Source organism: Tetrao urogallus (genome assembly GCF_951394365.1).
Source record: "Tetrao urogallus genome assembly, chromosome: 20".
Lineage (NCBI taxonomy): Eukaryota > Metazoa > Chordata > Aves > Galliformes > Phasianidae > Tetrao > Tetrao urogallus.
In genome coordinates this window covers 5553353-5692580 of record NC_136833.1, presented here as the reverse complement: position 1 = coordinate 5692580, position 139228 = coordinate 5553353, and the positions used below count along the sequence as shown (strand labels likewise).

At 49.7% G+C, this 139228-nt stretch overlaps 11 protein-coding genes across 13 annotated transcripts; 6 read left to right on the top strand and 5 right to left on the bottom strand.

Annotated features, from left to right (window-relative positions):
- Positions 1 to 4323: 4323 nt before the first annotated feature.
- On the bottom strand, positions 4324 to 24822 carry RPA1 (replication protein A1; the record flags this gene model as incomplete). Its single annotated transcript, XM_079545197.1, has 17 exons — positions 4324 to 4431; positions 4749 to 4835; positions 7866 to 7973; positions 9202 to 9378; positions 10423 to 10555; positions 11769 to 11917; positions 13546 to 13685; positions 14860 to 15052; positions 15197 to 15265; positions 16361 to 16463; positions 17292 to 17424; positions 18430 to 18516; positions 22433 to 22521; positions 23282 to 23390; positions 24356 to 24434; positions 24522 to 24569; positions 24790 to 24822. 17 exons carry the CDS (start codon positions 24820 to 24822, stop codon positions 4324 to 4326), a joined length of 1845 nt encoding a protein of 614 aa, XP_079401323.1.
- A 235-nt stretch (positions 24823 to 25057) lies between these two features.
- On the top strand, positions 25058 to 31447 carry SMYD4 (SET and MYND domain containing 4; the record flags this gene model as incomplete). Its single annotated transcript, XM_079545022.1, has 10 exons — positions 25058 to 25188; positions 25256 to 25397; positions 25548 to 25637; positions 26686 to 27844; positions 28108 to 28290; positions 28589 to 28752; positions 29449 to 29581; positions 30015 to 30131; positions 30493 to 30616; positions 31297 to 31447. The coding sequence occupies 10 exons, from the start codon at positions 25058 to 25060 to the stop codon at positions 31445 to 31447; spliced, it is 2394 nt and encodes a 797-aa protein (XP_079401148.1).
- An 806-nt stretch (positions 31448 to 32253) lies between these two features.
- On the bottom strand, positions 32254 to 36314 carry SERPINF1 (serpin family F member 1; the record flags this gene model as incomplete). The annotated part of the gene is made up of 7 exons (XM_079545044.1): positions 32254 to 32513; positions 32870 to 33080; positions 33453 to 33595; positions 34421 to 34624; positions 35388 to 35543; positions 35623 to 35821; positions 36237 to 36314. The coding sequence occupies 7 exons, from the start codon at positions 36312 to 36314 to the stop codon at positions 32254 to 32256; spliced, it is 1251 nt and encodes a 416-aa protein (XP_079401170.1).
- Positions 36315 to 42870: 6556 nt separating this feature from the next.
- On the bottom strand, positions 42871 to 49644 carry SERPINF2 (serpin family F member 2; the record flags this gene model as incomplete). Its single annotated transcript, XM_079545002.1, has 9 exons — positions 49616 to 49644; positions 48474 to 48537; positions 47719 to 47781; positions 46339 to 46735; positions 45899 to 46042; positions 45510 to 45713; positions 44534 to 44676; positions 43774 to 43978; positions 42871 to 43196 (listed from the first exon to the last, which is right to left on the bottom strand). Exons 2-9 carry the CDS (start codon positions 48531 to 48533, stop codon positions 42871 to 42873), a joined length of 1542 nt encoding a protein of 513 aa, XP_079401128.1. The 5' UTR covers positions 48534 to 48537; positions 49616 to 49644.
- A 2552-nt stretch (positions 49645 to 52196) lies between these two features.
- WDR81 (WD repeat domain 81) lies at positions 52197 to 62957 on the bottom strand (the record flags this gene model as incomplete). The annotated part of the gene is given in 13 exon segments (XM_079544945.1): positions 52197 to 52523; positions 53420 to 53599; positions 53802 to 53947; positions 54108 to 54806; positions 55100 to 55265; positions 55445 to 55610; positions 55842 to 56032; positions 57534 to 57724; positions 57802 to 57909; positions 58261 to 61836; positions 62865 to 62906; positions 62909 to 62933; positions 62937 to 62957. Coding segments are annotated over 13 exon segments (5838 nt in total).
- A 4663-nt stretch (positions 62958 to 67620) lies between these two features.
- Positions 67621 to 73265, bottom strand: LOC306954096 (apoptosis-inducing factor 3-like; the record flags this gene model as incomplete). Its single annotated transcript, XM_079545155.1, has 18 exons — positions 67621 to 67651; positions 67757 to 67861; positions 68057 to 68132; positions 68381 to 68479; positions 68576 to 68693; positions 68774 to 68850; positions 69243 to 69306; positions 69636 to 69707; positions 70059 to 70174; positions 70694 to 70824; positions 71050 to 71141; positions 71271 to 71357; positions 71732 to 71844; positions 71979 to 72060; positions 72142 to 72186; positions 72740 to 72849; positions 72936 to 73045; positions 73204 to 73265. The coding sequence occupies 18 exons, from the start codon at positions 73263 to 73265 to the stop codon at positions 67621 to 67623; spliced, it is 1590 nt and encodes a 529-aa protein (XP_079401281.1).
- Positions 73266 to 78698: 5433 nt separating this feature from the next.
- Positions 78699 to 81457, top strand: TLCD2 (TLC domain containing 2; the record flags this gene model as incomplete). The annotated part of the gene is made up of 4 exons (XM_079544984.1): positions 78699 to 78886; positions 79463 to 79545; positions 80094 to 80176; positions 81080 to 81457. 4 exons carry the CDS (start codon positions 78699 to 78701, stop codon positions 81455 to 81457), a joined length of 732 nt encoding a protein of 243 aa, XP_079401110.1.
- Positions 81458 to 83495: 2038 nt separating this feature from the next.
- On the top strand, positions 83496 to 101200 carry PRPF8 (pre-mRNA processing factor 8; the record flags this gene model as incomplete). Its single annotated transcript, XM_079545189.1, has 42 exons — positions 83496 to 83595; positions 83675 to 83843; positions 84456 to 84620; positions 84716 to 84934; positions 85506 to 85718; positions 85991 to 86116; positions 86194 to 86299; positions 86736 to 86926; positions 87114 to 87233; positions 87311 to 87500; positions 87668 to 87787; positions 88112 to 88246; positions 88384 to 88513; positions 88893 to 89089; positions 89197 to 89403; positions 89493 to 89656; positions 89980 to 90106; positions 90235 to 90427; positions 90772 to 90959; positions 91184 to 91422; positions 91506 to 91652; positions 91900 to 92110; positions 92402 to 92518; positions 92609 to 92856; positions 93046 to 93225; positions 93711 to 93846; positions 94074 to 94243; positions 94531 to 94660; positions 94827 to 94973; positions 95192 to 95352; positions 95638 to 95829; positions 96326 to 96563; positions 96800 to 96928; positions 97504 to 97617; positions 97761 to 97934; positions 98193 to 98386; positions 98597 to 98836; positions 98920 to 99061; positions 99427 to 99567; positions 99832 to 99971; positions 100127 to 100329; positions 101045 to 101200. 42 exons carry the CDS (start codon positions 83496 to 83498, stop codon positions 101197 to 101199), a joined length of 7008 nt encoding a protein of 2335 aa, XP_079401315.1. The 3' UTR covers position 101200.
- A 281-nt stretch (positions 101201 to 101481) lies between these two features.
- Positions 101482 to 105072, top strand: RILP (Rab interacting lysosomal protein; the record flags this gene model as incomplete). The annotated part of the gene is made up of 8 exons (XM_079544962.1): positions 101482 to 101730; positions 101979 to 102199; positions 102336 to 102453; positions 102616 to 102807; positions 102883 to 103049; positions 103178 to 103300; positions 104602 to 104685; positions 104931 to 105072. The coding sequence occupies 8 exons, from the start codon at positions 101482 to 101484 to the stop codon at positions 105070 to 105072; spliced, it is 1296 nt and encodes a 431-aa protein (XP_079401088.1).
- Positions 105073 to 106288: 1216 nt separating this feature from the next.
- Positions 106289 to 111046, top strand: SCARF1 (scavenger receptor class F member 1; the record flags this gene model as incomplete). Its single annotated transcript, XM_079545206.1, has 11 exons — positions 106289 to 106392; positions 107043 to 107104; positions 107390 to 107491; positions 107584 to 108109; positions 108481 to 108699; positions 108781 to 108909; positions 108980 to 109083; positions 109205 to 109316; positions 109392 to 109516; positions 109619 to 109756; positions 110067 to 111046. 11 exons carry the CDS (start codon positions 106289 to 106291, stop codon positions 111044 to 111046), a joined length of 2601 nt encoding a protein of 866 aa, XP_079401332.1.
- Positions 111047 to 115155: 4109 nt separating this feature from the next.
- Positions 115156 to 137947, top strand: SLC43A2 (solute carrier family 43 member 2; the record flags this gene model as incomplete). Of its 3 annotated transcripts, none has more annotated exons than XM_079545225.1 (13): positions 115156 to 115315; positions 121467 to 121656; positions 122556 to 122611; positions 123291 to 123367; positions 128292 to 128384; positions 128591 to 128724; positions 129134 to 129336; positions 129935 to 130078; positions 133465 to 133603; positions 134012 to 134144; positions 135068 to 135141; positions 136830 to 136953; positions 137786 to 137947. In XM_079545225.1, the coding sequence occupies 13 exons, from the start codon at positions 115156 to 115158 to the stop codon at positions 137945 to 137947; spliced, it is 1689 nt and encodes a 562-aa protein (XP_079401351.1). The 3 variants fall into 3 exon arrangements, with proteins under 3 accessions (XP_079401351.1, XP_079401350.1, XP_079401349.1); XM_079545224.1 differs by having other exon boundaries at positions 115156 to 115321; XM_079545223.1 differs by having other exon boundaries at positions 115156 to 115340; positions 121441 to 121656.
- Positions 137948 to 139228: the final 1281 nt, after the last annotated feature.

Genomic DNA, 139228 nt, shown 5'->3' with positions numbered 1-139228 from the left:
ACAAATTGAAAAAAAAAAGAAAAAAAGCCTTTGGAAGGATGCAGTCTATTTTAAATAACTTGCAAGAGCAGTAATATACAAGGATGGAAAAAAGAAAGCACTACAGCAGGCTAGGAACGCTCCCAAAGGCATGCTTTTGGCATGGTAGAGAGGCTGAATTTAACAACAAATCAATGCACTATAAACAGGAAAAGAAAAAAAAAAAAAGCCCTAAAAACAAACAACACCCCACCCCCCAAACACAGACACCTAACTATCCAAATACAGGAGAGAAATGCACAACAGTCCTCACAAAAGATCCATCTGGTGATTCAAACCACTTTTCTTTTTTTTTTTTTTTTTAATGTATATGAATGAAATGTAAAAATGTAAACATGAAAAACAGAGCAAGAAAGTGAGACAAGGTCTCTGGGCCTCTTTGCATCCTAGCAGATAATATATTAAAGAGAATTTCCGCTCCCCTGTAATGAGATTAGCAATATTTACTGCGCTTCTCTAATATTTATAAGGTGTAATATGGCACAGAAAGCCCTTTCCCAAACAGGGTTTTGGAGCTGTAGGAGATGGGGAAGCTCTTGAACTGCTTCGCTGCACTTTTTGGGTCTGCTTCACACAAGATGCACAATTCCTATTTCCCTCTGCCATCACAATCAGCAGCAGGGATCAGGGCAGAAGGGAAGCACCCCTAAAAAAACGACCCCAAAAGTAAAGGGAAGATGACAAAACAGGGCATGGAAGGGCACCAAGCCTTCCTCCCCCCCTCAAGATGTTACGCTGTATCTCGGGCAGCAAATGCAAATATCACGGAGTATTAGGAATCAAAACATCAGACTCATCAACTTCCACTCTCACACCCGTTACACTAAAAGGACAATCCTGCCGTGCTGGAACATGAATCCCACACACACACACACACACACACTCATGCAAGCTGCCAGGCGTAGCATACACAGTGCAAAGCAGCGACCTACCAAAAACATGCAGAGCGTTCGCTTCAGATCAGTGCAAGAAGACCGTTTATTTTTTACAACAGCTCTTAGAATATATGACTGCTCAAGGCTTTATTTTGGGGGAAAGAAAAAAAAAAAAAAGACAAAGAACTGATGGATCTTAAAAATAAGACCTGACTCGAGTGCAACCTCTCCTCCAGAGCCTCGTAAGGGTCACTATGAATTAATTTCAACTTGATGTATGGTGAAAACTGTTAAACTGTAATGGTGGGAATCAACACAAACAGCCAGATAGCTGAGTGCAGCACGATGTCAAAGCACACTCCACATCTTCCCTCAACCACACAGAACTCCATGTTCCCATCTAATTGCCTTCACACCTGCCTGCCCGAAACCAGCAGCCGCCCAGTTCCAACTTTGCTTTGTATGACTATGTTAAAGTGAAGCATTAGCAGCCGTGGGACTCCTCACCCCATCGTGCAGAGGCACCCCAGCATCCTTTCACTCCAGCAAACACACGCTCACATCCTGCTTGGATAACAGCTGAAGCCACCCGGCACTAACACAGCCACTAGCAGGGGAGCTTGATGATGAAGGGAAAGAGGAGCAGGGTTTGTTTGCCAATAATCCCAATTAGCACCGGGAGCCCACAGACTTCTCCTTAATTGGCACAGGCACAAGAGCCCAGAGCGAAGAGCTCCGTTTTCCATGGTCCCATAGGTATGGCTGTGGGGATGGAGGAGGCTCTGGGATCAGCACCAGGGCACGGCCATAGCTCTCCTGCTATCCTCCTCCACCCAAAGGCTGCTGTGGGACCCCTAATTGACAAACCCCTCGTTAACCAAACACCTTCAGCAGCTCTGACCTGTGATCAGGGGAAGGCAATAGCCAAGACCTTCAGCTTACACGCTCCTTCATCTGCGTTTGCCTTCATCTATGTTTTATGTAAGGAGGAAGCCATACCCCCTCCTCAGGGTTCATTTTGCTAAATTAGCTCTTCCAGTCCCCTCCTAAAAAAGATCCTTGTTCTCCTACTCAGCGCATAGTCCTCCTCTGTACTCGCCCCAGCTGAGATTCTTTTTTGCCTCTATACGCAGCAGACCAGAACCGTACATTGCATTCGAGATGAGATCTCACACCAGAGGCTTATATAATCCCATCGTACTTGTATAGCTACACTAGAAATACCTTGCTTTACATAGCTTGATGTTTTTTATCATATACTAGCTGATTAAAGCGTGATTAAAACCCTCCAACTCTTCACTCGCTAATGAGCACCCACTTTACAGCACGTTTCTTTTTTTTATTAGCCCTCAAATAAACGACTTTTCACACCAACTGTTAAAGTTGATTTTCTGTCGCAGCTCTCAAGGTCACCCAGCTCCTCCTATAAGACACCTCAACACTCATAAGCACTGATACCTGCCACCTCAAACCCAACGAGAGGGATGTGCAGCCGTTCCCCAGGAGAATGAGCCGCCCCAGGTGTGCAACCTCGGCTCATAAAGCTGCAGAGCCAGCAGCTGCACGCCAACCCCGCAAACCTTCCCCCTGTCTACGGGCCTGAGACTTGGAAACAGCCTCAGGGAATGTTTGTGCATTACCCACAAACAGCTCTCAAAGTGGAAAGGAGGAGCAGAAGTAAAAGACTGGTTAGCAGAGTGGAAAGATAGATGATCACGGCTAACCCACCATTTGTCAATCCGGGGCTGTGCTGAAGACGGTGATTTTCTCGTCAACGCTTTATAAGCAAGGTCAGAGGGAACAGATACTTGGAGACAAAAATTCAAGGCATCAGCAGAAGGACCCAGCCACGATCCTCGGATTCTGAAAAAGAAGAAGGGGTTGTTTGTGCAATTAATGGGCCCAGGATAATGTCCTCCGTGCCCATCAGTGGAAGTGGCATTTTACAGCTCTTAAGCATAAAGACTTGAGAAGACAAATAGGAAATCAGGGCACTGCATGAACACACGAGGAAACAGTGCAAAATAAATAAATGCCAGTTTTGCTACCAGAGACCCACTGCAGTACTGCCTGGATGCTTGGAGCTGTGCAGCAAATGCCAAGCTGTGAGCTGCAGCCAGGGAACACATAATTAATGTGATTAGGAGCACACAGAGCTAGCATGCTCTGCTGACTGAAAAGCCCAGTAGCATAATTACTGTTTTCTGTACTAGCTCTATGTCTGAACAAATCTCAAAGCCTGGTTAGTTTTAGACTGCTGTGTAAACGTCAATAAAAATCCCAGAAGTGCCAGCTCATCAGCATTCTCAGGCACAGAAATGGTGAAAATATCACTGCATTTCCATGCCGTTAACATCAGGCAAAGAAGACTCCTTTCTTCAGTCTAACCTTAGAGTTAGTAATAAGGTAACGTCTCCCCCAAGTGAATGCTTATTATGAAAGCTAATTAATTGCTTTCCAGTAATGAGAAGCCTTTGGTGTTCAAAGAAAGCAAAATTCACTACGCAGGAATTAAACAGTGTTTATTCAAACAAAGCTCCCCCCCCATTGAAAGACCAGGTTTGGATTAACATGGTTACAAATAAAACCTAACAAACTGAACACAGATACAGAACACACATAGGAAGGAAACGCGTGCTAAAATCAGCCAAAAACCTATAGTATTAATTGAAGTGAAAACTAAAGCAATGCTTTGTAGTTGCCTAGATTTCCCTGGGGGATGGAGAGTCAATGCTTATCTGCCTTCCTCAGAAGAGACAATTTTGATTAATATCAGACCCATCTGACTCAGTCTATTAAACCCTGAAGGAAGGATATTCTTCAGATATAAAAGATATGTCTTTGATTAATAATTCTACCATATTGCCATTCCAAGCATTAACTGCATGGCACCTGTGGAAAGAAAAAGCCTTTGAATTCTACAGAAAATAACTAACTCGTGCTAATAGACCTGCTCTCCTTCGTCCAGATCTGAAGGCTGCATGACACCCCCTCTCCCATCCTCTGCAGAACAAGTCCAAGTGCCAAGGTTGTCACTATTTTCTTGCAAAGACGACACAATGGTTATGTAATTCAGGTTTATGTATAGCAAGAAAGCAAAGTTACTTCAGATTTTCTGAATGCTTTGTCTAAAGATACTGACAATCTGTCTAGAGGATCCTCTATAGTGCTGTCACGGTTTAATAGACCACAGGAGTCTACAGCGTCATGGCCATCGGGTGCACTCTTAAGCTACCAGGGGCACATCTTCAGAGAAACGCATTAAAATCACTCAGCCCACTGCACTGGGCCACCACTCGTGGTGTAACTAATGCCAAATTGTCATACACAGAGCAAGGAAAAAGTCAATGTAACATCCTCTGAGTTTTTCCTGGAAGTTTGTCGCTTTGATCAAGCAGCACGAGCCTTTTCATCCTAGCTGAGCATTTCTCCTGATGCTCGCGATCAACCTCTTGCTGTATTCTCTGTAGTTTACAGGTTTGACGTCCAGTGCTGTAGCCTTAATACGAGATTCATCCTGTGAAAGAGAAAAAATGGCATGCAGAAAGAATACTCAGTGCCCGAGGCGTTTGGTTCTAACCTCTCTGCCCTGGTAACTCACTGTTCGTGGTACCAGGATTAGCTGGGAGAGCAGACAACTCCCAGAGCAGCTACACTGCTTTCATTTGGAACGAGTCACGCTGGAGGAACCAGAGAGGAAACGGCTTTAAAGGCAGCAGATCCTCCTCTGGTGCCCAGGATTGACAGTGGTTGCTGTAAGCCACTTGAAACTTCAGCCCACAAAGATGAGAGGTGGAAGCCATCTCCTATGGCAGCACTGTGGAGGATACTTACGTTGTACGTCTCCAGTTTTACTCTGATCTTGAACTCATACGTGTTGAAATTTGCATTTTGAAAGACTTCTTCAAACGCCTGCTCGTTCTGTGAGGAGGACAAAGAACAGGTACCAGCTGCACACACTCAAGCTTCTGCAGTGCCATGACCCTTCACAACAGCTTACTTTTTGCTAGCATTCACAAAATACACAAACCAACTCATTCATGCACACAGACCCCCAAATTTTACACGCCAACACCACAGCTAAAAGCTTTTGAAATTATAGTTCAAGGTGAAAACAAACTTTTTAGAGATCTAAACAAAATAAGGCAGAATTGCAGCAAGCCTGCAGCCAAACAGACAGAGCTAACTAATTCACTGTTAGTTGTTATCAGTCGTTCAATTTCTTATCCATTGAAGCTGTGCACATCCTTCATATCCTGACTGACCCATTTAAACAATGATCTATAAAAGAGTGCATGTTTTGAACATCTTTTATAGCCATCAGAAGGCCATGTCACATTTACAACATAAGCTACTTCTAATTGCCATATGAGCACTAAACATAATCATCATTTATTACAGACAATTTGTCAAAACAATAGAAAATCAGACAAGTTGAAGACTGGAAAGTTTGTAGTTGTAAAAACATGCTTAAATCTTTGCTGATGTTCCACAAAAATGCTCCATCCACAGCATGATACATTAATACATTCATCTACCAAACACACCCAATCAGTGCACCCAGGAAAGGTGGAGCATCCCCTTCACTCTCATTCGGAGTGTTAAAGCTGCTGGTTTGAATGTGAGCAGTGCTATTTTACACCACATTGTGATTCTTCTAAGGTTTAGAAAGTGCAACAAATGAAAGCAAACAGAAGTAGCAAGCTGCAGACTGCCAAATTTTGGCATATCCTTCCTGAATATTGAAAACCCTTTCCTGAGACCATCACACGGATTAGAGGATAAGGAAGGTCACTTGATCAAGGATTTGGCTTCCATTTCCACTCCTGCCACAAGCTACACCAACCATTAGTGAGTGGAAAATGCTGCTAGCATACCAGTCACTGCCCCACAGTACTTTTCTGAGTAACAAGTGTGGTAGAAAAGGAGATGAAAGACTTGGCATGCCTATGCTTCACACAGTCCCTGGCTGTACGTGGACTCAATAGACACCGTAAGCAGCAGAAAGATTTCCACTGACTTCACAGGGCACTGGATGAGGTCTGCAGAGAAAAACCACTACGATGAGCTTACTGAAAACACATCGAGCACCAAATTTAAAGCTCGTAAAAGTGTCAAATCAAAAACAATTTCTCCCGGAACACAAAGCATTCCTGCTCAAGGGCTCGTTCCATATTATGCTCCATTTTCTATCCCCGGCCGTTTCCATTAGGCAGCTCTTCAAACGACATTACATGTTTGTATCGTTGCATAGGATCTGCTGTCTCTCCTCCACTCTCTTTGGCATTAAAAGTGACTAAGAAGTTTTGTTTGAACTCTAGCAGAGATTAAGCATGACTGAACTAAGACAATATTGACAAGATAATAATGTCTGAAAATGGAAATTCAGAAGTGCAGGCACACCTAATTAGAATGTCCTAGGAATACATCTTCCTACAGAACAGAGGTGTCCAGCCTGCAGGATGCTACAAAAACCTGTAGCATACAGACCACCAGCTTTACATCACTTACAATCCAGAGTAAAAGTGTGGGGTTATGGGGAAACTAGCCCTGCTTTACAGAAATGGCTCAGGACCCCCAGGTTTACAGCCTCCTGGGATCCCAGAGCCAAGCAAAGGGCTGAGCAATGACTGGAACAACTGTGGAGCCCTTATATCAGCCATACCATAGCCTCCATGTGGGAGCACAGCAGCATTCATAGACAGTACAGTAACTTAATGCATTTTCCACAGTATTAAAAAATATAAAACAAAGCCCCACAGATACTGTGTAGTAGTCAACTAAAAGCAAAAGGAGATTATTTTGGTGGGAAGAAAGGAAAACACAGCAGAGAAGCACAGAGACAGAGCAAAGAAAATACTGTCTGTTAGCATTTAATGGCTTACAGCCATGTTAAAAACCATTCTAATCTGCCAAAGAAAGATTACTTAAGCATCTCTGCAAATGACCTATTTTAAAAGTCATGGTTTTTGCACTGCCCTCAAAGTTTCTGGTAATATGTGATGAAAAAAGAGCCTTCAGAAACGGCCTGACACACAGGTCCAAAAAGCTTCCTGCCTACTTACAAAGATACATACAAAGCGTTCCGAAGCTTTTTGGTTTTGTAAACAATTTTTTGGAACACATGAGGGATAGCACTGCTCGCATTCATGCCTAGAACAGTTTTGTGCAGATCTTTCCAATTTAGGTACAATAAAACAGTCTGTCCTTTCTGCTGCAGTCAGTGGGTTACAGCTGTCAGCCCTCTAAAGGCTACGGACAGGAAGACAGCTGTCCTTCAAGGTCCAGGTGACAGGGACAAGCTGATCTTCAATCTAACAGCCAAAAGAGCTCAGAGGTAGACAGACTGACTGTGGGAGCAAACCACGGGGGAAACCAGGCAAATCTCTGTTCTCCAGGCAGATGGCCTGTGGAAAATAATCCTGAGAAGAGTAAACAAGTCCCTGCTAAGAACTTCAGAATAGGGAGAAGCGATGATTTGTGAACCTGTAAAAGATTCTGAAGTCCAACATCTGGAGAAAGTCTTTGGCCTCCAGACCTCTGAGCTGGCCTATCAGCTCAGAGCATGAGCAACATCAGCTTCTTCTCAGATAAATCCCTTTTCTCGTCAGAAAATCCCTTCCTTCCACATGAGCATTTTGTATTTGTTTTAATAATGCTATTGATTTCTACTACAGCAACATGAACACAACCCAGTGCCCTTGCACAGGGTTATGAGTACAGCAGGTACGCACACAGGGATGAGAGCACGCTCTCTGCTGCATCAGCACTGGTTCTCCACAAGCAAACTGCATCTTGCCCAAGTTGTGCTTTAAGTCAACATCACAGGAATATTTCCTTACTGGGAGGATCACAGAATGCAGGAAATCTGAGATCTGCTCAACAGCAAGGTGTAAAACACAGACTCACTTCTCGGCATTTACTACAAATGTAATAAGGTAACTGGCTGACCTTGTCCTTCAGCTCTCCCAGGAAAGCAGCATTTTGCCCAAGAATGAATTCTGCTGACTCTTGGAAGCAAGTCACCCACTGGTAATCTAGAGAGTCTGCAATGGTCACCTAAAAAAAACAAACCAACAACAACAACAAACCAAAGTAATTCCATCCAGTCGTACCGTCTTCTTTGAGCACCAGCTACAAGTGGTATTTATTTCACAGCTCAAGAACCCTGTGCACTTTCCATCACTGAGGGTGGAAGACAATTAACTTGTTATTTTACTTTTTAAAAGAGCTCAACAGAATGTCAGAGTCGTTTAAAGCATATTAGTGTTGTCAGCACGTTGTATCGCAAGAAGAGGCCAACAAGATTGCTGTGAATAAACACTGATAGATATTCAGTTCCTTTTCCTCTATCACTGATGAGCTGCAAGCATGAATAGGTAGCCCAGCACAGTAACAGCCAAGGGTGACACCAGCAAGATTGAGACCTGCATTTATTTAGAACGTGGGCTTAAATACCTGTGATGCTACGCTATGAGACAACTATCACAGTGTTCAAAAACAAGACAGAGCAATAAACAGATCAAGCACCAGCCTCACCCGTGAGGCTGCTTTGACAATTAGGAATGCAAAAATAGGAGACAAACTGTTTTTAAGGCCTTGATTTTAACCTCAGAATCCCCTTTACATTCTAGGAGAGTGACTCCGCTACATTAAGTAGTTCATGCATTCCTAGAAGTTATCTGCTAGAAATTATTCAAGCAGTTTGTGTTTTAGTGAGACTGCAGGGATAGTTCTCTCTGCATGCCCACCTGGCACAGCATTTCTAAGAAGCAGATACAACTCAAATGTACAGTGTAAAAAGAGAAGAAGGTTCAATGCTTATGGGGTATATCACAGTAATAATCCTCACTGCCTCCCGAAGCAGGCTCCATTAAAGCCTGAGACAGAACAATACCTACAAAAGAAAATGTACTAAATATAGGTAGCAGCTGTAAAAGTGCAATTACTGCTCTCCAGAAATGCCATTTTACTTCAGTTTATCTTCACTACTGAAGAGGCGTAGGCCATCTGTACTCTGCACTGCATAGTACACTTGGAAACCAGAATCAACCGAGCTAGCATCAACTTTTTGGCAAAGAGAAAAGCTTTTAATTGGAGCGCTAGGAAAACAAACTGCTTAGCAGCTCAATGAAACACCCCTCACCCAGGTACAGACACGAGTCGCTTCTAACCCACGGGCACCTCTGACAAACGCAGCAGCCTAACGTTCTCTCCAAAGCCTTCAGCCTGCAGTGCCCAGTGGAGAGCAGGGAGAAGCCCTGCCTGCCCCCACCGGCTCACTTACCAGCAGCATCATGCGGTACTTGAAGTCGGGGAACTCGCGGTCGCACTTCTCGCAGCGGTACAGTCCATTCTGCTGGTCTATCACTTTCTTGTTGCAATCCTGAGAGGGACAGGCCTGGTACATGCAGTTCTCTTTGCGCAGATGTACTATTGTGCCCACACAGCTAAAATAATCCGCCTAGGAGAGTGAGTGTGCAACATTAGCCTCAAAATACTCAGTGTTTTCCAATTCTGAATTAACTACAAAGCAAGGCGTCCACGCTTGGATATTTAGGATTAGGGAGCTTAACAGCTATGGATTATTGGGAAACTGTAAATCAACCCCTGTCACAATCATTTCCAGGCTTCCATGATGTTAAATAAAGCCCCCAGAGCAAGATTATTCTGTGTTTCCATTGCGGGGAACTCCGATTGCTAGGCTTCCTTCAGATAAAGCACATTTGCTTCTCCATTGTGTCTGTTCAAATCTCTACTTTTTCACAGGATTAAGATTCTGCACTTTCCTATGCTTCTTTTAGGAGTCAGTACAAAAAAAAAACTAGAAAGCCTACTGTGTAGCATTACAGATAAGCGTTTGATTAAACTATAGCCCACAGAACAAAATACCCACTCACCACACTAAAATCATCACCCTAATGGTTTAAGACCACAGCCAAGTCTTTCAACAGATGAACAGGGGTTAAGAACCACATGCAAGAAAGGCACCAGTAATTCAGCTATTTCCTGTGGAAGTTCTTTATCTAGATCAAAGTTTTTCTCTACCCTGAATGGCTTAGTACTAAAATCTTGAAAAGAGGAAAAAAAAAAAAACAGTTATACATTTTTAAAAATAGGTTGGAACAAGTCAAGAAGCACTTTAAGCCTCAGAATGCTAAAAAACTAGACCTGGCTCTAGCTTTCCTATTGAGCAGGTCTGCCTTGAAAACCCTTCCTCCAAATGCACCTGTTTGCCCTACAACACTTTGTGCTACTCACATTAGCATCTTGGGCTGGTCTATTTGTCACTCTTTATCCAAGACTTAGAAATCTCTTGCACACATAGGATCACGTTGCAACATCAGCAAGGGACTTGGCTCCAGAGCTTCAGTTTGTTTGGTTTTTGTTGTACACAGAGCAAGCACGCACGGCCCAACAACTGGACTCTCCCAACAAGCAGAACACCAAGGTTTTCTTCCCCCCCACCTCGAACACACAAGGCTTGCAGTCAGCTGCCATGCCTTACCTTATCTCCTTGTCCCAACCTCTCTGATTTGGCTTCATACAAAGTTTTCCAGTTGGTATTCACCCCTGATGCCGACCCACCCCTCACATCAGAGATGGAGGCACATTCCAGAAGCTGTCCCTCAGAGTCAAACCTGGAACCACAAAGATGCATTGCTATTTTTGGATGGCAGTCCAGCTTATCATAAACTTACGTTTAGTTTCATGTACTTAATACACAAAGGATTTTTTTTCCTTAAAAATCAATGATTGCAAAGGAAACAATTACAGTAATTTGTGCACACTGCAAACAAAAATAGCATTTCAGAATAAGTTAATACTCTGACTTAATTAGCATAGTATTTTATAAACCCACAAAAGGAGGGCAGCTTTGTTCTATATAACTGCAATTTGTTTGCCAGCTAGTGGTCAGACCACGCACTGCATGCTTCTTAAAGGCAGTCAGATAACAAGATTTAAGGGCATCAAGATATTTCCATAATTAAAATTAAATTACACGGTACCATTATCTTTGCAGCAGCTTCAAAAGGAAAAGCAAATAGCATTGAACAAATTATTCCTCCTGTGTTAAAATAAGAAAGCACTCCTTTTTTGAAAAAGGTTGTACTATCATCCCATTCAGCGTCTTTTGTGATTTGAGAAACGCCAATAGAACTCAAAACCAGAATGTAATTAAAATGTGACAGCAATAGCTAAGACCCACAATCAATTCCATCTTCAACAACCCTCTGAAGTATAGAAGCAGCTCGGCTCAATCTGAATAATGGAGAACGCCAACAAATATTTTATGCATGTTTAAAGGATTGAGGCAGAACGTGAGCCCAGGATTCACAAGAAGCGATGCTGCAGGGACTTCACCCCATTAGCACACACACCAAATCTCACTGTGTTAGGAGCTGTAGCAGATAATTTAGCAACTACCTACGCTAGAATGAAGCACTGAGAAGTCACTTGGTTTTCCTGATAAAAATAAAAGTGTTATTTTACTAATTGAAAATATCTGTTAAGGAATAGACACTAAGAAGTCAACATAGTTGCTGCAGTTCATATTAACGGAGGACACAACACAACTCTGTCTTCTCTGTTAATCAGAAAATAGAGTTGGTCAAAAGCCTCATTTCATGCAGTCTTCCAAGACTTTCGGTCAGCATGAGCTACACTCCTATTTTATTTTCTGACACGGAATTACAACAGTGCTTTAAAGGAAGAGAAGTTTCTACAAGCCTGGAACCCACACCCTATGCTCCCTTTCTTCAGTACTCTACAGTCTGCTCAAATGTAGATAAATAGAATAAAACAAATACTCCACAGCAGGAGAAATGAGTCGACACAAGCACACGGTCATACCATCCTCGGAGCTTGAAAGCCTCTGGGCTATCAGGGTTGACAACCACTGTACTTGATGACATGACAGACAGGCTTCTACCACCAAAATCAGAGACCCGGGCTCCTTTGATGGCTATCACAGGTTGTCTGGAACCATCAAACTTCTCAGCCTGCACGTGTGGAAAAAACAAACAACAGAAAGCATTCATCAGCATGCTACAGTACAGCTGCAGTCATAATTCACAGTCCATGACAAAAGACCAAACCCAAGTCAGACCATCTTAGTGTAGTTGGAAGGTATGATTTCAGACAGCAGCGCTGGGAGTTTAGGAAAGGCAGCTAACAGTTTTATAATCCTAACACCCCATTTCTTGGGGAACCAAAGAATCCTACCAGTGCAGCAGCTGTGCACCATCAGTTTAAAGAAGAGGGACTGATCATTTCCTTTAAGAGTTTTAAACAAGGATTTTAGAAAGGGAGATGGGCTATGGGAACAAAGGTTTCTCCAACCAGGAGTTATTTGGTCACATTAGTCTCTATGGGACATCAAACAACTCACTTGGCTTGACTGAGCCAATCGTGTCTCTTCACCTACAGCTTAAGAAGCATAGGTATGCTGACCAAACACTTTCCTCAGCTTTCTATTTTCTGTTTTTAATCTCATAAAGCTGCTTTAATGCTGTTCAGTTGCTATCAGTTTGTTATCCAACTAAAGTCTGACACTAACAAAGAATCTCTCGGCACTAGAGAGGTTTTGAAAGGTATAGATTTCCTGGACACCACACCACTTAACAAGCAAGGAAAGGATCATGTGCTTACGGACCACAAATGAGCTGGAGTTAGCCAGAGCACTTGCTGTATCCATGAGATACAAAAAGAACACACATCTTGACAGATAAGGCAATGAGTTATTGGGGAGATATGGATTCTGACGCTAGGTGTGCCAGCTGCAAGCAATAAGTCACTTCCCCTTAATGCTTATGTTACCTTTACTCTACAACAAAGCAAACATTTAACTTTCTAAAACACAGATCCCTGATCTGAGACTTACACAAGATGTTCATAACTAGTAACCCCTCCAGTAACAAGCTGGTTCAACCCCATAAAATTCTGATACTGAACCTCAGTTTACTTTGTTTATATCAGCAGATGGTTGACAATGTTCAGCCACCTCCAGTCTCAGAGCACTTGATCATTTAGCCACGAGGCACCACTGCCAGGCTGGCAGGATGACTCCCATTTTATAGACCAGAACATAAAACCCTAAGTATCTACACCTTGTTAAACAAAGCAGTTTGTTATCAAGATAAAGGAGCAGTTCACAGTAACTACACAAACTTTCCATTCCCAAAACTCTGACATTTTAAACTCTTAGTCTGAAATACAGCCTTTCAAACCCCTAGTTAAGCAGCAATGTATTCAGGGTAACAAGTACCCTACCCTAAGAATAAAACTCACAAACAAGATATCTGTAGCCATCGGGCTTCTCCATGATCAAACCCCAACTCGTATCCTTTTCTAAACCAGAAACCTGTTATCTACAGTCTTTGTGCCTGAGACATCATGTCTGCAGTTGTTCAGAACACATTAGTCAGATCATGTCAGCAGTCTGTCAGAAAAAGGTTACGAACATCACACCTGAATGAAACCAGACAGTCTTTCACCTTCTTTCTATCCCAGATCCTCCAACACCCAGGACTCTGTCTCAGCACTGTGCCCATCTTAGATGACAACGGCGTGGATTTCTTTACCCTACACAAAGAAACCTTTGCTCAAGAACAGGTAAGAGAGCACATACCTCATTTCCCCATAGCGTAGCTGTCACCAGTTTCCCTGATGTATCCATCAGATGCACATTCCTCTTCGATACCTCCCTATTGCTAGCTTTCACTACAATTTTAGTGACATCTTCATAGCTCTTACAAATTCCAATTACATCTGAAAAAGAGTTACAATTTAGTTAGAGTTGCTCAAGGGTCACAGTTGGGGAATACAACACCACAAGAGAAGAATTCATTCCTAGTGTCAGATTTTTACCTTGTAATATCCTAGCTCCCTATTCAAATCAAATCTGATATGGAAATTAAGTGTATTATGGCAGGAGTGCTCCACTACAGAATTCTTCGGTGCTTTAATTTTGTTGACGAATTCATTAAGATATTCATGAATGCAAGCCTCACCACATTAAAGAGATCAAGGCATCACAATCTATTTCTCCATCACATTCTGCCAAAGGACTTCAGCCCGGGTTCCTGCTGTGCTTAAACACACCCTTGCTGGTTAAGCAGAAGGCTCTTGGGCACGTGGCCTCAAAATGACTAACACAAAGAAGGAACTGGCTGCTGCCCTTGCTGCAGCCCCCAAGACCAGAAGCTGCAACTTGAACAAGTTTTGGAGGCTGAACTAAATGACCTGCAGAGGTCCCTTCCAATCCAAACCACGCTGCGATTCCTGTGAAGTCGGCACGTTTTGGCAGCAAGAGCTAAAGCAGAGCCCTTTGCACTCCCCAATAAAAACCTATTTTGAACATCATAGGTCTACCTTTAAAATTCCTAGCTGAATGCCTCTGAATCACATGCATCTTGTGCCTGTGAAACCTGAGCTCCCTCGCCCCCACCCAAGCCTCTGATTTTTCCGGAGTACTCTGCCCAACGAATTACAGAAAAACAAACCTCCAATACTTCACAAAGCAAGCCAAAACAGTCATGCAACTTGGACTCGGATGCAATGCAGTATGCCAAAATCACTACGAGATAATTAGATAGTGAAAGCAAGCAAGACCATGGAAGGTATGAAACGCACACGTGCTGAGCAAGGACACTTTTCTTTCAACCCTTTTCTGTGGAAAACAATGATTGTAAGACAATAAACAAGTAGCATTTACTGTCTTTCGCTTGAAATGCAATTTTGCAGAGAAATCAGTATATATTGTTAGTAGAAGAGGATAAAGACACCTTAACCATCAAATTGCCTAAGGCATTTTTAACAGCAACCACCACAAGCTAAATCCACCCAAAAGTTCATCTCCTATTGCCCACTGCCTCCCCCGTATTCACAATACTAAAATAAAGTTTCAAAGTCTTAAGCATGTCATTTCACTGCTCAGACTGACCGACAATCGAGTCTTTGGGTGTGTTCTCCAAGTCAGAGATGGATACAAAATCAAACTGAACAGATGGAAGATGCTGGGCATCATCACAGGGCACAACTGAAGTCTCATTAGTGAATGTAATCTCATAATCATTCTTAACAGCTGTATATTGCTTGTTAGCAGTCTTCAAATTGCCTTTGGTAAAATAATATACCTAGAGGAGAAAGCAATGAAACAGAGGATATTATCAGAAGTCAGACAGAGAGAATAGATTGTGTTCACCTTTAAAAATCCTTGCTATGCTGAAGTGCCTCTTTTCTAGCTCATGTCAGACCATGAAATCACAACACTACCGTACCTTGTTCAGTTCAATGAGAGGAAAGAACTTGTCTGCTTGATCATTGAAAGCTGTAGCTCTAATCTCACCCTGCAGGAAGACAGGAGAGGCGGTCAGAACTGAAATTCAGCATAAGTAAATAAATTACATTAAGAAATCCCTAACAGTGTTTAGTGGCATCAGTTCTACAGACAGCACGGGCTGCCAGGCTAGCCTGAACACCTGAGAAACAGACAACACTCTCCTTACATTTACAGTTATAACTAGAATGACATATTCCACACCTGACCATCAATTCTCAGATTCAAGTCTCATTAGCATCCCTAGAGCTCTGGAATTACCATCACACAGACAGCACTGAACTCTTGAAGCTAGCATTAGTTGACATTACAGGAAAGGAAAGTTTGAACAGATCACCTAGCTCCACAAGTTAGCACGCAGTATCTTGAGCTAAGTCCTGCTCATAAACAATGCCAAGTCCTTAAGTATTTATTAATAACAACTATAAATTCCCTAATTTTTTTTTGTTTTTACATTTGTCTACTAAGAGCACGCAGAGAAAACAAATGGCTGATGACAACATGTTACATTATTAACCTCACATTTTATACTAAATATAATCTTGCAGAATCTTGTTTGTTTTCACGACAGAAGGCGGTAATTTGATAAGAGGTTTGACAAACTACCAGTTTAGTTGGATTAACCAGATACCATTCCCCAAACAAACCACAGATGAAATTTCCGAGTGTTACAATAATTTATAGCCTGATTTCCTCACGAAAATGAAAGCTTATAACTTGGAGGCGACGCTCCTTTCACTCCTTGTTTTGTACCGTGTATCTAAGTAAGGGTGAGAGCTCATTCTCAATCCGAAGGAAATGATGACAAGCAAAGCATTAGGTTGTCTGTTTCCCTAAACAACCATATTTTGAAGCTGCAAAAATTGAGTCACATACTACAGACTTTGATGAAAAAATAATCAGCAACGCCATACATTTAAGACTTCACGCTGGATAAGGACTGGATCACTGATGTTCAAGTTAATGAATATAGAATATGAACTTCAGTCATAATCATAAAAAAACCACATTTTCTGTAACACACTTTATTTCTTCTATTCTGTCTTTATGAAGGGTTCATCAGCTTCTGGCATCCATCATCTTTTTCTCAATATAGAACACTTACGCTCTCATCAACCAGCTCTATAGAGAAGAGCTTCCCTTCACCACGGGAGTTGCTCCATGTGCGGATCTGCCCTTTTTGGGTAACACGAGCACAAATGGTCCACCTGAAATTGTGCAAGAAATAAGAGCTGTTCTATATCTTCTTTTATTTATATATGTTTTGGTTGTGGTGGTTCTTTTTTTTTATTATTATTTTTAGGAGAGATTGAATTTACCAACCTTTGGAACTGGAATGACACTATTTAAAAAGCCACAATTTTTCCACTGCGCCTCAGCAATTCTACCTGCCTTTCTGCTGCTATTTTCATGTCCTCGACCATTAAAGGCAGAAAGTTATATAGAAAGCAACAACAAAGCCAATCATAAAACATCCAGTAGGACACAGCAGCAAACTGTCTTTCTGCAGAGCAGCACACCTCAAACCTTTCACTCTTCTAGGGTAGATTTCTCATACAACAGCTTGTCTGTTCTGAAAATCCATGCTAGAACTCAAGAGCCCAATTATACGATTTGCATTTAAACTTAGGTAATCAAATCACTCTGCATAATTTAAAAACTGTCATTCACAAAATAATTACCTCCTCGAGCTTTTTCAACAAAACAGTAGCCACACTGAATAGCTTACTGAGACGTTCTGTCATTACCTTACCAAAAAGATGATCAGGAAAAAAGGTGAGTCAAACTGCTTCTCAACTGAAATATTAAAAAGCTATCAAGCTCAGCAGGGTAACTTCACCAAGTTTTGAGATTTTTCAAAGTGCTGATGAAACAAAACCTGCACGGCCATTTCTGTAGGTTTTATGCTTTTGTTGCCCTGTACCTCTCCCCCATGTCAACAGATAAAGACCGAACTTAATGAAGAATGATTCAAGAGATTTCATACATCTCTGTAAATATGATAAAGCCAAGCCTGGCAAACCATCATAACTCACTTTGATTGGTATGGATTCAAGCTGGCAATGGGCACCACTTTGGACTGTGTTCCCCCTGGTGTCTTCACTGAGCTGGGAGCACTGGCTTTACTAAACTGGTTTGAGGGAGCATGGTACTTTGGAGCAGCAGAACCTTCCAAAAAGAGAAAATAAAACAAACACAACAAAGCACACAGCATTTCAGCCACGCAGACAAAAAATGTAGGTGAAGATCAACACATTCAACTTGCTATAATATAAAAGTTTGTTGAATCACTCCTACTCTTGGTCACACCAGTTTTTTAGCCTGCAAGTGAGACTCACTCAGACCCTAAGAGCACATACAGTGAAGATGGAGATGTGGTCAGTCAGTCTGGTGGCAAACAACCATTTGGCAGTACATATGGCACATTTTAGATCTACACTTGGACAAACAAGTAAGGAATGGCACCCAACAATCAAAGCACCTCCTGATGTCAGGCAATACTACTACTTCTAAACAGAACCTCGTTAGCCTGTAAACGTAGGACTTTTTTCCTTCCTGTCCTTAAAGCTGACAATAACTTGTTTTCTGCTGGAATAGCAAGTGTCCAAATTTTGCAATTTCAAAATACCAAAATCATTCCTAAACACCAGGGTGAAAGCAGCACCAAGGGTTGGACTTGGATAACCTCAGCACTTTAAAAATAAGCCTACAGGTCGCTCGCCTTTTTCAGCACCTTGCTATTTAAAATCTTGATCAGAACATGTCCTGCACCACATAAGCTGTTTGGCCTCAATAGCTCAGCACTGACAACACAACTTTCAGCCAGTTACAAATTGTAGCTGATTTGGGTGCCCGCAGAGCACCTTTTCAAGAATGCAGAATTGCATCAGAGTAGATGTTCAGTTCATGCTGCTTTGGCAGAGCTGTTTCCTATTTGTTTTACCTGGGGAAGAGGGGAAAATGACTCTTAAAAATAAAGAAATCTGCCTCAAATGACAGTAGCCTCTTGGGACAACTCATCTCTTCAAGCTACAGGTTCATCTGATGTGGTTTCTTCTGCAACATTATTATGGAAAGGGCCTTTTTCTTTTTTTTTTTTTTTTTTTTATTTTAAATTTTAGGTTTTGCTGTGCACAACTAGAAAGCAGAAATCCCACCCAGGATTATTCTTACCTGCTACTGACAAATTGCCATTCTGTTGCTGTGGTTTGTTGGGTGCTGTGTTGGCTGTTGGAGCTGAAGAACGTTGCTGTCCCTGCCCTGGTAATCAAATTGAAAGAGACCATTTAGGACAGCAGGGAGCAGAGTAATTAAAAACCACCCTTCAGCATTTTCAGGAAATTAGGTTTGCATGAAAACAAGATTTTAAACACAGAACACACGCTAAAACTCAGGTGTCACAGGGCACAGCAGCAGTAAGCTATCTGCTCACCAATATTAACATGGAGGAATTTCAGTCAGATCTCTTTCCTCAAGCAACTGCTTTCTACTTAAGAAGAATTCAGCGTTGACAGTTATTTAAAAGGACAGCACTGAAGTAACCCTGACAACTTCTCACTTCTTACAGGCTTCCATTGCTCTGACAGGTAGTTTCTGCTACTATCTAACAGACAGCATTAAAAAAAAAAAAAAAAAAAACATAGGGAGAACTCCTTAAAATTCAGAGAGGCCAAAAAACCACTGGGTAAAGTCAAACCTGTAGTTATAGAAAACACTTGCTACATTTTATTTCCAAAACATGAAGAAGTGATGGGAGGTGATGGGGGTTCTTGGGATACAATGGCCCACTGCATAAGGAGCATGCCACACTGAGTACATCTTATGTATTTTTTTTTAGGCTACAGGGCTTTTACTCGAATTGTATCTCTAATAAACTACAAGAGAAAGTACAGAGTGACATATGTAGAAAAACATGACGCTACAGAAACAACCCATAGGTCAAAAACAGGAGAAAATTTACACAAACAATCATCTTCCCAACATATTTTGCCTCTAAGTCAGTCAACACCCAACACCGTTGTCTCTTTGGGCACAGCTAACACTTCAGCCACCAGTCTGCAGGGCATCCTTGGCCAAGGTAGGCAAAGTCTCTTTGTTATGTTTAACAAGAGTGTGGAAAGTGGATGGAAAGTGGAAAAGTGAGATTGAACCCATAAGCACTGCAAGGAACAAAGCAGAGAATCCCAGAACAGAATGGCAAGAAAGGATAGCGCAGAAGGACACTACTACCCTGGTAAAGCACAGCCTGATGCTGCTTACCCTGCACAGGTAGCCCTCTGGTTACTTTTAATCCAGACCAAGGTAACAGCACAAAACCACCCTGCTCCTCTCATCCCAGCAGAGACAGAAGTCTCCCTAGCAACAGCGTGACGTCAAACAGCAACGTGCATTTACTGCAGAATCCACTAGATGGAGGAACCAGAGTTCCCCCTCCTTCAGCTGCCTCACTCAGAGGACTGAGTCAGTGCTCAACCCCAAATTCATTGCAAGTAAGAGAAGAGGAAAAGGACAACACTTCAGAGAAAATATGCCTGGCCGGGGAAAGAAGAGACAAGAAGAGAAGTGTGCAAACGAAGGAAACCCAACGCTTGAAATACCTCACAGAATTATCATCAGGGTTGGAAGGGACCTCAAAGATCACTGAGCCCAACTCCCTATCTCTACCTACCTCATCACGTTCCTGCTATATATATTGGCTTCACAGAACCCAAGACTTTGGCTACACAGCCCAGTCTGATGTGGTAGCTGTAGTCCAAACAATCTGCCACTGAGAGGCCCTGCTATGTCCCTGTCCCAGGGCTGAGCTGCAGCACAAATGGAGGAAGGAGGAGGAGATGCTCTTTGAAAGAACACACACCAAAAAGCAACAGTGGAAAGAGCAGGAAGAAAAGCAAATGTATAAGTATACAAGCATTTCAGCACTGAAAGATTAATGACAGAAATTAAATATAAGTAGCAAGTAATTGTTACAGTAAGAATGAAGTCCAACATCAGAGCAATTTCAATGAGATTAATGACAGTAATAACATTACCATGTAGCTTTGTACAAAGAACTAAACTGCTCCATCTTAATTTTCAATACTATAATGAAAAGCTGCCTGAGAAGTTTTTATGGTATGTATCAAGAAGATTGCATCTCCAGCTTCCTTGTTAGGCAGATTAACCACCTACTGCTCAACTGCAAAGTAGCCAAAAGCAATCTCCTCACTGCCTGGGTCCTTCTGGGATAGGAAGGAATATCATTTCATCCCAGGTTGGCAACTTGAGATCAGTATTTAAAGTAAGACTTGTTTTCTGTAACTGAAATATTGTTTAATGTTAAAAACAAACAAACAAACAAGCCCTAACACCATCGCTGTGTGTATTTTGTGTTGATGTTAAAACAAAGCATACCCTGCAGCAAATCTGGCATCTCTTAACCATCTATATTTGAGGCCTTCATTGCTGAGTACTCCTGTGTGTCAAAGCGAAGAACAGAACTTTCACCAAAATAACTTGAATTTTACCAGAATTTATACTCTTAAAGATGTATTTTTGGCTCAGTTCTGCAAGACAGAAGATTTCTCTGTTGTTTCTAAGCAACAGTATGACAAGAACACCACAGTTCACAAGAAACGTGCTCCTGTATCATACAGGCAAGTGATAGGAGGAAGACAATACAGTCTGCTCAAGAGGTGTTCCAAACATCTTGGTCTCTACAGCAACTGTGAGATTAAGCCATAAAATCCGAGATGTCAACACATTTTTTAAACAGCAATTAGCTAAGTAACTATCAGAGGAACAAAGGATTCTTTAGGCTCATTTAACAAATGCATCTCTAATTCCCCAGGAAAAAGAAAAGTTGATGAAGAAAGATGCCTTGGCAACAAAGTCTTATTTCTACTTCAGTTAGCAAAGCAGATCTTAAACCAGAATTGCAGTACGTACCACCATTTGTGCAAAATATCTTACAGAAATTGCTGTCACTACTCTGTGGTTCCTTAACAGTAAAAACAAATTGATTCATTTCCACCAGGAGAAAGACAAACGGAAAGATTCCCTGAAAAAAAAAAAAGCTATTTGCTGTAGAGTTTCAGCCATTATCCCTACGTGCGCCAACAACGGAGAAACTCAGATGTTTTCTTTAAGCATTTATTATCCTCTCTCTTGTCAGGAAAGAAAACTCCAAGAAGGGGGCACACATCTGAATGTCTCAGGGGAAAAAAAAATACATTATTTTGGAGAAAAAAAAAAAAGAAAAAAAGACATTTGCCCAAGAATTCATTCTGCACGTGAAAATGAAGAACGCAGTTATTGACACAACGTGAAACTAATAATTCACAGACCAAGGGCCATCCAGCACAGCATCATTTTTCAGATGGCAGGGAAGGAAGAGGTACTCAGGACAGCCTGCACGCTGGCCATGTTTTCTTCACCGTAAGTCACCTCCCTACTTTGGGCAATTTCAGTTTCAGTGCTTCCATTCATGCAGAGGATGCATTGTTATGTTTAACAGCCTTTAGTGGATTATTATTTCTTTTTTTCTTTTTTTGCATGCAATTGCTTTTTGAAGCTGTGCCAGTTTCTGGCACCTACCTCATGTAGCAACGTGCTCTGTGATTTAGCTACGTGCTGCCTGGGAGGTGCAGTACAGCCTTTGTTTTAGAACTGTTAGTTGATAATACGAGAACTAAAGAGTATCAAATGGATCTAGAAAAGAAAGAGATTCATCATTCTTTACTCATCCCCTCTGTGCCATCTTACAGTTTTATAGATCATAATTACGTCTTCTTCCAGACGTTTTCTTCCCAGATAGAAGAAATCCTACCTTCCTTGGTTACTCACTATAAAGAGATACAGAACAGCTTTCACATGCTCACTGCATCCCTACATAAAGCCCACTAACACATAATACAAACCTGCCAGTGCTAACACAAAGCACAGACACTTCTCAATACTCCTTAGAGATGGAAGCTTCAGCCAAGATGCAGAGCTTACAAAAATATGAACAAACCATACTTTGTGTCACACAGACAGCAAGGATTTTCAAGATGGGAACATTTCTGTTCCAAGCATACAGGAGTCGCACATGCTTGACTGCTTCTTTTTAAATGAGAAGAAAGGAACCAGATAGCTGAAAGAGTGTGATAAGAGGCAGCCTGCTCACAAGAGGTTTTTGTTTATAGAGGAAACTCACCTTCGTTGTAAGGCACTGGGTTGCCAACAGTCCCACCAACCATATCAGCAGTTTTCAGGACATCTAAATCCATCAGTATAACCACTCTCCTACAAACACAAAATAGACAGTAATAAAGACTCACCCCCTCTGTAAGTCTATCAGGCTCTGAGTATCCTCCTCGAGCAGATATGAGAACCATCCACTAGGGGCTGATTCTTTGTACAAGGGAATATGGAAAACAAAAGCTCTCCACTATCAATTTAACCTGCTCATGTAGTACAAGACTTGAAAAAGTATCACATTTCACCAAGGACACTGACAGCAGGCTGAATGGGCACACACAAATGCCTTGAAACAACAGCGTTTTAAAAGCATTAAAACCATGCCAAATTTCTTAAGAGAATCCACTCTGCCTCAAAAGTTGTTGCATTTCCTACACAAAAACATGGAATAAAAAAAAAAAAAACAGATGCAGAAGTTCAGATCGTGCTCTCCCACACATACATCATTTTCAGACAATCACTTCTCTCAGATCACTTCTCGTTTTACTGTACCTACCTCAGTTCTCTCAAAGTCTCACAAAAGATTAAAGATTTCACACCACGTAACCTTCGCTGCTTCTTTTCCACAGCAAGTAGTTTTAAGTGAATTGAAACGAAGCAGTACAATTTGGAGTATTCCACCTGGAAGCCTTCAATTACTGAGTTACTTTCTGCAAGTGCTTACGCCGTGTGTTTTCCTTCCTGCACTTATTATTTTCAGAAATGCCTAATCAAAAAGATTTGGCCTTCACTTAGTCCCACAGGACAGAGCATCCATTAGCACAGCTGCCTTTGTGTAGAACCACGCTTAAAGAAATGCACGTACCTTCCATCTTTCAAGCTGTTGACAATGAATCTGTTAACCTGGCAAATACAGTGTGCTGATAAACGTTCCTCTTCCACAAGGGGGTTCAGCTGTGTCGCCAGCATGAATGCTACAGGGACAGAAGAACATTAAATACATTAACACATGCTATTAAAGGGGCTGCCCAGTCCCAGTCCACAAGCATTACATTAGATCTACGACAGGCTCAGTTAATAGAAGCACATAGAAAACAGAGTAACAGATAATAAGCTGCAACCCTGAACATAAATTATGTTGTATTCATTCCCCAAAATTCTAAGAGTGCAATGACTGATCTCATCAGTGTTTATATATATTGAAAGAGTGCAAGCTAAATGGATGGGACCAGGCTCTGTGTAGTGGTGTGAAGCAACAGGCAAAAACTGGAAAGGAGCACAGGAAGCTCCATACAAACGCACAAAAGAACTTCTTTACTGAAGGTGCCAGAGCAATTGAACAAGCTGCCCAGGGAGGTGGTGCAGTCTCCTCATCTGGAGATATTCAAGACCCACCTGGACATTTTCCTGTTCAACCTACTGTCAGGAAACTGCTTTAGGAGGTGGGCTGGACTTGAAGATCTCCAGAAATCAGTTCCAATCCCTGTGATTCATAGAATGGTTTGGATGGGACTTTTAAGATCATCTAGTTCCAACCTCTGTGCTATAGACAGAGACACGTCCCACTAGATCAGCTTGCTCAAAGCCCTGTCCAGCCTGGTCTCCAAGGAGGGAGCATCAACAGCCTCTCTGGACAACCAGTGCCTCACCACCTTTACAGTAAAGAATTTCTTTCTAATATGTAAACTAAACAATATGATTTCATGATCATGTACTAACATCAGAAGAAGACTGAGATAAATTACATTTAAAATCAGTGTTACAAAACCACATCTAGAATTGCCTGAGCGTTACAATGCAGCTGCACACTTTAGCCAAAGCCTGTGCTCCCCATACACCCTACTTTCTTCAGTAATGGGTTGATTGTTATGGAAACTGACATTACGCTAAAGCTGTAGCACCGTTGGCACCACCACACTTACAAACACCTCATACTCACAGGAGAGCGTGTTCACCCCATCGCTCATCAGCACTCGGTACCGAGGAGGCCCATTTCCTGTGGCGATAGCCCGTGTGTTCTGTGGGAAAACACCAGCTCAGCATTTCTTGATTCCTCAAGCCCTTCAAAACCACACATCGATGCCTTTAGCAACCCCAGTACTCACGATAACTTGCAGCACGGGCTTGCAGACGTTCTCTCCCTGCATTATGGCCTGGAAAAGAGAGGAAGAGCATGAGAACGGTGCCACGCTGCGCTCTGAGACCGAACGCTGAGAGGAAACGGCCCACGGGGCAGCGCCAGGCCTCTCCCCGCACCTTGCCCCCCCCCCCGGCCCTCCTCCACAAGCCAAGACATGACGCAGTCCTCACGTTCCCCCCTGAACCTTCACACGCCAGACCCATCCCGGCTCCCTCCGCCTCAGGGTCCCTCACCGCGATGGCGCCTTCACTCAACCGCACGCTCATGGCTGCGCTGCGCTACGCTCTGCTCTGCTTTCCACACCCCCCCGCTGCTGCCGCCAAATCCTCCCGCCGCCCCGAGCCGCGCTCCTCTTTCCGGCGCGTCTCCGACGTCACGCCGCGCGCGCCCAGAGTCGCGCTCCTATTGGCTGCCCGGTCGCCGTACGGCGGAAGTGCCTTAAGGGAACGCAGTGCTGCCCCACTGCGCGCCGCCATTAGAAAGTAGAACGGGGAGCGGCCCATGGCGCTGCCGGTGGAGGAGTGGCGGCAGAACGTTGCCCGGCGCTGGGCCGCTCTGGAACCAGCGCTGAGGGAACGGCTGGCGGCGGCACCGCTGGGCGAGGCGCTACGGGTGGGCTGCGGCCTCTTTGGGTGAGCGGGATGGGAGAGGCAGGGCGGAGGTGGGGTTGGCCGCGGTGCTGATCCCGGTGTCCCGCAGGCCCGAGGTGGCGGCCTTACGGCGGCTGTGTGACCGGGTTCGCACGGACAAGGAGCCGGCGGCCGCTCGCTTCTACCGGGAGGAGGGAAACCGGCGGTTCGGCCGCTGCCGCTACAGCGAAGCCGCTAGGCTGTACTCGCAGGTAGGAGAGAACGCTGGTAAGAGGGGCTGGGGTGAGAGTTGCGGCCCCGCCGGGCGCTTCGTGCGCCACACTGCTGAGGGGTTTCTGTGAGGAGAAGCGCTGGGGGCTGCCCTCCTCTCCCCTAGTTGTCAACCCGCTCTGCTCCTACAGGCCGCGGCCCACGAACCTCCCCGCAGTCCTGAGGTGGCCCTGTGCTTCGCCAACCGCTCCGCAGCCCTGTTCCATCTCGGGCACTTTGAGGTAAGTCGGGGCAGCAGTTTGAGCATGTGGGTTACGGGGTAAAGAAGAGCACAAGCAGAATCTGAGGTGTTGCCTCGCAGTGTTTGCGTGTCAGATTTCAGGTCGCTGCTCCCGCAAACCCCACAGTGGTGCCTCTTTGAGAGGCTGTAGATCAGTGGCCGGCTGTATCCTGGGTTGCGTCAGCAGAGGGGTGGCAGCAAGGAGAGGGATGGGATTGTCCCCCTCTGCTCTGCCCTCGTGAGGCCCCATCTGTTGTGCCGTGTCCAGGTCTGGGGCTCCTGGCTCACAAAAGATTTGGAGCTGTTGGAGCGGGTCCAGAAGGCCACAGGTATGATCAGAGGGCTGGGGAACCTCTGCTGGTGAGGGAGCTGGCCTTGTTCAGCCTAGAGGAGAGGCTTAGGAGACACCCAATAGTGGCTGTCCACTTAAAGTGAACTTACAAGCAGGTAGAAAATAAACTTTTTATGTGGTTAGATAGCAATAAGATATGGGGGAATGATTTTAAACTAAAAGAGGGGAGATTTAGATTAGATATCAGGGGAATTTGTCACTGAGAGAGTGGTGTGGCCCTGGCACAAGCTGCTAAGAGAAGCTGAAGGTGTGCAACCTGGTGTAGGGAACCTGCTTTGGCAGGGGGGTTGGTCTCGATGATCTCTAGAGGTCCCTTCCAACCCCTACAATTCTGTGATTCTGTGTTCTCGGCCAGGTTGAGTGTGGTTCTGGGCAACCTGATCTGGTGTCTGATTTAGTGTTTGGCGGCTCTTCCCACAGAAGGGTGGTTGGAGCTCGATGATCTTTGAGATCCCTTCCAACCCGAGCCATTTTAAAATCAGGTGTGCTTCTGAAGCTGTGCTTAAAGCTTCCATCGTTAGCTAGACATTGCTGCTTTCTTTCTAGTTCTATGTTAGAAGTTTTATCTGCTTAACAGATAGGCAAACTTTTTGTCCATAGCCAGTAAAGAGTCTTATTAAAACGTGCTGAATCTTAAATGGAATAAAAGAGTACATCATTTTCAAGTGGCCTTAGAAGTCCTTATCTTTGTTTCTAGGTTTGTTTGGAAGATATTGCCAGGGCTGAAAGTCATGGCTATCCAGATAGGCTGCTGCCCAAGGTCTTGCTGCGGAAGGCTGAATGCCTGCTGCGTTTGGGGAGGTTACAGGATGCAACAGACACCCTCACTGCAGTGGAAAATAAAGTGACTGTAGATGGGATTATGACTAGTTCTACCCACCTTACGCTACTGAAAAAGTTAAATCAGCTGAAGACTGAAATACATCAGGGGAGCTGTTCAGAACCTTCACGAGGAGCACATGGTGATATTCAAAGGGAGTCCGAGATCTGGGAAGAGAATGGCAGTATTTCAGGTGCATCTTCATCTTTGAGCTTGAATTTCAATACAGAGAGAGGACGTCACTTGGTGGCCTCCCAGGACATCCTGCCAGGACAGAACCTGTTGAAAGAGAAGGCTTTTGTCTGTGTGCTCTGCCCAGGTGAAGGGGATAGCCTTCTTCTACAGAACAGCAGTGAAACGGTGTGGGATACTCAAGTCACTAACGCAGATCTTTATTGCCACCATTGTCTGAAGCAGCTCTTAGCCTCTGTCCCGTGCTGTGGATGCAGTTATGCGAAGTACTGCAGCCAAAACTGTGCAGATGTGGCATGGGAGCAGTACCACAGGACAGAGTGCCCCTTGGGAGCACTGCTGCTCGTGTTAGGGGTCTTCTGCCATGTTGCCTTAAGGACTGTTTTACTAGCAGGATTTTCAGAGGTTAGCAGGCTGGTGGAGTGGTCGCATGGTGATAGCAACAAGGACCTTTGCAATGCTGAGGCAGGAGATAAACATCCCAGTGAGGCACTGGATACAAGAGCTGGAACAAAAGGTATCCCTGGTTGTAATGATAATGGCCAGTACCAGAGTTCTTACCGAGCTGTGTTCAACCTTTTGCCACATGTTGAGAAGCATAGTCCTGAACATAAGTTCCTTTGCATGCTGAGTATAGTAGCTATATGCAAAAAATTGCAAGAAACTGGTCTAGAGGCTGCTGTTCTGAACAGGGAGTCATCTATAATGGGATCAGAACAGAAGACGTATGGAAAAACATCTGAGGAACTGTCTCCAGAACTGATGATTATAGCAGAAGCAATGCTGAGGCATGTGTTGCAGCTACAGTGTAACGCACAAGCGGTCACTGTAATGCAGGAGTTAGGTAAGATAAAAAATTTAAGCTCTTCCTTGTAATTCATCTCATTTGTGTGAAGCAGAGAGTTGTAAAAAAGCTCCTATTGCAGAGGGGAAGTAATTGTTTAAAATTTCATGTCCTGTCTCATGTCAGCCTGTTCTTTGGTGCACACATAGATGGTATTCAGCTGTCCTTTACTGTACCAGCTATCTAGTGGTATCTGTAATTGCATAATTTGCATGGGTTACAGAGCATTCATTCTCAACGCAGTGTTTTTTCTTTGTCTTTAGAGTCTGGAGATGGTGCTGTTGTAAATAAGAAGCCTGTGCGCCTGGCCACAGCCTTCTTTCCTGTCCTCAGCCTTCTGAACCATTCGTGCAGCCCCAATATCAGTGTGTCATTCAGTGGGACAGTTGCCACTGTCAGGGCATCTCAGCCAATCCCAAGCGGCCAGGAGATTTTCCATTGCTACGGTAAGTGTTAAGTCTCTGTCTCAAGGCACACAGATATCCTTTCTCCCCTCCTTGGCGTGCTTACTGATTGCTAATAATATCATAATTCCCAGTGTAATGCTGCTAGAGTCTTTGTTTATGTATGAGCCTTGACCAGAGGCATCAAGCTAAGTATTTCTTACCTGCTGAACCCAATGTGCTTTCAGTCTCCAGTTCTGTGCTATCCAAAAGATGTTGCTTTCTGTCTCAGTTTTAACAAAGATGGATCTTTAGGAACTGTACTTGTTAAGTGCTTTCTACCCTTGCTGTCCTTCTGCAGGGCCTCATCACTGTAGAATGAGGGTTGCTGAGAGACAACAGCTTCTCAGTCAGTATTTCTTTGAGTGCCGCTGTCAGGCATGCCTCGATGAGTTAGAGTGTGATGTCGAGAGTGTGTCCATGAGAAACTCATTCTGCTGCCCTAACTGCCAGGCTTCAATGCAGGTAGTTCTTCAATGGTTATGATTGTTTAACTTTATCAGGATGTGTAATGCTTGGGCCTCTGGGAAAGTCAAGATTTAAAGGCCTGAGTTTATCACCTCTGCTGCACAAGTAAAAGCCCTTGCAGAGTAAAAGCAGTATTTCACTGTTCTTAACCAGCTTCCTTGCAGTGTTCTTGCTTTCAATCTTCCAGCATTATAGTGAAAATTCTGCCCTTAACAGGGAGTTAAAATCCCTTTGAACTTGCAGAAGGAATCTGATAATATCATGGCTGTGGTTTGTGGGGAGGACGATGTTTGGGAAAGAAAATGGGTCCTGGAGTCTAGAGCACAAGATGTTACCTGCAGGGTTTATGTGTGATCAGAATCACACTGTCTGCAGTTCACAGGATATAAATGGAAAACAAATGTAGCATAGATGATAAGCCAACAGGGTCTGTATTTTGTATGAATATTAGTTGTATACTTCTTGACCTTGCTTCAACCTAACCTACGGTGGGCTGAGACCGGCCTGCATAGCAATCATAGCTATTCCTGGAAGCTTCACCTAAAACCCGAGTAAGTTAGCAGCAGTTTACAAGCAAGCCACCTGGTTTCTGAACTATATTTAGCATCTCTGTAGCATAATACAGAGGTATGGAGGTGGAAAGCAAGTTTGAGTTGAATGTGAGCAAGAATGATCACAGGGATGTTTTCACAGGGGGAAGAAATGCTTTGTTGTTCAAACGAAGCTTGTGCATTCTCAGTCAGCAGAGGGAGATTGTCACGGCGCTTACTGGACCTTCAGCAGCAAATGGAGAAAGCATTAGAGCTGCTAAGAGACAGCAAGGCTGGTAAGGCTCAGCTTTCTGCTTTAAGGTCAGCAGCTCTTGGTACGCATCAGGAGGCTTGTTATAGCCATGAGATGGCACTGTTGCTTATGTAGTTGGGATCTGCTGGCATGAAGCCGGATGTCCCTGGGGACTTGAGCTTTATTTTTTTTTATACCCCTGATCCGGGTGTTAATCTAGGTCACACGTTGTTCCACAGTGACTAAAAGAACTCAGGATAACTTTGGAGTTATGCATTCTTGGGCCTCGCTTTCCTGAAGTGAGTCTGGCCAGCTCTGCGTTAAGAGTAAGCAGGGCTGCAGAGGAAGTAGATGTTGAATCCTAACCAAATCCAGATATAGTTGTGTAAGATGCAGAGATGACTGAGTTTATTACGTGACTCATGGCAGGCTGGGGACTGGCCAGTAGGATGAATTTTTCATATTCTGTTTTATAGATGAAGCTATCAGAATGCTCCTGAAGTGTCAAATGGATGCTAGAAACTTCCTGTCACCAGAGCATTTGCTGATGGGAGAGCTGGAGGACCATCTGGCACAGATCTATGCTGCTCTTGGTACGGCATTGTCTTCTCACTCAAAATCGTCTCCAGTTTTCTGAACTGGGGATTTAATTTGGCTAGTGTTTTCCCTGACTAGCTTTTTTACTTTTCTACTACTCTATTTCTCTAGTTTTGACAGCAGAGCTCTCAGAAAGACTGCTTTTGCCAAAATTACATTCTCAGCAGGCAATGACCAATAATGTGATCTCATGTTCTTGTCATGTTTCCTTGTCCTGGTTCAGAGAATAGCAGCCTCCCAAGAATACTGTAGACACAGTTCACCACGTTTTGCATTATGCTGTCAAACTCTTTGTATGACCGTAGCTGTAAAAGGTAATTATTTATAGTTCTGTTTGTTTGTTTATTTTTCCATTAGGAAAGTGGCAGGAAGCAGCCAGACACTTGGAGAGGAGTATTCAGCTTGTGGAAATGCATCATGGGCCATCTAGTGTAGAAATGGGTCATGAACTTTTCAAACTGGCACAAATTCTCTTCAATGGGTAAATTTGCTTTCATTCTCTCTCCCATCCCTGTGCCTCATGTGTGTCCAACACAGCACTGTGGCAGTTGGTCCTTGGCATATTGCAGGGCCCTGGGCAGTTTGGTCCAGGTACAAAAGTTGTCCACTACTCAACTGCAAGTCGATAGAACCCAACAGGGTTCACTTATGCCTTATGATTCTCTTTGGACCCATTCCTCAGCCTTTTATCTGTCTACTCTTTCTATTCCCTGACTCTGTTTATTCCCTGTCCTATTTTATTCTGAGAACTAGTCACCCCTGGTGTTTGCGTTTCAATTGAACAATGTTGTTGACATCTTTTCAAATAAGGAAATAAAATCTTGCTCTATTTTGGCCCTCCAGTTAATCTCCTGATTACTGCAAATCTTCTAACAACACACCCCTTCAACTGTCTGAATTTTAGCATGAGCTACAGTGCAGAAGAAGGGGTACATATACTCAAATGTTTTAACTTTTTATCCATTTCCTTTCCTTATTCATTATTTTTGCCCATTCTCCCTTTGCAGCTGAAACACTTCCTACTTTTCCTGTTGCTGAAGGGTGGTGGAGGGTGGGATTGATAGCCATGAACAGGGTGAGGTTTCTTGGGGAGAAGGTTTGAAGCTTGTGCAACTTGAGGGAGCTGAATTCATTATTTTGTATACACTTTCCCTACTTCAGATTGGCAGTTTCTGAAGCTCTGAGCACAATTCAAAGAGCAGAGGAGATTTTATCAGTGCACTGTGGTCCACAGAGTACTCAGATCCAGGAACTACAAGAGATGAAGACCTGTCTGTTAGAGCTTCCCAGAAGCATCCTTCAGAGGACTTAATTTCCCTATCAAAGGAAGATTCAATGTGATCTTTCATCAAAGCTAAGTTTCGTGTGGTAAGGTTGTCATGTAGTACAAGCTGGAAAATTGTGTGTAACGATAACTCAAGTGAAATCCAAGATGCTCTTTAGAGATACAATTGTAAATAAAATGACCGGTTCTAACATGAGGGGTCTGCGTGTGGTATAGTGGAAATAGATGCTGCTGTAGGATTTCTGCATGTGGGTGAAGCAAATGCTTGAGATGCTTATGTGTATGTGTGTTTCTAGAGAGATGAACCTCCCATGTTGGTATTTTGTTGGTCATGAACGTTCAGTCATCCAGACCAAAGTGCCTTTTTCTTCCAATGACACACTTCCATTCTTGTCAGCACGAAACATAAATGGTTGGGATGGATGAGGCAGCTGGCTGGGAAGTGCAAGCTCACGAGCTGTAAGAGAGGACACTGCAGAACTTGGAGGGCTACCAGAGCAGATCCAGCAGTGATTAACAACTGGCTTCGGCTTGGTGGATGTGTTAGGGGAAAATGCAGTATACACTAGAGTAATGTCTGTATATAGGAGAGAACAGCACTAGGGATCCATCTAGGGAAAATGGGAGTGTGAAGGTATGTGACATAGCCAGGACAGTCTTTCAAGGGAGAATACAGGGGCTTGTGGAGAGTAATAGCAAAAGCTCTTTTATTGCAGCATAAAGGCATAAGATTTGCAAGTTGTGTCTTTGTGCAGCAGAGCAGGGAGCCAATATCTCTCCCAGTACCATCCTTTCCACTCAAGCACTACCACTGCAGATTACTGTGAAGGGATCTAAACACTTCTGGGGTCCAGGATTTTGCCAATGAAGAGGAGGGTTCCAGTGGTATCATCTCGCAGCACAAGAAGAAATGGTCTGTCCACATGATACTCTATGGGGAAGGTCAGACGAGCAGCATTCACCCCAGGAGTTGGTGTGGATTTTTCCCCATCTTCATTAAGCTCCAAAACTGCCTTGTGTTGCACATGAGATAGCTTAATAGGTTTGGCAGAAATCTTAGTAAAGTCAGGTGATGTGAAAAGTGACTGGAGCCCTGGAGGAAAGAAAGAAAATTCCATTAACTAAAAGCAGGTGGGAAAGCAGCACTGCTAATGCTGTGATCCAGGAGGACATGGCTGTTCAGGCAGAGGTAACAGAGAGAAGCTTACATCTGTTTGTACTGTGCTTCTCCCTCTTAACCTCAGAAACACTGTATGAGCTTGGTGGAAATATCTGATAAAAAGCTGAGGAGTCCTGGACTGAAGTGGTTTAGTTGTTGCTGAAATCTGTACAGACTGAGAGTGGTACCAAACTAATAACCCACCAGCATCATATTCCCTTGTGAGCAGGAAGCAACTTGCCTACTGCTTTCAGACTTGACAGTCTGTGGAGAGAATGTGATGTACATACTTGTCTCCTTTAAAGTGTTGCCAAGTGCCTCTTCGTAGTTCAGCTTCAGTTTGGGCAAGCTTAGCACAGCATGCACTGTCTTCAGCTCCCTGTCTACATCGTGAACAAACTCAGAAGTGAGGCTTTCCTCAATCAGAGTCATATTCTGGGTCACCTTCGTAGGCAGGAAGAACATGGCGCTGACTCCTTCTGTCAGTGGCAGCTGGGCAATCTGGAAGAGCAGTTATAAATAAGAAAGGGACATAAAACCCATGGACCAGTGCCCCTTCTTTGAACTCATACTACAGCAAAAGATTTGTTTGAAACAAGTACAGATTGAAAAGTTGTGTGTCCTGCTCCTCTTGCCCAGCTTTAAGTAGACCAAAACAGGCTAGTAGGATCTGTGCACTGTTTAAATTCTGCACTAGCCAATGTAACAGCAGAAAGAATATTCTAAGAATCAACAAACTGCCTTTCAAAATAGGGACTGCAAAACTAGCCTGATGGGTGGAGCGATGCTGTCTTGTGGAATGGCTTAACAGCTAAGTGTAGCTGAGCCTGTTCCTCAGTAGGTTTAGATCTTGTGCAATATTTGCTGTCTGACCTTGCAGTTGAGCTCTGAGTCAAAACCGTATCGCAGTATGGCTTTGGGGTCTGACATCATGGACACTTTCACAGTTCTGTCCTCATCCAGATGGAAGTCGTTCAGGACAGTCCTCTTGGTGTCAAACTTGGTTTTCCAAGTCCCTGTTTTTTTGAAAAGATAAAATGAAAGATTGTCTGGAATGTTAAACTAGTCTTATATGCGGCTGAGAAATGCTGTGCTTTATGTATGATGTAGTATTTGTTCTTTAAAAGTTGAGGCACAAGTGAATGATAGAGATGGAAGTAGGCTGATGGAGCTTATTGATTTACTGCCGTTCTTAGGCCCCTCCTTTTCATCTGAGAATTGACTAAATGGGAAATAAAAAATCAAGCCAGTGTATGGGTGGAGTAGCTGTTGGGAAGTTGATGTCTACTTATGTAATGACAAAACTATTTTAAAGGATAACAATTGTGTCAATGCACAGAAAGCACTCCTCTCTCCACCTTTGTTTTGCTCCTTGTCTCTAAGCAATAATTCTCTGGGACACTGGATTGTGTAGGTGCTGGCTTGGAGTGTGTTCTAGAACATCCCTCCAGTATTTCCCTACATGCCTTCCACAGTGACAGTAAGGCTCAGCACAGCCTTTAACCTCTGCCTTCCCTAAATGTTAATGCTCTATCTTTTACCATTGAGTTTTGCAAGCTTAAGCTTTCTTCTCTGGTCTGTTACTGCAAACAGGTCAAGATTCAGCTTCCCAAGAGTAATAATTAAAAAGATTCAGCTTCCCAAGAGTAATAATTCCTCTGCTGACGACTAGTTCTGCTCAGGTAGCATGAATATTTCTCTTGCTTATTAAACGTGTGCTCAATCACTTTCTTATATTCGGTACCTTGGCACTTTCTTTTCACTGTTGGCAGTGAGGTCGTTCCTTCACATATCTTCTAATGCGTGCTTAACAGACCTCTGTAACAAAGTGCACACCTTACCCTTGAAGTAGGCAGCCCCAGCAAGGAGAATACTGACATCTGTGGGCATGTCCTTCATGAACCGCAGAATCCTCCCCCTCGTCTGCTGCCGTACCCAGTTGTTGACTTCCTGGAGGTCTAACTGGGTGTTGCCACTTAGTGCCCTCAAACGCATTTTGTAGGACTTCTCTAGCTGGCTGTGGAAAGTAGATTTCACCCTCAGTCCTGGGAAACAAAAAGATGGATGTTGCAGTTAATTAGCGCCCTTGTGAAAACGATCTCAAGGCAGCAAATTGCAGTCTGAAGCTCAGCAGCAGTTCTCTCAAAAGAGATCTGTGGCTGTGAGTATGCTGAAACCTGCCATCAAAAGGAATGACTGACAGTGCAAGGAAGAAACTGAACCAAATCCTAAAACCATCCATGCTGGAGTATGGAACAACTCTCTACTAAAAAGTAAAGAAGAGAGATATGAACAGAAGGCTTGGGTACAGCTATTCCTGCATCAATCTTCTTTCTCTAGCTTTCTGTATGAGCACAGCTTACTCCACCTATTAGATTTTGGTTCCAAAAGATAGCTGCTAGTTTTTTTTTTCAGATGTTGACTGCACATCTCAAATATTTCTGCAAGGAACTAAACACAGAATACTGGCTGAATGCTGTCACCAAATAGGACAATGTAATTTGTGATTCCTGATAGTTAGCAGCATCTGCTAGGAAACCAGAATCCTTATAGTGAGTTTCTTCTAGGTCTTCTGCGTGCTAGCTGCTCTCACCAGTATCTTTTGGTGCATGTTTGGTCTTCTCATTTATTTGCATGTGCACAAACTTTCCAAGGCTTTATCTGAAGCAGGAGCACATTCCATGCACACTGCCTGTGTTGTGGCTCGTTATATCAGAGCCAAGCAGTTTGTGTAGTGTTACTTGGTCAGTGTTTTCTACCTGCTGCTAGTTATGTAGGTAAATTCTGAGAGAGGGAAAGGACTTTTACTTTTCTCCACGATGATACGGGAGGCACTTTTCAGGCTCTTCTCTGGCCCAGTCACACTGGCCAGTAGGTCCTTGTAGGTGTTGTGGACCTCAGCTTTGTTAAGTAGATCATAGAAGAGGGCACGAGAAATCACATCTTCTGTTCGTTCTCCAGCCCCTGCCAACAAGAAGGACAACAGTATAAAGGAGGGCCTGTCAAATCAAACAGCATGTGAGGAAAAGGGACAGGAACTCACCAAGTGAGAGACCAGAGAGAGCAGTCGCCAGGCTGAATGGAGACAGCAGCACGTTGGCAGTGGCCGTCCGGCTGGATTGCTGGCGGTACAGGTCATAGCCAAAGTTGGAGACTGCAGCTGCCAGCTTGTTTACAGGGGTCTTGTAGAATGGATCTTCCTCCTCAACCTCACCAACAGTCCCATCAGTGGTCGGAGAGTTCTAGCAAGTACAGGGAGCACTGTGTTTAGACTTGAAGTTTGCAAGAACAGTTATGGTTACTTTAAGCATTTCAAAGGCAAACAATCTGCGGATACTCTCCTGTAATCCACAGAAATATTAGCTTGATCTTACTGATACAGAGAGACTGCAGGAATAGTGACTTCACTTTAAAGTGTCCCAATAAAGCTGGAGGTGGTGCTCAGGTTGGAATCCACTGTGTCTGCCTCACAGTCATCTCCTGATGTCAGCACTGTGGCTTTAACTACGTAAAGCAGTAGTTAGTCTCATTATGTTGCTAAATGAAAGCCTAGTTAATTTAGGAGGAGGGTGCTTAATCCTTCCTTAAGACTTTCTAAAATTAAATAATCTTCTTCAAGTATCTCTCCCTCATTCTCTGTTGCTGTCTTCTACTTACCTGCCCAGCAGGTGAGTTCTGGGATTTACTTGGGATCGTTAGAAGACCCAGGAGAAGGAGAATCACTGGAATCTGCATGCCTGAACCTACAGAGTAAGAACATGGCAGTGAGTTTGAGTAACATTGAGAGGAATGCATCTCCACCACTCCTGACTGCTGTATCTCGTTGTGACGGGAGCTGTGATGACATGCTGCTGCTTGTCCTTCTTGATTGTGAAATGCACACCTGATTTTTGCTGGGTTTTCTTCTCCTCTAGCTTGAACTATTCAGCCAGCCTTGGCTCTGAGGACTTCAAAACTGGGCAAGCACTCATGCCTGGGTGTGTCTAAACACATAAGCAGATGTGTGTGGCCCAAACCACACTGATGCTGGCAGCTACTGAGTGCTAGGGTCCAGAAAAGCATTAAATCGTAACTTCTCAGTTCTAGGCTAAAAATTAAATACATCAGAACATATAGAAGCTAGCAAATCTATACTGTTAAATGAGGTAGAAGACAAAAACTATCTACTGTTCTGGTAAACAAGTTCCTGCCTCAGTCAGTAGTTCATCACGATTCTTGTGTCTATAAGTACTTGGAAGGCTATAGAGCCTATACAAGTCCTTTGCTTCTTATTTGCTGTTGGATAAAGGACCAAGAAGAGCTTTCTTAAAAGCCAGTGAAGAAAGGGCAGTGTGTAAATACCTAATGCTGGGCCAAATCTGGCTAACAGATGAAAGTCAGAGCTTGGCTTATTCAGTATTTTAGAGGTGAGAGAGAAGTACCCAAAGCTGGTAAGCTTGTTCCTTCTGTAGAAGCCACTTTGAATCACTCCATTGCTGGCATATGTGACTCTTCCAGCCAGGTCTGGTGCAAAGGGCAGCGTGTAAGCCAGGGTTTCGCTGTGGGTGCAGAACTACTGCAGAAGTGTCATGCCCCACAGAACAGACGCCGCTGCGGCTGGTCTGAAGCAATATTTATACAGATTCCCAGAAATTAAAGGAAGAGAGTTGTGTTTAAGTAACCCCTGTGATCCAGGCATCCAGTGAAGCAGCAGAAAGAACATGTGTTTCAGATTAACTGCAGCTATAAAGGCAATACGCCTACTGGTAGAAATACAACTTAAAGCCACGTGGCTACAACAGCCACAGGTCAGGACCTGGTCTGCTCAGGCAGAGGCTTTCCTTCAGTGAAAGGCCGTTCACTGCTGCTCTTTCCTGCCAAAACCCTTTTCTTCTAGAGGTAGTTCTGCCCTGGAGAAAACCGTATCACAGTGGAGGTCATAAGTTTTCACATAAGCTTAGACAGCGTAACAGAAGTAGTACTTTCTTCTCCCTGTGCTCTTGTATCTTGTGGCCTCTTCCTATACCAGCTGTTGAGTAGATGAGATTTTTCTGGCACAGGAAATACAACTCTATCGAGAGGATTTACTATGCTGGAAGAAACCAACGTATTTGGTGGTATGACAGTGGGTACAATGTTGGGATTGCTTCTATTGTTGCAGAGGTCTAAAATGAACAGGCACCGTGCTGAAGCAGAGAGGCTCAGTGTGCATCTAAGACAGGTCACAGCCAGGGCTCTGTGAGGATGCCTGCACTAAGCAGTCCTCGCACGCTAAGCGGAAGAGGTTTGGCACAATCCAGTCTGGAGATGAAGCTTTTCCATAGACCATAACCTTTTCTCTTGGAAAAAAAAACCAAAAAGCTCAACACAATCCCTGCTTCCAACTATACTGAGCTCCTGGGAGTACAGCAACGGAGATTGGTTCTGCAGATCTGTTCTGTTTTTGCCAGCGCTGTCACCAGCTTCGTATTTCTCAAACTTTGCCAAAAAACAATTTCCATTTTAGAAAGACAAAGCCTTTTTGCACTTGAATTAGTCTGAACATCTGGATTCTATTTGCATGTCCTTTAGCACACAGCCAGAAATGCAGAGAGAGAAGAACTTGGTGGAGCAAAGGTGGGATGGTTTCAGGAGTGCTATGAATATCTGTAGCTGCCTTTAGAAAGAAGAGGAGCAACAGCATGCAGAATCTGGTGTTACAGTAAGGAAGATACAGAAAGAAAGTGTTGATAAAGGAGCTGAGGAGGAACTTTGTGCCAGGGAGTTGTCCATCTGTGAAGGCCTGCAGGTGCTGAGTGAAATGTTTTGCTTTCCTTCTATAGTGATACGAGTCTCAAAGTCATTTACAAACACTTCTGATTTTAGGGGTCCTACGAAGTAGCACTGATGAGTTCACACTGCTCTCTGTGATTGCTCCACCCCTCAGCACTGGCTACTTCTGAAGCATCTTGCAACCACTAGATCTAGAGGATTTGACTCCCATCAAAATTGTTACCTTTGCCAAAAGAAAAAGCCTCTTCCCAGCTGCAACACAGGTACTAGCAGGGCAGACAAGGTAGGAAAAAAGGAGGCCCGCTCCCTGAGCAACCTCTGCTCCAGAAGCACAGCGGTGCCCAAGGATGCTGCTGGCTCCCAACCCTTGGTGGTGCTGCTCACCTGATGGGAGTGCCGCTCTTTGACACCTGTGCCCCAGCACCCACCCAGAAGCCCCCAGCCTCATCCTTCTGCCCTCTGCTTCGTTGGCTGCCGGCTGCTGAGGTGGGCAGCACATGCAGCCTCTGCTGCCCCTTACCTTGGGCTCCTCTCGGCCGCCACTGCCGCAGGATCCCAGTGAGTGTGAGCCGGGGACAGTGCAGGATCAGCGCAGCCACATCTGCTTTTTGCTGCCTCCCCAGCCCAGCCTTCAGCAGGCTTCAGGTTACAGCTTCCCAGGGCGCTCTTAAAGTGCTCTGCTCCCATTTTCTTTTGCTGTGATCCTCTTGCTTAACTTTCCAAAGCAAATGTGCCTTCTGTGATAAGGGCTTTCTAACAGCTGAAACGTGGGGCTGAGCCAAGTGTTCAGCCTGTTCTTCCCTGCGGTGTTTGAGAAAGCCTTTTATTCCCTCACTACTGCCCCGTGTCACATGAGGGAATTTCTTCTCTCTGTTAATACAGCATTGTTTAAAGATTTAATGGAGAGGCTTGTGAAGGGGAAGCAGGATTCATCTGCAGCTTAAAGCAGTTAAGGGGAAGATCTCGAGAAGTGATTCTACCCAGTGATAGTTGCTAGTGAAGAAGTTATCAATGTATGTGTCTTAAAGTTTTTTTGGCCAAAAAAGAAAAGTAGGCTTGGTTTAAAAGAAAAAAAGGAAGTTAATGAAGAGAATGTTGTAGGAGCTTATAGAGTGATAAGTGACTGGGAGGAGGGAAGAGGCAGAGGTCGTTATTTTTCATAATAGAAGAGCCATGGGGAGCACTCATGAAGATCAGTATGTTTTTGGTGAGGTTTTTTGTTTTTCCTCATAAGTATTGAACTGTAAAAGTCGTTGTACCTCAGTATTGAAGAAGATGAAAGATAAATGGATTTTTAAAAAGTAAATGATAAATTAATGGACGACAGATTGCAGTCTAACGATGGTCAGATGTCACATCATGCTCAGCACCTGGGAGACGCAATGAGAGAAGAGTTGTTTTTCTGTCTTGAGTTCTACTTTTTGGGTTTATTCCTCAGTCATTTGACCTTAGCTACTAGGAGAGATGGACATGTGACTGCCTGATCCAGTACAGCTGCTTGCCTGCTTGGAAATGCTGAAAGCAAATTGTGCAGTAACATCAGTGTCCCTAGTCCAGGTTTGCACTGGGACATGTTTTGGGCTGCCATCTTTGCTGCTAGGAGGTAACAAGGAGTTACTCACGGATGCTTGCGTTGGCCTTGCACAGTCCCTCAGATAAGAGGAAGGGATGGTTTGGAGGAGCAATAGCAGCTGTTTTTGCAAGTGGGAAAAGCAAATCAGGAAGCCTGCTTTGCAATTAGCCAGTGCTTCAAAGGTGACCCTTTCTGACACGAAGAGCAGCAGCTCTGCTCTCAGCTGCTTCTTGGCTTGTTCAGTGAGAAGGCATCAGCAGAGATGTTTGCACTTGTTAGACTTCCATCGTCTGCTGGAAAATGAGAGCGTGAGCTGTGGAGATCACTTCTGATGTTTGTCACTTCTGGATACAAATTCGGTATTAAAATACATTTTGTGGGAGAATGCAGAGAACGCTTTTGTATCTTGTGTGTATCTTCAAATGAAAACCCTTCTTTTAAAATAAAATCTTGGTGTAAAGCCATTTAAATTGGAGTAGCGATTGCATACAATGTTATAGCCTACAGCAAGCTTTATTCCTGCAGGTAGAGCAAGCATATCCCTGAAGTGGTGGATTTGTTAATCCCCTGCTTCTCATTACATAAGTATCAGTTCTGTTAAATCAATAGAAATATTTTACTGTTGGTTGTTTTGGATTCAGGAGAACACACAATATGCTGCCTGAACAGCGGTGTGGAAGCTCTGATATTGATATGAATTTGGTTTAGTGAGAAAAAACCTGTATAATATTAAAGATACTCAGGCTTATTTGGTATTCTCAGCCGGTGGTGCAGGTGAGTTATGGAGCAGATGCTCTGTGCTGGTCATGTTGTTTCAGAACGGAGCTCAGTCAACATGAAGGCTTAGGAAAGCAAAGTGGAAATTCCTGAGTGGAGACATTAATATTACTTTGCATTTTACAAAGTGCCTCTTCTGCAGAGTCAGTGGAGTCTTAAGGTTGGTGTAACCCATCATTTGTGCACCAAAGCACAGTCATGGGAGGCTGCTCTACTGACAAATAAGATGAAATTAATAGTTTGACAAGAATAGCTTGGAGGAGGAGGAATGGCAGAAAGAAGGAAGATAGGAAATAAAAACCAAAGCTGTTCAGGAACCTGAGAATGAGGGGAAAAAAAACCTTACAGAAGAAAGGGCACTGGAGGGCAGAGTTGTGTAAAGGAGGGCTTGCACTTTCGCACAGGTTGCAGTGCAACAGAGTGGAATGACCTTGCATTAGGAAAGCAAGACTTACCCAAGGCATGGGATGGTATTTCTGAATGTTCCAGATGAATCTGTATAAATAAATGAGCTGAAATGTACCCTGTGGGCTAGAGCTATGCCTTTGGAGTAGAGCTAGATTCTTGTGGGTTTTCTTGTTGGAATTATGTGGCCCCATAATTACACCCTCATTTTGAAGGGGATGTGTCATTGCATTGGTCACAGGGGTGGGCATTATCTTTAGCCATTTTTCCTCTTTTAGACTACAAGAAATGTGTAATTGCAGCTTTGAGCCAGTACTTTTTATTCTCCAAAGTCTCCTGCGTCCCTGGAATTCATGGTTAGTGAGTCAGTCCTTCTCTTATTCCAGCAGATGGTGCAGACTATTCAGGGACGGAGGCTCCCAGAAGCATTCTGCTCCTTCCTTTGAGGGAAGACAGACTTCCCGAGTTAGGAAAACTCTGCCAGAAGGATGGCCCTTGTGCTGTGTAACTGTTATTTCACAAAAACAGAGCACCATACTTTTTATCCAGAGGCTGAGGGAGTCTGGAAGCAGAATCTGCTATGGACAACCATAGGGTTACGTATAAATAACTGCAACATGGCAGGCAATGGTGAGTTGGTCTAACGTTTTCAAGTGGTAATGGCTAGCTCTGTGGGGTGGAGGGTTCCCAATAATTCTACCTGGTAGGCTGCTGCAGTTGTGCACAGCTGCCTTAGAACAAGAAGCCAGGGAGCTGTGCCTTAATTCAAGGAATTCTGCCCATTTCGCAGAGCCAGCTCTGAACAAGTGAGTCAAGCACGCTCTGCAAGTGAGCTAGCAGTTATTTGACAGTCTTCACTGATTAGCAATTGTACCTCGTAGCCTCCCTTATCCTCTGTGACAAAGCATAGCAAAGAGCAGCTCCTTTGCAGGGCCCCTCCTGACGTTGTATCTTTCATGCCCAGGCTATTTTTTTCTCCTAATCTTTGCAATTATTCAAGTTGCTTGCCTGTTCCCTTTCCCTGTTGAGTCTTTCAAGGCAACACCATAAGCAAATGCATTCTGCTTTACTCTTTATTATTCTGCCAACATAAAAATTACTAAAAAATGCTTTATAAAATAAGCCTTGAAAAATCTAGCATTGCTCAAGAAACCAGAATTATTTTCCAGGAACAAGACTGGAGATAAAGGGACTGAGTCCCTCACTGCAGACCCTCCCACAGCAGATCCTAATAGCCAAGGAGTGGGAAAAGGCAATGTCTGAGAAGAGCTTGTGCCTGAAGCGGCTCTGACTCATCCCAGAGAAGACAACTGGTTACTAGTCCACTTGATTTAGAGGTCATTTCCTAGGTGGGGACAAACAGACAGTTTATAGAGGAACACTGTGAGGAAGGCATGTTCACAGGAACCAAGGAAGGAAGAGCCGTATTAATATTTCTGGCTGCTGTCCAAGCTGCCAGATGCTAATGATGATTTCAGGCTATGCTGGACTCTAATAAGAGCTTAATGAAGACTCTAATAAGAGTCTGGGGACACAGAAATCTCCCTTCCAGGACTGGGAGGCAAAGCAAACTTTTCAGGGTCAGCAGAGGGAAGCTCCAGCCAAGAAAAGCTCATCAGGGCTGGAATGGGATATCCCAGGACTGGTCTGTAGGGATCTGGAAAGGAAAACAAGCAAGGAATTGCCTTCTGTGGCCTCAAAGGGAGATCACCAGTGGTAGGAAGCCTCTCTTAGCTGGTCCAGAGGGTCAAGTAGCAGTCCCAGAACACAGGCTTTGCTCCTCTCTTATTTGGGCATGGGGTACTCGTTGTCATCTGTTGCATCAGGCAAGTCCTGTAGATCTTTTATCTGGGGGGCAGCATTGGGGTTAGGGTTCTTTACACTGCCTATAAAAAGTGGGATGCCCATTTCTTCTTCAAATATAATGAAGATAAAGGGCCGGTCTAAGTTGAAGGCCGACAGCGAGCGTGATATCATGACGCTGGTAGCAGCAGAGGCTTCCACCCCATCTTCTTTAAGCTCCATGGCAGATTGATGCTGTATGCTGGACACAAAGAGAGGCTCATCTGAGATCTTCTGTAGATTTGGGCTTATGAACAGCTCCTGGAGGCCTGCAGAGAAATGAGCCTAAGTTAACCTCTCCCACCAGCTCTGATTTGTGTCAAAGCTGGCTGAAGAAAGCAGTTCCCTCATCTGTTGTTACATGTTATTATTTCTTTTTAAGCAGCTTGCAAAGCAAAGTGAATTCTGTTTATTCTCATACTGAGACTCAGAGCACAGTGTTTCATTTCAGTAAGCTCTCAGTTCTAAGTTTTGTGATCTGCAATCTCTCTTGACAGTTTTTATGCTCTGGATCCATTTTGCAATTAGAAAAAAAAAAGAGATAAGTTGACACATGGCAGGAAGTTGGTCTTGGCTACGAATAGGAGAAGCTTGTAAAGATGGGAAGGAAGTGAATGCTGCCTTCCTTATAGTATCATCTCATTGAAGCAAAACATTTGGTGCTAGGCAAGCAAAGAGTAAGGAGGAGGAGAGGAATAAGGAATGTGAAGGGCTTTGATGTTATCTGGAGCAAGCTGTGAGGCACAGCTTTGGAAACAGGGATGGCAGTTTTTAGTGCTAGCGAACATATGCCACAGAGATTGATCAGATTCACTCATTCTACACAAATCCTGTTAGAGGCCTTACCCATGCGACTGAGAACACTGTTGAGTTCCAGGTGGTAATCCAGTTTTATTTTGGGTATCTTCACTGTGGTGGGCACCTCTTTGGGGAAAAGCCTGCATAGTTGTCCATAAGGGAAGTTCTCCAGCACGTGAGAGGTATTCCAGGTGTACTGGTTTGGTACAATGACCACAAAACTCATGTTACCCTTAAAGGGAAACTTGGCCACCTGGAAATAAAACCAACCAGAAGAATTTATGGAAGAAGAAGGAAACACCAGAAAGTGATGCTTTGAATTCACTCTGATTTGTCTACAGAGCCAACCTAGATATAGGACAGCTGGGAAAGTGTCCAATTTCTTCTAGGGGGGGGGAGGTTTGGTGGAATGGCAGCATCAGATTTTAGTATTTGGCCACGGACTGGTAAGGAAGGAACATGTGTCAGGATGGAAGCTCACAGACACCATAGCCATACTTTGAGCTGCATCACGAAGGATTCCAACAGTACATTGGTTAGGGGAATTCCTTCCATTATTTCCTCATTCATTTTTAATTCAGAGCTTTAAAACTCCATTAGTTCTCGCTTAGTGGGAATACCTGTTTGTGTTTTTTTCCATAAACTGGAAGCAGAAATTCAACGTTATTACTGGAAGTAAGCTCAAAGGATACTTATTCAAATGTTATGTGTGCTATCCTTGCTAAAAAGTACTTGGTTTTTGGAAAGAATAGCTGGAGGCTGTGAAATAAAACAGCAAGTGGAAATTCCAGTCAAAACCTGCATGCACCTGAATGTCCTGGGACTCCAGTGTAAACCAGCTCAAGGGGTACCGCTGGGCTTTCATCATCTCAACCGAAACCACAAAATCATCATCGAGGTGGAATGTATCTGGTGCAGTGAAACTCGCATCAAACTTATTCCTCCAAAACCCTGTCAAAATTCAAGTTGAGAATCCAATGAAGTTTCCTTTTGGGGCAGGAAAACAGGACTACGAACTGCTTAGCTGATACCCTTCCTGTCGTGAGTTCCCAGACAAAGCAGCAAGCGGCCAGGTAGGAATGCAGTGAAGGCAGTACCAAGGCTGCAAGAACCCTAGCAGCTGGAAGCCCTTATCTTCCAGAGGTATTATGGAATAACAAAAGGAACTAGGATTAATCCTGATGCCCCAGCGTGGGACTGAAGGCTACGGAGATAAGCAATGTATGTTTAAGTGCTTTGAGAAGATGAGGAGTGTTGCCTTTGTGCTGCGTACAGTGAAACTGCTCCGAAACCAAGCAAAAACATTTGCAGATTTACCGTGGAAGTGTTTGGCCTTTGTTTTGATGCACAGCCCTCAGGAAGTTAAAAGAGGAAGATGTGCCCAACCACCATCTGTAGTCAGGAATCCAAAGAAGCTGCCTCTGAGCTGTTTGGTTGGTGCACAGTGGGTTGCACGTGACCTGGTTTGGTTAAGTTGAGCAGTGATGTGCTGCTGTCTGGGATCCTGAACCCAGGATGCAAAAATACCACAGGTTCCACCTGCTGTATTCTGGCTCTGCAGTCAAGTAACATTTTTAGCACTTGTGAAACAGTTGGGGATCGTTACTGTAAAGAAATCAAAGTAAGAGGAACAGCAGATGAACAAGAAAAGAACAAGCAGATTGACTATCAGGAAGCAATAAAAGGAGATGCCATGCAGCTACAGCGTTGGTGGGAAAAAATAGTAGATTTCTAACTATTCCTCGAGATGATCAGGCTTGAGAAGTAAGGCCTATGGAGCTCACCGTGGAAATGGATTGCATTGAGCAGCAGCATCACTGTGTCTCCAGGGAGCTGCTGTAGGAAGGTGGGTATTTGCCCATTAGTTGCCTCCTTTACCCACTTGTTTATGGCCGTGAGGTCATCCTCACTGCTCCCAGAAAGGGTCACAGGCTTTGCCCCATAGAATTTCTCCGACTCCTCCAGGAACTTCTCTTTGACCTCAGATCCTGGCAGAGAGGAAGAATTGCATGGGAAGTCACAAGACCTTCTAAAAATGCACTCAGTAAGCCAGCCAGTGACATGCCACTGCCTAGGGAGAGCACCCAGGGAAACAGACCTGCCCAGGATGGCACTGCACTCTGTCACCAAGTTTTGTCCTGCATCCCCATGGCTGCCCTGTGCCAGCTCTCACCTTTCTGCAGGTACACACGTGATGCGAGGCTGAGCGTGGCTGCTGCCAGCCTCCTGCGAAGGCTGCTTAGCATGTGGTGGAGACAGGGCATGGATTCCAAGTGCATCGCCTCCAGCAGGTGCTTCTCTGTCTGATTTGCTGCTCCTAAAGCAAAGTGAAATCCCTGTTAGTTCATGCCTATGGAGTAGAAAACAGGGACATTAATTTGAGTGCCTCATTCTAGAGACATACTGTGTCGTGCGAGAGATTAGAGAAATGTGAAAGTAGGAGCCTTCTGAGGGCAGCTTCAATTGCAATAGTACCTAATTAAAGCTGCAAGATTGAGATTAAGTAGAAGGTGACGTATTTAATCTTTGAGCTTTGCACGTTGGTTCCCAATGCCTCCATCTGGAGGGAGGGGTACAGGGAAGGGCAGAAACAAGAGCTGTTACAGTAAGTACCTAGTGCCAGGTTAGACAGAGCAAGGGCAATGCTGAGGGGAGACAGGATCACGTTCCCGTTGGACCCTTGCTGGACCTCTCTCAGGAGATCAATGCTGAACCTCATGAGCCCATTTGCTAACTTCTGGCTCTTCCTCCAAGTTATGTCACAGCTTTCCTCTTCATCCTCTCCTTCCTCTTCAGAAGAGATGGTTTTCCCAAAGGGTTCCCGTTCACGACAGCTGACAGCCCCAGCTGTGGCTTTATCTCCTGGGCTCTCATCATCCCCAGTTTCAGCTGATGTGGAGATGGAAGGTGATGTTCCATAGATCTCCCAGGTGTCTGCCAGCTTTGCATTTGGCAGGCTTGGGATGGCTCCTGGCAGAGCAGATTCTTCATCTCCATCACTTTTCAGGTTCTGGGGAGAAATGAGGAGGTTATAGAACTGGGAAAACAGGAGTCTTACCTCCTTAATAGGTTTGACTGTATAATTAAACAGGTTGAGAAAATAACATCTCTGCTCTCACGGAGTATTTGCTTCGTCTTTTAACCCTGATGTTAAGAACACCTCGATGACTTTGGAAAACCACATCTTTTATGCCAGGAAAATGGACATGAGTGGGGGTTCCTCCTCTCCTGCCCTCAGGACCCCCTCCAGGCTGTGGGGGTAAGAGCCACCACCTGCTCAGCACTTGTCCTATGCTTCACTGTTTATAGATCCATCTTCCTCAACCTTGATTTCACCTTCTAACATATTTTGGGACTGCAGATCTGCCTCATGCACTGGTCAGCACCCTGTGCTGCTGTCACAGCCTTGATCCATTTTGGCTCAGATCCTCCTCCAGGCATCTGTCTCTTGACTCGTCTGGTTTATTCCATCCCTTTTCTCTCCAGATTCCTCATTTTCCAGTTGTCTAAGCTTTAGCCTAGAGCACTGCTGCTACTGTCCTCACTTTTGTACGCCCTTAAACACATTCTTTTTTTTTTCATCAGATCTTTCTGTTCCCACCAGTATCCGGATGACTTTCCCTTGCTGCAGGAGCGCTGCACTATCAGAGCCAGGCACAATGGGTAGCATCAGCTACGAGTCTTCCTTCTTCTCACCCTCATATCTAGCTCATTTCTTCCTCTTCCCTTATCAAAGGTGAAATACTTCACTTACCCATCCCCGTGCAGTCAAACACTGACATTTACCCCGTGTGCTGCCCTGCTGCCTCGTCTGGGGCTTCCAACACAGAGGAGCAGAGCAGCAGAGCGTGAGGCAGGAAGAGAAGTGCACAAAATGGACTTTCTTATTGCACTGACACTGCTCAATTGCACTGCTTGGGCTCATCCTGGAAAACCACTGCAAGTATCACAGTATAACAGCAAGTCCTTTGGATGGAACCAGTCATTGCTTACCTTCAGATCCACAGCTTTGTCTGAGGAGAGATGCTGTTGCTCAACAGCTTGTGCCGAAGGAAGCTGGAAAGAAAAACAAAGTCAGCTTTCAGATATTTCCTCTGAATTTCCAGAGCCAGCTGACTCTGCCTTCACTCCTAACACATTTCCCTGGGGCCAGGTCAGAAACTGGCACCAGTCTGGCTGCAGCAGTCCTGAGGTGCTATAGGAAAACAGGGGCAAGTTTAGGATGCAGAAATGGAGACTGTGGGGTCCACTGAGGGGACGTGGAAAGGAGCAGGAGCTGGGGGAGGCTGCAAGCACTGGATTTGTTTAGAAAGAGACTGGGTCAGAAGGGTACAAAATAATGTATTCTGTAGACAGTTTTGCAATCTCAGATCTGACAGGGATCCAGGTTTAAAACAGAGAGAGAGAGAGAGAGAGGAAAAAAAAAAAAAAAAGCTGTTATTAAAACAATGTCCTGCTAAACTCTGAATGTCACGGTCACTACAAACAATTGAAGCCAAGTTTCCAAAGATTTTCTGCAGAAATCCGCTTGGGTAATGGAGATATCTAGAGTAATCCTAGATGGGAAAACCTGAGAAAGCTTTCCCTGCTGGGGTGCAGGCTTACTCCACAGCAGAGGAGCAATCTCCTCCACCACTCAGCAGAAGCACTGGGCAGTGTTTGCCCCGCAGGCTGGAGCACAGTTTCTTTGCCCTTGCCTTATGCTGGCTTGGAGAGAACCCAAGGATGGCTGGAGGGGAACGACTTACCCTTGGATGACTGTGCAGAGCAGATAGGGAGAGCAGCAACAGACCCCAGAGCAACACCATATTTCTGGAACAGAAGGACCAGCCGTGAGAGGAGTTATTTCCAGCTGCCTGGCAGCAGCAAGCTGAGCCTAGTCAGGTCTACAGGGAGAAAATTATCAACCTGGCCAAACAGGTTGGCGCAGGAGCTTGCAGAAAGCAAGAAGGAGATGAACAATGCTGCACAGAAACAACACAGGACTCCTGGGTCCAACGCCAAGGCAGCGAAATCAGAGAGGAACAGGGACCTGCACCAGAGCAGAGCTGTAACCACAGCCGGACTCTTTACATGACCCTGTGGTGCTTGGAACCTGTGCTTCTGACTCCAACACCCTCATTCATCTGGATTGCAAATGGTATTTCCCTAATCAGTCCTACACACGCTGTGCATGTGGGAGAGGACAAGAGCCTCTGCTCCTTCCCTATGCAAACTACGGAGGTGTGGGCACAGCATCGTGTCGGCTGGGAGAGAAGAGCTACTGACCTGCCTCAGCAAGTGCTGCCTGGAAGGGGCTTTGCAGGTAGAAGGCAAGAAAGACACCAGAGGGATTTACCAGCAATTAGTCCTGGAATAGAAAGTCCTCCCCTTCCCAGCACTTGCCTTCCCCCTTTGCTGGCAAACCCAGCCTCTCCCACCCCCGCGCTCCAATTCCAGTATGGGACAGTGGGAGCTTCCAGGGCAGTCAATGAAACCCCACCCACTCCCTGGCCACAGCTTTGACCAACTACTTTTCCTGCTCAAACAGAAATAACCCATCTTCTCCTTAACTTAAACACTACATGCCAAAAACCCAGGCGTCGCCATGGCTGCTATCCACTTAACTCCTGGGGCTGCTTTTCACTCCCGGAGCAATCCCAGCTTCAACCCACAACTCACTGGGTTGTGACTGCTTGCCCAGCAGAGGCAGCAAAACTTGAGACCTTCAATTCCCCTTCACCCAAAATCCTGCTGCCACAACTCCCTCCAAACACCCCTATCCCCCTCCCACCCCCCATGGTGCCAAACCTTTAACTCTCCGCCAGGTTCACCCTCTCCCTGATAAAACCACGAATGCTCATCGGAAGAGCCCCCATTTACCATCAAACTCTCCTTAGTTTCTCCTTACCTGAGGCTGTTGGTGTCCACGTTGGAGCTGGCACCTTTGTTAGCCGGACACACAGCTCTGTGTGGGGCACAGCCTCCTGCCCAGCCCAGCCCTCCTACCCGCCGACCTTCAGCACCACCTCCTATTTCAGAATTTGGCAGGCAAATATTGACTTACAGCATCCCGTTAAACATTTGTTTGGGGCAGGAGAGGGAGCCTGCGGTGTATTTGGGGATGGGGAGACACTTTATGATGCTGTCACTGCAAGGCAACGTTAACCTTGAGTTTACCAGCACTGAATCACATTTGTGCTGATGGGAAATGCCAGCTGTTCCTAGCAGCAGCTCTGCTTTCCACTACTCCCTGTGCTGGGAATGCACCCTTTTATTCATAAGTCCAGTGCAAATCTAGGGCTTGGTATTTACTGCCACAGGGCTCTCTGGTTTTGGAATTTTCATTGCAGAAAGCCTCGGATGCTTCCTCCCTCTGGCCCAGATGCTGCAGCAAACACGAGGCTCTGTGTTCAGCAGATGCTGGGTGCCCAAGGCCCCACAGCAGCACACCCAGGCAGCATGCATAGGCATCTGAGAGCAGCTGGTGCCTCCCTAGGGCACAGCAGGAACCAAGGCCCCACAGCACTGCACTGTGTAGAGGAAAAGGCTCAGGGCCAGGCAGAACTCCAGCAGGGCTGTCCAGGCGTATGTGGTTTTGTGCTGTATGCAGAAAGAACAGTAATCCCCTCCCAGCATGGGATATGGCTCTGGCCTTGTCCTCGGTGCGATCCTAAGCAGGATTTTAGCACTTGCAGTGATCCTTTTCATGCGATAGGCTCACGGTTTCCAAACACCCCAAGCAGTGGGAAGGAATGGAAAGCACAGATCTGTGTTCTGCTACCAGAAACTACACCAGGATGTAGCACTGCAACACGGGGAGCTACTTCCCTTTGGAAAGCAGATCGTTTGCAATGGAAAATCCTACCTTACATCCATGGCATCTTCACAGCATCCCTCCTCCAGGAACACAAGCGATGCCTGAATGCAGAGCTTTAGCCTTGGGTGCCAGAGCACAGCTACAGCCACTGTGCAGCATTGCTCCTGGGCTCCCCCAGCACACCTAGCCCTGCACACAGCGTCCCCACACGCACTTCTCTGCATCTCTTTCAAAGAGTTTATTAGAAGTCAATATTTACATCTATTGCAAATGGTTAATAGGCAACACGGGACTAGGAGCTTCCCTTGAATGGGGAAGGATAGCCAGGGCCAACTGCTCACCACCACACCCCTCCCTGAAAGCATAGGGCAGCTTCCCAGCTCCCTGGCAGCTGGATGGGTGCCCCCCATTCCCCTCTCAGGACAAATCATGGCAGGCTCCTCCTCTGCTCAAGATAAGAGCTTCCCGCTCCCCTGATAACAAGAGGGATGGATGGGAAAAGGGCTGCAAGAAAAGTGAGGCAACTGCTCCTGCTGCTGGGTCGAAGAGCACTCTCCTCACCTTTGGGTCACACAGGAGTGGGAGCAGACAGTGCTGTCCCTAGGGAAGGCCAGAGGAATGCCATTCTGGATTGTGATCTCAGGTTCTCAAACTGTGGTGGGAAGGGGTAAAATTGAGGACCTTTTTGCTGTTCTGTTTTCCCCAGAAGGCTGATCAGCACAAAGGAGAGTGGAGAGGATGAGAAAGGGAATTTCTCGAGGAACGCTGCCAACGCATAGCACACAGAGCACTCCTCAACCTGCTGATAATAACGAGATGCAGTGCAGCTAGGGTAGGAACCAGCAACAATCCATCCCTACCTTACAGCTCCAGAAGCAAAAATCCTGATAGAAGCATCCAGTTCCAGCCTTCAAGACCACCCTTCTGCAGTTCATTCCTAAATCACAGGATGAAGCAGTACAGCAGATAGGGGGGTTGTGCCTTGGCTGACTTGCATTCCTGCCTTTGCTCTGGAGCCAGTAAGGCAACAAAAGAGCCCTAGTTAACCTCTCCTCCTCCTATGCAGGCTCTCACTCAGACAGCAGAACCTAAAGTTAACAGAGTGGATCCTCTGGGCTTTGATCCCACACGTGGCAGAGGGGATGTGCCCAGCAGCACGCAGCTCCAAAGGAGGCAGTGCCCACTAATGCTGTCCTTGCAGGACTACTCAGTGGTTCAGGAGCAGAGTGTGAAGGGTAAGTGCAGATGGCAGTAGCTATACATTTCTATTTGTGTTGAGGGCAACCTCTTACCCCTTAATGGAAGGGAGAGGGAAGCCCATGGTCCACGTTTCTCTGGAGGGCAGCTCACAGTCCCCTGGGGATCAGGCACACATGGTACGGAAAGCTCCAGACCTCTCTGCAGGGGTGACAGTGACCTACAATGCCCAGTATTTCTCCCAGCAGCAGTGGAGGTTTCTCAGTTATGGCTTTCTTTTTTTTTCTTTTTTTTTTTCTTTAAGATAGAGAAAGAGGTTAGGGATACTTAACCGAGTGCTCACTAACAAGTACACCTCCCTCCTGCATCCTCCGTTCAGAAACACCTAACTCTGGCTCTTCTATCAGCAACGCTGCTGGCTTTCAGCTCTACTACCAAAGCTGTGGGACAGCCACAAGCTTCTGGGCTGGGGTTGCTATGCCAGGAGGCGTATCACACCATTGTCTGAGCCCAGCAGGAGGTGGCATTTCATGGGCAGCACTGCCAGGCTGGTCAGAGTCCCCCGGAAATTCTCTGAGCTCAGCTTGGTTGTGCTGATGGGCAGAGCTGAGGACTCCAGCATGGAGTAGACACCAATCTTGTTGGCCACGGTGCCAGTCACCACTTCATTGCCGTAGAGGTCAAATGCATGGATGGGTTCGGATGCAGATTTGTAGTGGTGCAGTGGTTTCTGCTCCAGTTCCTTCCAGACGGTCATGGAATGATCTGAAGAAGAGCTGATGAGCACGTTGCCCTCTGCAGCCTGTGGGAGAAGGAGAGACACTTAATCAACGTTCTTACAGTAAAAACCCCTAAGCTCACCCTGGAAATGAGATAAGCAGGTAGCTGCCAATAGTCCAGCAGTCCCCAGTGCAATCCCCTAGGACAGCCCCAGCCATTTCCAAGCAGCTAGCAGTACTAAACAGCATTAACAAGGCATGCAGGTGGACACCACAAACTACAGGACTCTGGTTGCTGTTCACCTCCTCCAGCACTATTCAAAGTGTTCAGGAGATGGGCTGCAGCTTTTCTCAACAAGTTGCTGATATTCCTCTGATTTTATCACCTGTTACTACCGCAGCAGGTAGAGATTATTGCATGGCATCCCTCTCCATTAAGCCACCTGCCATGTTATTTTCCTCCTCATGGACAAGGAACCAGGGAGCTAAGCAGAAAACACTGCTGAAGACAGAAGCCTGGCATGCTTATTAGCAGAGCTAGTGAGAGAGTAAACAACCCACACCGCTGAACTTTGTTTAAACTGCACTGGGTCGAGGACACGAGCCCAAACCACTGCTCCCCGAGTGGGTAAATATGGACAAGAGTTATTCATTAGAGTGATGCTCCCCACAGGGAGCTGACAGCCCCAAGGAGAAAGCCTCCACCAGGACACGTGGCTACTCCCTGCCTGTGCTGCAGACCTGCAGATGCTTGGGAGGGCTATCTCTGTCCAGCACAGGTTGCACCGAGAGCATCTGCTCATAGCATGAGCCACGGGGCATGAGAGCCTGAGCAGACACTTAGGGACACAGCAAAGAATGGAGGAAAGCCCTGAGCTCCACAGGATGGACCGATAAGCTCTGCCAAACAGCACATGTCAGAAGGATCAGCAAGGCCCAGGAAGCAGCCCCCCGCCCCGATCCCTGCTGAACCACTCACCTTGATCTGCAGGATGTCTCCCTCGTGGGCAGGCCAGCCCCGCATGATGAGTCCCGTCCTGGTGTCCAGCAGCACGATGAAACCAGAAGAGAAGCCAGCCATAACGCTGCGCCCGCTGGGGCTGACAGCCAAGCAGCGGATCAGCCCAGCATTCACCCCGCTGGCCAAGCGAAACTCATGCTGCAAGACAGAGAGAGAATCCAGCTACCAGTGGGCTGAAATCTTGGGGGATCCAGCACTTATAAGATAAAAGACTGTAGGGCACAGCAGGCTTTCATGGAGCCATCACATCTGGCTTTGGATCAGCCACAATTGCATTATTAAGCACACGAATGCCACGGGGGAGCCCGAAGGAATGTGGCTTGCAAAACAGCCTCCATACCTGTAATCCTGGCTTTCTGTGGTCAATGAAACGCAGCACAGAGTCTGCACTGGCCACAGAAATGCTGTGATAAGGAGGTGGCATGGTGGTCACAGCTGTGATGGGGGCTTTGCTATCTAACTCATCAAAAGTCCGGATAAGTTTGCCTGTGAATACACGAGAAAGATGATAGAGCTGTAAATGTATGGAGAAGCAATATGGCAGATCTCCAGTCCCTACAGTGGGGAGCCATCAGAATTAAGGCCCCCCTGTCTACAAGGACTGGACCAGTTCACTCTAGGCTGCCCTTTCCCTTTCCCTGCTTACCTGTGAACTGGTCCCAGATGTGCACAGTCCCATCACAGCTCACTACGTGCTGCGATGCCTCCAGCTGGCTCACGTAGAAAACAGACTTCTTGTGTTCAGAGTAGGTGAACCGTGGTGGCACCTCGCTGGTACCATCCCCATAGTTGTACAAGGGCCAAAGGCGGACAGTTTTGTCCTTGCTGCCACTAAGAAAGAAGTCCTCACTGCTGAGTGGTGCCACGCACTTGATGGCCCCCGAATGCCCTGAGAAACTCTGCAGCTTGATCTGATGGAAGTGGAAGCGGGGGTCATGCTGGCTCACCCCAATCTCATACTGCCAATACGCCAGCCAGTTCCCACACAGCATGTGGGTGCTGCGAGGAAGGTCGTGCTTCAGGGTGTTTTCCTCACTGGATGCGCTGGGAATGAAGCCATCAGTGCCAGCACTGAGGCGAAGTAAGCCCAGGCCCTCGCGCTGCGTGTCCACAGGAACTTGGATGCGGTTCCCTACCAGCACGCTCCCAAAAGTACCAGAGTGACTGTCCTCCTGGGGGCTGGAGAACGCTTCTGCCCCTCGCATATCTTGGTCTGAGCCTGCCATGCTCGGCGCTTGCTCTAGGCCAACCACCTGCAGGTTCTTTGGGTTCACGTTCTCCAGGTAGAGACTGGCCAACTTCTCAACCAGCGAGTGGTTGGGCACAACCGTCCGGATCACATCACCTGAAAAAGAGATAAAATAGCTCCCAGGGAAGGAATCTCCTCATCATCCCACAACAGAACAATGGTCAGCACGTGGCCATTGAATACAACTTCCCACCAAGCCAGCCACACGCTGCTCCCAGCCAAAGCAGCCTGAACTCCCAGTGGGCTTCCTGACTCCACAAGCAGACCAAACCACCATGCAGAAGCTGTGGGTTTCCCCAGCCAACTTACACCCTTTGACTTCCCAAGTTCAGGTCAAGCATGAGCGCACAGAACAAGAAGCTCTAAGAAAGAGGGTAGCCAAGCCATACCTAGCAAGCAAGAGAAGGGGATGTAGGTGATGTAGGCCATCTCAGGGTTAAACACCTTCTGTAACTCCATCAGCACTGCCGGATCCAGAGCCAGCAGCTTCCCTTCCTTGAGGGGCACCTCCATCACCGGCACCTCGCAGCCGCTCAGCGACTCCACTGTCAATCCCTGGTCAGGAGAAAACAGGAATATTCCCAAGATCAGATGCTCAAACCACATCATTACACAAGCACAGCCTGGGCTGGGCATTGCTGATACCAATGCTGGTGTATGCAGCAGGTATGCCCACCACATTTCTGCGGCCGTGTGCTGGGATGTGGCAGGAGCACCCTGTGCATCTCACTGACCTGGTCCTGCAGCTCCTGCAGCAGTGAGAACGCTCCAAAGAAGTTTCTCACCGTGTCACTCAAATGCTGCTGCACCATCTCCTGCCCGATCCGCAGGCAGATCAAGGCAATTAGGCTGATTGTCTTAACGCACAGGACAACACGGGCCTGGGCACCACTGGGGAAACTGAAGACAGCATCCATTACCAGCTTGCTATACACATATCCATTACCAGCTTGCCCTACACATATCCCTTTTTCCCTCCTCTGCCTCCTGCTTTGTGTTTTCTGACATTATCAGAAGGTCTTGAGCAGCACAGGCTCTACAAATGAACCATATCCCAGAGCAAGGACACGCTCATCTGGGTGCAAGCTTGTGCAAAGTGGGGCTGAAGGCACAGCCAAGTGCAGCACTCACCCGACAGACAGGGAGGTGAGGAAGCCCAGGACCGGGAGCAGCACCTCCTGGCTGATCTTGGGGAGAATATCCATGAGTGTGGTGTCTGACAGACACACCACGATCTTCTGTGTCAGTGTCACAGCAGCCAGCAGCCCTGCCTCCTTACGGCTGTTCAGCCGGCCGCCGCTGGACCCACCACCAGGTGCAACCTGCAAAACAAGTTCCAGGATCATCTGAGCTCAGACTCAAAATCCAGCATGGCAGTGGTAATGGGAGAGGAACCCAAGCAAGCAACTCAAGGCTTGCACTCAAAGGATGAGCCTGAACCGATGGATGGATGTCAGGACAAAAGAGGAGCGTGGAGAGAGCTGAATTACAAATCACATGCACAATCTGGGGGGAGTCTCTCTGCAGGCTGTTCCTGCAGTTGAGAAATTCATAGACAATCCTGGACCAGCCCAGAGCACCACCACCAGCCTGGACAACACAGGAACAGAGCAAACCTATGACACATGAGTGCCTCGCTGCAAGAATGAATGTCTTCATCGCGTGCTACGGTAAGCCTGACGCACAGATTGCTGAGGAACAGTCCTTGCATGAAATATCCAAGGCAAAGTCTGGGCAAACGTACCAACTTCTGGAAATCCAGGTGCTAAGAACTTTGTGAGCCAGGTGCACATTCTTTTTCTTGGTTGAGATCCACCACTGATGACAGCGATGCCCAACAGTTCACAATATCAGACCACAACATTTGTCTGCGTTGTCCTCATCCCTAACTCCTCAACAAACCAAACACCCAAGAAAAGAGTGCCAATAACAAAAGCCACAAACAACTCCCCATTTCCTCTCTATTTCTTGTACACCTGCCATCTTCCAGCTCATCACAGAGGCTCTTCCCCTCGCAAAATATCCACTCTGCCAAATGCTCCAAGGACTGACTTTATCCTATCTGCGGTCCTCCAGCTTCATCGCTCTCATATCAGGTTGCCAAATGCTATTCACAGGAGCATTAACCCCCCATCACCCCCAAGTAAACTTGAGTAAAGCAAAGCACAACAGCTGCAGCTACGATTGCAACTGGGTGGAGAGGGATTCTGCTGAAAAAAAAAAAAAAAGGGATTTTTTTCCCCCACCCCATCAAAAGTCTCCCCTTCCACACTGGAAAAACTGACAGTGCTTTTTTTGTTTTCTTTCAATGAACAGCTGTGGCCTTTTTCCTTCAAAGTTTTAAATGATCAAAAAGTTATTGAAGTGTGTTGGGTTTTTTTTTCCCCCCCACATTTAAACAAGCGTCAGCAACCAAAGCGTTTGCAATCGCTAAAAAGGAGCAATAAAAAAAAAAAACAACAAAAAAAAGCCTGTTTAAAACACTCAAAAATTTTTTTAATGAAAAATCAGTTTGTTTTTCAACCAGCTGCATTGCACACATTTTCTTCTCGCTATTCAGCAAAGAATTTCAAGCTGAAAAAATTGTAAACCTTGCCAGTATTTTTTTTGTTTTTTTTTTTTAAATACAGTTGAAAACCCTCCTTTAACCTCTCCCAGCCTGTCCCATCTACCCACATCTAACCCTGCTTGCTCCAGCAGCCTGAGCTGCTCTGACTGCCCACGGCCACCAGCCCACCCCACGCCAGCTGCCCTGCAAAGCAGTTTTTCTCCAGGATCACACATGCCAACGGGCACAGAAAGAGGAGAAGAGCTTACACTAACCAGGTAACTGATGTAGGGCAGGTACTGGTAGGTGAGGACGGGCTCTCCATACAGGTATGCCACGTGCAGAAGACAAGCCAGCACCGGCTTGGACACCTGATCTCCCAGCACCGGGCGCTTTTGGTAGATGTTCCCTGTGCTCAGGGGGCCGTTCTCATCGTTGCTGGGTACAAACTGCTGCCTGGTGGGGCCTGCAAGGAGTCAACAGCAAGAGCTGAAGCAGCAGCCAGGAGGCACCCAGCACAGCCACCCCAGGAGCAGACATTACCGACGTAGCAGGACGTGAGCAGACGGAGCAGGTTCCTGGCGATGAAGCGGGATGTGACAGTGGGGCCCAGCTTGGCCGAGAGCCACCTCACCATCTTACAGGCTGTGTCTGCAAAACAAAACCAGTCGCAAGGACAACAGCCTGGCACGGTGCAGATTAGCTGCTGCCCGCTGCTTCCCAGACCCTGCCTGCCCCGCGGGCAGCTCCCTGGGTCTCTGCTTTGTTGGCAAACTGGAGAGAGCTGTGCTCTCACCCTACAGCAGCCCTGCAGCCGTGTAAAGCCTGCACTCTTTACTGAGGATTGGATCTTTTATGCTGGTTTCACTGCTGTCCCCAAGATGGGACTCTAGACACCCCCCAAACCTGGATCCACTTCTTCCCCCACAGGTCTGGCTCTTCACTTTTCCCAGTCCTCTTTACCACACCCAGCAGAAAAGCAAAACACTCGCAGGGCCTTACCCAGGAGTATTGTCTGCTCTTTGTCATCCGAGTGATCTGGCAGTTCCTCTCCCTCTCCATCCTCTGGCTCACTGCCGTCATCAGCCATGCTGACGTCCACAGAGGTGCCAGCATCCACCGAGACACCAACATCCACAGCCCCTGCCTGCTCTGCGTCAGCCCCAGTGTCACCGTGCTCCTCTTCTTCGCGCTCCTCTTCCTCCTCCTCCGAATCCTCACTCTGTTTCAGGTCCTGGCTGCTGTCCACTGACTTCAGGCTGCTCTTGTCCTTCTGTGAGTCCCCGTCTGCAGGTCTGTCCTCTCCCAGCGACACCTCGCTAGCACTGCTTTTATCACTCAGTCGCCCCAGGCTGAGCGACTCCTGCTCCTGGGGCTGCAGGGACTCCCCGACGTAGAGACCACTTTGGAAGTCCTCGCTCTCAGGCAGGTAGGCCTGGTCGTGGAAGCTGACCCCGGAGGTATAGTCAAGAAGGTCAAGTGCGGCGGAGCTGTGCTCCACATCCATTTTGATCTCCTCCCCGAACACGCACGACATGGGGCTGCCCCCTCCGCTTTCGTCATCTTCAGCCGCACCGAGGAGGGATTTGCTCTCCTCCCGTGAGCTCTCGATGCCGACAAGAATCTGCAGGATGTGGGGCAGCAGGTTCAGGATGAAGGACTGCAGCCCCAGGCGCACGATGAGCTGGGCCACAAAGCAGTCCGTGTACAGGTAGAACCGGCCGTGTCGGGAGCAGGGGGTCTCATAGGCTCCGATCAATGGCTTCAGGAGGTATTTGTTGGCATTCTTTGGACCTAGGGATTTAGCTATAGGTTCAAAGAGATACCACGCCGCGTAGACAGCGGTATTCTCCTCAGACATCAGAGATAATATGAAGGGCAGAAGAATCTCCAAGCCTTCAGGAGTGATTTCAGAAAGAATCCCTTCCAGCTGCTGCCACAGCTGGAAAACAAGCTCCCGGCCCTGACCTTCATCTTCTATCTTCTTCGCCTGATAGGTGAAAATGAATTTGTGCAGAGCTGGGAAGTATGTGGGGAAGGGAACGATAGAACTGAAGGGACTGAGGAGCTGCGTGGGACAAGGTGGGGGGAGGCCCTGGGAAATGGGTTTGTATTCAAACAGCTGTACAGTGTCCTTGCCCAACCTGGTCTTTAGAAGCTTCTCCACCGGCACACTGAGCTGCAGCAGGATGTGCAGCACGTGCTGCAGCGGGGCCGGGATCTCCTTGGGGTGGTAGCGGCACAGGTTACGCACCATCAGGAACCGCTCCAGCAGGGACGCGTCAGGCTTTGAAGGACGGATCCTTGGCGCAAAGATTATTTCAGCAATCAGAATACCCAGTGCTTGCATATCCCTCTGGAAGAGGTCAGAGAGACCCAGCAGGGGCTCTTCCCCAGGCTGCTCCATCAGCTGCATATCGCTGCTCAAGCCTTTAACCAGGAAATTGTCCAGTTTCTCCAGTTCTTCCAAGGCCTGGAGCGGATTGAAGCCTTCAGGGAGCGCGATCTTCATGTCATCCCTGTCTGCCTGATCTGCAGCACCTGCCTTGCTCCGACGGAGGGGTCGGGCACCCGAGGCTTTACCTTCAGTGGGATAAGCAGGGATGACGGAGGGCTGTGCTGAAGAGCTGCTGGGCTGATCAGGAGCTCTGCTACTCACAGAAATGGAATCCAGTGCTTCCGTGCCTTGCTCTAAATCATCTTCACCAGCGATGGGTTTCTCCCCAGACCAAGTGGTTTCAGTAGGAGTAGCCTCCAGGACCAGCCCATTAACTGCATCAGTCACGGGGCACTGGATGTCCTCCAAAATCACAGTCTCTTTGATATTCTGGAGGAGAGGCCGAGCAATGGCCGGAGCTTCAGCAGGAGTGTAGGCAGGTCCCACCATGCGCCTGGGATGCGGCTGGTCAAAGAGCTGTACGACCCCATAAGTCGTCAGATGCGTGTGGTTGTCTACCAGATGGAGGCAGACATTCTTTTCCTTGACAGCATCCTTCCCTTGCAGCTTGTACCCGAAAGTGAGATCGATCCAGTGATGGAGGTCCTGAGACACTTCCCGACTCTCGAGCAGCATGCGGTGGACTTCGATGAACTCCTCGTAGGAGCTGCACCACGACGGCACGTCCAGGTCAGGCATGTCAGGATGGATGGATCTGAAGATGGATGGGTCTGTATAGAACTCTGGGATACACTCATCCGGGGTCCAGCTCTGCATGCGTTCCATGCTAGCTGGATACTCGTTGGGCTCCCACTGGGATCTCACATGACAGCACAGCACTGACTTGGGTGTCCTGCGAGCTGTGTACACGTAGTAGGTGATATCCGAAAGGACATCAGAGATGTGGTGGGGGACATGGAGCTGCTCCCCACTTGACCCGCCAGCAACAAACGCTTGCTTGGTCATCTCATAGGTGAAATCCAGTTGCTTGTCTCCCTTATTGAGACGAAATTTGGATTTCCTGAGGTCCCTGAATTTGCCATTTTTGGTTGTGAAGTCCACCACCCATGGAAGAACCGGGTGATAATTGGGGTCTCCCATTCTCCTCCCAGCCAAACTGTTCAAACGCATAAGGTAGTCGAAGTTGCTGACCCGGCCATGCACCCACTGCAGCACCAGGTCCCGCAGCTCCTGCTGGCAGGTGGAGCACCTCGCCGTGTCCCCTCGCATCCCAGCACCGCTTTGCTCATTCACTCGTTCCAGATCGGCTTCTGCATTTGTTTCCTCCTTCCTGGGACCTTCATACTCCCTGAAGTTGACCCGGAGCCGGCTGCAGAGTTTCTCATCCACAGCCACGTCGCGAAGGGAGAATGCCCCGCAAGCCAGCCCTGCCTGGTGACATGCCCTCATGGCCTGCAGCACGTGAAAGAGCAGGAAGAGGATTTTGGCATGGCTGTTGGTGAGCTTCGCAGGGCTGAAAGTCACAATGTCATGCAAGCAGTACTGGACGTAGGGATAGATAACATAGAGCATCTCAGCCGACTCCAGCAGAGCTTCTGCTTGCAGCACATTGGGGCAGGAGGAGGGCACGGAGGATACCGCCTTGGCCGGGGAAGCGCAAGGCACGCTTCTGCCCACCTGGAGGATGGGACAGCCGTACGCTTTCTGCAGGGCCGCTCGGAGCGCATCCAACACCGGCACGGCGGGCGGTGCGTGAGCGTGCCGGTAGGGCCGCACGTAGAGGCAGTGAGCCCGGCCCCACAGGTTGCGGTAATTCTGCGATGCCACGCGCTGCATGAAGCCGTGCAGGGTCTCGGCGCTGCCGCCCCGCGGGTCCGCAGCAGGCGGCACACGGAGGGGCCGCATCAGCCGTTCCTTGCGCAACCCGTGGATCTCCACGCGGGTCCATCCTGCCGGCAGCTTCTGCACGGAGCGCTGCAGGAACGTCCTCACTTCCACCTCGCTCAGCCCCTCCGGACGCGGGCAGAGGGCGGGCAGCGCCCGGCGTTCCCGTAGGTTGGCCAACCATTTGTGTGGGACCAGAGCGGTGACGTGGGTGCCTTCGGAGGCGGCTGCCAGCTGCCAGCGGTCGATGCTCAGATCCTTCTCCACGCTGCGCAGGAGGGCATCCATGGTGGCTCCTGAAGAGGGGAAGCCCAAAAAAACCACAGGGGGGGTAAGCGGAGGATTGCAGCACCGACCCCATAAAACCCCAAATTTCACTCTGGAAGGGGGAAATTCCCATCCCACCCAAACACTGTGTTGTTAGAAGGGGGTCAGGAGGGGATGGGGATGCTACAGGGCTTTGGCAGCATTAACAGCGGTGGATGGGGCGGGCAGGGGAGGCTCAGATGGAGATCAGGAGAGGATGAACGAACCACAGGACCCTGGCAGCATTAGGGTGGTGGACAGGATGCCGGGGTGGCTCTCGCTGCCCTCCTGCCCCCTACAAGTGGCCCAAAGCACCGTATCTGGGGGATTTGGGAAGGGACGCAGAGGAGACACAGCAGACCCCGAAGGAACCCCCTGGGGAAAGGGCCCACGGGGAGAGGCAGCCGCATGCCGGAGCCGGGCACAAAGCCACTGCCGGAGCTCCTCCGCATCTCCGGGCTCCGCCGCCGCCGCCGCCGGGGAGTCCCGCACCGTTACCTGGCAGCGGCCCCGCGGCCATGTTGGTCAGGTGACGGCGGTCACATGCGGCCGCCACCGCACCATGTGCCCGCCCGTACCCCTCGCACGCCCCGTACCGGGCTCGGCTCAGGAGCACGGAAACAGCCCCGGGGGGAGCCCCGCTCGGGGCCGGGCGCGGGGCCGGGCTCCCTCCAGCGGTCACCGCCTGCGGAGCCGCCGCTGTCGGTGGGGGGGGAGAGGGGCCGGGGCGCGGTGCCCGTACATGGGCAGAGCGGCGGGGCCCCGCGCGGCGGCTGAGGTCACGGTGACGTCAGGGCGCCGCGAGCCGTCAGCTGGAGCGGGGAGAGGCGCGCCGGCGGGCAGCGGCCTTAAAGGGGGCGCGCAGGGGGGAGGCGGCGGGTGGACCCCACCGGCGGCAGGTGAGTGCGGGGCGGCGCCGAGCCCCCTGCCCTGAGGTCCGTGCCCCGAACACCGCCGGGGGGAACGCTGCGGAGCTGGTTCTGACCGGGTGCTGCGTGGCCCCGACCCTAGTCCTCACCCTTATCCCCGGGGTGCCCCCGGGTTGGGCACGTTCCAGCAGCCCGCTCCCTCCGGGTGTTCGAGGCTGCTAAAGGCATCCGACAGCCGGCATCAGCCCTAGCTTTTCCCCGCGCGGCCCCTTTAAGGCCGCGGGAGGTTCCCGCCGCATGTCGCGCGTGGGAGTCACGTGGGCGGGACGTGGAAGCAACGTATTGGCTCCCCACCCCCCTTCCATTGCAATCAGCTGTTACTGGGGCGAAGGGCAGGAGACTGCCTTAAAGGGGCACCGCGGCGCCTCCCGCACAGCACCCCCAGCTTCGGGGCGCGGCCCCTTTAAGGAAGTTGCCCAGTCATCGCGCGGCGCTGCCAGCCTCCGGGGTCAGGCGGGTTCCCGAAGCCCCGCCCCCCACGCGCTCCCATTGGTGCGCGGGCCGTGCGCTCACTTCTGATTGGCCGTCGACTTGGAGCAACTTCTCGGAATCGTGGCTGTGTCACCAGCGCGAGCGCTAAAAGGCGCAGGCGGTGCCGCCCCGGGAGGGAGGGGGCGGCCCAATACCAGCTCCGCACCCCGCCGGGGCCGGGCCCTTTAAGACCCCCCCCCTCCCCGCCGCCTCCTCACCCCCTGGAAAATGCCAACTCACAGCACGCGGGGCATGCCGGGAGCGCCGCGCCGCACTACACATCCCGGCATGCCGCGCGGCGGGGCGGGGCTGTCGGTTCCCTAGGCAACCGCCGGCCAGCGCCCAGCGGGGTGGGCGGGGCGGACTGCCGATTCTCTCTCCTTATTGGCTGAGTGTCGGGTTGAACGCGTTGCCTATTGGCAGGGATAGCGGAGGGGGCGGGAGCGGCGTGCCGGGCGGTGATTGGTTAAGGGCGGGGCCGGTGGGTGGCTGCGTCATGACTCCGCCAGCTGATCCGAGACGGGAGCCGGCGGCGGCGGTGCGGTGCGGTGGGGGGAGCAGCGGGGCCGGGCTGGGCCGCGGTGTGCCGGTACCGGGCTGGGCCGCTCCGCACAGGTGGGTCCGGCGGCACCGCGGGGAGCGCTGTACGGAGCCGGGGCGTGATAGGCGTTCTGTGCCCCGTTCTGTTCCCTAGGAAAGGTCACCTTTGCTCGGGGTGCAGCGTGGGGGTTCGATGGGGTTCGGTTCTATGTAGGGCTGTGCGGGCGCTGTCCCCGCGTCGGTGCGGAGGGGGGGCGCGGTTACCTCTGTGGGGGGTCCCGGTAGGGCGGGCGGGGCTGTGGTCGGGGCCGCCCCGCGCCGGGCGGTGGCCGCCCCCGGGGGTGACCTTCAGTCCGGGTTCGGGCGGGGCAGACTTTGACCCGGGGCCGCTCCTCGGGCGGACACCGAGCGGAGCATCCCGGGGGGCAGAAGGGACCGTGGGGTTCCCGGGGGAGGAGAGGGGGGGGTGAGGAGGGAACCGGGTTCCCCATAGGGCGGGTGGCGAAGCTGTCCTGGCTGCGGGGATTGTCTTTACCGGGCTTGGGTGGCCCGGTGAAATCGGAGCTGGGCACCCGCTGGGGGTACGGTGGGGATTACAGATGGGGCGAACCCTGCTGAGCCCCCTCCTGGGCTGGGAGTTTCCTCCCGTTACCGGCGGAGCCTCCCCCTCCGGTGCCGGCGGGGCCCCTCCCGGGTGCTGATTCACGGCCCAGCGGGGGTGGAGCAGGGCCGGGACCGGCGCTGGAATCCGGACCAGATGTACCCGGCACGCCAGGAATGCGCGGCATCCCCGCGGCCCCGCCGCCCCCACCCGGGACACCCCGACCCCGTGGGGAACCCCGGGACGTTTTTTGGGGGGGTACGTTGGTGGGAGGATGCTGGGGGGTGTTCCCCGTGTGCTGCCCCCCATTTAAGCCCGGTTATCCTCAAACTGGGGCTGACTGCCCTCCTATTGCTTAGGGGATTCCCAGAGCTCGCCCTATAGTTCAGACAAATTGAGGGGAAAAAAGGGATTTTCCCGTTTGGAAGAGAGAAGAATTGGGGCCCGACGCACCCCCTGGGTGACTCTGAAGTTCCCCACGTTCCCCCGGTGCTCCTTTGGCACCAAATCTCTGCCTTGGCTGAATGCTGCTGGCCCCCGGCCTGGTGGGACCCTGCCAGCACGGTGCTGGAGGTGAGAGCCTGGGAAACACCATACCCACCCCATCCTCCCCGCAGAACCTCACAGCCCCATCTCTGTGGCAGCCTCTATGATCCGGGCTTCTTATCTGGTGTTTTCCAGCTGGAACGGCCTTGGTTCCCTGTGTGGTAAAGGGGATTGCTCTGTGGCACCTGGCTATGGGGAAGGGAGGGATGGAGCTGCCCCCGCGTTCCCTGGGCTGTTGTACCCCCATGGGATGTCAGCCCTGGCTTTGGAGGGCACTGGGAGGGTACGTTTGGTGCAGGCAGTGCTGTGTGCTGGCTCTGATGTGGTGTTTCCTCCACAGCTGCTGCTTCTCTGCCCGCTCCTGGCTGCCCGGCAGCAGTTCTTCAGTGGCAAGCTTTATGTCCTTCTCTAGTAGCTAAAGCTGCCAGTTGAAGAACTGTTGAATGTAGCCACGCTCATCGCTGCGACGTCGGATGTCAGCTGCAGCCGTGCCCTGAGCCACCGGGATGAGTGAGCCAACAGCATCCCATGGAGGCACCCCGAGGGAGCTGAGGATGAGCCCGGTGGGGATGAGGAGCCTCCGGGCAAAGCCAGGGCTATAAAACAGGGAATGGGGTCCCACCCCATGGTGGGATGGCATTGAATTGAGACGGCCAGAGACATTAAACTTTGTGTTTTCCTGAACCACTCATTCGTTGCCTGTGGGGTGGGAGGGTGGTGGTGACTTTGGACTGTGGGGTGGCAGGGAGGGGTGGCAACTCTGTCCCACAGGGGTCAGTGGGCAGAGGGTTGTTTTTTGGGTCCGTCTCAGTTACAGCAGGGCTGATCTGTGCTGTTACAGGGATTGGCAGTGCAAAGAGCTGGGTGGTGGGATGGGGCTGCCTGGGTGGGATGGGCTGCGGAGCTGCTGACTCAGGGCCGAGTCATGCACAGCCCAGGGAATGGCTGCCCTGTTCTATGGCCTGTGCTGGGGCAGCGCCAGGGCTTCAGGTATGCTGGGTGTGCTGTGCCTTCCCTGCTTGAGCAGCTGATGGTGGCACCAGGAGGGGTTTGGGTAAAGCCTTCAGGAATCCAAGATAATGGGGTAAAACTTCTGTGTGTGAACCCAGCAAGGAGAGCAGGAGCCTCGTGCTGGAGGCTGCACAGTTCCGGTTCAATTTTCCTGTTTGGGTGTAAGGCTGCTGCTGGATTTCTGCACCTGGTGATGTGCAGAAAGCAGTTTGGTGTCCCTTAACTGGCAGAAGTGGGGTGAATCTGTTGCACAACGTCCTTCATTCTGATAAGAACTTGGCGTGCATCTGCTGATGGCTGCAGGAAGTGGAGTTCTTTGGGGGGGGAAGGGGGGGAGTTACTGCTGCCTACTGCAAGGAACAGGGCTACTGAGCCCCCCTGGACCAACTCCTGCTCAGTGTTGGATGATGGAGGAACGCCCCTGGCTGCAGGCAGCACTGTGCTCTCCCAGCCCAGATGCAGAACGGCGAGTTCCTACAGAATCAGAGGAAAATGAGGGACACAAAGCAGTTGCAGTGAGCGCATGGGGCGGGAGGATGAGCAGCTTCCAGGCATGGCTGTGCCAGAGCTGTTGGTGTGTGGTATGGAGGAGCTGTGTGCTCCTGCCACTGAGTCTCTGCCCTTCTGTGTGTCAGCATGTGGGGAGTGCTTAGGGTCACTGTTCCTCCTGTCGCTGTGATGTGCTCCCCTTGGGTAAGTTGGGGCAGTTTCAGGGTTGAGAATTGCACTGCACGGCAGCACTGAACCCACAGAATTCGGGGATTCCGTTCTAGCTTCATATGTGAGAAGGTGCTGGGGTGCAACCACAAAACACAAAAACGGTGCAATGTTATCTCACCTGCTGAGCAAACAGGCTCAGCTCTGCACTGAGCATAAAAGCAGAGGGATTGAGGCTGACACAGTGTCCCTGTGGGAACTTGCCTGACACTCAGAGCTTACCCTTCCTCCTGTGAAGTGCCATGTGACCGGTGAGTAAGTGCAGTGCTTCCTGTAGAGTGCACAGCCTCACTTGCTACTGCCTTGCAAAACCATGCAACTCTTTCCTCCAGCACTGAGGCTGCGTTTCCTGCAGCATCCGCCCTCCTCCTTGAAGCAGCCGGCACTGGGGATGCCATGCTGCGTGCAGCTGGGCTGGGGTTGCTGGATTGGGAAGCAGTCGCTGCAGCAGCTAATGCAATATTCACCACAGCTGTAGCAATGCCAGCAGGTGCTGCTCGCTCAAAGGTCGGCTCGCAGCCTTCTGTCCTTAGGGGTGAGTTATTTGGCATCAGCTCTTGCACACAGACTGTCTTGTTCCCAGCTGTGAGAGCAGCTTGCCTTGCTCAGAGTTCCCCTCGCTGGGAAAATATACTTCTGCAAAGCAGAAGGTCAGCGTGACCTGGGATGTGCTGAATGAATGCTCCCTGCCAGCAGTGAGCTGGAGGTGGTGGATGGAGGCGGTGGACTGAGGGCCTTGTGTGATCTCCTCTTGCCCAGCCCAGCAGGTCCCTGGTTAGGAAAAAGCACACCTGTTTTGCCCCGGAGTGCAAAGAGCAGCCGAGGGCTGTGCAAACACAAAATGCATGTGCTCAATCCAGCTTTGCTTCCACTTTATTTCTCTCGCAACAAGTTGAGCTTTAATTCCTGGTTGATGCTGTGCTCCCCGTGGCAGTGTACAGATGAAGCTTAGCTTGCTGTCACAAGGGTATGTTGTTGATATCGTAGGCCCTGCAACAAGAGGGGCACTGGGGAACTGCAGGAGCTCAGCACTGTGCTTATGGGCTCTGTGTTTGCAGGGGAAGGCAACACCCTGCTGCTCAGGGCATCACTTACTCTGCTTCTTCTTTAGATATTTTTTTCCCCAAGTATAAAACTTCAGCAATCAGAGACACTATGGGGTCACAGTTTAGGCTGGCAGCTGCTGTCACAAAGCCATCCCTGGAAGAGAAAGAAGGATGCAGAGCTCCTTGGTGCACGTAACATAGGATAGCAGCATCCTCCTGCAGACAGTGGGCTGAGGAGAGCTTGGGGCAGGGGGACATGGGGCACCAGGCATGGGAGCATAGGGGCAGAGGGAATGGGGGTGGGTGCCGGGGTCCCTGCATTGTTACACCGTAGTGCAGCTCCACTCACTTAAGGTAGAAGATGAGGAACTTCTGTTGCTCCAAGCTGCCCTTCAGAACGGTGTCTGTGTAGCCCTTACCACAGCCTGCAGAAGATGGTGATGGGGTCAGGAAGCTCTGGTACAGCAGTGCCACCCACCCCACCTCAATGGCACCTGGAGTGCAGGAAGAAGGAGAGGGGATGTGACTCTGCATGGGGCTGGGAGCAGGCAGAGAGACTCTGGCCGAGCAGAGTTGACCCAGAGGAGCAGGACTGCACGTGGTCCCAAGTTCCTCCTTGGCTTGGAGAGGGACAATTGTGCCCTTTCATTCCTCTCTCTCTGCCCCATCCTACCTGCATAGTGGATACTTCTCCCAAGCATCGTGGTCCAGAAGAAGGGGACGGTGTGCAACTCCTTCTGTTTCTTCAACATGTTAAAGGCAGCGATGGAACCTGTGGCAACGGACCATCAGTGGTAACATTTTTGTTTCCTGGAGGTCCTGAAATGGCTGCTGGTTGTCTGAGGGGAGCTGGGAAGCACTGCCTCACCATGGGCCTCGGCCACCTGTTGGTGATGGATGCTGGAGTGGTTCCCATTGAGCAGCGCTACGGGAAAGGAGACAACATCCCCCCCAGCAAAGACGTTTGGGATGTTGGTTTGCATGTGCTAATGGGACAAAATTCATTAATGCAACAATGAAAAGGAAAGGACTCAGAATTAGCTGTGGGTACTCAGCTGGCACGCACCAGGTCCACCAGGATGGCACCACTTTTGTCTTTGGCGATGGAGGTGCCCTTCAGAAATGAAGAGTTGGGGGTCACCCCTGCAAGGAAAGGAGTAAGGACAAATGCAGCAAGGCTCTGTGAAGGCAGGGAGTAATTTTGGCCCTGAAGTGAACGTGTGGCCTTGGTACTTCTCAGCCTGCCTGGACCAGGGCAGCCTACAGCAGCGACCAGGGCTGGTGCTGAGCTAACCCAGCGACAATAAAACCAGGACCCAGAACAAGGCGTGCTCTGATAACACAGCAGTGACCTACAGAGCTCAGCAAGCGTGCCAAAGTCGTATCAAGGCTGTAAGTCATTCCTTTCCTCATGCCTATTGCTCATAAGCCCCTCAAGTGGGTGGGACCAAAAGGAAGGACTGGGTAATGAGAACGGACTGAGATGCTCTCCTCATTTCCAGAGCTGCCTCCCTCTCCAGCTGGGCTCACTTTACCTATTCCCACCACCACCACATCCGCAGGTAGTTTTTCTCCACTGGCAAGAATGGCTTCTGTGACCTGGGGAAGAAGCAAGGATCATTAACAAAGGGCTAAAAACTCTGTTCTCATCCCTGTAGCCTCTCCGCTGCCTTATTCTTTGCTCTCTGTTGTCTTTCTCAGGCTGAGATGACCTTGTCCAGCTAATGTGTGTTGCTGGGAACGTAAGAGAAAATCAAGGAAAGCAGCATGCTGTTGCCCTCTGAGCTCAGAGCTGTGCTCTGTGCAAAGAAACATGAGGGTCTAGACATGGGAGGAGCTAGCCTAGACATAGGCACTGGGATACACCTCAATTTGAGGGGGGTGTCCCCTAAAAATAGAAGTTCAGAGACCTCAGTGGCATGACTGACCTTTCCATCCTTCCCTTTCAGCTCATGGAGTTCTTTTTTCATGTAAAACTTGACTCCCTTACTTTGCAGCATCTGAAAAGGAAGAGGAAGCTGCTTTGAGTGTTCACTAGGAAATTCCAAGCTCGTAAAAACAGCAGCAGCATCCAGCCAGAACGCAGGCAGACAGCTCAGCTGCTGCTCCGTGCTGCAGGAAGGTTTTATTTGCAGGGTGCACTGGGAGTCTGCCTCTGCTCTGCCATCCCAGTTAGCACCAGCATGAGATGGGGCTTAGGGAGGGATTGAGCTAGGAAGTGTAACGTGTGCATGAGGGAAGCTGGGGGTTTACATGTGAGCTCTGAGCAAGGTGTCCAGGCGTTACCAGGCTACAGTTCCTGGGTGGTGGCGGATAGCAAGGCTGTTTGGATAGCACTGGGTTTTCCTAACCTTCAAGACAACGCCTCCAACCTGAGGACCCAGTGTCTTCTGGAAAGGGAACTCATGTTTTTCCACCACCGAGATGACAGCAGCCTTGTCTGAGAGGAAGGCAGCTGCCTCCATTCCTGCAAGTGAATGGCATGTTCCAGGTAAGTCTGCTGCAAGTAGGAACCTGCACCCTCCTCCTGGGGAATCTTTACCCCTTCCAGACAAGAACAGATCTGATGGATTGCCAATGCTTAACTGCTTTTCTTTGCATTTATTGGCTGTTATATTTCACTTTGTTCTTGTGCACTATGGACCCAGTTATTAGGAAATACAAAGAGCAGCTCCTAGCTGCATAGCTCCCTTCTGTACCTTACCCCCTTGCTTCTGGACAGTCCAGCTCCTCTGACAGACCTTTTCACAAGGCACATTTCCCTCTGCCCTGGTCCAGGAACTGTATATGACTCAAAGTTTCTGGCCATCAAGAGAAAGGTTCTGCTGTTTAACTCATAAAGCTCCAGGTACAGAACTCCAGTGTGGGACCATGACAGGCAGTGGATGACTCCCTCCCCTGAGGACCTTTAATTTAAAAGCTCACACGGCAGAAGTGCATTTCAAGGCCCAATTTTCAAGACCTAATAGCCCCTCCAGCATGGTACCTACAAATGAAGCTCCTACAATCACAAGATTCTTCCCAGCTGCCAGCTCTAAGACCTTGCTAGAATCCTCTGGGGTTTGAAGATGACACACGTTCTGCAGGTCTGCACCTGGGACTTTGAGGAAGCTGGAGCTGAGAGAGAGAGAACCAAGGTATGGCTTATGATTGTAAATAAAACAGGGATGACAAGAAGGGAGCACACAACCCCATGCAGCCTCTTGGCCTTTTGTTCCCATCATTTTCTATCATTTCCTACTCCCTCCCATTTGTGTGTTTCTAGAAGAGCTCCAGTCCCCACAAATGAACCATTTTGTCCCACCAGAAAAGGTGCATGTGACAAATGCTTTGTGCACTCACTGTCCGCCTGTTGCAATGAGCAGCTGGTTGTACTTCTGAGAGGATCCGTCCATGAAGCGAACCTTCTGCTTCTGGAAATCCACTGACACTGCCTGCAGGAGAGAGGAGGTAAAGATCAAGGAGGCACTTTCCTGGTCCACTTCTGTCCTGTCACATCAATTCTTCTCCTCATGGCAGGAAGAGAACCACCCATTGAGGACTGATCTCAGCTGCTTTTGCACCTCTTTCTCTGTCCAGAGCTCTATGCCATGAGCGCATAGGAATTCAGGTTTCCTCAGGTAGATGTCCTCAGCTTTTAAATTCATTTCCTGGAAGCAAAGCAGAAGTATGAAATAAAGCAGTTCTTACAGTCAGCAGTGCTCTTGCAGTTTACTGGGAAGTAGGTTTGCATTAGAAGCAAATCCTGCACTAGCACATCACGGCTACTCGCACTGTCCCATCCCCATCACTTCCATGCTCCTCCTCAAAGTGGGAAGAACTCAGCCAGAGGATAAAACCATTTGCTAATGATGTACTCTGATCAAGAGGAAGTGAGACACTAGCTGGAAATGACACCCATTTTTCTTGCCTGATAGCTGCCTTGCCAGAATGGATCACCTGATCACTCAACCTGGTTCTGAGCATGGGCTGTGCCCCTAATTCACACACAGTACCCAGGCACAGTCCTTTCTCTCTGACAAACCTTGCTCAGTTTGGACTTGTCATATGGAGCATGTTTCTCTTTGGTGGCCATGATGATCCTGCCAGTAAAGCCCTCTTGGCGAAGTGTCTCTGCACAGGTCAGGGCAGCCACACCTATGAGAGATGCTCATCTCAGCCCTGTTATGCATCACCGCAGAGTGGGAGGCAGAAGATAAGTCCTCCTTGGGGATGAGATTGGCAGCTCACAGTGTCTGTAGTGAGGATGTGGTACAGAACACTTCACTGACCTCCCCCCAGGAGAAGCATGGTGTTCCGGTTGAGAAGGCATCGTTTGCTCATGTCCTTCACCCTCAGGCTGCTTTCAAGATCCTAGAATAAAGTGAGAGATAATTAAATTGTACCCAGCCCACGGTGCTGATGGTGCTTACTGGCAACAGGTATGGTCAGTACCTTCTTTTTCGCTGTTACAAACACCTTTCCATCTTCCACTGTTACCTGGAGGGGGGGAAGAAGAGTACATTTATGCACTGTGCTTATGGGGTGGTGATAAGAGCTCTTGTGGGAGAGTCTGTTCAGATGGTGTGTTAAGAGCTTGTGCAGAACAAGTCTGGGGGTCCTGGTGACAGTGAGCTGTCTGGAAATTTGGGGTCTGCTTGGAAAAGGATGTAGGATGCAAGGGTGGAAAACTGCAGAAAGATAATGGAGCCCAGCTCTAAGGAGAGAGGATCAGCATCAATAGGAACTCATGGTCCTGATTTGTTGAGCTGTTGGAGGACAGCAAACTCTGATGCATCAAGAGCGGCACGTAGGGTTCTTAAATGTCAAGCGAGTGCCTGTTGGTGCTGGGGAGCTCACGAGCTTTTCTGGCTGTGAGGGATATCGGGATGTGTTGATTGAAAGGTTCTATAGGATGCCTGAAGTCATTCCATGTGTAGCTCTGTGTGACCAGCACTGTGGCCAGGGCATGGCCATTTCAATCACCATGCTTGTAGGCAGTGGGTAGCAGAGGGGACATGGACCAAGCAGGGGGGAAGAGACCAGATATCACCTCAAAGCAAGGCAGGCAGTCCAGAGAAGGGTACTCCTCAATATCTCCAGTTCGGATGTTGAAGCAGGAGCCGTGCCAGGGGCAGCGCAGCCTGTGCCCTCTCAAGACCCCTACAATAGAAAAGCCCCCCCCCGGCCAGTTGGTGAGAGCTTCCCCCCCAATATGGCTTCTCCCCACTGCCCCCCATAAGCACTACCTTTGCTGAGCGGCGCGCCGTAGTGTGGGCACCTACTGCCCAGGGCGCTGAACTCCATTTTGTTCCTCACCAGCAGCACCGGGTAGCCAGCCACCATCACCTCACAGAGTCTGGGCACGGCAGGGAGCGGGGATCAGCCCCTCACAGCCATGGCGATGCTCCCTCCACCAACAAGATGGCAGCAGCCAACATGGCGGCGGTTGCCATGGCAGCGCTGGCCCTGCGGCCTGCATGGCTCACGGTGATGGACTCTCCGTGGGCTACTCACTCTCCATCCCCAATGTCGTCCTCCTTGCAGACCTCTGCGATGACGGTGTCATTGCAATCCATGTTGATGGACACAGGGACGGGTCGGCCTCTGTGCTTCTGAGATGCCACCCCAAAATGTGCAGCCAGTGCCGCTCAGAGGGTGCCACGCTCAACTGAAATAAAAAGGCTATGATCAGCAGAAAGTACACGTTTTCCCTATTTTATTTCATTTTTTGGTCTCCCAACCCATCCATTCAGCCACTCTTTCTCTGATTTCACCCAGCTCTTGTTTGCATATGGCAACCCATTGAACTCAGATCGTATCGTGAGTAAGCAAGGAAGGCTTCCAGCAGTTGTGCCAGAAATCAGTAAAATGATTTGAAATTATTTATGGCCACCCTGGGAGTGATGCTGTCAACAAGGCTTGGGGTCTGCACCTCCAAAATCCCTCCCGTGCTGGTGATGAGGTGGTACTGGGGTAAGTAGAGAAGGAATTAGGATAATAATCGTAATGAAAAGCAGCAATCCCTGCCTGAAGTGGATGAAGAAGGAGCAACAAATCTTGGTTCTTGCTGTTGCACGGCCCCTCGGCTGTTTGCTGTGTGTTTGGAGATTTTCCACTCTGTTTTGGAGGAAAAAAATGGAGATAGAAGGGCTTCTCGTGGCGTTCCCATGGGCAAGCGGATGGCAGACAGCAGCAACTTCACCACCAGCCCCAACACCTCAGCAAATTCCCCCATCACCACCCCTCATCCCAGGGAAAAGCTCTGACAGATACTCACAGCCTCGTCGGGAGCTGCCACCATCCATGCAGCTCTTTCCCGTCCGTGTGTCTGTCCCCAAAGCCAGCTCCCCCAGCCCACGCTGGGCGATGCTCTCGTGGCCGTGCCCACCACCCCCGGCCGATGGGCGGCAGCGGGGACGCGGCGTATCTGATTACTGCAATCACTCCACCACTTCATTCCTTTTTATTTATTTATTTTTTCCCTTCCTAATTCAGGTTTAGAAACGGCTCGCCGAGGAATTAAGGGCACTTAGGGCTGATGGGGCAGGTGTGGTCTGAGGGCTGTGCCGCTTCGGAAACAAACTGAGTCAACGCTGAGAAACTCCTCCTGTTTCTCAGTGGGAAGAGCCATCGCTCGGTGCTCGCTGGTTTTGCTGCACTTTGCTCTGCTCCTGTGTGAGTGTGTGCTGGTTTCTGGGCGTCCCAGCACCGCTGTGTCCATGTGTGTGTGTTGCACGGGGTTGGGTGCTGCTGATGGTGCTATTTTTTGCAGCCGGGTGGGAGCTGTGAAAAAATGGGAGTGACGCCTCCGCAGTTTGCGTCTCCTCCAGTTCTTATCTCTATTTCACAGTCAAGATGTTTCAAAACCTTTAAATATGCCTCAAAACGCAGAGTGGGGACTAATCCCCAGCTCTGTCATCATCCCCATTACAGGCAGCAGCATCCTGCCATGCAACATGCTCCCAAACCCGGCTCAGGGGGGCTGAAAATCCTCCTGGAGATGGGCACAACCCTGAGAAGAGGATGTGCACATGGATGCTCAGTAAGTGTACAACTGCACCCAGCAAAGCGCTCTGCTCTGTTGGGCCCACAGAGCAATAAGGGCACTGGGTGCTGCGATGCCAGGAGCGCTCCCAGCCCATGGGTGCTGCACACCCACGATGAGTGCAGGTGCAGAGTGTTTTCTCGCAGTGCCAAAAAGCTGCTTTTGGACTCTGCCTTGCTGGCCAGGTGCCTGAGCGTGAAGCAATTTGGCTGCCAAACGGCCCTGTTTAAACTCCCTGTAATTATTCCCCGGGAGCGCATTCCCACGTGGAGAAGCGGCAGCGGCCCTCACAGAGGCAATCTCTGACTCAGCAGAAACGGCTGGGAAGTGTTTGCTCGGGGATGGGAGCCGCAGGGTGCAAAGGTACAGGGGTGAGAGCCAGGTGGGACACAGTGCTGCCTGGTGGCATTGACACAGTGGGGCTGAGAGGCTGCTGGATGCAACCCGACAGCCTGGCAAAGGACTCGAAAAGCAAAGCAGAATCCCCACCTCCGCTGGTGCAAAGGCGGTGGTGAAAGGATCTCTTCCTGCTCTGAAGGTTGGGAAGGGCACTGAGCATAAAGGTTTGGGGTTGTTGTAGGATGCTGCTCTGACAGCTCACGCCTAGGAACATGCAATACATCCCTGGGGGACTCAGGGAATAGGATGTTATGCCATATTGGTAAGGTGCTCTGTAAGCATCTTTTGGCTCTTTGTTAGGCCTGTCCTCCCTTTGAGCCCCTGCTGCACGCTCTAGCATGCCATAATGCAGCTGTGGCTGTGCAGATGTGTTCTCACCCCCATCGTGCTCACATTGGCCCTTCCTCGCAGCACACAGGGCTGAACACCTCCAAAGAACGGAGTGCAAGCGAGGTGGGGAGGCAGCAGAGCTAAAATGATTAATGGGACACTGTGCTCAGAGCAGCTTGGTTTGTGATATTAATAATGAGAGAATTCAGGAGGGAACATACCCCGTGCCCAGCTGTGCAGCCGGCAGCAGCAGGAGCTGTGAAGTTCTATTTGCAATGCAGGAGTGATTGAGTGGGCTCTGCAACATGCCATGTGCAAGGAGGGAGTGCTTGCACCTCGCAGGGCTCATTCTGAACCTGTGTGAACTGCAAAAAAAAAAAAACAAAAAAAAAAACCACCAAAAACATAGGTTCATAAGTACCCCATAACAATGTCACCAGAAAGCACATCAATATCTGTCAGATATGGCTTCAGGTATGGCTTAAGCTTGAAAATTGTAAACCGGGCGTGGAAAGCATGTTTAGCTTACAGGGGGAGAAGCATGAAAAAGGAAATATTTAGTAGGAATTGATTTGCTCATAGAGTAGAAATCATTATCTGTGCTGTTTCATGTATTCTTTCTGAGCATTCAGGTCTGGCAGGGCGATAAGGCCTGGGCTTTACTACTCAGCATCAGGTAGAAAGGGAGGGATGAGTGGTGGATGCAGAGCTTTCCTGCATCATTTGACTTCCTATGAGCCAGCAGAGCAGTGACACACTTTGGAGAGGAAAGAAGATGACAACTAATTATAATCTGCAAGCCGAGAGAAGCAGACAGGCTTTACACCTCCCTGGCTGGAGAAAAACAGATGAAGGGAGCAAAGCTTCCCAACAACGGGAGCAGGGCTTTGGCCAGAGGGACCTGGGGTGTCAGGAGCTGCTGCTGTGAAGTCCCTGCCGTGGGACGAGCCGTGTCCCCACAGCGTTATGGGATGGCCGAGTCCCCTAGGGAGTCCCTGCCCTGCTGGGAGCGGTGCGGTGTGAGCTGACCCGGCGCAGAATGAGGCTTTCAAAGGAACCGATGGAAAACTTCGCTAAATCTGGGTGAAAAAAAGGCCATATCTCCAAATAAGGTGCGGATGGATGCTGAGCGCTTTCGGAGCGCGTCGCCCCGAGCGGCTGTTCCGCGGGTGTGCGGGGACCTCTGGCGGCAGCGCCTGTCCCTGCCCGAGCCCGGTGCGGGGCACGGAGGGCGATTTGGGCTCCGATCCGGCGTCAGAGGATTGTTTGCAACCGGACTTGGGAACTTCTGTCACTCAAACCATCTCTGGTTAATGGCATCGCTGCAGAAAGGGGGAGAAAAGCATTATCAAGGCTGAAAACAGGGGATTTGTAGGAAATCCCACGGCAAGTCTTTGGAAAATCAAGGAAAACCTAAAAAGCTAAAAGTAGCTGAAAGATAGAATGCGTGTGGCTGCTGGTGGTGCTCCAGCAGTGGGATCAGAGCCCCGCAACCAGAGATGCTATTATCAGAGCTTAAATTCCTTCCACGAGGAAGTGGCCATGAGAGCCCTCCAGCGCCCGGAGACACGCTCACTATTCCTGAACGGGGCCAAAGTGTTTCATAACCCAGAGAACAAAGCAGCACGTGGGGCAGCGTCACAGCCAGGACAGGCAGTGCCAGACCCACAGCGTTTCAGGGGCCGGGGCACTGCAGGGTCAGAGTTTCCCCTTGGAAACACACAGCGTTTCTGAGGCTAAAACACTGTCAGTAAATGATTTTCCTACTTGGTAGCCCGGGCAGCCCAGCGGGTGTGCAGCTCCATCTGGGCGCAGGCAATGCACCCATCCCTCTGCATCCCTTAATGCTAAGCAGAATGAACTCTGTGCTTGGCTTTCCCACTGCTGATTAGCCTGCGTGATCCCTCTGGTCCTAATGCATGAGGTTATATATAACCTCCTGTGGATTACTCCAAGCAGTGTCTCCCCCTCCACTCAACTGTGATAAAATTCCTTTGTCTTTCTGGCTTTTAAGCAAATTTCTGCAGCACAAGATGCTTTCCTGACAGCAGGGACTATCTCACCCCTTTCCCTTGACACTGATTTATTCCCTCTGCAACATCTTTCCCATCAGCCTGTCACTTGTTGCAGTTTCAGTGCCTGTTGCCCCAGACAGAGCAGTGACAGTGAGCTCAGACTCCACGCTTTTTGTACTTAAGCAAAAAGAACAGATGATCTCCTCTCAGATTAATACCTCAAAGGAGAGGCAGCCCCTGACATCACCCGGTGTGCATGCAGTGATTCATCTGAATAAGGTCTGCGTGGCATCCTCGCTCCTGGCGGAGACGTCAAAAAGCAACAAGAGATCATCAGATCACGAGCAGCAGGAAAAGCAGTGCCGTGGTGGGATGGAGCTGAGGAAAGTGTGGGTATGTGACCCTGAATTTCTACACGGAGCAGATCTGGAGTGCCTCGAGAGCAGGGAGCTGCTCGTGGGATGGGATGTAGGACAAAGGGATGGAGGGCAGCAGTGTGGTGGATGCAGCATTCATATTTCTTTTTTTGGCAGAGGAACTGGAGCTTTTTGGTCAATAAACCCACAGTGAGATGTGGTGTTTGCATAGAGTCTGTGCCCATGGTGAGGGATGGGACAGAGGGGAAGCACCAGGAATACTTCGGGGTGAAGCATCACTGCATTGGGGGTGGAGGCTGTTGAGTGCCCTGGTGCCATTGGGGTGCAGGAGGAAGGAAGGTGGGGGCAGGATGAGGAAGGTGTCCCTATCTCCCAGTCTCCCCCTCTCCAGATGTTCCTGTCTCCAGATATCCCCATCTCCAGGCATCTTCAGCTCCTAGCATCCCCACCTCCCAGTGTCCCTGTCTCCAGGTGTCTCCAGCTCCCTCTGTTCCCCTTTTCCAGACGTTCCCCTCTCCACATATCCCCATCTCCAGGTGTACTCATCACCCGCTGTCCCCATCCCGGCGTCCCCATCTCCAGATGTCCCCACCTCCCGGTGTCCCCAGTTCTGGTGCCGCGATCCCCAGCCCCTCTCTTCACTTTCACTCTCGCATTTCCCTCTACTCACTTCCGGACCGGGACACGGCGATACCCGGTAACGACACCCGGTTACACGGCGATACCCGGTAACGGGGCGAGGCGATGCGATGCCTGGGGCGGTGCCGGTGCCCGGGGCGGAGGCTACGGGGCGAGGCGGAGCCGTCGGTCAGCGCATTCGGTGCCCCCCATGGGAGACAACGGATGCCCATGGCTCTGGGGCCGGACTTGCTGCTGGTCGCCGGTTCTTTCGCCGCTTTCCGCTTGTTGAACCGCGGGGTGGAGCGGTTGATGCCCCCGCCGCCCTCGGCTCGGCGGAACCGCTGGAAGTGGCGGAACATCTGGACGTCGCTGGCACACAGCGTGCTGAGCGGCGGCGGGGCGCTGGCGGGGTGAGCAGCCGGGATCTGACAGCGAGGGACCGCGATGGGAACGTAGGGCAGAGGGGACAACGAGGGAGGTTGTGCGTATGGGGAGGGGGAAAGGGCGTCGGGAGGGCTTCGGGGGAGGGGGAGGGACGGGGTGGATGGAGCCCTAGGGGGTGTTGGGGAAGGATGGATGGGATCCTAGGGAGTAATGGGGATGGGGTGGATGGGACCCTAGGGAGTAATGGGGATGGGGTGGATGGGGTGGTGCTGGGGAGAAGATCCTAGAGGGAAATGGGATGGGGTGGATGGAACCCTAGGAGGGTGTTGGAGAAGGGATGGATGTGGAGATGGGGAGGTAATCTGGGGTACAGAGTGATGGAGGAGGAAATGAGGGGTGCAAGGGGATTCTGGGGTAGCAGGCGATAGGAAGACTTGTGGGGGACAGAAGGATAACATGGCTATGGGGGGAGGCAAAGGGGAAAGAAGGGTTCTAGGGTGTCAGCAGTGCCCACTGAGCAGAGTGGAAGGAAGCCTGGAGGGCTTCCTCAAGGGAAGGGAGCCAAAGGCACTGGCTGGCACTCACAGCCCATCTCCCCACAGGTTCTGTCTCTACCCTGGGCTGCACGAGGATCTGGTGGGCACACATCCACCCGGGGCACACAGCCTGGTGGCCGTGTCTGTAGGTGAGGTGGGGGAACGTGGTTCCGGGGGTCCCTGTTGGTGCCAAATGCCAGCCCCCCACCCACGTCCCGGGCAGAGACGTCTCAGGCACCACAGACAATTGCCTTATTCTTGGCAAGGACAGAGGCTCCTTTTTGTGCCCACACATCCAGAGCTGGGAGGTACCGAGCTGCCCATCACCGTCCTCATCGGGCAGCCAGGGCTTGGAGCATCCCAAAATTGTCTGTGATATGTGATCAGTGTGGCTTCCCTGCAAATCCATGTGCTGAACTTGCTAGGAGTCCCACGGCCATCCCTCTCTTTGTAACCTTGTGTTTCTGTCACCAGCCATGTGGTCAGTGCTAGCAAGATCCCCACCACCGCTATGGCTCAGCAAGGAGGTTTAAGTACATGAAATGCTGATGTGGAGTTGTTCTGGTGGCAGTAAATCCTCCATGCAGCAAGGGATTGGGATCCAACCCTAGGGTACTAACACGGGTGAGGGTACAAGTGCTGCCCTACAGACCTTCCTGGCCACCCCCTTCCTTGCTTATAGCCTCTCCATTCCCAGGTTATTTCCTAGAAGACTTTGTGGACATGCTATGCAATCAGAAACTCCACCAGTCCTGGGAGCTGCTCTTCCATCACTCCGTGGTGAGTCTGCTGGGTGGGAGTGGGTCTGGGGAATGCCCAGGGAGATGGTAAAGTAGGAACAGGCAGATCCATTACCTTAATTTTCCAGCAGGCTGCAGGGAGCACAGGATTCTGCAGGGCCCAGGGAGGGAAAACAGGAGAGGTGGTGGTGGGACGCAGCTGGGGGAGGCAATTTTCAGCCCTGCAACTCTGCAACTCATGAGTCAAAAGGTCATCCACACAATAGAGCTAATTCAGGCTGAGACAGTGATTTAGCAAGCAGATAATCTCATTATAGAACCAATACACAGAACAGCATTAATGGTATAAACTGAAGAAAAGTCTGAGTGGTGTAAGGCACAGGCAGGCAGAGCCTGTCCCCTGTCACCACAGGGAGGATGCAGGGCAGGAGTTGTACCCGCTCTGCCCCCACAGCCCCATCCTGAGGCATCCCAGAGCTTCGTGATGGGAGTTCACAAGGGCTGTCATGCAGCAAAGCCATTTAATCCTTGCAGTGTACCTGTCTCAGGGAGGATTTCTGAGCCAGCAGCAGCTCTAGCCCTGGGCTACACATCTCCCTCCCTACCGCAGTGTGCAGAAAAACCTGCTGGGCCACCATCCACTGCATGCCCCAGGCCATAATGGCAGGGTTAGGGCTGGCTGTTGGATTTCCTCTTTCAACCTGGAGTTTATAGAAGTGTTTTCCACTTGGCCTGCTGGAAAATAGCAACATACTAAGGTTTTGTGCAATGGTGAGGAGACTTTATCTTGTTTATGGGGCTGCAGAGCTGTGTGAAGTGGTGACCAGTGGCTTGGCTCCAACATGACAACTGTTTCCAGCACTGCTTCACCACTGTGCCTGAGCATGAAGGGCTGCACAGCAAGCAGTGCCTGTGCTCAGCCTCTCTTCTTTCTCTTTCCCAGGTGATTGTCTGCTTTGGCATTGCAGTGCTGCTCCATCAGTACGTGGGTTTTGCCCTCGTGGCTTTACTGGTGGAGATTAACTCCATCTTCCTCCACCTACGCCAAATCCTGCTCATGGCTGACCTGGTGCACACCGCCTGCTACCGCCTCAACAGCATCATCAACCTGGGCACCTACGTGGTGTTCCGCATTGCCACGCTGGCCTGGATGACACATTGGCTGTTCCTCAACCGGCAGCACGTGCCCCTGGCCACATACACTGTGGGCACAGTTGGCATGGCAATCATGACCCCCATGAACATCATCCTCTTCTATCGCCTGCTACGTAGTGATTTCTTCAAGTCCAGCCGGGACACGCGCAGGGAGAAGGAGAAATAGCATGGAGCAGCTATGAGCTCATGGAGGAGGACAGCAAAGAGCTGGTGGGGAATAAGAATGGCTATTTCAGTGTTGCTTGGACTTAAGGTTGTGGATCCTGGGCAGAGAAGGTGCTGGTGGACCAGGCACTGGGGCTCTGCTCTCCAGCACCTTTGGATGATGTGGTTGAACAACCAGGAGCTGCTCAGAGAAGCTCTGAAGGCTCTAACAGCCCTGAGACACCACTGAGAAGGGAGCAGGGAGAAAAGCATTGTTTCCCCATCGCTTTTCTGGATATGCAAACACCACTGTGAGTTTCTAACCTCTTAGGTGCTGCACCTTGCAGGGTCCTATTGCCTAAGGGACTCTGTGCTACCTCCAGCACTTCCCATGGGAAAGCACCAGGCAAGAGAAGCTCCAAGGCTTTGCCCTTGAGGCCAGGACTGGTAAAAGCCAAATCCTGCACCCATCCCTGATGAGATTGTGCCAGGTGAGAGATGAAGGCTTGGACTTGACCTTGTCAGATGCTGCTGGCGCTGGACTAGGGACAGTGGGAGCCATAATGCCATACTTGGGGACTGCTGCTAACTTCAGACAACTGGAGATTTTCTAGTGTTGTTTTGTTCCCAGATCTATTAAGTCCCCATAAATGAGTGTGGGAATGCGTGAGCTGCAGACCAGGATGGTGTGTGAAAGTTGCTTCCCGTGGATGAGATGTTTTCAGATGGGCCAGATTTGGGCATCTATGAGGAACCAGAAGTCCTGCTGCGGAGTCCGGTGTAATGCTCTCAAGCAGCAGCAAGACCTCTTACTAACACAGGCTTTCAATAAATGGCAAATGAAAGAGCTCAAGTGGAAGAGGCTTAGAGGGAAAGAAAAACTCTGCATCTCAGCTTGCTCCAGAGGTGTCACTGGATTCCTGTCCTCCATCTCCTTGCTCTGGGATAAAAACACACGGTGTGCTGGCTCATGCCTGATGCTGTGTGCAGTAAAGCGGGGCAGCTTCCTGGTGCAAGGAATTGGAAGGTTTGAATGCTGTTTCCCTTCACATTTCCCACTGATTCCCATACACAGAACCCTTCCCATCAGCCTAGCAGCATGTATGAGCCCACCTCGCACAGGGCTGCACATAGTTGCTTTGAAAAATCCACTAGATCTGTCGTGCTCTCTGCACAGCAGGCAACTTTTTACCCCCAAACCACTCATTTGCTTTGGAAAGCTGTGGGAGAGGCTGAAACTGCTCAGAGTGCCCCTGTCAGCAGTGTTGGCTGCCCACACCACGACTGCTGCTCAAGGCCTCGATTGTCACCGCATTCCTGCTGCCACGCCAATGCCTCACACTGCCGGCCTGGTTGGGAGCCTGCAAGGATGTCTCACAGTGGTGGCCTGGCAGCTCTGCACAGCCCGGTGCACGGGAGCACACTGTGGGAATGCCCTGTGTGTCTCTCCTGAAGGAAACGGGCCAGCTTTGGGAGAGGAACCTTCCCCTCCTGTGGGGACAGAGGCAGAAGGACAAGGGATGGCCTCTGTCTCACAAGGGAAACCCAGGTACGAGGACGGGGCTGCCCGAGGAAAACCCCAGACAGCCTCACGGCCTCGGGGCTGTTGGGCCCCATAGCTGGAGTCTGCAGCCCCCGGCTGTCCAATCAGAGCCGGCGTCGTGCTGTCACCGTTATCCCTCTCCACCAATCAAAATAGGCAGAGGGCGGGACTGGAAAGGAAGTAGCATTCAACCGGAAGTGTACTCTAGGCACAGCTTCCTTTCCTCTTCCACAGTTGATCCCGCCTCCTGCCCTTTCCGCACTCTGATAGGCTGTTCCCGCTATCTGTCAGGCTACCCGAAGGCTGATTGGGCGAGCCCTCTGGCTGCGCACACCGCCCACATCCGGGTCTCGCAGGCGCGGTGGCGGTGGATTGCGCCGCCATTGTTGTTGGGGAGTGCGGGACGTCGCAGCGGCCGGTGTGTGCGGACGGGGCGGGCCTCGGGGACGTGGGAGGGTCCGGTGGGAGCCTCGATCCCGCTTTGATCCCGTTCTCCCTTCTCCGCAGGTGCGTCGCCATGGCCGCCGTCTTCCCGTACCGCGGCGGCTGCGCGCCGGTGCCGACCCCGATGGCACCGCTGCCCGACTACATGTCTGAGGAGAAGCTGCAGGAGAAAGGTGCGTGAGGCCTTTCCCCATCCCGCCTCGCTGAACGGGGCGCGCCTGACCCCATCCCGTTGCTTTTCTGTCCCCGCAGCCCGCAAGTGGCAGCAGCTGCAGGCCAAGCGCTATGCGGAAAAGAGGAAATTCGGCTTCGTGGACGCGCAGAAGGAGGACATGCCTCCCGAACACGTCCGGAAAATCATCCGCGACCACGGCGACATGACCAACAGGAAGTTCCGCCACGACAAGCGCGTCTATCTGGGGTACGGAGCTCCCCCTGAGGGGCAGCGCCTTCAGCGCAGGGCTCCCGGGGGCAGCTGTGCTCAGACAGCAGCATCGCAGCGCGAGGGTATCAGCGGGGTGCAGGAGAGGATGAGCTGATGAAGTCGATGCTTGGAGTTCTTAAGGGAAAGCATCGTTCTGAATAGCTTGTAGCTTAAAAGAGGTTTTGGGGGGAGATTATGAACTAATCAGCTTTTTTTTTTTATTATTTCATGATTAAAATGTTCTGTGAGCGTTTCTCTGTTGTCTGGGCCCAGAGAACTGTGTTGTGCAAAACACAGTGTGTTGTGTTCGTGTAGAGTTACCCATAAAAACTCATTCAGTATTTTTTAGTGTTATTATTCTTGAGTGTTTTTAATCTATAACAATCTCTCTGAAGCCAACCAGTAGAAAAAACCTTTTGGTAGTGAAATCTGTGAAGCTGAAGGATAGTACAGAAAATTTGTGGGTTCATCACTGAAGGCCTTTATGAGCAAGTTAGCTGAGCAGTCTTTAGGAGTGGAAGGTATACAGGTAACTGAACTTGCTGCAGAGAGGTGACTGCTCTCTGGACATGCCTTCCAGCTGTGATCTTCCTTGATTTCTGGTTGTAGTGCTCTGAAGTACATGCCTCACGCTGTTCTGAAGCTCTTGGAGAACATGCCTATGCCCTGGGAGCAAATCAGAGATGTTCCAGTCCTGTATCACATCACAGGAGCCATCTCTTTTGTGAATGAGATTCCCTGGGTTATAGAGCCAGTGTACATTGCACAGTGGGGGTAAGTGCTTTTTCCTTAACTGGGGGGGGTGCTGTGAGTGAATAACTGTGCTTCCACAATAAAGGCAGCATGTGATGGTCTCTGGTTTCTGCCAGGTCCATGTGGATTATGATGAGGAGAGAGAAAAGGGACAGACGTCACTTCAAGAGAATGAGATTTCCCCCATTTGATGATGAAGAACCTCCACTGGATTATGCTGATAACATCCTAGATGTGGAGCCCCTGGAAGCAATTCAGCTTGAACTGGATCCAGAGGAAGATGCCCCAGTACTGGACTGGTTCTATGACCACCAGCCACTGAAAGACAATAGAAAGTATGTGCCTCCTGGTAGCACAATTCACTGTGAGGATTTAAGAAAACAAACAACAAAATGTTTACGCACGATGTAAATTACACGTATGCAGAAATGGATTACTTTTGCTTGTATAATGTTGGTCTATGAGTAGTGTTGATGGGATGAGAAGACCTTCCCTCAAGGGTAGGAGGGGCAAACTGAGTGCTGTAAAGTCATCCCTCTGTCTTCAATGTTGAGGGAAGGCAATCAAGGCCTCTCTATCCAGGCAGGTAAAAATCTGATGTTTCTTGCCATGCCATAAAGATGAAAGCCTGGATCATCTAGATTATATTTGAGTTTATATTTTAAATATAGAGTATGCTTGCACACTGGAGGCTCTTGAATCTTGTCAGACATTAGTTTGGATATGGAGAGGGAGGGGAGCTGGGCAGATGTAGCCCATAGAAATCTTCAACAAGCCTGTAAGTTTTACTTTCCTGTCTCGAGGGGGACAAGAGTTAGCTGTCCTTAATATTTTCTGCAAATAGCAGAAAGGTGAAGGACGAGTTGTCTTCTGGCTGTATTTAATGAGTGCTTTGTTTCTCTGCAGGTATGTGAATGGTTCTACCTACCAGCGCTGGCAGTTCACTCTGCCCATGATGTCCACGCTGTATCGGCTGGCCAATCAGCTGCTCACTGACCTTGTGGATGACAACTATTTCTATTTGTTTGACCTGAAAGCATTTTTCACTTCCAAGGCGCTGAACATGGCTATTCCTGGAGGTCCCAAGTTTGAGCCTCTTGTTAGAGACATCAATCTGCAGTAAGTGTTAAATCTCGGAGTAAAGATAGGCAGTCATCTGGGAAAAGATCACGAGGGTCACTGATCCGTGGTCATGTACCTTTTGTTGGGTTTGTTAATTCTGAGCATTTGCTCTTTTTAGCATTGTGATGTGCTTGTTGCTTTGGCCAGTGGTTCTTACTGTGAAGAATAAGCGAAAGGAAAGGCACTGATGCTGCATCTTTGGTCAGGAATGTTTGTCTTTCTGTCTCCCCCAATTGCTTGTGTGACAATTTCTTTTTGCCTTATTTGAGGGATGAAGACTGGAATGAGTTTAACGACATCAACAAAATTATCATCAGGCAGCCAATCAGGACAGAGTACAAAATTGCTTTCCCATACCTGTACAATAACCTTCCCCACCATGTCCACCTGACCTGGTAAGTGCAGCAGTCTCAAGGGTGAGCAGAGCAGGGAGAAGCCACCAGCATGCCCTCATACTCGTTATGTGTTGCAGGTATCATACTCCAAACGTTGTTTTCATTAAAACAGAAGATCCTGATCTCCCAGCATTTTACTTCGACCCGCTGATCAACCCCATTTCACACAGGCATTCTGTTAAGGTGAGTCACTGTCCAGGAGAACCTACGATAAAACCTGTGTGGAGGCAGTGGGACTTTGGCATCTTTCTGTAGCCTCGTTTCTGATAACAGCGTGGATGCATGCCTCTTTAGGAGAAAGCACAAGTGCTTTCACAAAGAAAAACCTTATGCAGTTATCAGCTGTTTTCTGTCTTCTGTAATTGCTCAAAGCTGTGTCCTGTGGTCTCTAGGATAAAGTTCAGTGCCTAAACTGCAGTGTTGTTTTATGGTCTTCTGACAGGTAGCCAGAGGTAATTCTGTTGACACCTTCTAGAGTGTTTTTTGCTTCTCAGATAATCAGCACTGTTGCACTTATTCCTTGACAAGAAAGAAATGCTTTTTACTCGGTCAACTTAAAAAATTAAGCTGAAGCTTTGAATCATCCAGGAAACAAGCACTGTGTGGTTTGTGGTTTCAGAGTCAGGAGCCGCTGCCTGATGATGATGAAGAGTTTGAGTTACCAGAGTTTGTGGAACCTTTCTTGAAGGATACCCCGCTCTACACAGACAACACAGCCAATGGCATTGCCCTGCTGTGGGCCCCACGGCCATTCAATCTGAGGTCTGGGAGGACTCGGAGAGCTCTTGACATCCCACTGGTCAAGAACTGGTGAGTTCTGCCTGTGGGGACAGTGTATTTAGTGATTGTGACCTTAGTATTAGTGGTATGCTGCAGTGGGGGGAAAAAAGTGATCTTGTGAAGTTTGCCTGGTTTCTAGAGATGTTAGGAGAGTCTGTAGACTCGTTTTTGAAGGAATATAAGTTATCTGAAAATTTAAAGTCTGTTTCACCCCTAGGTATCGTGAGCACTGCCCAGCTGGCCAGCCAGTGAAGGTACGAGTCTCCTATCAGAAGCTGCTGAAATACTACGTTTTAAATGCCCTCAAGCACAGACCCCCTAAGGCCCAGAAGAAGAGGTAAATGGGACCTATTCAGTGGGGAACTGCTGAGCTGTGTAAGGGATTCAGCTAATTAAAGACTGTTCTCTCTTCAGGTACCTATTCCGCTCCTTCAAGGCTACGAAGTTTTTCCAGTCAACAAAGCTGGACTGGGTGGAAGTAGGCCTGCAGGTGTGTCGCCAGGGCTACAATATGCTGAACTTGCTGATCCACAGAAAGAACCTGAACTACCTTCACTTGGATTACAACTTTAACCTGAAGCCAGTGAAGACCCTCACCACTAAGGTACAACCTGGGTGCTTAACAGTAAAGTTTACTTGAAGATTTAAGTGGTAGCTAATGTAATACCGAGTGCAATGACTCAGTTGTCCTGTTGTTGTTCAGACTAAATTGGAGCTGTTTGACTCTTAGGCAACATTGTTACAGAAATGCTGAATCTCTTTCTTTCCCAGGAAAGGAAAAAGTCCCGTTTTGGTAATGCTTTCCATCTGTGCCGAGAGGTTCTGCGGCTGACTAAATTGGTGGTGGACAGCCACGTCCAGTACAGGCTTGGAAATGTAGATGCATTTCAGGTAGGCCTGATTCTTTCTTCTTTTCTTTTAAAGGTGGGAAGTTGAGAGAAGGAATGTCAGGATGGGGTTATACAGGATGCACAGAATGACTGATTGTTGCAGTGTTTTGGAGAAGAAGGCAGTGGAGAAAGCATGCAGTGTTGTGTGAAATTCTGAGTGCTGTGCTGTTAGCTTAGCTTACATGAATTGGTTATCTCATGAGTGACTGGTAGGAGCTTTGGGCAGCCTGATGCACTCTACTCCTGGCTACACAATAAGCCTGGCTTCTTGAAGCAATGTGTGTAGCATTTATTGTTATCTCTGACTGTGTTCATTGTGTTCCAGTTGGCAGATGGCTTGCAGTACATCTTTGCCCATGTCGGTCAGCTGACAGGGATGTACCGATACAAGTACAAACTAATGAGGCAGATTCGTATGTGCAAGGACCTGAAACATCTCATCTACTACAGGTTTAACACAGTAAGTTCCACTTTTCCAGTCAGGTGGTGACTCCAAGTAAACTGACCAACAAGAGAGGTGTTCTGGAGTGTCAGCAAATGAGTTGTTGCTACCATGTCTCTCTATGAGTTGTTGTTACCATGTCTCTCTTCTTCCAGGGGCCTGTGGGCAAAGGTCCAGGCTGTGGCTTCTGGGCTCCAGGCTGGAGAGTGTGGCTGTTTTTCATGAGGGGCATCACGCCACTGCTGGAACGCTGGCTGGGGAATCTGCTGGCCAGGCAGTTTGAAGGTCAGCACGTTGTGTAAATCTTGGACACGAGGGGTGTCTGGTAAAGATTAATGCTGTTTGCTTGCCAGCTTAAACTCCAGATTTCTCTTCCAAGTGGTGGTCTGTGCCTGCATTCCACATCAGTTCCACTGGCTATTGTCCTGTTTAGAGCTCTTACAACACCAGTGTATCCACAGTAGTTTCTAAATGGAAATGGGATTCCCTGCTCCATAGCACTCTGGGGTCAATAGCCTCCTGATCATGTATTCCAACCTCTCCAATGGTGTAGCAGTTGAATTTCTTCTGGCATCCTGCACCTCTGGAGGACGCCCCTTTAATACAAAGAAGAGCAGCACTGCTCAGTAATGTCTGAACTGCTGAAGTATTTTGCTTTTTGCAGGCCGTCACTCAAAGGGTGTAGCAAAGACTGTCACAAAGCAGCGTGTGGAGTCTCACTTTGACCTGGAGCTGAGGGCAGCTGTTATGCATGACATTCTGGACATGATGCCAGAAGGGATCAAACAGAACAAAGCCAGAACCATCCTGCAGCATCTGAGTGAGGCTTGGCGGTGCTGGAAGGCCAATATCCCCTGGAAGGTAAGTCCCTCTTTTGGCCTTTCTTTCAATTGTAACATCTGTCTGGCTGAACTGCTCTGACAAAGGCTCCTGCTCCTTCTGCCCTGATGTTACTTCTCCCTTCCCAGGTTCCCGGGCTGCCAACTCCTATTGAGAACATGATCCTGAGGTATGTGAAGGCAAAAGCTGACTGGTGGACAAACACAGCTCACTACAACAGAGAGCGTATCCGTCGGGGTGCCACTGTGGACAAGACTGTCTGTAAGAAGAATCTGGGCCGGCTGACCAGACTCTACTTAAAAGCTGAGCAGGAGCGGCAGCATAATTACCTGAAGGTACTTCTGTGTTGCCTGAGGTTGCCCAAGTTGGTGCTGTTTCCACAGGCAAACTTTCACTGACTAATCATGGTGTTGTGGTTGTGCAGGATGGGCCTTACATCACTGCAGAGGAGGCCGTTGCTGTGTACACAACCACAGTGCACTGGCTGGAAAGCAGGAGGTTCTCACCCATTCCATTCCCCCCGTTGTCCTACAAGCACGATACCAAGTTGCTCATATTGGCCCTGGAGAGGCTGAAGGAAGCTTACAGGTAAGCACTGGGAAGTGACCAGTTTCTCTAAAGGTCAGACATCTGCTCTGGGTAAGGCTTCTGAATCTATTTTTCATTATTCCATTGTTCCTGGAATCGAGTGCACCGTAACATTTACCCAGAATGGGCAGGTTGAGGCCATGGGTTGTGGTACTGCCAAGGCTGCCTTCATGGACTCTGCCAATTGGGGCTGACTGTGAATTGTGAGGAATTAGAGATCTTGTCTTGAGCAGCTTGGTTGAGCAGTTATCTTTCATCAGTTCAACGCAGCAGGGATTTGTTTGTGCTTCAGTGCACAAACTGTTGTTCTTTCTCACTTTCAGTGTGAAATCTCGTCTGAATCAGTCACAGAGGGAGGAGCTGGGCTTGATTGAACAGGCTTATGACAATCCTCACGAAGCTCTGTCCAGAATCAAACGACACCTTTTAACTCAGAGAGCCTTCAAGGAGGTAAGGATCGTGGTGAAAACCAGAGAATACAAAAAAACTTGCACTGTGTTCAGGTACAAAATGGCAGCAAGGCTATCAAGAGTGTTCTCTGTCAGGTATAGGCTTCAGATTTACCATCTCTTTTCTAGGTTGGCATTGAGTTCATGGATCTGTACAGCCACCTGGTTCCTGTTTATGATGTTGAGCCCTTGGAGAAAATCACAGATGCTTATCTGGATCAGTACTTGTGGTATGAGGCTGATAAAAGAAGACTCTTTCCTCCTTGGATCAAGCCTGCTGACACTGAACCTCCTCCGCTGTTAGTGTACAAGTGGTGCCAAGGTTAGTGAGGTCGTGTTCCATAGTAAAATGAGTTTGTTTGGTTTTTTTATCAGGAGCTTGCTGTTGAAGAGTCCACTCAAAAGCTGAATTTTCATACTTGCAGCAGTAATACAATTTGTTGCTGCACTCCGAGGCTGTATTTTGTAGGTTAACACTGGAGAAAGAGAAGTTCTGTAACATTTGTGGTTGATTATATATATTTCTGTTCCAATTTCTGGGTAGACTGGAAGGAAAAAAGAGGCTGAAAAGCACTAGAGAAAATATGCTGACTTTATGCCTGGAAATCTGCTTCTGCACTCAAAACTTCACGTGACATAACAGGACGCATTCATTTGTCTCCTCAGGCATTAATAATCTGCAAGATGTTTGGGAAACAAGTGAAGGTGAATGCAATGTGATGCTGGAATCTCGATTTGAGAAGATGTATGAGAAGATTGACCTGACCTTACTCAACAGGCTGCTGCGTCTTATTGTCGATCACAACATTGCTGACTACATGACAGCAAAAAACAACGTGGTGATCAACTACAAGGTGATGATTACTGTCAGAAAATGGGTGGACTGTATAATTGAGTGGTTTGTGACCCATGGGTGGTGGTGGTGGTGCTGAAGGGGGAACTGGGATACAAGACTTGCTGGGGAAAGAGGTGATTAGGGAGTAAGAAAACCCTGTTGGGCCCTGCTGAAAAGCAGCTGCTCAGATAAATGCTTTTGGGGTTTGTGACAGTCAGGTTTCTCACACTTCTTTTTCCTCAGGACATGAATCACACAAACTCCTACGGGATTATTCGTGGATTGCAGTTTGCTTCCTTCATTGTCCAGTATTATGGGCTTGTGATGGACCTGCTGGTGCTGGGTCTGCACCGTGCCAGTGAAATGGCTGGACCTCCCCAGATGCCCAATGACTTCCTCAGCTTCCAAGACATTGCAACTGAGGTGGCCCATCCCATTCGCCTTTTCTGCAGATACATCGACCGCATTCACATCTTCTTCAGGTGAGAGCTCTGTGGGTCCTCATCTGTGTGGGCAGTCTGTCTGAGGAAGATGTTTGTGTCACCACAGATCCTCTTCTGTTCAGGTTTACAGCAGATGAGGCAAGGGACTTGATTCAACGGTACCTGACAGAGCATCCGGATCCCAACAACGAGAACATTGTAGGCTACAACAATAAGAAGTGCTGGCCTCGGGATGCTCGGATGCGCCTCATGAAGCACGATGTCAACCTGTGAGTGATGAGCCTGGAAACACAAGGAGCAGAGTGGTGGGAAAATCAGTTGTGATAAATAACTATTCGAGGTTGACAGGCGGGTAATCAGGAAAGGAAGAAGAGATGAGGAGCTTTGTGTCATAGTTTTGACAGAGAGCGATTGGTGTGAGAGACCGTAGTGCTGAGAAAGCAGTGAGAACTTGTCTAGTTTGCATTTCACCTTAGTTTCAGGGCCTGGCCTCACTGTGCATGCCTTCTGTTTCAGTGGCCGTGCTGTGTTCTGGGATATCAAGAACCGCCTGCCTCGATCCGTCACCACGGTGCAGTGGGAGAACAGCTTCGTGTCTGTTTACAGCAAGGATAACCCCAATTTGCTGTTCAACATGTGTGGTTTTGAGTGTCGCATTTTGCCCAAGTGTCGCACCAGCTATGAGGAGTTCACCCACAAGGATGGTGTCTGGAACCTGCAGAATGAGGTAGGGGGAGAGTTTGGCAGGCTGGGAAAGCAGTCCCTGCTTTGTCTGTACCCAGCATCATGTACCCAGCATCAAAGCAAGGCTCATACCTGTCTGGAGGAGCACTTGGCAGCGTGTGTTTGGCAGCTGTGTAGCTGAGCACGTTGACAGGTAGAATTAAAATGAATTCGGGAGCTTTCTTTCCTGCAAGGGATGGGAAATCCTTGGGGAGTGATAAGGGAGGACCCAAAACTGCTTAGACTCTTCCCCTCCTGTGCTTTGTAAGTGACCCATAGCCCTGTGCCTTTGCAGGTCACCAAGGAGCGCACAGCTCAGTGCTTCCTGCGTGTTGATGATGAGTCTATGCAGAGATTTCACAACAGAGTGAGGCAGATCCTCATGGCATCTGGCTCTACAACCTTCACCAAGGTAAGGGGGAAGCGAGCTGTGTGACAGAACTTCCTGCAGATGCCTGAAGAACGATCAGTTCTCAAACTGATCCCTTGCCTTCCTTTTTAGATTGTCAATAAGTGGAATACAGCTCTGATTGGCCTGATGACGTATTTCCGGGAAGCTGTTGTAAATACTCAGGAGCTGCTTGACTTGCTGGTGAAGTGTGAGAATAAAATCCAGACTCGAATCAAAATTGGTCTGAATTCCAAAATGCCTAGCCGTTTTCCACCTGTGGTGTTCTACACCCCTAAAGAGCTGGGAGGTCTGGGCATGCTCTCTATGGGACATGTTCTCATCCCACAGTCTGACCTGAGGTGAGTAATACTGCCCTATCTGAAATGCCCACGTGATTTAAGAGTTCTGTTAGGTATTTTTTCCCATCAAAATATTTGGGAATGTTAAACCACAACCTGTTACAGAGACAGGTCTTTGCTGTAGGTCACACCAATGTGACTGATGATGTCCCATTGCTCCTACCTCACTCTTGTGCCTCTGTGCTCCAGGTGGTCCAAGCAGACCGATGTTGGCATTACTCATTTTCGCTCAGGGATGAGTCACGAGGAGGACCAGCTCATCCCAAATTTGTATCGTTACATCCAGCCATGGGAGAGCGAGTTCATTGACTCACAGAGAGTGTGGGCAGAATATGCTCTCAAGAGACAGGAGGCCATAGCCCAGAACAGGTATATTTCCATGTTCAATTAGATCTGTGTGTGCCTGGGGGGGGTGAGCAGACAGTGGTGAGAAGCCTTGTGTTGCTTGAGTTCTGCAGACCTTGCTGGACCTCTGATATATGGTACAAACTGCCTGCAAAGCACGCTCTTACCTCTGGGGAGGGCATGGACTCTGCAAGCAGTACAGCCTTGGCACAACTGAAGGCAAATGATAGGCCAGGTGGTGCCAGGAAAAGCTGATGTCAGGCCCATTTCCTTAGTTCTGCTCTCTTACAAGGACAGGCTTTTCCTTTTGGCTGTTTGACATCAGCCTGTTCATAGTGATGGCTGTGGGTGCTTTTCTGAGCTTCCGAGTGTCAGTCATTTTAGAACCTCTCCTGCTAGAGCCTTGAAGTCTGTATTCTTTCTGTGATCTCATTGCCTGAAATATTAATGCACTGCCATAAAATTGAGAGGTAACAGAGTGTGGGGGTGGTTTTTTTTTTTTTCTTCAGGCGGCTGACACTGGAAGATCTGGAGGACTCTTGGGACAGAGGAATTCCTCGTATTAATACCCTTTTCCAGAAGGACCGGCATACCCTAGCTTATGATAAAGGATGGAGAGTCAGGACTGACTTCAAGCAGTACCAGGTACTGACAGGGAATTTCTCAGTGTGAATTTCAGGCATCATCTTAGATACTGCCCAGTGTGAATTGCCTGCTAGGTACTAGCCAAACCTGTAGATGAGCTGTATCTTCCACAATGGGTATTTGAGGCTTTTTACTTGTTAGCTGACATTGCTTTGTTCCTGAAATGAATGCAGCGTGGCTAAATGATGTGAATGCAGAGCTGCTCATTGGTGGGCTGTTGTTTACAGGTCCTGAAACAGAACCCATTCTGGTGGACACATCAACGCCACGATGGGAAGCTGTGGAACCTGAACAACTACCGCACTGATATGATCCAAGCACTGGGCGGAGTGGAGGGGATCCTGGAGCACACTCTGTTCAAGGGCACTTACTTCCCCACATGGGAGGGTCTCTTCTGGTAAGAGCAACCTTGATTTGGCCTTGTGGAGCTTAGTGGTGCACCAGGAGGAGTTCTAGGCTCAAGCTACACTTACTCTGCTGAGCTGTTCTGTTTTCCAGGAGCACACCATATAGTGCCATGCCAGGTACCCTCAAACTGAACTATAACTAGATTCATGCATGTGATTCCATGAAAGTTCTTTACAGTCCTTGCTCCTCATATGCTTGTGCCTCCCTTCTGTTTTATTGGTGCATGAAAATCAGCTGTGATTAGGAGCATCTGACACAGTTGATTGTCTCTTCTAGGGAGAAGGCCAGTGGCTTTGAGGAGTCCATGAAGTGGAAGAAGTTGACAAATGCCCAGAGGTCGGGTTTGAATCAGATTCCAAACAGAAGATTTACTCTGTGGTGGTCTCCTACCATTAACAGAGCCAATGTGAGTATCTGGAATTAGCCTTTAGGAACTTGTGCTGAGTTGAGAGCAGTTAAACTGGTTCTTCGGGTGAACTGTAGATCTAAGTCTTCTGAACAGCAGCAGTTCTGTTTTCTCAACTTCACCAATTGTGCTGTTATGTGTTCTCACACCTGTTTTCCATTTGCAGGTCTACGTTGGCTTTCAGGTGCAGCTGGATTTGACAGGTATATTCATGCATGGCAAGATCCCCACGCTGAAGATTTCTCTCATTCAGATTTTCCGAGCTCACTTGTGGCAGAAGATCCACGAGAGCATTGTGATGGATTTGTGTCAGGTGAGCAGTGTGTTCACTAGGTTTGTTCAGTGCACGCTCACTCCTTGTGTACTAACAGCCTCCTGCTCATGACCATAGCAAAGCAGCTCCTCTAGTAATTTGACAGAGAAGGGGAGGAAAGTGGATTTTCCTGGGTGCCTGCTTACGTCTGCGTTGTGGATAGGCTCTGTTAGTTAAACTGTTTGAACACAGCTCACCTTTGACTGCCTTTTCCCCAGGTGTTTGATCAGGAGCTGGATGCTCTAGAGATTGAGACAGTGCAGAAGGAGACAATCCATCCCAGAAAATCATACAAGATGAATTCCTCATGTGCAGATATCCTCCTCTTTGCTTCCTACAAGTGGAACGTGTCACGTCCATCATTGCTTGCGGATTCTAAGTGAGTGTTTCCCTTTTATCTCTGCAGAGAAGAGCTGCTGAGCTTGTCCCTGAACAAAAGGCCTTATATCTGGGGAGCCCAGGGCTGATATACTTCTCTGGGTACCCAGGAGGATATAGTCATGCCTGGAAAGTGCAGGGCTAGTATGGGTAGACGTTCTCTTTCCAGTAGGGTATGTGTATTGTACCTGGCTTTAGTGATCGGGCTCTCTGCCAAAGAGATGTGCAGCAACTGCAGGAGAGTTGTATGCAAGATGTAATTACTCTGACTTGCTTTCTTCTTAAGAGATGTGATGGACAGCACCACCACTCAGAAGTACTGGATAGATATCCAGCTGCGCTGGGGAGATTATGATTCCCATGATATTGAGCGCTATGCAAGAGCCAAGTTCCTGGACTACACTACAGACAACATGAGTATCTATCCATCCCCCACTGGCGTGCTCATTGCCATTGATCTGGCCTATAATTTACACAGGTAAGAACTGCACTGTCTGTATTTTAGCTGTAATTGATAGTTTATGGATGTCTCGTAGTGCATCTTCAAACTGGGCTGTGTTCCAGGCAGGAGTTGCTGTAATAATGGTTCAGCTCACTAATCTGTTTTCTTAAGAGATCTCTGTCAGATGGGGTTCAGGGATAGGCCTTGTTTAAAGGCCATCTGTAAGAGGAGACAGCTGTCCTTCATGAAAGAGCAAGGCAGAGGTGTCCCATCAGGCAGACCTCTCTAGTGTGACAGTTGCAGAAGATGCAGTTCTTGTGGGACTGCTGCACGTGCGTGCTGTGGTTTCCCACGGAGTGGAAGAGTAGGGAAAAGCTGTAGCTGAACAGCTCCAAGAACATCACAAAAGAAATCACCCACTAACAGACAGCAGGCAGAAAGGTGCCTCTCCACTGCAGGTGAAGACTTGTGCTGTTGTCCTTTCATCTTAGACCTGTTGGCAACGATCGTTTGTCTCTGTTTTCCTCTTCAGCGCATATGGGAACTGGTTCCCTGGTAGCAAACCTCTGATCCAGCAGGCTATGGCTAAAATTATGAAAGCAAATCCTGCACTGTATGTGCTGAGAGAACGAATCCGCAAGGGCTTGCAGCTGTACTCATCTGAGCCCACAGAACCCTACCTTTCCTCTCAGAACTATGGGGAGCTCTTCTCCAACCAGATCATCTGGTTTGTGGATGACACCAATGTGTACAGAGTGACCATTCACAAGGTAAGGCCAGAGCTGCATCTTAAGGGGGAAGGATAGGGGCTGTAAATGTTCTTTGCTCAGGATGGTTGAGGAGGTGTGCCTGAGGGAAAACCAGGAATTAACGTGCACCCAAATCTTCTGCAGTGTGCACAGAGCAGTCCTTGCATTTCCAGCGTAGTTTAACAAGTCAGCTGTTGTGTAAACGCTTGGATAGGCTGCATTCATCTCACTGTACTTTCCACTTCATATTTTCTCAGACTTTTGAAGGGAATTTGACCACAAAACCTATCAATGGAGCCATTTTCATCTTCAACCCTAGGACCGGACAGCTCTTCCTGAAGATCATCCACACATCTGTGTGGGCAGGACAGAAGCGTCTCGGGCAGGTGGGACCTGGCTGCTTTTTGTGCTTTTGGCAGTGAGGCAGGGACGTGCACTGATGTTTTGGAATACTCAGTTGAGCAGAAAGCATTGCTGAAGGTCTTTCTTCCTGCCTTGAAGCAAGTTTGGAGCCCCTGCTGCTAGTGCATAACCTGTGCTATGGCAACCAGTAGCATGAGGTAAAGTGTAAGAATGCAGACACTGATGTTGTGATGTTTTTGAGCTGTAAAGAGCCTGTGTCAAGCAGCACTTGAGAAATGGTGCTGTGCTCACTGGTACAGCAAATCACATTGCTCTTGGCCGAACATCCTGTGCAGTGCAAGGACTGAGGTGCTGAAGCCAGGGAGGTGGTGTAATCAGCTGTTTTTGCAAGCCAGTCAGGAGTAACTGAACTCTAGGAATGGGAACTGCCCTCTGTGTTCACTGAGAGGGAAATGTTAGGCCTTGTCACCGGTCTGAAACAAGCCATAAATTTATGTTGTGTTTTCAGAATTTGGTTTGGGCGTCTCTGATTCCAAGAGGTGTGAAGACTTTGCTGTTAGCTGAGAGATATTTTTCTAACCCAACTGTCTCTTTGTAGCTGGCCAAATGGAAGACTGCTGAAGAGGTGGCTGCCTTGATCCGCTCGCTTCCTGTGGAGGAGCAGCCTAAGCAGATCATAGTGACTCGAAAGGGCATGCTGGACCCACTTGAGGTAACAAAGCACACAGTGCAATGCAGGGACATTATAAAATCTTTGTGAGGTTGCAGAACAGTTCTGTGTTCCTGGGAAGGGCTTAATCTGGACTAATGTTCTGCACTAGTTGTGAATTAGTTCCTCTTCTCAATAAACTCCAGGTGCACCTGCTGGATTTCCCCAATATTGTGATCAAAGGCTCCGAGTTGCAGCTGCCTTTCCAGGCCTGCCTGAAAGTGGAGAAGTTTGGTGATCTCATCCTGAAGGCTACTGAACCTCAGATGGTTCTCTTCAATCTCTACGATGACTGGCTGAAAACCATCTCTTCCTACACGGTGAGGATGTCATGCGTAATCTGCACTTTGCTTTCCCACAGGCACAAAATAAGAGCCAAGGTTTCAGAAGTCCTCCCATGTTTGCTCCAGAGGGCTTGCTCTTGGTCTGCCTGAATTCTTCTTCACGTTGATTTACTGACAATTCTCACGTGCTCTCATTGCACCCAAGCAGAAGAGTGGTGTGATGGAAGAAAACCAAATACACTGCTCTCTTTCTGACAAGCTGCATCTTTTGTTTTGTTTTGTTTTCTCTCCAAGGCATTCTCACGTCTGATTCTCATTCTCCGAGCACTGCATGTGAATAATGACAGAGCCAAAGTTATTCTGAAACCAGACAAGACAACCATAACAGAGCCTCACCACATCTGGCCAACCCTGACAGATGAGGAGTGGATCAAGGTGGAGGTGCAGCTGAAAGATCTGATCCTTGCTGACTATGGCAAGAAGAACAAGTAAGCTACTGTCCTGCTGCAGAATCCCATCAGCCTTTCCTTATCTTTGTATCATGTGATTTTTTTTTTTATTTTTTTATTTTTATTTTTTTTTTGCCCTTCTGCTTGTCCTAAAAAGTCTCTGTTTCATTTTTCTGTAGTCCCTTCTGAGCTTTTGTATTTGTGAGATGGAGCTGATGTGCGGCTGACACGATGGGTTTTCTCTTTCAGTGTGAACGTTGCATCCCTAACACAATCAGAGATCCGAGACATCATCCTGGGCATGGAGATCTCTGCCCCCTCTCAGCAGAGACAGCAGATTGCAGAAATTGAGAAGCAAACCAAGGAGCAGTCGCAGCTGACAGCCACACAGACCCGCACTGTTAACAAACATGGGGATGAAATCATCACCTCCACAACCAGCAACTACGAAACCCAGACTTTCTCCTCCAAGACTGAGTGGCGAGTCAGGTAGGAGGGAGGACAGAGCTGTTGCACAGTTGGAAAAGGTGAGATCTGTGGGCCCTGTTACAATCATCTCCTTTTCTTCACAGAGCGATTTCCGCTGCCAACCTCCACCTGAGAACAAACCACATTTATGTTTCATCAGATGACATAAAGGAAACGGGCTATACGTACATTCTTCCCAAGAATGTGTTGAAGAAATTCATCTGCATCTCAGATCTGCGAGCCCAGGTGAGTGTGCATCAAGGCTGTTAGGGTGTCTGTGCAGCTTGTGCGTGCACCAGTCCTGGGCAGGCAGCTCCCAGGGCCTTGTGGTGAAAGGCTGGAAGCTTGCTGCTGTTTCTGGGCTGGAGGTAGACATCCATTCTGTGGCTGAGTGCATCCCAGGTCAAAAAGGCTTCTTTAGGCCAGATTCAGGTGGCCTGAAGAGCTTTCAGTCCAGAACATAACATAACTATGATGTGACCTTACTCTAGTGAGGAGCTGCTGGGCAAGAGAAACTTGCTTTAGGACCTGAGGTCTTGCCCACCAACTCTCACACGGTTATAGGAGGTCTCTTCTAGGCCTGTAAAGTGGGTGTTTGTTTGTGTTCCTAGATTGCAGGTTACCTTTATGGAGTGAGTCCTCCTGATAATCCCCAAGTGAAGGAGATCCGGTGCATTGTGATGGTACCCCAGTGGGGAACGCACCAGACTGTGCATCTCCCAGGGCAGCTGCCTCAGCACGAGTACCTCAAGGTGAGTTGAGCTTCTGCTCCCAGGGAGGGTGGAAGGTCATCACTTCCATAACAGATCCAGGTGACAGGGGATCTTGCTGCCACTCAGCTCCGGTGTGTTTGCCTCAGTAACTCGCCTCTGAAGTCTGCCTGATCTGGGATCAGGTGAAAGGGTGAAGCCTTTAGTCCCTGTGTACTTTGTACTGTGCTTAAGCACTCATAAACCTTTCTCGTGGCTTTCAGTTTCTTCTTGTTGAGTAAATGATTTTCACTTTCCATTCTGTAGGAAATGGAACCTCTGGGGTGGATTCATACCCAACCCAATGAGTCCCCGCAGCTGTCGCCGCAGGATGTCACCACCCATGCCAAAGTCATGGCTGACAACCCCTCCTGGGATGGAGAGAAAACTATCATCATCACCTGCAGGTGAGAGGCAGCAGGGCTTCTGTGCTGCGTTCCCTTCTTGGGAACACACTAAGGTCTCAATCTAAAAACGTGGCAGAAAGGGTCTGTTTACTTGTTTCTTCTTTTCCTCTGTCTCAAATTAACGTGACCCCCACCATCTCTCTGCCCTCCTTCAGTTTTACGCCAGGTTCCTGCACACTGACAGCCTACAAACTGACCCCAAGTGGCTACGAGTGGGGCAGGCAGAACACAGACAAAGGGAACAACCCCAAGGGCTACCTGCCATCCCATTATGAGAGGGTGCAGATGCTGCTGTCAGATCGATTCCTTGGCTTCTTCATGGTTCCAGCACAGGGATCCTGGAACTACAACTTCATGGGTGAGCTGACTGCCCAGGGAAGGGGCAGGAAGGGAGGCAGCCTGAATAACTTGGGGGAGGAGAAGGAAATAGCTCTTTGAGGAGAGCATTCCTTATGTGCCTGAAGCTTGACCTTCTCTAAGTAACTGGCAGGGTTATATTAGCATTGTAGTCTGACCTTCCCTTGGTGGCCATACAGGGATGTCAGTTCTTAATGATTTGAGACAGCTAGAGAGGAAAAATCAGACCTGAGATCATCTTCTGTTGCTGGATTGTAGTGTCTGGTATATTGCCACTGAATAATTCATGTCTGTCAGGAAGAAGAGATGATAATGGAAAATGCAAAAGAAAAGCTGTGCCCAGCAGGGGAGGGTAGTGGGGGTCCTGGAATGAGTACACCAGCGTGGTGAACCACAGACAGCTGCAGAGGGGATCAGGAAATGAAGAGATGGGCAGACAAAATGCTCGACTTCCTCTACCAGAACGGATCATGGGGTCACTGCTTCTGAATCTCTGAGGGGAGGAGCCGTGGAACGCAGTGTGTGATGATTCTGTGGGTTTGAAACTTCCTGCTTAAGCTGTTCTGCTTTAAAATTCTCTCACGAGTGTAGAGGGCTCCATTAAGCTCCTGATGGGCGGCGAGGACGGGAGGAGCTTCCAGGTGGATGAAGAATCATAGAATATCCCGAGTTGGAAGGGACCTGGGGTGCTGGCTCACATGTGAACTCTTTTCCAGGTGTTCGCCACGACCCCAACATGAAGTACGAGCTGCAGCTCGCCAACCCCAAGGAGTTTTACCACGAGGTCCATCGTCCTTCTCACTTCCTCAACTTCGCCCTGCTTCAGGAGGGGGAGGTTTACTCTGCCGACAGGGAGGACCTCTACGCCTGATCCTGCCACCCCGACAACTCTTAGTACTGTTGATATTCAACATCCTCTCCTGCTTTTCGTGCCCCCCTTCGCGTGTTCACGGCTCCGTTGCCCCCCATCTGTCCCAGCCGCGACGTCCCGTTGGTTGTACCGTCTTAGAGTGGCTTAATAAATTTTTTACAAAGCTGAACGCTGCTGCCTATGGAGGTCGGTGGGACGGCGCCCGCCTCGTCGGGGCGGCTCCGGACGGGGCGGGACCGGGGCGGAGCATTCACGGGGCCACGTCCGGTGGCGGCGGGGCCGATGGCGGAGCCAGCGCAGGGCACGGAGCCGCTGTGGCGAACGCCTCCGGGCCGCCTGGCCCCGCCGCACGTCTACCGCATGGCGGAGGCGTTGGGCGCCGAACTGCGCCGTCTCTCGGGCCGCTTTGGACCCGACGCCGTGGCCGGATTGGTGCCGCCGGTTGTGCGGTTGCTGGAGCTGTTGGAGGCGTTGGTGGCACCGGTGGGCTCCGAGGGTGAGGCGCTGCTGGCCGAGCAGCCTGATGCGGAGGTGAGCGGGGCGATGCTGGGAGCGGGGGGCTGTCCCCGGTGCCTTCCTCTGCCGCGTCCCTGCGGGCGAGTGCCTCGCGTGGCCCTCCTTCCTTAGCGGCGTTTATCCTCGTGGCGGTGTCCTTGGGGGCAGTGCCGTCCCTTGGGGTTGGCTTAGAGCTGACTGTCCCTCGTTCCTTGGCGCGGCTCACACCAAGCTGTCGCCAGCCCCCCGAGCCTGGCCCTGACCCGGCTGTCCCTGTCCCCCAGGATGTGGAGCAGAGGCTGTGGGAGGCCGAGCGCCGGGAGCGAGCCCTGCGAGGCCGCCTGGCCCAGCTGGAGGAGCAGAACCAGCAGCTCCTGGGGCAGCTGGCAGAGAGCCACCACCAGGAAGGTGGGTGTCTGGTGAGCTTGGGGTGCTCTCCCACCGCCGCCTGTCCCCCTGGGAGCGCTGCCTTCTGCAAGCCGTGGAGTCCTCAAGACTCCCATAGGTTTTGGGGCAGAATAACGTTGGCATGAGTTGAGATTCCAGGAAGTGACAGGAGGGTGGTAGGGACAGGCATCCCGTGGATGTCGTTGGGTCCCTGGAGCCGCTCACACTCCTTCCCCCATTCTGGGCACAGACAGCACGGTGCGGAAGGAACGAGAGGTGATGCTGCGGCTGAAGGAGGTGGTGGACAAGCAGAGGGATGAGCTTCGTGCCCAGGCTCATGAGATCGTCTGCAAGAGCCGAGACACGGAGGCGGTGAGTGCCTGGGGACCTGCTTTCATGTCACCTCCCCTGGGGCTGATTGTTGCTACTCGTGATCCCGCTGGGGCAAATGCCATTCCCACGCTGCGCTGAGGTCCTGGGTGGTGGCCAAGCAGCGCTGCTGTGCCTCACTCCTGGTTGTCACTGCCCTTTCAGCTGCAGGAGCAGCTGCACCGCTTCATGTCCATGAACGAGGAGCTGCGGCACAAAGTGGCCGTGGTGCAGGCGCAGCTCAAGAGCGCTCTGGAGAAGAAGTCGGACCTGGAGGCCGCTGTGCTGCAAACCCAGAGGGAAATGAGCAGGAGGAGCAGGGCTGCCCCTGAGGCACCGCTGCCACAGCCCAGCCAGGTGAGCTGGGGGACCTGGGGCTGCCAAAGCACGGCTCTGGGGGCTGCGCTCGCCCCTCATGCTGCCCATCCTCAGGAAGGAGCAGCACCGCTGCCTGCGGAGGAGCCGCCGTGCCAGGATGCGAGCAGGAGCCCGGCTCAGTGCTGCTTCTCCATGGAAGAGCTGCAGCAGATCCTGCAGGAGCGGAACGAGCTGAAGACCAACCTGTTCCTGGTGCAGGAGGAGTTGGCCTATTACCAGCGGTGAGCCCTCCAAGAGCCACATCCCTCCTGTCCCTGTAGCACCTTATGGCCCATCAGAGTGCTCCTGGCAGCCCCAGGCAGCATTTACTTGCAAAGCTCTCAGCAAACCCGTGGGCTCTCTGTTCCAGGGAGCTGCTGAACGAAGAGAGAATCCCCAGCTTCTTCCTGGACGCGATGAAGTCGACAATCAAAAAGCAGAGAAGAAAAATCAGAGCCAAGATGCTGGGGACGGCAGAGGAGTCAGCGAGTAGGTGAGTCGAGCTGCAGGCAGCATTGGAACCTCCTGCACACTGCCCCTGGTGCATCCATGCACTGTGGCACCTGTGAGAGATCAGCCCTGGGCTCTGGCCTTGTCCCTGCCTCCCGCCAGAGGGCAAAGGTTCAATGCCTGTGCTGGGTGCCCTGGCCTGGTGCTGCAGGGTTGGGCTCTTTGCTGATGCTTTCACATCATTGTCACATGTCACACACCTGCTCCATGTGTGCTGCTCTTCCTTGTATGGATATGACAGTGGGGAGGAAAGGTGATGGGGCACGTAGTCTGTGAGCTGTGGAAATCGCACTGGGGATGTTCCCTGCAAGACAACTTTGGGTAGCATTTGTTCCAGATCTGCTCAGCACCAGGAGGGGAAGCGGAGCTGTATCTCACTGCATTGCGTGGGTTTTAATAAAGGTCTCAAGAGGGCTGAGCTCTTCTATGCTATTCCAACCTCCTGCAGCTGCTGCTTGCATTGGGGTGCAGGGGGGTCTGTGCGGCCTGGAGCAGATCTGTGGCTGGAGCTGAGGCCACATCCCAGCCCGCAGTGATCCTGGCTCTGCTGTCGGTGCTGCTTGGAGCAAGCAGGGCAGGTTTGCTTGGCCACGCTCATGACTGGGACTTGCCGGTCTGGGCTGGTTAGGGTAGGGATGGATCCTCCCCACCTGCCCAAACCTTTTATGAGAGCTGTGGGAGAGGCTGAACGAGATTTTCAGGAGAGCAGGGGTTTCCCCCAGTCAGCACAGCTTGTTTTTTCCTTGTGCAGCCTCAGCACGTTGGTGGGAGCTGTGCCCTTGTATGCCCAGAAGTCTTGAGACACTGCTCACCACCTGCCCACCCAGCGTGGCCTCTGCTCTATGAGCTCCTTCCCTGCCATCTTTCGGGGTGCCATCCTGCTGTTTTGCAGGTCTGGCTGTCCCCAGCATCACCCCATGCTGCAGCTGGTGTTGCTGATGGTACCCCTGAGGCTGAGCTCAAGCATCTGCAGAGCGCTGCAGAGATGCCAGGGCTGGGGATGCCCTATTGCAGCCTCAATGCCTCAAAGCAATGGCAGCAGCCACAGTTCCCTGAGCAGTGTGCCAGGGCTGGGTGCCCACAGACTGCAGCGTGGGCTGTGGCTTCTGCTGCTGCGGCCAGTTGGGACAAAGCAGCTGCTGAGCAAGTGTTGGGCTTTGGAGCTGCCTTCTGAGAAGGAATGTGTGGGCTGGGAACAAAGCAGTGGCTTTGGGAAGCAGCGGATGGTGAGGGATTGGGGAGCACAGCACTCAGCCTGGGTTTTGTTCCCACTCTGTGCTGCAGCGACGAAGAGGAAGGCTCCTGGCTCCCGGCTCGAGGTGCAGACTGTGTGGATGCTCCGCCTCCAGAATCCAAAATCAGGAGCTTGTAAGTTCCATCCCACACTCAGGTGCTGGTGGGGTGGAGATTTTTGGCTCAGCTGTGTGCCCGATGCCTGCTGAGCAGCTCAGCGCCTATCCCAGGACACTGCTGCAGAACGGGTGTGCTTGGATCCTGGGGTTGTGCCTTTCCTTGGGGCTGCCACATAGCTGTGCACATGGAGGGAGGATGGGATGCAGCTGCTTCCTAGAAAGGCTCCTCTCCCCCACACCTGCTATCTGCTCTCTCCACAGCTTTGGGTTATGGTATCAGGGCAGCAGCAAAGACCCCCCCATGCCCAGCTGCTCCGGAGCCTGGGAAATCATCGACTCACTGGACACACAGCAGGAGCAGGTGGGAGAGCACAAACCAGACCGAGGCGCACCAGCACTCTGACCCTGTTGGATCTGACCGTGGCATCACCGGGAGCCACAGAGCACAGCGTGGTGCACGGCTGGGATGCTCAGCTGGCACAGAGCAGCTCGGCACCTCCGGGCACCTTGCCCCATCCTGCCCCACGTGGGTGTTTCACATCATCCCTTCCCAACATCTCCCCATCCCTGCAATGTGAAGATGAAGAGCTGTCTGGGTGCTGCCCTGTTTTCCCCATGCCGGGCTGAGCACGCACTGGTGAGGGCTGGGTGGCCTTTGGGAGCACATTTTGAATGTGGGGTGAATTGGTTTTGTGCTGGGACTTGTTCCTGCTTCTGGAAATTGGAAAAGTTCAGCAGTCTTCGTGTTTACGGGGGCACAGCTATCCGCATGGATCAGGTGCTTCCCAGCTCTGGGACTGGAGTCAAAAATAAACTGGGCTCTTGTTTCTCTGACGAGGTGCCCACTGCAACCTCTGCTCTGTCTTTGTGTTGGAAGGAGCCCGGCAAGCAGCTCGGTGGGCTTTGGGGGCTCTTCCCCAGCACAGCTGTGGTTGTGCCATAGCCCATACAAAGAGCTGGGCTGGGGACAGAGGCTCTGGATGCTCCTAATGACCCATGGTGGGAATTGGGGCCACTGGGGCACAGCGTTGGAGGCGCATGAGTTAAATCCCATACGGGGAAACCCTGGCTGGCTGTGCTCAGGAAGGAAAAAGGTGTTTCCTGTGCATCTGCTGACACAAAGCTCCTGTGGGACGTGCAGTGGGATGGAGCCAGCAGCGGCAGCAGGTCCTGGAGCCTGCCTGGATTTAGGCCAACCCAGGGCACGCTGCATTCCTGGGGGACACCGAATTCCATCCTGGACCAGGACTGCAGAAGAGGGCTTGGCTGTGCCCTGGGGTGGATAGCAGAGGGGAGGTAGATGCCTGGGAGACATGAAGGACATCGGCTCAAACAGCCTCAGGGGGCAGTTGGGTGGGCCATGGGGCAGTGCCCGGTGGGTGCTGTTCCCTGGGTGAGAAGGCTGAGCCCTGTGCCGTGCATTCCCTTGGCAGCAAAGGTCAGGAACAGACAAGGCTGTGGCATTCCCTGCCTCCTCCTTCCCCCTGCACCCCTGGCGTGGGGCTGGGACGCCTCCTCCCGCGTTTCCTCAGGAAGAAACCAAGGCTGGTGGGAGGAAGAGGCTGAGCCACAGGAGAGAAACTCACAGACGGATGGACAGACGCTGCTGCCCCGGCGGGATGGCGAGCACCCGCCTGCTGCTCTGCCTGCAGCTGTGGCTGTGGGTGCAGGGCTCTGCCCAGGAGCTCGACCCCAACGGCAGGAATGTCTGCAAGGTGGGCAGGTAGGTGACTCTGCATCCCCTCTGTCCCTGGGCCTTCAGGTAGAGTGAGGTGGGATCCTCCGTGTGTCCTTCTGTGGGTGGAGCCCAGCAGCTCATGGGCACAGGGAGCACAGCGATGTTGGGGGCTCTGGGCACTCAAATCCCTTCTCCGTGGGGTTGTTTCCAGGAGAGCATGGGGACAATGGGGGAACATGGGAGTGTTGGTAACGCTATCACCATTAACGCTGTCAGAAATGCAAAATGGAAGCAAATCCTAAATGGTGTTTGGGGCAGATGGCCGTGCTGCTTTATCGCTGTGTTTCCTCTCTCATTGATCTCCATCAGCGCAACGCATTTGTGTCAGTGTTTCTAGGTACTAGCAAAGCTCTCCCAAAACACTGGGGGATCCATTTGGGCTCTGTAGCTGCAGTGGCAGCAGTATTAAGCACTGCTGCTCCAGAACCCAGCCCTGAAGCTCAGCAACGACTTAAATTTCCTTCTATTTTGCTGGCTTCCTTCCTGAGCGAGCCCCCGCAGCCTCATGGCTTCCCCGTGTGTGAGGCCGAGCCTGAGCAGAGCATTCGTCTTCAGCTTCTTTTTCAAAGCCCTGAAGCTGAAGGCAATGTCCCCAGCCCTGGGCAATGGCTGATGTGCCCCACTCTGTCCCACAGCCTTGCCATGAACCTGGCGTGCTGCCCCGGCTGGAAGCAGGAAGGGCGGGAGTGCACAACTGGTAAGCGATGGGCGACACTTGGAATCTTTGTCCCCTAAAATCTTCATCCCCACGTTTCTCCTCCTCGCTGCCCACCCTGCAGTGTTGCAGGGAGCCCCGAGTGCTCTTGGTGCTGGTGGTGAGAACGGGGGAGATCCCGCAGTGGATGGGGTGGTGGGGTCCCACCCGGTGACATGGAACCTGCTTTGGCAGGGGGGTTGGACTCGATGATCTCTGGATGTCCCTTCCAACCCCTACAATTCTGTGATTCTGTGATTCTGTGACATGCCAACCCTGCTGCCACAGCACTCTGCGAAGGGGAGGAAGCCTGCGGGCCGGAAGAAGTGTGTGTGAGACCTGGGCTGTGCCGCTGCAAACCCGGCTTCTTTGGTGCAGATTGCAGCTCCCGTGAGTGCTTCGCCCCCCTCCTAGCAGCCTGCCCTGGGTGCTGGGGGCTTCTTCCTCGTCATCTCCTTATTGTTATCTCCTTCCTTCCCCAGCCTGCCCTGCGCAGTACTGGGGTCACGACTGCAAGCGGCGCTGTCTGTGCCACCCCGGTGGGACGTGCGAGGTGGAGAGCGGGCGCTGCACCTGCAACCCCGAGCGCTGGGGAGAGCTGTGCCAGTTCCGCTGCCCCTGCGGCCCCCACGGCCGTTGTGACCCCACGACTGGAGCCTGCCGCTGTGAGCCGGGCTGGTGGGGTCCTGACTGCAAGAAGCAGTGCCAGTGCAACCTCGCCACCTCGCGCTGCGACCCTCTCACCGGGCACTGCCATTGCCGGCTGGGCTGGTGGGGAAGGAAATGCAGATTCAAGTGCTCCTGCAACCTCTCACCTTGCGCCCAGGAGACGGGCAATTGCAAATGCAAGGCTGGTTTTTGGGGGTCGGCGTGTCAGTGGAACTGCGACTGTCTGCGTGGTTCCTGCAACCCTCTCAATGGGCATTGCAGCTGTGAGCCAGGTTTCCAGGGCAGGAGCTGCCAGGACCCCTGCCCAGCGGGGACTTATGGGTCCCAGTGCGTGCACAGGTGAGCTGGTGACAGCAGGGACACGGGGTGGGGGTCGGTGTGGTTGCATCCATCCCTTTGGCTGTGCAGGGAGATGCATCTGGAGGTGGGGGTTAAGAGCTGTGAGTGGTTGCAGCATTGGTGTTGCCCCTAAGAAGCATCCTGCTAACGCCAAAGGAGAGCTCTGGCATCATCCTAAAATCCTAGTACCATCCCTAGAGCAATAATACAGTGTTTATCCCTGCTAGGCTTCTGCCCTGGGGTTACTATAGAACCTTAAATGCCGTCAGGAATCTTCTCAAAAACCCAAGTGCTACTGAATGCAACTGTGGGGGGAGAACTGTGTTTGGGGGGGGGGGTGTCGAGGCCTCACTGCCCCTGTGACCACGCAGCTGTGGAAACTGCAAGCACAACCAGCCCTGTTCATCTGTGGATGGCTTCTGCCTGGAGTGCCAGCCTGGCTGGAATGGGACCCTGTGCAAGGAACGCTGCATGCCTGGCTTCTATGGCCAAGGCTGCCTCCAGCCCTGCCCACACTGCCGGCAAGGGGACATCTGTGATGCAGAGACCGGTTCCTGCCCACGCTGTGAGCCTGGCTGGACAGGACCCAGGTAACCCAGCAGGTAGGGGCAGAATGTGGGCATTGGTGCTGGTGATGGGGGTCCTGGTGACATCTCTCTCTCTCCCATCAGCTGTAACAGCTCCTGCCCTGCAGGGACGTTTGGTGATGGATGCCAGCTGCTGTGCCCCGAGTGTGTCTGGGGGAACTGTGATCCTGTGTTGGGTGACTGCCTCTGCCAGGCTGGCTACTGGGGAGCCAGGTAAAATGGGGAGCAGGGCTGGGAGCTGCTGGTCCTGGGGGCATTTCTCCTCCTTTCCTCTCTCTTTCAGCTGTAACGACACCTGCCCAGAGGGCTTTTTTGGGGTGAACTGTTCCTCCCCTTGCCAGTGCTCACGAGGAACCTGCCACCCTGCACAGGGCAACTGCATATTGAGTAAGAGCAGCCCTAAATTCACTCCTTGGTGCTGGGTGAGGGTCCGTGACAGCCTCACCAGGGACAGGGATGCTGCGGTGGATCCATCCATGGACACACTGATCCCATCTTCCCCACACAGGTCTGACAGACCACGCAGCTCTGGCTGCTGCCATCCTCATCCCTCTCCTCCTGCTCCTGCTTTGTGTTGCTTGCTGCTGCTGCGGTGCTGGCCCTGCGGATGCCAGAGACAGGTATCAGTGCAGATATTCCCCTTCGCTGCCGAACCTTTTTTCCCCTTCTCCCCTTCATGCCGCATCCCCACACAGGGCGGCCGTGCCGGATGACGACGTTGTGGCGAGGATGAAACACCACGTGCAGGGCGTGCTGGCCAATATCAGTGCTATGATGCCTTGCTTCACCCTCAACAGCTCCAAGCTTCCCAAAGTCACAGGTGAGAAAGCAGACCTGCTGCCAGCCCTGTTTTGTGGCATGGAGCCTGCCCGGCCCCTCTGCATGGCCACCAGACCTCAACTACTTGTTATCTCCTCCCCAGTTTCCCACCACGATGCAGAAATCCCCTTCAACCCCAGCTTCATCGAGTCGCCATCAGCTGCATGGGCTTCAGACAGCTCCTTCTCCTCCTTCGACACTGACAATGAAGGGCCAGAGTATTCCGTCCCTCCCAGAGAAGGTGACACATGGCTCCATATCCCCTCCCTGCTGCACAGTCCCCCTCCCCACAGCCCTTGTGCTTTCCAAGGATATGCACTCAGCCCAGGCTGTTATTTTCGTTCCCTCATTTTCCCCTCCACAAGGACGAGCCAAGGCCATACTTGGCCTCATGCAGTGTGATGTGCCCTGCAGCCCCATTTCCTAACGCGCTCCTGGAGGCAACCCTACGGCACCAGCATCCTCATCCCTGAGCCCTAATCCCCATCCCCAAGGCCGAGGGCTGCCCGTGCCCCCACCCCTGGGGTTAACACCCGCTCCTTGTCCCACAGGGGTCCCACTGCTGTCAGGGGCCGAGCTGCAGGCCGGGATGTCCCCCCCCAGCGAGGCGCTCCCTGACCCCACCGCCTTCAGCTCTGAGGATGTCTCGCAGCCCTTCACCATTCCCCGCACCTCCAGCATCGCCAAGGCCAAGCGGCCCTCTGTCTCCTTTGCTGAGGGGACAAAATTCAGCACAGCGGAGACCCCCAGCCCTGGGCGGAAGCCAAAAGCCCTGTGGGGGCCATCCAAGCTGTCCCTGCAAGCAGGAGATGTGGGGACCGAGATCCCCGCTGAGCAGGCAGGCAGTGATGGTTACGAGAGCCCTGATCCCCTCAGCAAAGGGGACGAAAGCCACCGGCCATCACCTCGGGCCACGCCGGGGGGCCGCCGACGGATGGTCACCAGCACCAGACACGTGGCCCAAAGGGTGGAAGCCCTGGAAGCAGCTGCAAAAAGGGGCAGCTGGGATGGGAAGAGGAAAGAGCCCAACGTCACCACCATCTACATGACGGTGGGGACGGCTGGGCAGGACCCCAAAGCTGAGGGGGGTGTTGAGGGTCCGGTGCAGGCTGTGCTGAAGCGGCTGGGCAGCTTGCAGAGAGGAAGGTGGGCTGCCAAGGAGGAGCCCATGGTGAGGAGGAGCATGGAAGGCATCCAAAAACCACCCCGCCGGGCCCTGGCACAGCGTAGGGATTCGGCAAATGGCTGCAAGCAGAGGGAGAGTGTGCCGGGGGCTCACAGTGAGCTGTGCCCTGGCAAAGAACAGCAGCATCCTCCTGGGAAGAGACAGTCCTTCCCACTGGAATCAACAAAAAGCACTGGGGGCCAGGATGGGGTTGGTGAGGGCCTGGGTGCTGCAGGAAGTGGCAAAAGCCTTGAGCTGGCCCTAAGCGTGGAAACGAAAGGCCAGGTTGCCCAGGAGGAAGAGCCGAAATATGAGAATGTGAGCAGCAGAAATGAGGATGCACCAACCAACCCTGCGACCACCTGAGCCCCCAGACCTGAGGCTGAGGCACAAGGTGACCCACAGGACCCTTTGGGTTGTCCCCAGCCTCGGGGAGCAGAGATCCTCCCCAGACTGGGCATGTGGAGCCTTCCCCTTATTGCCCTTCCCTTCGTGCCGTGCTTCATGCAGCATCCAGCTGTGTGCAGCCCCAGCAGGTCGTGGTGCTTCGGAGCTGTTTTCCACCTCCTCCATTCTATGTCCTCCACAAAAGCTGGATGGGAAATGACTTTTTGTGGGTGCCCTGCCCTGCATCACCACAGTGCTGAGAGGTGGTGAGGGTGCTGCTGGGTGCTGGAGGAGCCACAGCCCTCCCAGGAGCTGGGTTCGGATGTATATAGGTGCTACAAGTTTTGTTGCACGTCCTTCTGTTATTTCAAGTGGCGCAACGTGGAAATAAAATGTTACCAAAGGAGTTTGGTTTCCCAGCTGTACCACGTTAGGAATATTCCCCCAAGCAGGGCAGCTGCCAGCTCCTTTAGGCTTTTGTTTTATTGTTTCATTTTCTGGTTTCGCTCAAACAATTCTCAGCTCTCAGTAACAGGGATGGAGAGCACAGGGTGGGAGGGGAGGGCACACCTTGCTGATTTGGGTTTTGGGGTTCGGGACAGCTGGGCAAGGAGCTGCTGTGCAGAGTGGGGTTTGCTTCTTCTCCTTTTGTTTCCCATGGGAGCCTGCCTGTGGTGTGAGGCACCAGACCCCCATAGGCCCACGCAGAGCAGCTTCCAGCACTCCTCCTCTCTAGGACCTCACCATCGTGTGTGTAGCACCAGATATTCTGGGACACAAACAGGACGTGCAGCCCTCAGCTCTGCTCAGGCCACTCCTTGTTTTGAAGTTCTTTTAAGGCAAGGAAAGACCCACGGTTTATTTGCATGCAGCCTTTAGCAGTTGGATACGTTCAGCCTGAAGCCACCACCACGTTGGGGATCCGCTCTGAGCACTGCCTGCAGACAGCTGGCAATGTCCCAGTGCAGGAAAAAGTGTCCCGCTTTGAGAAATCACTGCTACTTGCAAAGCTTGCACACTGCTGTACCCAAACCTTCACCCCGCAGCGATGGCACGAGGAAGACAAGCAGATTTTGGCCACAGCGCAGCCCTGCACAGCCCTCCAATGCCCCACAAAGCTTTATCCCTGGACGTGGAGGTGTGAGCCAGCCAGCCAGGATGCCACATCCCACTTTCAGCCCCAGTCACTCCGTGTCACAACGTCTCTGTGCCAGCACTGCTTTCCCTCCCTCCCCGCTGTTTACTCATTCCCTGGTGTATTTATAGAGGGCAGCAGATCACCCCACAGCTCCTCGTTTCCTTCCAGAGCAGCAGAGCCAAATCCTGCTGCGCTCCCTCCGGCACAGCTCCCGTGCTTCCGAGCTCCCGTGGCCTCACACCAACACCCTCCCCCTCCCGCCAGCCCCGCACAGCTCTGTTTGTTTGATTTGTGCCTTTTCTCTCTATTTGCTCTGGCCCAAAGCCACCGTCCCGCTGTTACAAACCTTATTTCCCCAGCAGGGAGCTTCATTTTGCACACCCACCGCAGCCCCATCAGCACTGGTGGGTGCCCATCTGTCTGTCTGGACTCTCTGCATCCATCTGTCCATCTAGACCTTCAGCTTTTGCTGAACAAACCCATAGACACTTCCTTGCTCTGAGCTCCGTTTGGCCAGCAGAACCCCCCCTCCCCATGGTGTTTTCTCTGGGGATGGGACCTCAGATGGCAGCAGGGCCACTGGAAGATAATAGAAGCTGGGAAATTGCTGCAGGCAGTGCCCAAGTTATGGGGCTGGTGGGATCACAGTCCCACAGTGCCTGTTGGGATGGGGTTGGTTTTATCCCATTCATTCTGAGGGTCCACAGACGGTGCATTTTCCTTCCTCCATTCACTTTGGAGTTCCAAAAAGGGTCAATTTTTCTTCCCCCAGACACTTTGGGATGCATTTTCCTCGCTCCGTAAGGGAATCCATTTTTCTTTCCCAATTCATTCTGGGGTTTTCCTTTCCCCACTCACTTCGGGAGTCCACAAGGAGCCTGTGGGGTCCACAGGGGGTGCATTTTCCTCCTTCCATTCATTCCGGGGGTCCACAAAAGGTGGCTTATATACTTCCCCATTCATTCCGGACGTTCACGCCCGGCTTCTTCCCGCCTGGGGATCCGGGGGGGCTGTTTTGGAGGGCTCGCTCAGTGCTTCCTACGTGCAGCCCCGGCGCGGTACCGGCAGGGACTCCTGGGGGGGGGGGGAGGGGAGGGGAGGGGGAGTACCGGGGGCGCGCGGCCCGGCACATGCCCCAGCGGCGGCGGCGGGCTCTGCTATTGGTCGAAGCGACAGCCAATGAGCAGCGGCGGTTGTTTGCTCCGGAGGGCGGATAAAAAACACCGGGTGGAACCGCGGCGGCGCGCACAGCGGTGGGAGCGGGGCTGGGGGTAAGCGGGAGCGCGAGATTTTATTCGTTTGGTTATTATTATTATTATTATTATTATTTTTTTTTTAAATCGTCGTTATTTTTGTTTGCTTCGTTTTGTTCTTAGCGTTTTTCTTTTTTACTATTTTATTTTTTCCCATTTATTTATTTATTTGTTTATTTTCCGCTGGGGGGGGGGGCAAGATAAGAAGGGGATGTGCGGAAGGATTTAAGGAGAGCGCATCCTATAGGAGAGGGCGCATCCTATAGGAGAGGGCGCATCCTATAGGAGAGGGCGCACGGCGGGAGCGTTCTGAGGGGGGTTGCGTGGGGTGGGGTCTGCATAGGGGAGAATATCGAGGTGCAGTGGGGTTGGGGGTAGAGGGGTGTATCTGCGATGGGGCTTGGGGATGGGGGGCAGGGCGAGGTGTGCTTTAATGTGGAGAAGGGGATTGGCAGGGGGAGTGGTGTTCTGTGAGGTGGATGCATTGGGCAGGGGAAAAGGGATGCACGGGGAGATTTGTGCATGGGGGGCCAGCGTGTGTCAATGGAGAGAGAAGGGAATTGGTGGGGAAATGGGGTGGGGGGGGGGTTTGGGGGGAAGTGGAGGAGTGAGAAAGGGAGAGGGGAGTACATAGCGGGGGTTGTGCGTGTGCTGGGCTGGGGGCGATGGGTGAGCGGCTGCATGGGAGCGAGGATGAGGAAGAGGAGGCGTGGAGGAAGCGCGTTGTGGGCCTGCGCACTGGTGGGGGGTGTAAGGGGGGCTGCTGGGGGCTCTGCAGGGTGGCCTTGTTCTCCTGCTGCCTTGTGCTGGGGCCTCAGCCCTGTGGAAAGCCCCGAGAAACCCTTCTAGGCTGCAGCATGCTGCTCGCTGATTTCCCTATAGCGCCTTATCAGGGCATGCTCTAAGCTGGGGGGGGGGAAACAGCTTGTCTAAAATGGCCACTTGCTGTATGACCTCAGTGCTGAATTTCTTGGGGCTCTCTGGAGCTCCCCCGATTACTCAGGGCTGCTCTTCCATCTGCTCTTGGCCACAGGGTCTGGGACAGGTGGGGATGGAGCTGTTAATCCCCAGCATCTGCGGGGCAGCCTGGGGATGCCAGTGTGCTGAGATGGAACAGCACATGCTGCTGCCCCAGCCCAGTGTGCCCAGCCATCTGCACAGCTACTGTGGGGCAGGATGCGTCCCGCTGTGCTGATTAGCAGCAAGGGCTCCTTGCCCATCCCTCTGTGCTGTAAACACACATAGGAGCTGTGCTCACAGCCACCTCCCAGCACTGATCTGTGCTCCTGACCCAAAGCAGAGCTGCTGTAGAGCTGCAGCCCCCACTCTGGCACACAATTCCTAACTGCCCTATAAATGGATGGAATATTGGAGCAGGCTCTTGCTGTGCTTTCATACCTGTTGCTCAGGAGGTGGAATGGAGCCCTACAGTGGCTCTGGCACACTGAGGGGCTGTTCCAAAGGGCACCTATGCTCCTCCATCTGCCTTCCTGGTCACCCAGCAAGCCACTACCTGCAAATTTACTCTATATGCTCAAATGCCTTTCATTCATTTGTTGCTTTCCAGTGGAGAGATTTCCTTAAGGCGATTTTTTTTGCACTCCTTGCACAGCATATGCTGTGTTTTTTAGCTCACTACCATTGCTCTGCTCCCTGCAGGTTGAGGCTCAGGACGAGGCTGCACTTCCCACGCAGCCATGGCACCCACACTTGCTACCGCTCACCGCCGGCGTTGGTGGATGGCATTCACTGCCATCATTGAGAATCTGCTCTTCTCAGCTGTCCTGCTGGGCTGGGGGTCCCTGCTCATCATGCTGAAGGCAGAAGGGTTTTACTCCTACCTGTGCCACGAATCAGGTAAGGGTGCTGTGAGGAGCCGGGGGTAGAGCTGGAGGGATTTGGTTGAGTGGGCACGCTGGGGATGGCTTGATGGCTGGACCAGATCTTTCCAACCTTAATGATTCCATAAGAATGGCTGCTGGGGTTCACTGGTGTTATTACCTGCCTTGGGGTGCTGTAGGTTGGTTGGAGGTCTGAGGCCTTGGTCAGTTTTGGGATGGAGAGATGGGATGCGTGCTCCTTTCCAAACTAGTTGGCATCCTTGTGATGGTGTTGTGTGGCTGAGGTTGCTGCTGCTTTGCAGATCGAATAGAAAAGGAGCTTTTCTGGATATTCTCTTCCACTTGGCCATGGGTTCTCCATCTGCGTGGACACCTGGCTGACCTCTACAGGGAAAGGCCAATAGAACACTGAGGGGCTCTGGGGGATGATGGCTCTTGAGGAGGGTTTGTGTGTGCTGAAAAGGGAATGGAAAGGGGAGGCAGGGGCTGAGTGTTGGGGCTGCATCCAGTTGTGGGCTGGTTGCATAGGATGGAGGAGGAAGCAGCAAAGGGAAGGGAGCTGGAAAACAAGAGTGTGGACCCACAGTTGGTAATGGCTGAGAATAGGGAGGAAAAAATCTGAGGATGTGGGGAAACCAACTTCAAGCAACAAGTGGCTGTGAATAGGTGGGATGATGCTTTGTTCCTTCCCTTGCTCACAGTGTTTCCTGTTCACCAGCTGCTTGTGAGGGTTGTTTCTTTGTGTGGCTGCAGTTGCTGAGCCTGGGTGGCTGCACCTGGTTGTAGCTGAGGGCTTGGTTGTCTTCCTGCCCTGTGCTCGTGGTGTGGTGATGCCTTTACATCTCCAGAGCATACAAGGGACAGCCCGTCATTCCAGGCCTCTGTGCTTCCACTCAGGAATGGTGACTGTCACAGACCTGTGTGAAAGACCCCATTAAACCTAGGTGGAAGCTACGTGCCACCGAGATAAAGCACAGAAGAGCTGATAAGCAAATGCTGACTGTCTCCAAGCACAGTTGCTTTCCTCACTGTGCCCAGAGATGGTAACCATGCTTTGCTTGAGTCCCATGTTGCTGCTATTTGCTTTGGTTGCATTCAGTTTGCCCACTTCTCCCAGATCAGTGAGGTTTGCCTTGGCCTCTCCCTGCTGACTGCAGGCTGTGGTCTGCCTATGCTGCAGGGATGGTGCACACGTGTGGGGCTGGAATTATGCCCCCGGGGTAATGGCCTCTCCCAGGTGCCAGACTGTGCCCTGGGGTGGGATGGCTTCCTCCCTAGGAGGAATTCAGGTATTCAGGCTTTTCCATTGTCCTCAAATACTGGCGTCCTCAAATGTCCTCTGAGGCGATGGGCATGGAGAACCAGTTCTGCCAGCTCACCCTTGCTTACTCATTTTCCTTTATTTGTTTTTTGTCCCCACTGCCCTAATCTCAGGGATTAGGCAGAGAGGAGCCAGAGCTCACAGCGCTGGGGACACACACCCTTGGTGCAGCCCTAGGTGGCTGCAGGGCTCTTGGCACCCAGCTGAGTTTGACCCCTGCTCAGTTTAGGGCATCCTAGTGGTTTCCTTTCTCAGCATAACCCAATGACTCGTGCAGCCCTTGGCTGGCAGATTAGTGGAAAGAAAGAAATTATAACTAGTAGCCTTTGGGCACTTGTTGTTCCTAATGTTGCTGTGTGCATGCGTTGCAAAACAGGGGGAAAAAAAAAAAAGACTTTTCCTAATGAGCCAAAGGTTCTTGGCAGAGCTTTGTGTTTGTCAGCAAAAGCTCTGTGCTTCGTGGTATCTTCCAGCAAAAGACAAAACTAGACCTTGTCCTTCCTGCAGTCTCCTCTCTGCAGGTAGCAGCAGCTGCCCAGGAAGGGACTGCTGTTCATGAAGGTCTCATGGCCTTCCCATTGAGATCCCCCTCTCTCCACCTGCCTTCAGCTTCTGGTTCTGGCTTATGCTCATCCGCCTCACAAACACAGCGTGTCCATTCTGTTGTATGGGAGTGGAGGTGGACATCCACAAAGCTGACATCGAAGTAGCAAATATTTGTAAAGCAGCTTTGCAACAGGGTTTGAGTGGAGGGCTCTACCCGTTCCAGCCGGCAGACCTGACCGCACTGAGAAGCATGCTTGAAATTTGCTGACAAGGAGTCTGGTGGTGGCACTTTGTTCCCATTTGCATTTTACTACACTACTACTTGGCCTTTAACCAGCTGTAGCAAATGCTGATTGCGCTCTTTATCGGGATTTGGGCCTTATCAGCTGCTGGGAATTTGATCCGTTCGGGGACTCGCAGTGCTGGGATTGGGAAGCTCAAGTCTCGGGCTTTTCTGGAGCATGTTAAAAAGAACACTGAACTTGATAATTAGCTCACAAAGAGCAGAGATAAGGAGCCAGTTGGAAGGGGAACTCTAAAATGGGGCTGTGGAAAGCCAAGGAGATGAGATAAGCTGATTCACTCACCACAGGTCAACAACACACCTCAATGCAGGCAAGGGCAGAGGGTGCAGAGCTAGGCTTTGAGCTGTAGCCATAGGGTCTGTGGTGGGAGCTTGGGATCTGAGGTGGGAGATGCGGCCTGAATCATAGAACCATGGGATGGTTGGGTTGGAAGGGACCTCGAAGATCACTGAGCTTAACCCCCCCTGCTGTAGGCTGGGCCCCTTCCCCATTTTAGGCTGCCCAGGCTTTATCCAGTGTGGTCTTGTGCCCCTCCAGGGATGGGGCATCCACAGCTTCTCTGTGCAGGAAAAAGAATTTTTATACAGCTGCTTTTATCCCATTCAAGCTGGTGAGATGTGATGAGTGCTTGTGGAAGGGCTGCGTGTGCGACCCTGTAAACAGGAAAAGCGTGAGTGTGGTGGATGTTTGAGCTCTACAGGAAGCACGCCGTGCTGAGCTGCAGCTGCTGGCTGTGTCAGCGTGGGGTGAGAGCTGCTGTGCAGTGGGGCCATGGCCAGGGAGCAGATGGGGGTTAAATAACCCAGCAGTGTGTGAGGTTGGGAGTTCGCCAGGTGCCTGGAGAGATCCTGGAGGTGAAATCAGAGGGAAACCCAAATCGATGGTGTTTGCAGCGGTGTAAAGCAAGAACATCTCCTCCCAGTTCCCAGAACGATGACACCATCCTGAAAAAGAGAAAACATGTTCTTATGTGGGCAGGCAGCAGATCGGCTGTTTGCACATGCCTTTTGCCTTGACTTTTTTTTAACCAGTGCTCCCAGACTTTGCTCCTGTTGTTTGTTTTTCTCTTCCTCACTCATTTTTTTGGTTTGTTTGCTTGTTTTTTTGCTCTCTTTCAAAAAAGAGGAAGGTGTGGCCCTGTGTGCTGTGGTTGTTACTGGGATGGCTGGGGCTGTCTCGCTCTCTGATCTAAGCTACAAAGATGAAAGGGATCCTTGGTGCTGGTGTGAGATGGCAGCAGCCCCTGGAACAGCCAGGCTCATTCCTGCAGGCTCAGAGAGGTCGGCAAAGAGCAGTTAATAATTGACCCTCTGCTGGAACCGACAGCTCTTAATTTAGGAGGAAGGATGGCTTTAAATGTTGCAGCCTGAACAAATCCCAGAGATGAGCTTGACATAAATGATTACCAAGGCAGCCTTCCTCTCACCTAAGCTCTGCCATGCTTTAAATAGTAACTCCAACTACTAATTGGGCAGCCGAAATCCTGCTGCTTGCAGGGGAGAGCTGTAAAAGCAGGCACTTTGCTCTTGTAATTGCTGATAAAGACTTGCAGCCTCTTGCTTGTTGGTCAGAAAGCAGTGACCATGCATGGCCTGAGCCTCCGTGCTGCTGTGCCCAGTGTCAGTTTGCATGGCACGCAGGTGGGCCTGCATGTACGCCTCTCCAAAAATGCCCTATTTACGGTGTCAGCTCCAAGAGGATGAGAAGGTGCCAAGGGCTGCTTGAATCATTTCCATTACGATTCGCTGGATCTTCTCTTGTTGCTCAGGGGCTGCTGCTGTTTTCACAAACAATTTGTATTTCCACATTGCCCGGCCCCTCCTTGGAACTGGCAGAGAGCTGCTGTAAACAAGGTGCTGGGTGCCCTGCTCCATCCTGCTGCAGTGCTGCCTCTGTCTCTTGCTGTTCCTTGGGGTCCTGTTGTGACTGTGTCCATCAACATGTTAACATCAATACATTTGCTCCAGCTCCAAGCATTTCTGCTCTGAGGTCCCTTTAGGTTTGAGGGCTGGTGACACGTGCTGCTGTAAGGTCACTGCACTGCCTGTGTCTCCCCACCCTCCTTCCAGGCTCTGCAGAGTGCTGACGCATGGAAATTGCTGCAGTTTTGTCACTCTTTCCCCCCTCCCCTCCTTGTTTGTCTCAGTTCAGCCTCTAGTCCACTTCTGCTTGTTATGAACTTGCAGAGAGCCCAAGAAACTGGGATGCTGTGGGTGAAGCCCCTGGCCCACAGGAGTGCTGCCAGGCAGCGGTGCTCAGGGTCCTGAGCCTGGCATGGGGCTGATCAGAGGATTTAGGGGCTCTGTGCAAACTACAAAGGCTCCCAGCTCTGCCAAGGCTGATTTCTAGAGGTACACCTCAGGTCTATTGTCCACCCTGCCACAGGGATGCTGATGGTGGTGGGACATGGGGCTTTTGGGGCCTCATCTGACACTTTGCATATCCATAGCTAGTATAGTTAGGGAAGAATGGATTAATTATCTGCCAGGAGCAAATGGCAAGGGGGAAGGAACAGTGATCACTGATCACAGACTGTTTGAGATCGCTGTATTGCAGGGAAATGAATGGGGGCACCTTGCAGAAGGCTGGGAGGGGGCAGAGGAAGGTTTGACATCAGCCTCTGAGCTGCTGCTCATACGTGACGTCTGCAATTGTTTGCCATTGACACAGAGCCGGGAGGGTTGTTTGGGCAAGCAGGGTGCAAATGGCAGCTGGGAGAAACAGGATGAGACCAGTCACTGCTGTGATTCCAGGGCTGGGCGGATGGGGATGAGGTGGTGTGATCCATGGGGACGTGGAGTGGCACGAGGGGGTGCTGAGCACAGCAAGCAGAGAGCATTTAGGCACTGGGATATGAGGGATTCCTGCTAATTAACTGCAGCTCGTTGGCAATCTCTGGTTTTGCTTCACACGTAGGTGTCTCCTCTCTCTAATTTTCCTTTAGTACTGAACTTTGTCAGATCAATTATTAAATATGGAGGGGAGAGAGTGCTTTCTGTCACTGGTTTGCTGCAGCAGTATTAAAAAAAAAAAAAAGGCAAGTGCTTTGTCATCCCAGCAAAGGTTACAGAAACGACAGATAAGCACAGGGAGAAGGAGGGGAGGAGCGCATGGGTGCTCTGGGTTAATGAAAGTCTAAAGGCACACATGCTTGCTGTAGGGGATGTAAGCATTCTTGGGATGGACTTGTGACAAGAGGCACTGAAACTGCTGCTGCAGGGAAAAGGGAACTTCTCTCTTTTTCCTATATTTCCTCCCTGTCCTGTTTCTGTGCCTGTTACACAACACGAGCTCTGCGCAGCGTGGGAGTCTGCATGCACAGCTCCTCATGTGAAGGCACGACCAGCGAGCCAGAGGTGTAACCGATCTGCATGGCCTAAACCTTCTCAGAAAGAAGAGAAAATGCTAATGATGGGGCAGAAGCTGTGAGTTCATCAGTTCATTAGTGACTGGTGAGCTGCATGCCTGTAGGAGCAGTGCTCGTCCCATCCGGGTGGCTGTGCCACCATGTCCCCTGCGTGGCAAGGCCAGGAGGCTCGTCCTTCGAGCTGTGCCAGCTCCCATCAGCTCAGTGTCAGGGCCTGAAATAGCTGATTTGTCTGCTGTGAGAGCTTCCAGTTTAGCTCAGAAAAAAATCTGTGATGACACACTGCTCAGGGAGGGCTTTATTTTTGTGTTTGTCCCTTGCTGTCCTACCGAGGCAGCGCCCTGTGATTGCAGGGGCCTCGTTTCATAAATGAACGAAGCTCTGTCCTCAGGTGGTTCTGCCCTGTCCTTAGGTTGTTGCCCTGCTGCTCCTCGGTGGGAGATTGATTCCTGGTGCTCCCAGCTGAGCTCATCAACTTCTCCTGCTCTTTTTCTCTCCTTTGTCCATTTCTTACTGATTATAATCAGAATTGAGTATCCCCACTCAATAGGTTCAATGTATCACGGGGTTTATCTCTATCTCCCCATCCCAACACACTGCAGCGATGCTCCTCTATCACCCCATGCAGGGAACTTCACCGACAGCCCCGAGTCTGAGAACGGCACCACAACAGAGCACAAATGGCCCTCGTGCAACGCACAGGACGAGATGCTGAACCTGGCCTTCACCATTGGCTCCTTCCTGCTCAGTGCCATCACGCTGCCCCTGGGCATTGTCATGGATAAGTACGGCCCTCGCAAGCTGCGGCTGCTCGGCAGGTTGGTGCCCTGGGCACAGGGTGGGCTGGGGGTGGATGGGGGCTGTTAGGGTCCTGTTGGCAATGACCCTGCAACCTCAGGAACAATAGGGGGATTGGAATGGGAGCTTTGCACTGGAGCAGCTCTGGGGTGGTTTGGGGCTGCACGGTGAGTTGCTCCGTCAGGGAAGGGTTTGAGACTCGGTGTCCGAGCTTCAGCTCCCTGGACAGATGGAGCCTGGGGAAAAAGAGGAGTCACTTGTGAGTCACAGTGGGTAGCTCTTTCCTTAGGCTGGGAGCTGTGTCCTGAGAGGCACAAACCCAAGATGTTACATCAGAGCTAGTAAGCTGGAGACTTAACTCCAGGATAGGCACGTCCTGCCTGCCGTCCCTTCTTTTTGTCACTTGGCATCTGTGTTGCTTTCTGAATTGGATAACCAGATCATCTGCAGGTTTTGTAATAGCATGTGGGGGGTAATAGTGACTTGGATCCCAGCATTGCTGGGTTTTCAGAACCAGAAACCAGGCAGGGTGGGGAAAACAGAGCGAGTCTGACTCAGAGCTACCTGAGAGGAGTACTGCAACTGAGTGCAACTGAGTCGCAGGGCCAGGGCTGCTGCTGCCTTTGGTCACCTCGAGGGGAAGGCTGGTAAAGCTCTGTGCTGGAAAACCAAATGCTTTTGGGTCCAGACAGAGCTGTGTCACAGCCGTGGGAGGGAATGTTGCTGCTTCAGCCCTTGTGCAAGGCTTCTCTGTAATCTTTGGGTATTTCCTTAGTTTTTTTTCTTTCCAAATCACCAGCTCCCTCTTACACAAATTGTGCAGAGCTTGCTCAACAAGGTTCTAAGGAAGGAGAGGGAGATGTGATTTAGCCCATGTCAAGCTTTCTGCAGGAGACTCATAGTTCTGTTTCCCTTTCAGTGCCTGCTTTGCTGTGTCCTGTGTGCTGATCGCATATGGTGCCAGCAATCCCAACAGTGAGTGGGCCTCAGTGCTGTTTGGGGCTGGGAAGAGCCTCAGGGTGGGCTTTGGGGTCATGGCTAGGTTTTTGGGGTGCATAGAGCCGTGTGCTCTATGTGCCGATCTGGGATCCTCCTCATATGATGAGCTCATGAGCAGGAGGGAAAGCAATTATTTACACAGTCTGATAGTGATAGTACAAGGGAAAAAGTTTTAAACTAAAAGAGGGGAGATTAATGTTAGATACTAGGTGGGAATTCTTTACTCAGGGCAGTGAGGCCCACTGGCAGTGGGTGCCCCATCCCTGGAGGTGCCCAAGGCCATGGATGGGCTCTGGGCAACCTGAGCTGGTAGGGAGCACCCAACCTATGGCAGGGCTTGGAACAGAGTGGGCTGTAAGATCCCTTCCAACCCAATCATTCTGTGATTCTGAGGCCATTCAGACAAGCTATATCAGCAAGCCTACTCACCACAGAATAGAGACCCATCCATCCAAGAGGCCATTGCACCCAAGCCATCCTTCTCCACGTGGCTGGGAAATGGGTGCTGGTGGGATGAGCTGGGGCAGGGGCAGCATAGCACATCCCAGAGTGCTAAACCACCTCTGAGGTTTTGTGTCAGGATCAAAGTCCAGGGGGCTCGGTGGTCTCCCTTCCCTCCCACCCCAGTAAAGGCACTTGGGCTTTGTCATTGCAGCTCTGTCTGTGCTGATATTCATCGCGCTGGCTCTGAACGGCTTTGGTGGGATGTGCATGACCTTCACATCACTCACGGTAAGCAAAGAGTTAACACCCGACTCCTGGTTTATTCCTTACCATGGCTGGGAGCTGGGCTAGCAGGAAGGAGCAACATGGATCTCTTGCCTTCAGCTTGATGAGCACATGGGTTTGCTTGGTACAAAGGGTCAGTCGCTCTTTTACCCGAAGGACTGGGTGTTAGTTGGTTATTCCAAGGCTGCTTTTCCCTTCACTTCCCCCCTTCTTGCAGTGGGGTAGCAGCTTCTTGTGAGTGCTTTTTGCATCCCTTCCCCAGAAGAATGGTGGTTCTCTGGCACAAAAGGGTGAAAGTCCCATCCAGGTTTCCTTAGAAATGCTGAGCCACTGAGTGAATTGGGCTCTGTCTGCCCAGCCATGTCAGTCAGCTCGGCCCATGGGTTGTGTTAGGAGCACAGGTCTACAACTGTCAGCTGGGGCTCTGTGTTTTGGGGTTCGTGTTGCCTGGAGATGGGAGCAGTATCGTTCTCCAAGTAGCTGCTTCATTTTCCACCTCATTACCTATGTCAATGAGGCTGAAAGAGGGCTGGGCAGAAAATCTCCTAGAAAACAGCCTGGGAAGCACTGGTTGAAAACTCTGATTTCAACTGCACTGCCTTGAGCTCTCGGTTAAAAGTTAAACTGCTAGTTAAGGTTACCTCTAATTTAACGTGGGTTAGGTGCCGGCTGACCTCCTGAGACCTAAACCTGGCAGGGGCTGTTTGCAGATCCCTGGGTGAACTGTGATGTTGCTGCTGCTGTTGCTTTTGCTTTTGTATTCAAAGCTTTCAAAACTGTGTGCAGATGTCAGTCTCTTGGACGTATGTAATGTTCTTCACTGGAAGCCTTGGCCATGCTCCCAGAGATCTGTGGGGCAAATGTCATCCTGCTTCAAATACAAGCAAGGAAGAGAGAAGCACACTGGTGCTACTGGGGGAGAGGACAGAATTCCCATCTCATGGCTGCCAGCAGTGCTTCTTGTCTCTCTGAGTGGTTATTAATGGGTCACTGATTATTTTGGAGCCACTGGTGATGATGGAGGGCAGGGCAGAGACTAGACGTGCTGTTCTGTGGCTGTTTAGCAGCGGCAGAAATAAACAAAGCCACTTATTAACACCCTCATTAATGAGCCAGTTTCTCAGCTCTTAGGAAGTACATCTGCAGGAAAAAGGTGAAACCTTCCAAGAAGTGATCCAAGTTGCTGTCACGAGCTGCCTTCCATGGTGATATGGGGCTCTCCTGCAGGTCCCTTCCACCTGTGGCCTGTAGGGATGGAGTGTGGCGAGGGAGAGACATGGGGTTAGCAGGTTGCTGTGTAGAAGTGGCAGTGAGCACACGTCAATGCCTGCTGCCAAGCAAGCTTGTGCTGGCTGATGCAGGTCCCAGCTGCTCGGTGTGCATGAGTCAAAGCAAGGTGACTTTGTCCTGCTAGCAATCTGGAGCACTCCAGGAAATGGGTGAAACACACTTGTGCTGTTCCCTGTCACCCCAGGGTGGTGAGAGTGGTGCGTGGCTGGGATGTTCCATGCGTGCAGTGGTTGGATGCTTTTTTTGAGTGCTGGGGACCTGCCTGCGCAGCCACGGTGCGTTGTGATGGAGAATCCGACCCTCTGTGCTCCTGTAGGAATTGAGGGATAAATGGGATTGCTGAGGATTACAGTGCGGGACTGCAATCCATGATAGGTGTCTCTTGGGGTCGGAGGTGTTTTTGGCACTGAGTCCCCAGGGTTTGCTGACAGCATGTGGCATGCTGCAGGGGCGGGCTGCCTGCGGGGAGGAGGGGGAGTGGTGATGTTCCTGCTTCTGGGAACAAGGTCAGGCTGTGCCTGCTGTTAAAATGCAGAGGGGAGCTTGCTGCCTCGTGACTTGCTCTTAGCCAATATACAGTGGAGATTGGAAATGGAAACAGATCCGTATTGGTGGCTTTGACGGCAACACAGGAATCTGGCACTGGTTCTGCTCCGAAGCTATTCCATGCAAAGAAATAAACATGTGTGATAAATTACCACAAAGAGCCTTTTATAGATTGTTTTCTGTCCTGTTTTCCTTTCAAAGAATTGCAGCTGCTTTGCTCTCATTTCTGCTACAAACAGCGCCCTGTAGTCGGAGCGGGGGGGGAGCATCTCTGTGTAGGGAATCTGCTCTGCTCAGAAATATTAGCAGCATTTAGGGCTCTGTGATCTTTTGTTTGTTGGAGAACGGGAACAGGAGTCTCCATATGTGTAGGACAAAGCAGGCAGTTTGAGGCTTTCCTGGAGAACATGTTTTTATTGTCTGTATTATTTCCAAATATACCCCCTGATAGGGAAGACAAAGCTTAGCTTGAATGGAAATGCCATTTCCAAGTCCAGTTCTCAGTCCCTTGATTTTTATTTATGGATTTTTTTTCTTTCTTCTTCTCTTCTTTCAAACAGTCCCTGCAATAGGAGGGCAGCTGGTTTTGGTAATGCCACTGCCATGTTTTTTTGTGGTGCTCTTTGTATAGGGAGTGTGTCCAGGGAAAAGATGAAAGCATATAAAACTGATTGGAGATCTTATTATAGGGCAAATGAGGAGAAGTCATCTGCAAGAGGAAACAAGGAAGTGATTTTATCAGTTTGGGATTGCACACCTTTAGTAAAGGGCTCCAGGAAAAAACAGCTCTGGTGTGGCAAAATCAAGTATCTTTCAGACAGGGCATGAAGTTAATTATACCTGGAGTGTTACTGACCTTTAAACAGAAGATGTAAGATGTTTCTTCATGGTAGGTCTTCCTGAATTGAGACACTCGTACCAGCATAGGCAGAAGTCAGTGGGGGAGTCAATTCTGGCCTGCAGGAATAAGGTCAGACTGAGGATCAGATCCTTCTGTTGGCAGAAGGCAAAGATCCTACTTGCTCTGTGGTTTGTGCGTTTGTTTTCTTTCTTTATTTTCTCATCCCTAGGGTTCGTGTTTTTCCAGTGCTCGCTGCTATGCTGGAAATCTGGCTTAGAAAATACTGCCCGTTATTTTAGTAGCTGGTCTTCAGCCTGGACCCAGGCAGGCACTGCCAGTGCTAACACTAGCAGGCTGAGGGATTTTCTGTCCAGAGCCAGGCTGTTTTTCCTTCCCTCTGTCCCTTCAGCTCTCAGGTTTCCTTTCCTCCTGAGTGCTCGGTGTTAGCAGTTGCACTTGATAAGATCTTATCCAGCCCACTGAATCTCCTTGTCCAATTTTCTTTAATCCGGCCACTTGCTTGCTGCCAAACAAGATTTTCCAAAGTCTCAAGCCTTTCTAGGACTTGTCCCCACCGAAGCAGAAGCAGATTTGGGTTTCCCAGAAGTAGCTGCTTGCTTTAGGGCTCTCTCTGGGTCTCTGGTACCCACAGAGCTGGAGGACCCACCTGGGAGCTGCTCATCTGCTTATGAAAAAGGCTTTTTGTCATCTCTGAGACTTTGGGGAAGAGCAACCCGAGCCAAGAAGCAGCTGTGTTTGTGCAGCTCTCGCCCTGCTCGCAGCTCTCCAGCAGCAGCAGCTGTTTGTTGTAATTTCTGGAGGTTATTTTAGGTTTGGGGCATTCGAGATTACACAAACACCCTGCCTGGTGACAATGGCCAGTCCCTGCAACCTGCAGATATTTCATCCTGCAGATGCTCTTTTCTGGGATGTGTTGTTTTGTTTTGTTTTGTTTTGTTTTTTTTAGGCCAGCACTTCCAGGGAGGGATTTCTATGCCTGGTAACAGAAATTTGGATCGTTCACCATTTCCTGCCTGCAGCTCCCAAAAGCAGCCTGCTGGCAGCGCTCCCGGGTGCGGGGATGTGGGGATGGGTGTGGGGTTCCTTGCTGCAGAGAAGTGCAGCGTTTTGCTGCCTCCGCCGTGCCCGCTTGGGGCTCGGTGTCTGCTGCTGCTGTTCTCTGGCTGGGGTTATCCGAGGACCTGGAGGCTGTGCTGCATAGAAAGCTCTGCAGTGAGGCAGAGGGATGATAAACAGCCAGATGGATCCTCGAGTGTTCCTGTGCAGGAATACTTGTGCTGTAAACACGCCGGTCCCGCTGTGACACAAGCCAGATTCACTTGCCTTATATGCTGCTCCTGGAAAAGATGGATTTGTTTTCCAGCACCGAAATGAGAATGAGATGAGAGCATTTGCTTGCTCAGACTCAATCCAATATTCTCCAAATCATTTTGTTGTCTTGAAAACAGATAAAATGCCGTTTAGCTTTCAGTGCTTGAAGGCACCTGCAGTGTCCTTGGAGACCCCAAGGCTGACGTGGTAGTGATGCCTGAGTGGATTTGGGGACTCTGTGACCTGAAAGAGCAGGAAGGAGGCAACAAAATCTCACTTATACAGTCTGTCTGCATGGGGGAACCTGGCTGGTATTGGCAACGTAGCAGCAACACTGTTCGTGTTGGTTCCTATTCCTTCTTGTTACAGCAGGAGCTTTCCGGTCCACTGCAAAGATTAAGTGCTGACCCAAGGTGTATAAACAAAGCTGGCAGCCCAAGGTGTGTTATGGATTGTGCAGCTGTCACAGCCCATCTCTAGCAACTCTTGGCTAAAAAGAGAATGATTGGCAGAGAACCTGAACATGGATTTTTGGAGAGAAACAGAGGTGGTGGCTGTAACCTTGGGGAAGGGAACCTTTAAGGAAAGCACAAGGACTGGAACAAATGATCCTGTGCTAAAGGTGACCAATGCAAAGCATGCTGTCGGTCTGGAAGGAAGCAGTATTGTTAAGCACATAAATCGTGGGTTGTAGACATTCCCTGACACTGGAGATACCAATGCAACCTGCAGATCTTCATCCCGATGAGCTAAACCATTCTTGAACAAAACTTTTTTTTTTTTTTTTTTTTTTTTTTGGGTTCTGGTACCCAGTATTATTATCTCTGAATGCCAGCATCTTCTCAAGAGGTTTCTCCCCTCCTCTCGCCCTCCCTTACCCAGGCAACAACCTGTTCCAACTGATTTTTCTGTCCCCAGCTGCCCAACATGTTTGGTGACCTTCGTTCCACGTTCATTGCTCTAATGATCGGCTCCTATGCTTCCTCTGCTGTGACCTTCCCAGGAATCAAGGTGAGTCTGTGGGATTGTGACTCATGACCGGTGCTTTTTAGCTGGAGATTTGTGCCATTTAGCAATGATGTCGAAAGAAAGAGGGATGAATTGTTAAAGCACTTCTTTACAGATGTGCTTTTGCAAGATTCAGTTCCTGTGTGTGTTTACAGACTAACATATTTTCTGCTCTTACAGCCAAAATCATATTTCTTTCTGCTTTCTAGGTTATATATGACTTTGGGGTCTCCTTCATCCTTATTCTGCTCGTCTGGGCAAGCTGTGCAGGACTAGTTTTCCTCAACTGCTTCTTCAACTGGCCACTGGAGCCCTTCCCAGGACCAGAAGACATGGACTATACGTAAGCATCAACTAGATGAGCGCTGGGGGCTAATCTTCCTCACAGCCAATATAGAAGAGCGGGCAGGGAATTCCCTTACATGTTGCTTATTGCTGCCAGTTCTTCCAAGGGTGAGGATTTATGTCTCACATTAGCTTTATATCTTGGCTGGTGAATACCTGTGAAAAGTTTTACCTTCCAAAGCATTGGAACCATAAAGGTGAATGATGTGCCTGTAACAATAAGCATTGCTATACTGATTTGTGCCAAAGTGGTCCAGGTACATCTGTCTGATCTGGATCCCAATGACTTGTGGGTTTGTAGGTGGAAACCTAGTGCCTTGCATCCCCCCACACCCTGATTCCCACAACTCTGCTGCCTCTAACTCCCACCCTGTGTTGCAGCCCTCGTTCTCTTTACTGCCCAACAGGGTGAAAATAAAATTCAGCTGGCTGGGATTTGACCACAAGATCACCGGGAAGCAGTTCTACAAGCAAGTCACAACCGTGGGACGCCGACTGAGCGTGGGGAGCTCCATGAAGGGCCCCAAAGAGTCAGCAGCCTTGCAAGAGAACAACAAGCTCTGCCTGTCCACGGTGGACCTTGAAGTGAAGTGCCAGCCTGACAGCACAGGTGTGGTTCACCACGTGCCCTGGGGGATGCTGGTGCATGCAGGAGGCTGGTGCTGTGCTCCAGGCCTGTTTACATGAGGAAGAGTGATACATGTTCTGTATGTTGCCAGGGCCAAGTGCCAGGCACAGCTATATAGAGAACAATTCAGTTATATAAGGAATCCCGCTCATGTATACCTGCTAAACTATGCTGTTGCCAGGTGTGGATGACCACATGGGTAATGGTGTGGCCATAGGGCAGCACATTTGGTCACTGTAGTCTCTTAGACAGGCTGCTGCCACCTCCCAGCCTTTCCTCCTCAGGGATATGGCAGAAGGAAATGGCTTGAAGTTTCCTGTTGCTTTGCTCACCAGAATTGGGTGAGACTTACCTTGCCGCAGTTTTTGGTGACCAAACTCCCAGCATCTATCACTATTCAGTAAGGAAGTTTGTAAGACGGCAGGCAGGTGCTCTCAGCGGATTTGGGGGCTGCCACTGGCACCAAGCTGGGATGATTGGCCAGAAGGCCTGCTAACCCAAGATCTGCAGCCTCTTCTGAAGTCATGCCTGTCTATAACCCACGCTGCCTTTTTCAAAGACTCTGTTTTTCCTTCTGTAGCTTCTCCTTCCTTCATGAAGAGTGTCTTCAGCCCCATCTTGTTGCTCAGCCTTATTACCATGTGTGTCACTCAGCTGCGGCTCATCTTCTACATGGGGGCCATGAACACCATCCTTGAGTTTCTGTCCGGAGATGAAAGCCAAGGTAGGATGACCTGAAGACTTTAATCTGCTTCCTTGGAACTGGGTGCTGACCCAGACTCGATCCTTCCTAGAGGTCAGCATGACTGATTACTCAGCAAACACCACCTACAGCAATTACTGGTGCGGTGACTGCTGCTGGTAGGGTCCAGTGGAAGGCTGGAGCTGGCCCAGGGCAGAGGGACACAGTGAGGTGGACACTTGAATGTCAATCTAATTTTAGCCCAGTGTCTGTTAAACACTATTCCATGATATTCCTTCTGATAGCTTGTTCAAATGCCCTCTCAGGGTGAACTGTGGCTTTTTTATTTTTTTTTTTCAATTGGGAAGCCTATTTCATTAGGTATTTGCTTTACTTATCCTAAGCAAACACGGCATACAGAGCAGCTGACTCTATGACCATTGGCTGGGCTGGGTGTCTGGTCCCAGCAGCAGGGTGGGAGAAGTGAAGTCATGGCTGTTTTGTGCAGCCTGTGTGTGTGGGGAGGCTCAGGGGTGCTCGCTGTGCTGGACTTGTATTTATAGCTCTGATTCAGTACATGGAGCAAACAGGAAAGAGTACATTAGTTTACTGTTGTTGGAAATACAGAGGATTGCAAAACAAGACTTAGCTTTTTTCTTTTTTTTTTTTTTTTTTTTTTTTTGTCCTTTGTAGTAAGATCCAGTTTGAACTTGTTAAATCTGGATTGCATGAAGCTGATAAATCAAGAGGCACTCCTCTGAAAACAGGAGTGAGCTCTGGGGGAGGGAAGGAAACTCCAAGCCCTGGCATTCCCTGAATTACTTTGTTTGAGCGTTTGACAGCCTGCAGCATTCAGCTCTTTATCTCCTGGCTCAAGAGCCAGTTTAGGCATTAAACAGTAAACAGGACAAACTTCATGCTGCCTACCTTTCTCAGCACAGCTCAGTTTTCTGCTTACCTTGTAATTCTTGTACTGTGATTTTTTTTTTTTTTTTTTTTCCTTTTTTCTTTTCCCCCCTGGTTTGCTCTAGTTATTTCCTCTCCCCCTTCCCAGTATTTTAAGATTAATATCAATTTATGCTGCCAATTATGTTTCAATCAAGCTCTGTGCTTTTTTTGCTTTTTTTTTTTTTTTTTTTAAAAAAAAAAAAAAAAAGAACTTGTATCTATTGGGTGAATTGTTTTTCTGTGCCACCTTAGAGATTTCTTCCCATTCTCTCCTTCCTCCCCCAAATACAGCCTGGGCTTGCAGTGCAATCCACTGTCTTGGTGTTTCCATGGCACCAGCAAAACAGTGGTTTTGTCTGGTCACAGCAGTGTTAGGCTGTGAGAGCCATTCCAAGATGCATGCAGATCTCTAGAAATGTAATCCATGCCCATCAGGAGAGGATGGGATGCTGCTCCCTCGGATTCCTTGTTTGTGCATCGTTTACTTGTTTGCTCAGAGCTCCCCACCTGCAGTACTCAGCAAGGGGAGGAAAGGGCTGTCAGTGTTGTTAGGTCAAAGAAAACTGCAATATACCCAGGAGAGAAGGATTTGAGGGAAATCAGAGAGCATGAAGTCTTGAAGCTGCAGTGAAGCACTGGAAGTTCTGCTTCTCATGCATCTCATATTGTGAAACATTGAGGTGGAAAAGCAGTCAGTGTGTGGCTCCTTATCTTCTGGAAACCCCCAAAAGGTGGAGGGGAGAAGCTAGAGAACACAGAAACTCTCTAAATAACCATGTAACTGTACCATGGGAAGGCAGGAGAGAGGAGACCTGTTGTTTGAGACTTCTAATTTGGCTTTGCCTTTTATAAATCGTCACCTCGCTTCCAAATCTGGTTGTACTTGGAGACCTTGGGAAGAACCAGGACAGGCTGGAAAACTTGGCTGTATTGCTCAGGGCAGTTTGGCATAATAACTTACAGAACAGGGGGTATAAAGGGTTGTGCCCGTGTCTGCAACCTTTTCTGTTTGCTCTGCTTCTGCTGTACCTGCTGGTGTTTGCTTCATTTTTTTTCCTCCTTAGGAAGTGACAGTTTTTATGATAGATAAATTGAGGAAATTGTTCCTATAGGACCTCTTCTCTTGCTGTCCCCATAAACTTTGTTCCCTGCTTGAAGCTGGCTTCTGCTCCCACTGTTTAGAGCCTAAGATTAAGTGTTCAGAGTAGCAAGAGAAACAGAAGTTGACAGCATGGCTTGCTTCTTACCCTCTGTTAAAAAATAACCGTGCAAGAGCAAATCAGCTTTCGGAGTGTTTGTAGAGGGTGATGCCACCTGTTTCTTTTGGCTTCAGCAGATGGGATGTGGGGCCACGTCAGGGCTTGCTTGTGCAGAGGTAATGGGGACAGGAATGTGAGTTCAGAGGCTGGAGCTGGAAGTTCTTCTTAGTTTCCCAGCCAGCAACTGGAGCCAGGAAGGGATCATCTGGTGCCATGCCTGGCACTACGAGGCAGCCCTGCTGGGGTTTGCTATGACTGCATAGGAGAGGAAGGCTTCTTGGAAACCTCTCTCCCAACACCACCTTGATTTTGGGACTTCATGGCTGTACTGCTTTGAGAGCCCCAGCGATGCATTGGAGGGATAAACTGAAATTCTTCTTGGCTGCTTTTGCTTACAGTGCTGTAATTCGTGAGCGCTCTGTGCTGAGATAGTCAGTTTTGGAATCACATCCTTATTTCAGAGCTGTGGTACACTGACTCACCAGCCCTTCTGTGTGATGCCTGCAGATCCATCGTGTGGGCTGCAGAGAGGAAGTGGGAAAAGCATTGTGGGGTGGGGGAGCTGTCTGATAACAGGAGGGGGGAGGTTTCTTCTAAGTCTGCTGGCATCAGCTTTCCCCTGGAGAGCCATGTAGACATTATTCCTATGTTTAATACGCAGGGAATTGTTATCAGTTGGAAATTTTAATGGTTGCTCACAGATGCTGTGTTATTTGCTGCTGATTTCCTCCCGTAGAGGCACTTCCTAACTAATCCATTCTTCACAAAATGGCATAGATTTCACCTTCCCAGCATGGCTTGTCCTTGCATCTTCTGCAGATCAGAAGCTCCAGCATCTGGCGCTCCCTGCCAGGCAGCAGAGGAGATGACTAAGGCAGGGATGCTGTGCAGGATGCATCACTTGCAGAACTTTCCCTGCTGCTCCTAGCCAGCAGAAACCTCACTGGCACAAGGCAGTTTTTTGGGTGCCCCTGCTGGTCCTGCCTGCTGTTGGGCTGATGCTCCTCTAAAAATACAACAGAAGGGAGGACTTCTGCATCCCAGCTGCTTTCAGCCCTGCGGGTTAATCTGCAAGTACACAGAATCTGGGCTTCTAGTAGGAAAGGTGAACAGTGAGGAGGAAGTTTCTTTTCTTTTGTCTTTGTTTTCCTGTTACTGATGGTTTATCCCTTGAACAGACACCCTTAGCATCTTTTTTATTTTTTTTTTTTTCCTCTGCAGTGAGTCTCTACACTTCCATTTTTGGGGTACTGCAACTGCTGTGCCTGCTGACAGCGCCTGTGATTGGGTACATCATGGACTGGAGGCTGAAAGAATGCGATGATGGCTCTGAAGATAATGAGGAGAGCAACGCTGAGCAGTGAGTAGTGAGCACCATGCAGGGCATACAGCCACGTAGTAGGCTTCCTCTTCTGAAGAAATGTAGAAGAAAAGGATATTGGTTCACCAATATAGAAAAGAAAGCTTGAAGGAGGACTTGATAATTGCAAGGAGGAAGGGACTGCATCTTCCATGTTTGCTGAGATCAGTTAAGAGGAGCCAATCTAAATTGTAGCACAGAGATTCAGACTTTCCTTCTAGTATAACAGCAGCAGCACTGAAATAATTGCCATTTGTTCCTTACTTTTCACCAATGGAGATCCTTTCGTCTCCATAGCCAGACCTGTAGACAAAGTGGTTTAGATAGCAAGATTCATGTTATATCAACTGTGAGTTTCAGCAGCTGCTGAAAGTGCTTTTCCTAATGCAGGTTTTGTTATTCTTCCAGAGGTGACAAGAAAAAGAAAAAACGTGACCGTCAGATCCAGAAAATCACCAACGCCACCAATGCCTTTGCATTCACAAATGTCCTGCTGGTTGGATTTGGGGTCACCTGTCTCATTCCCAATCTACAGCTGCAGGTGAATAGGTCAAATGGAGGTGTGCTGGAGGGGCTGGTGGCAGGGGTCCTGCCAAAATGCCAGGCACGGTGATGCTGGGATAGCTGGCAAACCAGCAGAACCAGCTGATGGCAGGAGAGCGTTCTGGCACTGCTGGGAGATCTCTGTGCTGCTTTGGGATCCCTGGCCTTAAAACTGAAACAAATAGCACCATTCAGCTGACACATCGTGAAGTAACCTAGAGAAGTTAGTGTAGTTAAAATGGCAGAGTTGATCTGTGGTTTATACGTAGAATTTGTGCAGCTGAGCTCTGTAACTACACATCCTATACTTCCCTATTGAGGTGCTCTTAGCAGTGCCTGTGCTTTTGACCTGGGCTTGATTTAAGCTGCTGACTGTGACGCCAGTATATACAGCAGGTTATTTCTGCATCAAATGCTGTGCCCAATGGTACCAGTGGGATTATAAACCTGTTATAATATTTATTTTGTGACACCACCTGCTTTTGGCAGATGAGTTCAGTGGTTTTTATACTATCCCTAGACGTGCCCTGGTGACGTAAGCAAACACATGTCGTTTGTTCATATTTGCATGTTGTCTGCAATAACTTGTGGAAATTTAACTAAATTGGACATAAGTTCAGAATGTTGTGACCCCTGCTACTGTTTCTTGGGTATGTGTCCTTGAAACAGTGCCATCTACAAAAGAGAGAGGTCTTATGCTCTCTGAGGTTAACCATACACGACATGTCAGCACAGTAAGGAACAACACTGCTTTTAGAGATGAATACGAGTTATTTCCTTGTGCCGGTGTTCAGGTTTGGGCTCTGGCTGCTCAGGTCTGCCTATGTGCTAGAAAGGAGAGCGCCTATTAGGAATGGTTGTGTGATGGGGTCTGATACCCCTTGGCATCTAGCACTTGACATTTTATTCTTCTCTTTGCAGATTCTTTCCTTCATATTGCACACAATTGTGAGAGGATTTATCCACTCAGCAGTGGGAGGCCTCTATGCAGCTGTGTAAGTTTCTGCTTACTTATAATATGAGGCTGGACAGATAAACTGGTTTGAGGTGATAAGAAGTCCTGGTGAGAGGGAGATCAGGAATTGAAGTCTGTCAGAGGGGAAAAATAATGCAGTTTTTATTCCCTGTCCCTGCTGGGCATGATAGCAGCTGGACTGAAGTCCTGGCTGTTACATTCCTTCTTTGGAAACTGATAACCCCTTTGGCATAACTGCTGCCAGGACAGAGGCATAACGTATCGGTTGTGCAGGTGAGACTCAGCCATTGGCACTAGGGTTATACAGTAAGAGCTCAAGGCTTTTTCTGTTATAATGGGTAGCTGTGTGTATGTGTCTGGGTAAAGCACTGTGAAACATTAACATAATTGAGCATATTGCTGCTGGTCTGCTCTGAAATTGCACTAGTAAAGCATTGCCCAATTAGTGAGGCATACTCCCTTTCCCAGGTGGATCATCCATCCTGCTTCCAACTTATCAAAGCTATCGACAGCTGGATCTAAATACTCTCTTCATTAGTAAGCAATGTTTTTCACTTTGAAAACAGATCTGCCTCTCTGTCCTGAGCTGCTGGGCAGAAAACAGGAAGAAACTGTTGGCTTTCAGAGGATCACAGAGTGGTTGAGGTGGGAAGGGACCTCTCAGTACCATCTAATCCAACCTCCTGCTCAAGCAGGGTTAGCTAGAGCAGGTTGTCCAGCCCTGTGTCCACTTGGGTTTCGAATATCTCCATGGATGGAGGCTCCACAGACTCCTTCTGTGAAAGGTTTTGGTCTCAGTGCCTGTGTATTCCAGATTCAAAAACAATATTAAATCAAAAACATGCAAACTTTTGGTTCTATGGTAGCTGGAAACAAAATGTTTCTGTCCTCGTTGTGGTAAATGTCTGCTGTTGTAGATATCAGCTTGCTTATAAGCTAAACTTCTCTGACCATTGCAGCTCTTTCCAACTTCTTTATTTTTGGTTTCAATTTGACTTATTTGAATACTGGAAAGTTGTGATTGGTTTTTTTCTTTCCAACCTGACTTTTTCTAAACACTGGTCAGTTGTGAAAAGAGACAGATGTTAGACTGCTCCTAAGATTTATTTTTCCATTAGTAGTATCTGATATTCAGCACTTTCCAATGAGCAGTGTTGTTTAATTTGACATGGGATCAGACTTGTCCTCTAAAAAGGAAAACACACAGTAACCTGTTGTGCAGGTTTCACTCACTTCTAAATGGGGCGAATTGCTGTGGCCAGATGAAAATGATTGCATAGCTGCTAATGCTGTCATCTGGATAAAGAGGCCCTGCTTTTAACTAGTAAATGTCAACACTGTTTTCCCTTTGCAATAGGAGTAGCTGTACAAGCACTTCCATCTGTCTTATGGTACAACAAAACAAGTGCTAGATCTGGTATTTCTTAAGTTTTTGAATTCAGGATGAGAATTGTCTGGAAAGAAGGCATCTGTTCCATCACCAGGTGTGCTCTGATCTAGAGAAGCACTGTGCTCACCACCACGTATAACTAAAATCTCTAGAACAAGAGGTAGCTGTATGTAAGTTCAGGAGAGAAAAGTTCTTCATGTTATGCCTCTCTTGGGACTGTGTTCTATTGTGCTGGTCTACTGGGAGTGCAACCTGAGCTGGGCGTTGTGAGCGGTCAAGGTGACATATAATAATGCTATTGCTTTTTCTGTTGACAGATACCCCTCTACTCAGTTTGGTAGCTTGACAGGGTTGCAGTCGTTGATCAGTGCCCTTTTTGCCCTTCTGCAGCAGCCTCTGTTTATGGCAGTAACGGGACCTCTGGAAGGAGACCCTCTCTGGGCAAGTTATTCTTAAATATAATATGCAGGTTCAGTGGTGAAGATGATTTGGGTTCATTTCTCTGAAAACAAAATCACCCCTGTGCGTGGACCAAGGTTATAAACAGCAGGGAGTGTAGTGTTCCTCAGTCTGCTGTTACCTTGGTGCTGTCCAAGAGACCCTTTCCTGTGTGAGTAATGAGGCCCTGGGAGGGAATGGCATTAACCCTTCTCTGGTGTGTGGGAAGGGAGAAGGCTGCTGTTTATTTCCTCGCAAGCAGTTTGCACAGGAGGTTAAAATCTGTAAGGTAAAAATGAGTTAATTTGTCTGGCCCTCAAATGCAGTAGAAATTCGCTATTCTCTTGATAACAATAAACTCTAATGATCAGTAAATTTTGGCTTGTTGATGCTATGTTGGGAAAGCCAAGTGGCTTTTGAGGGTAGGACAAATGTGTGGTGTATTGCTGAGAGTCTGGGCAGCTCACTGACACTAATGTGTCAGTTTTCTGGAGAGTCTTGATCTCTGGGCTGCATGTGCCTACATCTGCTCTCCAGCAACACATGGCTCAGTGATGCTGTTGGAAAAGAAACGCACCTTGAGCAGCCCTACCTGTTGTGTGCAACAAGAGACTCTTGCAGCCGAGATCCAGAGCAATGAACTCTTGCATTATTTAATTTATATGCTCTGGGCACCAGAGTATAAATAAAAATACAAAGGATGTTGTTGCCAATACAGAGAGCAGGGCGTCTCCTGGTTTGCCTGTAGCTGAGTGACGTGAGCTGGGTTCTGACACTTGGGCATGCATGACTTGGTTGTTGTTTTAACCTGTCTGTTTTGTCTATCTTCCTGCAGGTGAACGTTGGCTTACTTGGTTTGAGCTTACTGGGTTTCTGCCTTCCGATCTACCTGGTCTGCTACAGACGCAGGCTAGAAAGAGAAAGAAAACAGAAGATTGAAGATTCCAAACTCTTCCTCAAAATCAATGGCACTCCCAATGAGGAAGCCTTTGTTTAAACTGGTGCTTCAAACGCAACCTCCCCTGTACAGGTTCCTACCATATCCGTGGGTTCTACCTGTGGTGTAGGCCAGGCTTTTTCTCTCCTGGCTCTGTTCATCACTGGAGTGAGGGCTGGACATCATGACTGAGCTTTCCTCAGATATGTGGCAGGAGGAGACTTCACACTCCTTACTCCAGAACACAAGACTTTTTACAAAGGCCACACAGATATTGTGTCTTAAATTACCCCCTGATCACACTCTCCAGCTGCAGAGGCTCTGCATAGGAAACTGAGAAGGAAGAGATGGATGGGGGAAGAGGGAAGAAAGACCTTAATTTGAATTTGCAGATGTAACATGCTTGAAGTCTGTTTCCCTCCTCTTCTCCCAACCTTGGCTGACTGTCTCAGATGTAAGTTGCACTCTCCTCTTTTCCTGAGGCTTCATAATGGTCTTTCTGCTTGATATGTAGCTGAACTCAGCAGTTTTACTGCCTACCCAGAGGTATCCCAGACTGTTTCTGAGGCAGGGAAGGGGATTTATTCCTTCATATGTAAGCACGGCTTCAGTGTATTGCTAAATGTTGGCTGCTGGCACTGACAGCTCCCCAATGTTTTATTACTGCAATGACACAGACTGTGAGCAATGGATCTGCCTTCCACACAGAAATGAAGAGCCTACTGAACTGTTCTTGGTCCTACACCAAGCCTTCAAAGGCCTGGTATTCCTCTCTTCCCGGCCTGTAAGCCACCTGTACACGTTGTAAACTGCCTGCAGTCCTGGAACTGTTGCGATAGGAATTGGATCTTGTTTACCGATGAAGTGCTTTTGAGACTTGTTGCCTTTTGCCTCTTCCTCCCTCCAACGTGACCCCAGGAGGGGAGCAGCAGCGTGTATTTACTGAAGTGGAGAAGCTTCTTGAAGCCGGTTCTGGGGCTCCAAATACCTTGGTGTTCACTTGTCGTAAGCTGACTTCTTGTTGAGAAGAGTCAAGAGTGCAGCACACTCCTTGTGTTTGGTAACTGGATCCTGTGGATGTATGGCAGGGTGATGTGGCAAAGTAATTCTTCCTCTAGCCATAGCTTATCTATGTTGTTCTGACACAGGCTCCAAGCTGCTGAACACCAGGTTACTCTGACTGACCAAAAAGCTGCTGGTTTGGCTGTATTAAAAACCTTCTATGTTGTCGGTGCTCTGTCTGGACAGAGTGCATGGTGACCGATTGTATGGTGAAGCTGACTTGTAGAGCAATACATGTGGGTAAAGGTGCCCCAGGGCCCATCCGCCATAGAAGGAATA